This window comes from Pieris napi, chromosome 6 (assembly GCF_905475465.1).
Source record: "Pieris napi chromosome 6, ilPieNapi1.2, whole genome shotgun sequence".
Taxonomy (NCBI): Eukaryota; Metazoa; Arthropoda; class Insecta; order Lepidoptera; family Pieridae; genus Pieris; species Pieris napi.
In genome coordinates, this window is record NC_062239.1 from 7,647,186 (window position 1) to 7,791,364 (window position 144,179).

The window sequence follows — 144,179 nt, forward strand, 5'->3', positions numbered from 1 at the left end:
CAGCATTCATACCCATGAATTGGTATTATACTATTTTGTTGTAAATACTTAAATTAACTTTAGCCTGCGGGCTCACGTCCATAGCTAGAACCACAAGATAGCTCTGAACGAGTCCGAGACCGCTGTCTTGTCACGGACGCTGCCTGGAGCTCTCATTCAAATGCTGCACTGCAACTCATCTTGACCAGATAATTTCCCACGGCAGGTGAATAATAATTTGCGACTTTTAATTTCGTGATCTGTGGATGGTGCAAGTGTTCCCAATAGGGTATTGTGGGGCTGCGATCTAAAACAGATAGAATGTCAGAACGCTGACACGAAGAAATTGACATTCGAAGTTGTGAAAATAATTATGTGTCAAAATATTGATTTGTATAATAATATTTTTTTATTTACACTTCGTTATCTTATACAAAAACATACATATAAAAAAGTAGGTTACATAAGTTAGGCACCGAGCGGCCTTATCACTAACAAGCGATTTCTTCCAGGCGACCCTAATATGGAACAATAGAAAAAGAAACACCTACAGAGGGTAAAGTATAAGAAGTGCATAAATAATTAACAAAAAAAACTCAAAATAACATATAACACTAATCAAATAAAAAAACTAAAATAATATGTATAAACAAAAATGCAAAAACTAATCCAAGGGTTAATTGTTACACAATATATATATATATATATATATAAGTATATATATAGTATAAGTAGTAGCTAATTATCAAGCAGAAGAAAAATTACCGAAAAAATATTATAAACATTGGGTCAGAGGCCGCTCTTAACACCTTTAGTTGTAAAACAAATTAGCATATAACGATCGTGGTGGGTTGGAATAAACATGTTTATCCGATGTATACAGATTCTTGATGCCATTTTCATCATTGGGTGTTAGACGGGCGTCCCAGCACTGGCTCTGGTTTATGTAAAAAATGCATAAAAGGATAGTCATGGATATTTTAGCCACTCACAACGTTAATAAAGATTTTAAGCAATATTGGAAACATACTAATAGGTTGATTCCTACAGCAGGTGTTCCTTTAAATGTGACTGGTGTCTCGGAACCGATTTAAATAGCAAACATGTTTAGGGACACTAAAGGTTTTAAGGTTCAGCCACTACTCACAACTGTCCTCCCTCCAGTCCTCCTGTCCAGTCCTCTTGGAATCAGTCCATCAGAAGTTGCAGCAGTTCTACGAGGATAATTTGAGGTAAGTCACCAGATACGATGGTTTTGGCATCTAACACCTTTGGCACTCGGGCCTGCGCTTGGCTATAGTTGGTCGTACTTCAGCTACCACTGAGCAGATTTGTTGTGGGTGGCGAATGAGGGATGGTGGGAGTCTAATCTAGAGGCTGGACTACTTTCTAAGAGTCCTATACATCGCCACTTGCGGCCCAGGATCTGACATATTGTCGATTTATTGGTTAAATTAAACTAAATTTCCATTTAGAATTTTATAGCCTGAGTTTTAATTTGTTTTGCAGGCAAAGTTCCGATAGTTAAATACGTAATTTAAAACTATTTTCACAAGTCTTAGTTAGGGCATATTTAATTAGTATTACTGTTTACATTTTCAACTGTGGCTGTAAGTTCGTTAGATGTTATGGTTAGCCACATTGCGCCATTAGCCGACTAACTAGAAAAGGTTAAGCACATTATTAATCCTTAAAGGATCCTTAAAAATAATGTTTATATTCTGCCTTGAAATGAGGGTGAATGTTCTTCTTTACTTTCATTGTCTGCAAATCTACTCAATCATAACTTACTTTACCAATTATCACTTATTTTTATTAGTATAATAATTTAAAAATATATTTTAGTTTCAATACAAAGCATAGAAAAGAGTCAAAATTTGATTTTCACAATACGGCATTGTTATTTATGCAATACAAATAAAAATTCGAATTTTAAATTTATATGTATTGTTTGAAGGACACTGACACTTTAAAGATGCCAACAAGTTTTACATTCCTATTCTTATTTCAAATTATAAAAATGTTTCTTAGAAACGCAACTGCCAGTATCGAAATTCATAAAAACCTGCTCTGCATTAGAATATAAAACATTTTTGGTCAAGATAATTCAAACGACATTTAAAATTCGAACGTTCATTACATATTTTAAAGTTAGGTATCTCAAAATAGGGACGTAATAGAAAAATGAATAGCATGGTTTCAAAATCAATTATTTAGGAGTTTACAGCTGTGCTACTTTTCTCATTTTACCAGACACGTAGCAAAGTTTAAGCTGCATCCTAGAGTCCTATTCTTTTTCACGTAATATCAAACTGTCGATATAACTGTCTAATAAGATGTCTCGAAACACAAACACATTGTATCTAAAGAATTGTTATATGTATTCATAGAATGAAGGTAACTACTATAAAGTCTGTTAAACAAAAATCTCATTAAAATAAACACAGGTGTAGCCTATATCTACCAAATGACTGATATAAAACGAAAATAGCGGATATTTGATATAACCAGTTAACTAACAATAACCCGAATGTGGAAGTAATCAATATGTGTAAATTTTAATGTATCCACGCTTTAATCACCGTCAGTAGGATACTGTAGGTACTAACCGAAGTATCAAAAAGAGGTTTTGTTCATCAAAAACACGACAATTCTTGTCAAACTGCGAGTAGGTGAAATAACAACAAAAAAGATAATTGCTAAAACAATTGCTTGTTGCTATCGATTTTTTAAATTTCCAACGATACTTTCGTTATAGATATCGCTTATATGAGAATAGTCATAGACTAAGCTACATCTCGGATACTTAAGCGATATCAGATGATATTAGAAAAAGATTGCGCTTATATGAAACTTGTAGGGATTGCAGATTGATAACCTTCCGGATATTTCATTCAAAATGCATTAGAAATATATGGGATATGTATACGAGAAAAATGAGTTCTGTGCGACTCTCATCTCATCTCATTCAGTAATTGGATTGGATTAAATATATGGATTAGGTAAGTTTATACAATATTTACATGGTAAGTTTATAATATCATAAATATTAAATATTTCTATTGCAATCCCTTTGCCCCGCATAAGCAATACCTGCCTTGCGATTCTGTAACTCAAACTCGAAAAGTAAGTTACAGAATCGCAAGGCTGCACCCCTCTGACGCAACACCATTATAAAAGGTAGCGGACAACAGACATGGATAGCCCAAGGGCTATACGCCCGCCCCAGTGCCGTCCTTCATCAGCAGGCTGCGAAAACCGCCAGCAGGGGCTTGGGAAGAGGAGCGAATACCTAATATCGGTCCGGTTAAATCCTCAATTAGTAATAAGTCTATAATATAGATAATTTATCGTGAACCTCATATCGCGGCGATTCACCTGTTAAGCTAAGATATTTAGTTAAATTCAATTAATGTAAATATATTTTGTTTTTTTTTTGGATTCAGCGCTGGCCCTCAATTTATATTTGTGGGTGTATGTTTTACGAAAAATACACAAAAATATTTTAATTTATTTCGAGATTGATTTTAATTAATTAAATACAATAACCTTTCAATCTCAACAATTTGGGTTTATTGTTTTAATTATGGAGGCATCCAAAATCCATAGCAGCTTGTGCTCCAGGGCCGAAGCATAACCAGTGTACTCTCCCCTTCCACATAGGAAGAGTCCTTATTTAGGTACACATATTGGATTTCAATTTATTACATTTATTTGTTCTGCTTTAACGAATATTGCGACCGGTCTATAAGAATTGGTGTTTGGTTTTTATGTCAGGAATCAAATCTATTAACAGTCACTTTAACTCTTAATCACACATCGTACCTATATATATTGTGACCAAGCCTAGTAAGTAATGTAATTACATAAATTTTAATTAGCTATAGACTATTAAAAAGCGTGCTTTCTAGAAAAAATAATAATAGAAACTTCTTCTCTTCTCGTTATCCAAACACACTTCTCTAGCTTGCGACCTAAATTGCTTATTTAAAGAAATTAGGTAATTTATATTGAAATTAAGGTCAATTTATTTAATCCTAAAAAAAATTATCTATATTCTGAAATAAATTGCTTCACGTAATAAATGAAAAATAATATTATCAGGATATTAAGTTATTGAATCCTAAGCATACATATTATCTTACTTTTAAATGAAGTGAAAAAATCGTGTCAAAACACTCACCGAATGCGAATAGAATTAATAATTAGAATGTTAATTAAACAATGATACATCATGCTTATATTCGCATAATGCCTCTCCCCGGGTGATTAATAAATCTATGCATGTCATAGACTAACATCGCACAGAATCAAAAATCTTATTTTTAATTATGTTATACGCTGTGGAACTGTATAATGACTACATAGATTAAGACCCTTCACTGAAAAAATATTTTTTTCTAGGAAATTGTAATTATTTACTGAGATTATTAATATAGACACAATTAAAATGTAATAATATTTATCGACATGCAAATTAGCATTGTGATTTTTTTCAAGAAGTTGGTAATACAATTTCTTGAAAAAAAATGTTTACCTATGTTTTAATTGCTTTGTTATGTTCTATTAGTTGTGTCTAAATAACTATGTCTTTTTGAAGTTCTTTCTTACCATATCTATGTATTTCTTTTCTCACAGTGGTATTTGTCCTCCTTTTCATTAAATTTTGTCAATTGTATTATATTATTTATTATTGCAACGAAGTGTTAATAAATAAAATAAATAAGTAAAAGCTAAATATGCTGTAACACTATCATTTAAGGGTTAAATAATTATACTCTATACACGTATTACTCTTCTAAATATTCCATACGCAGTGCTAAGTGCTCGCCCGTGTTTCACATTAAGGTATACAGGTACATTTAATTCTTCACACAGTAACATTTGAATTTACTTTAATCCTTCCATTACTTTTCAAAACCGAGAATTACTCTACAGCTACGAATACTTCGAAAACCTGGGTCACGGCAGACAAGGCCATTTTAAATAATTAAAAAAAAAAGTGAGGAATAATGGAGCAACAAAAAAAAACTAAGCTTTTGGCGCCTCTTTATGCTTAATGTATTGAGTGTCACATATAAATTTACTTTGGAAATCGATATTCTTGTTTTACCATATATTAAGATTTAAGACACTAAGACCCTTCAAGATTTAAGCGTAACAATTTTAAACAGGCCGGCAAAGCACTTGCAAGTATTCTGGCAGTGTGTGTCCATGGCTTTATGACTTCTGGTGAGCCTATTTGTTCCAGTTCTATAAAAAAAAATGTGTGCGTGTACTAGGTGTACACACGTAAGAAGTGAAACTTCTTTATGACCTTATTTTTCGAAAAATGATCTACTATATGCAACTTTACAGAAATTGGCTAAATAAAGTTAAATTAGATAAAGTTTAACAAAAGGCTTTTATTATCATAGACATGAATACAAATACAATTATTTCATTTTAACTTATTACTGTACTACTATGTAGTACTAAGATTATTACAGAATTTCATTAATTGTAATAGAATTATTAGTATTACTATCATTGTTATCGTTATTATATATTTTTGTTACTAATGGCTTCGAATCTCTTCGGATCAACCGTGCTAGGGACAAGAAAAAGATGGCGCGTAACCGAAAAATGTGACAAATGTGTGTAAATTTTTTTCCAACGCCGATAAAGAAGTTTGACTTCAAAAAGCAACATGGCGCGTAACCTGCTACAAAATTTCTCTCATACGTCGATAAAGAAGTTTCACTTCAAAAGATGGCGCGTAACGGAAAAATGTGACGCGTAACGAAAAAATGTTACACAAAATTTTTTTCCAACCTCGATAAAGAAGTTTCACTTCAAAAATTGGCTATTTACTACGTCACGATTTATAAAAACCAACAAACCAGAGGGAGACAGAAACAATTCTGTCCCTGTCTAGCTGTAAACGCCATTTACAACTCACACCAAAATCTCTCTTTGTAGCAATTTAATATGTGGTCGAATATAATCTGCGATTTGTGAAGTAATAACATTAGTATAGTCTAAAGTATAGTGCATTTGTTTGTAGTAGTTTGTTGTCAACAATCCACATCGCCCGCAAGTCAAAACTTTCAATCCCACAAAGAGCTTACTTGAGAATAGACAAACTTAGTGATGTGTAAATCTATCGATTTATTAATCGACGATTATTAACGATATTATATTTAATATCGTTTTAATTACGGCCACACATGTTAACCTCCCGGTGTTACATGGGTTCATATAATATGTTCATGAATACAAAACTGAATCACAAGAATTAACTGCTCTGATTTATTTAGGAATCTTCTAGGCTTTTTCTAACGTATATATTAATATTATACCTCGTCTTTAGCAACTTATTTGAGATTTCCACAACATTGACCAAATAAAAGTCCTTGTTAATTTTTTCTTTCATATTTTATTATAAGCAGTTTAATTGATTATAAGGAAAAATTATTGAAAACATTAACATCTTTAAATGATATAGTTTTATTATTAAAACTTATAAAAATGTACGGAAATATATAATTTATGGAAATCTATTTATTGTTATAGTAATATCATCATCACGGAAATAAGAAAATAGTGCAAATATCACGCAGCGTAGGCTTTTCTAGAACTGCAGTATTATGTGTCAGACTTTTTAAGAAAGAAATCTTTTTTGTTATAAACTTCACGGACAATATAAAATCACTCAAAATTATTTAACAAAAATCCTTATAGTATCGATATATCCCTTGAGGCACTACGAAGTGCAATATCGGATACAGGGTTACGTCAACGGAATAAAATTGCGGGAATCCGCGACACAAGTTGAGTGTTGAGCTAGACTCTCAGGATGTAATCTCTAAATGATTCTTTGCTTTTAAAGTTCCTATTTTTAAAAGCTTATAAAACGATCTTCTTGCATCTCAGGAAAAATTAACTTGAAAATTTGTTTTAGCACTGTACAGTAAAAGTGTTGTGATGTGGTGTTAGAGGCGGATGCTTAGCATTCTCTAGACAGCTAAGAAAATAATCGTGTCCATACTACGACAGTTACCGGTACTAAAACGTCCTTCAACACTTGTATACCAACGGATCCTGATGAAAGGATTTTTTTGGACATTTAACGTAGAGGTCCAGATTATAATTTTTTGTATTGTAACTGGCTGAGTGTAGGTCTGGACTTCGATACCTATCTAAGGCTTATTAAGGCTCATACAGGTCTTGCCATCATCCAGGCGCTGAGGCTTGCCGATGACAGAGGGGGAATGGAGGAAATTGTGCCACTAACACGACCTTCAGAAACGAAAAGCGCGTTTGAAGAAGTAGAATTGCTAGTCGCTATGTGATAACAATGGGGTTAAAATAATAATAATATTCATTAATAATGATTAATATTAATTAATAATTGCTAATCATATTCTTCAATTTTGTAGGAAATAAAAGATTATTCTTATTATTATATTCTTATTCCTGATTCGTATCGGAAACATATTGGTAATAAAGTTGGAAGCCAACCTTTTTATCATATTTAAATAGCTTTTATTTTACTTTTATATGTATAGGTAATGTTTAGCCAATTTATTTTCTTTTCCAAAAAATTTCTGTTAGAATACACGTTTTTTTTTTGCTTTTATTAAGCTCTTAAAAAAAACGAAGTCACTGACGCACTTGAAGCGTTTCCGTAAGATATAAAGTAAACCTCAATTCGACATATACACATATACAAAGTTATAATAACTTGTGGTTTACATTTATGCCGTGATATATTCAACGAGAATTTGCGGTAAAAGGCATGTGAATTAGTAGTTTCGTTATTATGCGGTTCGGTTTCAGTGTTATAAAGTAATTTAATATGATGCATACCACACATTACACAAAACAACGTAGAAAATATGCTAAACCTCATCATTAATACAGGTCCATAATGGGTTCCTATATGTAATAAAACTACTATAGGCACCGTGATAAAAATGATCGTAAAAACCAAAATATCATTTATTTGTGTTGGTACAATGTGTACTAATGAACGTCAGTAAAACCATTAAATTTACATCTGCCAGTTCTCAAATTAAGGTCGTAGAAAGAATGGAAAGAACTGGCGATAAACCACATCTTTCCTCTTCTTCGCAGTCGTCCTAAGCCCTAACTGATACGTCGACTAGCTGCCTCCACATCACTCTATCCTCAGCTTGTCTCATGACATTAAGGATGTTGAGACCCATTGTCTTAATTCGGTCAGACTTAACTGCTGCCATCGCTCCATTACCAGTTTGTCGATACTTTTCAATTATCTCCTGGCTTTATGGCCAAAGTGGCTTTGACCCGTTGGTAAATAATAGTTGACAGTCTTAGTGGTCTTTAGGTGATTGATATTTGGTTAATTTTGCAGTCCATGGTATTCGCAACATTGTACTCCTACATCACATCTCAAATGCCCCTTTTTCAGATCTCCTACGCTCTTTTAAATCGTGAAGGTTTTTTTTACAAATGCTTGTAAGAATTTGCATCTGCAACCATCATTATGCTCCTCATCATATGGGTTATTGTAATAAATAAATATGAAAACCAAACATTTAACTTATATCAACAAGAAATTGGAGCATACACTAACACTACTCCGGGAACAACGCAAACACGAAGAACCATACTAAGCTTAGTTTCGTAATAAAATGGTCCATGGATGGACTTCAAACAATCGTTGCCTAGGGCATTGGTGAAAGATTCCAACGTAATAAATAAGAACGTCATTGCTTTCTGCGTTTAACAGGCGTGTATAATTATTGTGAATTTAATTTTGGCAACAAGTAATAGTGTCACACAAGTCCCGATTAAAAAACATACTACCTTATGTATATGTTCAACACATAATATCTTACTAAAATTTTTAACAATTTAAATTATTCCGTCATTTCACTTTCTTTATAATAAATACTAATTTATGCGTGTTATTCCGTTGAAAACTTTGTTATTGTAATTACTTAACAACTGGCGTAACTGTGCCTTCATCATTATTTAGTGTTTTATATTATTACAAAAATTCTAAATGGCAACTAGGAAATTTATGAACAATGAATTGAATGAATTTATAAATTCTTAGGGACATAATATAAATAAATAATTTATATGAATATTTAAATTACTGCCGGTATCACGTGACTAGACGTTTGTATTTTATAAGTAAAGCCTCGTGACACAATCACTCATTGGTCAATATTATTTCTAATCAATTTATATTTTTAATAATTATTTTTTATTGCATAATATAATATGTTAATGAACGACGTCAAGACCTAGACGATAAAGTCATCAAAGTATAAATATTTAATGGGATTACAATTCGATAGTTTGTTTCTTAGTGAAAGTACTAGAAGAAAACGTTTTTGCCAAATGTTCGACTTTAAAATCTATTCAATTCTGTGGTCGCCAAGAAAAACGTAACAAAAATCAGACAATCTATTTTACGACGGTAAATGATAATGTTTAAAAAATATGAATAACGAAGAAGATTAATTAAGTAGATGTGGGGTCACTCTGCATCTTCTACCGCCGACGTCGAGGCAGAATACGAAATTCTGTAGAACCAGCTGCCCACAGAAGTATTTCCGAACCAATTGGACTTAGGGTATTTCAAGAAAAGAGCGTACCAATTCTTAAAAGGCCGGCAACGCACTCGCGAGCGCTCTGGCATTGAGAGTGTCCATGGGCGGCGGTATGACTTAACATCAGGTGAGCCTCCTGCGCGTTTGCCCCCTGTTTTCATAAAATAATAATAATAATAATAATTAGAAACATAATAACTTACATAATAGGTAGGTATATATTTGTACAAGTGTAAAATCAAAAGCTACATGTTCAATCGACTATAGGTGCAATACTCAGTTCCTGACGTAACGTGAATAATTGAATAACACTAACATTTTCTTGAAGGTGATAAGCTGTTCTTAAACTAACAATAAAAAGTAAGTATCAAACGGTTTAGCGCGCACTATAGCCTGGTGACCGAGGCGGACGCGACGCGGGAAAATCACCGAAAGACTGTGCGTCCGATAAAAAAAAACGTTCCGAATTTAAAAAGTGTGTGTGAAACTACTATTTTTTTTGACAGCCAGTCAGTTTCCTTTTTTTTCGACATTTAAAAGTTGGCGGGTGTATCAATCATGGATGTGGAAAAGAAAAAAGAAATTACAGTGGACGATATATTGTTAGATCTCGGACCGTTTGGAAAATTTCATTTATTAAATTATATTTTGATTCTGTTTCCGGTTTTATTGGCGGGAATGTATTCTTCAGTATATAATTTTGAAGCAATGGACCTTAAATATAGGTAAAACATTTATTATTTATTAGTTAAGTTCCTAAAACATTTTTTTTAATTTAAAGGCGGATGAAAAGACTTCTATTATTATAGCAATTTTTTAAGTATAGGAATAGCAACAAATCGAATTGTCATATTAGTTAATATTATTTTTCTGAGCTATCAAATGAGAACAATTATTATGATCCACAGATTTAACACTGTTGTTCTTTATTACTCCTTGTATTTTTACTTAGAAACAAACTGAAGGCTCGTCCGGTGCGCCTTTATTTGGTATATACTGGTTCGATACGAGACAAATGCATAATAAATTAAAAATAAACCATAATTGATATACTGGTAGTTAATATAATTGTACGCAACGCAAAAGGAAGTGAATGTCGTAAGCCTAGAAACTACTTATTTATTTTTAATATTTTTTCTTTGTGAATCCCTACTCATTGTAGCACGGAGCAGAGAGTCTTTGACGACGATTAGCATTATTTCATTTTGGTGAATTTCAATGCAGAATATTAAGTAATTAATGTTATATCAACCTTGCTTTAAAATCATGTTAAAAACAAAATCCATTGGCCAGGACCATATCATGAATTTTCTTAATCCAAGGCTATAATTTTTTTTATTCCAAAGGGGATTTGAAATTCAATACCTCTGAGCTGACACTAATGCATGCCTGACAAAACAACGGAAGCCGTCAACTCTTGATACGCTGTGTTTATGACAAAGGAGTTCGTATTCCAAAAAAAATAAACGCCGTTTAATCCATCCTAGTCTGCGATGCTCAGCTCGCGTCGAACTATCAATGTCTTTAGCGCAAAAAATAATTTGGAGCCAAGTTTAAAATTTACGCTTACGCTAACCGAAAATACCAAAGACAATATTCAATTTCTCTTAATTAACTTGAGATTTGTCAAGCGACGCACGCTTATTGCAATATTTGTAAACATATTGAGCATTTGTCAAAATAACATATTTATTTTACAATAGTAGTAGCATAAATTCTATTATATGAAGTACTTATGTAAAACACATTGGTAGGTTTTAATAGAGTCGTGGTTTAATTATGCTACAGTTGGATAAACTATTATCTATAAATATAGTTACATGTATACAGTTTTAATTAAAAAATTTGGTTAATTCACCGAAAAAGTTACTACAACATAATCCCATCGAATGGTGAACAGATATCTAGCTAACTTAACTCTAGGTATTCAATAATATGATAAGAAGCTCTGTTGTGACTAAAGAACTTGCCGATAAACCTATTTCTTTTTTTTTAAATTATATAATTGTATTCTGTACACAATAATTTCTAAGTTTCACTTAATCAATTTTGTATAATTTTCAGATGCACAGTACCAGAATGCGAAGATTCGGCAGTCGTAAACTTCAGTATACCACATGTCGATGGAGAGCCGTCCAAATGTCGCCGCTACGCACCTTTCGCTAACGTCACATTAAATGATACCTGCTCAGAGCATTTCTATGACACCTCAACTGAAATAAAGTGCGATTCTTATGTGTACTTAGAAGAGCATTCTATTGTTAAAGAGGTGAGTTTTATATAAATATTTAATTTTTAAATAGAAGTTGACGTCAGAATACTAAATATTAATGGTCCTGTATATAACTTGCTAACGTCTAAAATCTCTAAAGGGTCTTTCCCAACTGGGATGAAATTATTTTAAAATCAGTTACACATTGTTCTGGGTTCAATGATTCAGAGGTTTACCAATAGTTTACAGAATAAATATGGAAATTTGAAATGTGAATTTAAATTATATTTCTATTCAAAATTCAACGTTTTTCAACTAAACACGGACGAAGTGGACGATTTTCAAAGATGTAAGAAGTATAATTGTCAATGAGATAATGATCCCGACTGCAGTTTCGCCTGGATTTTGTGTATTTTTGCGATCTTTTTACAATAATTGGTATATTTCAGTAAATTTAATTAAAAGCGTAATGTATCATACTCTAAACCTGCCTCGATAATCAGACTATTTATTGGAGAAAACCGTTTGGCAGTTTTTGAGTTTATGGCATTCATACAGACAAACTAATGGGGCCGGGGCACTTTATTTTAAACTGTATATAGATGAGATTCGTCATCGTATAATAATAATATTTATTTAAAAAACAAAAATTATATTCGTACACCATGTATACAAGCGACATGTTGAGGGTGACTAGAAACTCTATCGTGGTACATATTTAACGGTACTAATGCGTAAGAATGGTTTAATAAAAAGAAAAAAGCGTGAACTTATAACGACAGCAAACAGATTTGCATCTGTAATATAATTAATCATGTGTTGTAGAAAATGCTATTTAAACTGAGGTAATGATAAAAGTTTCATAACTTTATAACAAGATATTACAACACAATAGTAGTTGTCACACGTAACTCGATAAAAGGTATAGCCTATTGCGCATTCCAGAGCTAATTATGACTTTCAATCGATTAGTTTCTTATCAGTTTAAGCCGGTCATTAATATCTTCCTACCTAGATATCATAATATGTATGTATGATTCTCACCCTAAGAAATTCGAATTCCGAGATTATTGAAATTCGAATTAATTTTCCTTTTTATATACGGTACACTTGTAAAGTAAGTAAAACGTCGCGTCGTGAGGCCTAGAAATGTATTTATTATATTATTTTTATTTACTTACAAAATACATATACATATTGGCTTAGTACTGTTATGATAGTGTCGAAATTAAAATTAAATACATAAGATACTCAATATCGCTACTGTGAACTTACTCAGCGAACATATAAAGATAGTGTCGCAGACAGCATTCGGTAGGCGCAACGTCGTGGTTTACCAGTCTGTAGAACAGACTGGTTATGGCCCTTGGTATCGCAAATAGCTTTGGCCCTCACATATCCCCTAGGTTCAAAGAAATCGAGTTCTTGAAGAACACGTGGGTTGCTCATAACCACCCGCAAGACTAAGTACATAGATAGTAGACCAAATGTAAGTCCCGTAATAAAGAAATGCTACCTTAAAGAAATGTAACCTTCTCAATCGTTTATTTAATATTCTGACAGTTGACATTGTGGAATAATATATATCATTGTTTCAAAGAAGACCTGATTCCCTCATTTCCTATGTCAAGGTTTGCGATCGCGTGCATTTCTAAGACAATATTTACAACAATCATCACACCTTGAACTAAACCTGCTTATCAAAATGTTTAATTAGACAGGTAACACTGAAAAGTTATTTACTATAATCTTTAATTTTCATAAGTACGCATTGAGTAAAACGTATATATAGTAAACTTAAACAATATATGTACAATTGATAACATTCGTATATTAAATTTAATTTATTATTTTATTCTGAAATAAGATAAAACAGTTTTGCAGGATGTTATTTTACTTTCAAAAATAATTAATGATAAGAATTATTGATAGATTCAACCAACGTAACGGTCATTATTTGCAATAAAAATCGAAGGAGAATTTAACCTAATTTACTGAAACAAAGGATAGTATTATTGAATTCTCATAATTAAATCTCGTACGGGTGTCAAGGCAAGACAATGCTTCATTGTTATATAAACAGACATCACTTTTACCTAGTTATGCATTTATATGTAATTAATTGGTTTACATGCTTTGAGAAATAAACCTCATCTTGGAATGTATATGTAAAAATCTTATTAATGTGTATTTTCCTATTTATATTATACTAGCTGACCCGGCGAACTTCGTACCGCCTCACAGACAATGAATGTCGTGTTACAGATTCGCTGAACTTTAATGTTTATGATTTATGAAAGTAATACACAAAATAAATATTAACTTTATTGATATATAACACAAAAAGAAACAAAAATTGTTTTACATTTAAGTAGCTTGGCATATTATTAATTTACACAAAATAAATTTCTGAACGCACATATTATTGACAACCAATATCCTTTTTCATTAATGACAGAGAAAAGATGGCGTACTGAAGATGTGATGATCTATAATTTGAGCAGAAAGTTCACCGTATCGACGGGATGAACATTAAATGTTTGACAGTTACGAAATCCATGAACATTTTGTATGGTGTTTTCGTAAATTATCCAACGTTTTTATTCTATTTATTCGTACGTTTCTTCGCATTTATGGCGTTGTTCTTTGGCAATAACAACACTAGGCCTAGATGACGCTTGCAACCCATAAGAAAAATTATCAGTTACCCATATATTAACTACAGTACGTCAAATATGAACAAAGGCGTTCATTACCAGCGAAAGACACCACAAAGATTTCATCAACCTCTTCGTTTTCAAGAAACTATTGAAAGTCAGTCATTATCTAATCAAATAATTTTAATAAAAAAATATATCTAAATGTGCAAAATAAAATGGTATTAGTGGCGACATACAAAATTTTACCAAACGCTCTTCTTTATCTATTTAGTGATTTAAACAAATAACGTAAACATCGAATCATGCGCTTCTCGTTAACAGTATTCGTAACCAACTGTTATTTACTTTACGTAGCTAATACTAACGTCACTAAATAATTGAAAGCTACACTATTACCTATTACAGGAAATTACTAGGTATTTTTATACGTACATAAAAACAGTCGCAGTCGCTTATAAAACTAGATCGTTAAACCCAAGTGTTCGATTTTCCGAGAAACTAGCAACAAACATTTGATGTTTTAACGTTAAAAATCGATTAAAAATTTGGCAATACACAACATTTTCTTGTCTGTTCTACTGAGTATTGCTACCTCACTTGCGCAAAGCTATACTAATATATAATATAAAGCTATTATACATAAATAATAAAGTCACACTCGGATGCCAGTAATAACTTCATCGCTAAGATAAGATTGATTAAACAGCATTAAATGTTATTATTACAGTTAATAGTTTTCGTCAAATTGTATGCGGGTTTTAACATATAATCATCTATTATTTGAGCTTCATCCTATTGTGCATTATCGCAATTACATGTTATTACTAAAGTGTCATAAATGTTTGACAAATTACTACATTTATAAAGTAAATTGTATTATAATCGCTAGGGGTTATTGCATGATAATCGCTAACACGACAGAGATTTAATTGTCTTTATATCTATTTTCTGATGTTCTTAACGCTATAGCAATGATGTCAATGGCCAGCGCTTCTGTAATACCTAAATACATCAAATACCTGGTAATAATGCTGCCTGCACATAGACTTTTCCATCTACTGTCTATGAAGTTTTGATGAGAACATTTAAATAATATAAAAAAATATTGGTTGTTTGTAAAGTAGGTTTACGATCGAGATGTTTACGTGATAACGTCTTATTGGTGATATAAGTTTTTGGGAAGTAAGGAATTAATGAAGATAACAATTTTTTCAAATTTTAAATTACATCTATCGTTTTATTCACACTTTTGATGATAAATTTCGGGTGTAAAATGACAAGTTTACTTATTCGACTATGATATACATTTTTCTTCATTCATTCACGGAATGACTGGCAGCGCTCTAGATGAGACGGGAGATCGGTCCGTCTCTCTCTCGTTATACCTGCGATCGCGCTCGTGAGGTTTTGGTGTGACACAAGTTTCTGAACATGTCACCCGACTAAAACGATTTTAAAGACGTTATCACGTCAATATGTATGTAGTCGCAACGGTATGTTTGTATGTAGTTTACCTTGAATAGAAATAGCTTAAGAAATAAGGTTCAACGACGCATAAGTGATTGATGTCATGAAGCGGAAGTGTTACCATTAGCGAGCTTTGCTTGTCCGTTCTATAAAAGAATTTATCACAGTCTTTCACGAAATAGTAACAGTTAAAAACTAACGTTGAAGTTTATCTAACCGGATCATAAAACGATAATTTAGGAACAAATTAGAGATAACTGATGACTCTTTTCTGTCTTCAGTTAAGAAAGTATAAATAATTATTCTTGTTTATAAAGTAAGTGGACAAAGTTCAAAATTAAGTATGTGCATTTAAATGTCACTCTCCAAAAATCTTTTTATTGAACCAATTTTCATGATTAGTGTTTTGGGATTTGTCTTTATCCGGAATAAGATACCTAATAAGTATTAAAATATGATATTTATCAATCAGAAAATGTTATATAAAAAAACATCAGTTTATCAATTTATTTGTTATATATATGAAAGATATATATCACAAAGTCCTTCACAGAAAGGTGCAACCCATGCACCAAAATACATCGCTTATAAAGCAATTACTTTTTAAATCTATATTTATTATAGTAATAAAATAATTTAATAATTTTGAATCTTAAAATAAAATTTCATTAACTCTTATCTGCGGAATAAGGTTCTCCGGTATGGACTCATAGACGGATACCTAATCTTTGGGTAGTGTGCACTTATTGCAATTTGCTATTGTTGTATGCGAAAAATTATGTTTTATATATGTCACCGTAAAATTGTAAACACCGTTAGATTGTAATCTATCTCGCGCGAGTTGCGATCCGTTTCACAATTTGACGGTTTCACTTCGATAGATTACAATCTACCGAATAATAATACGTTAAATTGTAAGCAGTACGCTGAGGTTCACAATCATTCGACAGTTTATAATCTCGCGAGATAGATTACAATCTAACGGTGTTTACAATTTTACGTTAACATATACATTTATAACAGCATGCTTCTAAATAATATATTTTTGACACCGTGACGTCTGAATATATAATCACCTCGTAATACTTTCCACAACTATTACACTCGTTTTTAACTAATACAACATCTGCTAATATTTACTTTTACCATTAGGCTTAATAGAAGGCCGTGGACAATTCAAAATACAATAGAAATAACCTTATCTATGCGGGTACAGGGTGAATACGTAATATTGTTTATTTTTCAGTTATATATAGAATTTACTACGTTAATTTTCACGCATAATTGTGTAACTATATCCGTATCCGTATACTCATAATGAAGCAATCAATAATGAATAAATAAATGTTAAATGTTTATCGTTTGGTAAACAAAAATTCTCAGTCCAAAACGTATTTTAAGATTTTGTTGATCTACTAAATATAATCTGTTACTATAAATCGAACTAGGTTTTATTTAGCGGAACTTATTAGCCTATACAAGAGTTATTACGTACCTGAACTTGACATTTGTTACAGTAATATGCATTTATGTGTATAATAAAACATTACAGACATATTGAGGAATATTTTTATTCATTATAAAAGATAAGAATAAGCGTTATGTTATTGCATGTGAGACTTCCTATTGTAATCCTAAATATTATCTATGTTAGTTAATTTATTAAGCAACAAAAAATAATTTAGCAAATAAATTTAAAATATGACATTTACATGATATTAATGTGATGATTTACCTAATTTTCGAATCTTGAATTTAAAATGTATCATAATAGATATGGTATATTTAATTTATATTATAGTTTCCAATGTGTCTGCACCATATTTACAAAGTTAGGCACAGTGAAGAAATCTAAATAAATTTTATTAGGTAAGTAACTCAATGTATGAGCGTCAGGAAAAATGATGAAGGGCGTACAACGAACGTGAAGAACTGGCAAGAAAATGTCTGTCACTTTTTTTTTAATCATCAAGGTTATTTTTTTTGTAAGTAGTAACACTAAACATAATAACGTTATTAGGTACATAAATAATTATTGGAGTAGGTTCTAGATCTAGCCCAACAAACATCTTAGATACCTAGGACATTCTAGAGATTCTTTATTAAATACTACCCATAAATAGAAACTATAATACATTAAGAATTATAAGTTTTTATAAACGGACTTCATGTTTATTTCATCATCTATAAGCCATAAATAAGAGTTTCAAGTTTTATATACTAAAAATATGTTTATAAATGTAATTTTACATTTGTAGGTAAAACCGATAAACTGTTACTGACATATGTAATGTATGTGTATGTAGAAAGTAGAAAATCTTTTTAAAGAATTTGTTTAAATGCTTTTTATTCTAATATGACTATCCTCACTAATTAGCATAAATTGTGTTGTCTGGCAATTTAGCTTTTCGAATCGCCTCTATGACTTATTGGTTAACGCACGAATACGAAGTTCCTGAATTTGTGATTCCCGGCAAAATGATAATTAGTTTTATATTGGCACATAAGGCGGTTTTCCTAATGATCATACACAATAATGTGTCTACCCCTAGTAGACTTTCAAATGTTTTCAAACAGTATCTAATATCCATAAGTACAGGGAGGATCTACCATCTATTTTATAAAATTATGTCATATTTAAGTCGTGTGTATCTTTTAATATTTGTTTGTATTAATCACTTTGTGATAGATTAAATGATCTAATTGGTTTGCGTTCATGATACATTAAACAATATAATCATATGGCGTTGTAAATTATATAAAACAATTTAAAATAGATTTTTCCTTTTTCACATAAGGAAACACTTAAGTGATTTAAAAATACCATGAGATTTGAACGTAACTTTTATAATTGTTTTCTGATATACTATTTAATATGCAATTGTTAACATTGTAACAGCGGAAATTAATAAATATAAACGAAATTAATTACTATTAATATCTAAACTAATTTGACAAATGCTTCTTAATTATACACCGAAGTAGATACACTTGGTTTAAGCTAAATTCGATATAAAATAATGAAAACGCAAACAATCTGTTAGAGCACCTATATTTCGCTGGTGAAATTGTAGTATCTTCCCTGCATACCCAATTTTGTATACCACACACGTTTTACTCGACAAACATACAACTCGCTTCGGGTGCAGTATAATAACGCATTTAGGGTGTTGCTGGGGCTGCCTCGCTTCTGCAGCGCATCAGGAATGTTTGCAGAGGCGCGGGTGGATTGCTTTTTCGCCACTATGCAAAAGCGGTGCGCTTCTTTGGTGCGCCGGGTGCGGGGCAGCTCCAGAAACATCTTACGGATGATAGTCGAAAGAATGGAGTGCCCCTATTTACGACACTGCTCCGACATCTCCGCAGGGCTTTGTACCTGATAGTTTTTATTTAACTACTTTTTCCTTATTTTTACTAATTCTCTAACATAGATCTTAAGAAACTATTGTTACTAACTCACTAATCAATCAATGGACTGTATTTGTCTGATTAATAAAAATTATTATTATTATTATAAACGCTAATAACACTGTTTAAATATATTTCAGTTCAACCTCGGCTGTCAGGACTGGAAGCGATCTCTAGTAGGAACGGTCCACAATGCTGGCTTCTTCATATCCATACCTCTCACCGGTCTCCTCTCGGACAAATACGGAAGGCGTATCGCAGTCGTGTTCGCGAGCGTTGCAAACGGTGTTTTTGGCCTCATACGAGCATTCTCTCTGAACTATCAAATGTTTATTGTCCTGGAATTTCTGGAGCCAGCGCTGGGAGGGGGTGTTTATACTGCGTGTTTTGTTTTAGGTGAGTAATACATGAAACATATAACATTAATGGTATATTTCTGTAAAGATCCATGAAGTCTTTACATTTTATCGGGTAGAAGTTTACCTGCTACTTACTCGAATAAATTAATAAAACCTAAACTTTATGAAAGGGGGTACATTTTTTCAAATATATCGACCCACGTTGTGCTACATTAAACATATAAAAATAACATTCCATGAACCAGCTTAATGAAACCAAAAGTCAAGGCTGTATATGAACAATGTATGGTATGTGTACCTATTATACTGTTTTGATCTTTTCAACTCAACTGTAATAACTACTGACCTCGGAACATTTCCTATTATTTGTTCACTTAAGTTCCTATATGACATAGGAAATATAATTTGATTTATTTGCGCATGAACAGGTTTTAAACAAACCTTATACAATATCAGCTCTACTTCCATAAATTGTAATTTGTGTTTTTTTTTTAATTTATTTATCAAAAACATGGACAAACACTTAATACAACATCAAAAAATCGCCAAACTGTATAACAGTTTGTTGTCGATCATAGCGCTCTGTTATTAAATCAATCGTGTGCATTTTACTTATAATAACAATATATCCTTAAGTTTTTTCTTTACACTCTTTGTACTGCTATCTTTGGGAATGTTTTTTAATACATCTAGTTTATTAAATATTGTCAGAGTTATGTATCTTTTCGTCCTTTTCCCATAATAATTATTGACATATCTTATTATATATTTAACTTGTGTTGCTCTATTTCTATAAGGTATTCTACTTTTGCATGCACTTACAGTATTTCACATTTTTTAAACAATTGCTCGTAGTTCGGTATGCACTTTAATTTTACTTTTTTGCTTACAAGATATTTAATTATTCTAATTTGTAGTTGTTTAATTCTGTCTAATTGTGTTTTGAAGGCTATAGCTGCTTAAACCATAACTAATCAATGAGTCGACCAACGCGTATGTTGTATATTTGAAACCTGTTATACATATATGTATATATAATTTTGGTACAGCCCTTCCGTATAATCTTTAATCTATGTTATTGATGCCTATTATATTGCTTTAAAATCAAGACACTTCGCTTATTTGTTTATTCGCTTAAATCTTATTGCAGACTTAGCGACAACTGGCAATAAACTCTCTGCCTCTCCTCTCGTCAAGTCTTTGCGTTACAAGCAATTGTAGGCAACTGCAATTGTTACCCCCATGCTATACATAAACAAATTCCTTCTTGTTTATCCAGTTAAGTCGATTTCTTATATCGATCACCGAAACAATGGTCCCAATAAGCGATGATGATAAATCTTGGATTTATTAATACATGTGTAATATTTTATAATTGTGTCTTTCTTAGAAATATTATTTAAGGTAATCGAATAAAAATAATTAGCTAGCTAGAAGCTGTCATCAAATTTCTTTTCAATTATAGGTTTTTTGAAGTATATTTAAATATAAAATAATTGACGTAACAATACTAGTTACAAACAAAACATTGAGCGAATAACAGTTGGTGAAAACAATTAACTTAACGTAGCTTGACAGTTAACACAATAACGATCTGTTTGAAGTGCTAACCTTCAGATATAAAATAAAACTAAATTAAAACACTATTTTCGATCACTTTTACCATTTTATACAATCTAGATAAATTGTACTTTTAACAATGAGTCACTTTGCACTTTCCATTGTAACTGTGAAATCGATTTCTTACTTCGCTTTAATAATCGTCATCGTAAATTATACATGATTTATCATATTTCAAAACTTTAATAACAATAGTAAAATTATTTCCATGTATAGTTATTTCGTCATTAGAAATCTTTCGAAAATATATAATTGCTTACTGGTGTACTATGTTTTTTCACAATTACTATGACATGTATTTACTGTAGACATAAATACTTCTACGTCAGTTTTCATAAGACGTACACACTTAACATATACTAGTTAAATCCTGCCTTTTGTATTATACTATTAATACACTCGTTATTTAGTACTAAAAATTAAAATTTTTAGTACTGACAAACATAAATCGAACTACGATGACACCCTGTGGTCATCCACGGCCAATTACTAACCTTTACGCATGAACAGCTGAACTAATTACCCTTTTTGCGAATCTCCTTTTCCGTGTCTATGTCCCTGGGTAAGGTGTTATTTATTAATTTATTATCGTATGCCAAAATATTGAAGAATTTAATAATTAATACAGACTTCTAGTTTTTTCGATACACTTTAATGGAAACAATGCATCCGACATGGTCACCAAATTTAAACCTAGTTAATGTCACAAACATGTTACACTCTCGCTAATATAATCAGTACTTAAATGAAATCAAACCAAAATTTATCTTTGATTATTGGTGGTGGTAACTATTTTTACTACTACATTTACTAATTTACATTTACTACTACTTTTGATTTGATTTGTCAAGAACATAGAACAGGCGAAAAGCGGCGAGAGAAGCTTCTCACTAAACAAAACTAAAGTATAAGAAGTAAAATATATCTACCTATTTTTGTAAACAAAAACTTATCTGAAATTTTTCAATTGATCTATTACCAGCACATAAAGATATTATATTCGATCGTTTACTAGCAGTGTGTGGCTAGTGGACTCAGCGTGCGACTGTCATTCTTAATGGTCGTAAGTTCGAACCTCGGCTTCGAATGGACTTTCTGTCAGTGTGCAGATTTAATACTCGCTCGTATGGTGAATAAAAACATCGTGCGGAAACCGGCATTTCTTAAACCCGACTCGACTGCGTGTGTCAGGCACGCACCTAGATACTTACTTATAAGAAAAAACATGAACACGAACAAGATACAGAAAGATGAGGCTCTGAGGGTTGTAGCGCAACTGATTTTTTTTTTTCAAGAATATAAAAACCTACTTATTTTTGTTTTTCTTTTCAGCTATGGAACTCGCAGGGCCTAAAGGAAGAGTATTCGTGAGCCTACTTTTCAATACAATGTTCATTCTTGGCGGAGTATCTGTGACGGCACTGTCCTGGTGGCTACAAAGTTGGAGACATCTCCTTCTCATAATCTACACTCCAGCTATTTTAGTCTTCTTCTACATATGGTCGCTTACCGAAAGTTTTCGTTGGTTCTTTAGTAAAGGACGTTACGAAGATGGCATCAACGTACTGAAAAGCTGTGAAAAGTTCAACAAAGTGTCTGTTCCGAAGGACCATTATGATCAAGTGGAAAAGCAGGCCATGCAACAACGGGATGCTGTGAAATTTGAATCTTTAGAAGCAAATTCGTCGTCATTCAAACAAACGTTTTGCTCTGGTTTAATATGGAAGAGATTATTTATTTGCTCGTTCCTTTGGACATCTTCTACGCTGGTCTACTATGGTCTATCGATCAATGCGATAGAATTATCAGGGAATGCTTATATGAATTATATCGTCGTGATATTAATTGAGGCCCCAGCTAATGTATGCAAGTTATTTTGTTTAGATCGCTTCGGAAGAAAGAAAGTTATCGGAACAGCTTTCGTATTGACTGCAATTATCCTTATCGCTTATGGATTTATCCCAGGTATTATTATTATTTTTTACACCAAATTAACCTAAACCTGTGCACTTTTTGCATTTTCATAGTCAACAGATTAGATTTATCGATTAATCAGATTCGCTTTTCTGCACTCCGTCAAAGTACTGAAAATTTCTGGAACAGATCACTTCTAGAGATAAGGCCGCCCAACTGCAATGAAGTGCAACTTAATATATTCGTAAATGTGTCTTGTACTTATTTAGTGCAAGTTATATTTTTTTTAAAACATAAATTAATACATATTAAGGATTTTGACATACAGGAGTCATAGTTTCCACTTAGCCTCGTTCCTGAATCTAACCGTAAATTATAGTCGAATTTTTAATTAGACGATATCAACTGACGTTTACGGTGTTGTCAGTTTTTAATGAAATAAAAATAGTGTTGTGACAAAGTAAAAACCCCTGAATTAATGATCGGTGGTGGCACTAGTCGCCGCGCCGCGCTTTGTAATAAGACGTCAAAAAACTGATTGTAGTTACATAGTACTAGTACCTAATTTATATCAGAGCACTTTTATACAATTTTGAAATAGAAATAATATTCTTTTATTGTTTGAAATGATTGACTATTCACACTCATTGTTCATTCATCTGATTGAACAAGAACTGAACGCATCACTATTACTTTAAATATGGCAACATTATTTTACAAAGTGACATTAGCTACTGTCAGTTGGCTTCGTCTAATTAAAAATACGACTATAGATCCAGTGCCAAATGTTTAATTATTTCTAATTTAAAAAAATATTTCTAGGTGGTTATTGGTCAATTACCTTCTATTTGGGTGGAAAGTTCTTTATCACACTCGCATACAATTCACTCTACATATTCGCAGCGGAAGTATTTCCCACAAATTATAGAACGACGTTATTGGCTATTTGTTCTACTCTCGGTAGAGTTGGCTCTACGCTTGCTCCCCAAACTCCATTATTGGTAAGTTTTAACATTGCATTATTTGCATGTCCAAAGTCCAAGTGCCTTATTATATACATATATATACTAACAGACCGGCCAAGCGTTGCTGTGGCTAAGGTTTTAGTTATATTACATAGTAGTAACCTATTCAAGAGAAACGGTAGGAGAACACCAGTCATGGGGACCACCATGCTTTTTCGGTGGTAATGCCATTAAATTGTAGCTTATGTGAAACGTTGGTACTTTCAACACAGCGCCATCTGTTAGAATTGACTATCAAATAATAAACAAATATTTTGCAATAAAATAATATTGCGGGTATAAGCTATCCTATCTTTTAAGTTAGATCAAACTGCACACGGTGTGCTAAATTTGATTGATATTGGTTCGGTAGTTCAGGAGTCCATAGCGGACAAACTACGTGACACGTAATTTATATATATTAAGATATATATATATATTATATTTACGACTTTTGCATAACAAGTAAGAAATAGTTGCATAATGTATGCGTACACTTGTGTTTAAACTCGAAATAGAACAGTAACAGTTGCTTAAACATTTGTTTTTATTTTGCATATTATTTTTATGCCGTAGAACTCCTCTACTAAAAATTAAATCAAACTTTTTAAATTCTCTTTCAATAGTAGATAATTGAAAACGAATTTAATAAATAAACAGCGTTTTTTTTTAAATTTTATCTAATAACACTGTGTATTCTCACAAAGGCTTGTCCGTTGTTGTTGATTTATAAAGTTCATATTAAAGTTAAACATATTTTTCTTTTTCAGTCAAAATTGTACGAGTTTCTGCCAACAATTCTCTTCGGAGTTATGTCAGCCCTATCCGGTCTTATTGTGATGACTCTACCAGAGACAAACAATCAGAAATTACCGGACTCTCTCAAAGAGGCTCGAGCGCAGGACCGAAAAAACACAAATGAAAAGACCACAGACAATAAAACGAGGCTATGATATTGTTTAAACTATTATCAGGGAATTAGTGCTGGGCTGTGAATAAGTTGTCGATAATTTGTTAGAAAACGTTGAGGTACAATAAATAATAATTTTGTAGCTTTTAAATTTGTATGTTATGTTTTTAGTTGTATGTAATATATCGTGTAATTTTACGTAATATTTTTTTGTATAAAATAAAAAATAATTGGTTTATTTAGATATCATTAAACATCTCAGTTGGCATTTAACGCCTGTACCCAATAATCAATCCATAATCTCAGATTGTTTTCAATTCGACCGTGGCAGTCGATCCATCTCCTATCTGCATCCCAATAAACAAACCCTACGAAGAAAATCCATTTTTGGCGACGGATAAAATGCTCTTTGTTGTTTCATTTTACCGAGTTTCCACTCATATTTGATAATCAATTTAAACCTTTAAAGTAAATAAAACCGTACAAATAACATTAAAATATACATGTTATGTGTAAAACATAAACAGTTTATTTAAAAAACTGGTGTGAGTCAAAATCTGTTAAAATAATTAACTGTTGAAATTGAGCTTTCGTCAACTGTCATTTTCATACAAAGGTCTATCCACAGACACCGATACGACCTCCCATGGATAGCTTGTATCGACAGATGGCTATTACAATCCGTCGATTGGTTATTGGCACACTTGTTACAACATTTGGGTTCGGGCGTGAGATATCACAAAAATCTTCCAAAGCAAGCTAAATTTTTTACAGTATTATAGTAGACACGTTTTATACATTCATTATGTAGCATGTACCATAATTGAATACTTATGTATGTGTAAACGATCGATTAACGAATATTGCATTTTTATCTACGTTATCATCTAAATTACCAAAATCCTAATCCTAATTTTGTGAAATGCAAGTCACGTATAATTTTAATTTAAAACGGTTTACACCAACTTAGGATATTAAATCTTTCGTTTTGTGTGAAATCGAGATGGCCGTAATTATTCGTGTAAACGTGACTCCATTTTATGGCACGTGACAAACTTGGAAATGAAAGAACCTTTATCTATTTATCGATACGATCAGACCGTCACTAGTAGAATTTATTACTATAAGTATGTGGATTTTTAAGTGTTAAATCAATCAAAATATAATATAGTAGCCTTTTCTTCTATCAAGTTTAATAAAGTAATTAACGCAAATATTTGTATGAAACACCTTTGGTTACGTTAAATTAAGATTTTAAATAGAAACATTATATACGCATAGCGATTATTACTTTCAACTAATGGTGAAGCTATTGTGTTTATTTTTATAGTGAATTCCCTTTTATAAAAAAAAAATATAATAAAAATTATGTTATTTATTTTATGATGGCTAATGTAACACTACCAACTTTAATCACACTTTTATTACCAGTACTTATACAATTCCTTATACTTTCTGCCAGTTTTAGAATGATAAGATTTTTTAATATCCAATTTATTAAAAATATGTAGCGAATTTTCTCATTTCATATTAAATGCCTATAAGTGAAATAAATTGTTTTGTGGTACCTTTTTTGTAAATCAGTGATGGAAAAAATGTTAATTAAATAATAACTTAAAACATATTGTTTTAATTTTTAGTATCATACACCCAGTATCACAATATCAAGCCAATATATATATATTACTAGCTGACCCGGCAAACGTTGTTTTGCCATGTATATCATGTTCAATAAAAAATAGGGGTTGATCGTAGAGGGGTAAAAATTTGGGGTTGTATGTATTTTTTAATGCTGTAACATAAAAAAAATAAAAAATAAAATTTATCTAAAAATTAAAAAAAATAAGTTAGGGGTGGACTACCCTTAACATTTAGGGGGATGAAAAATAGATGTTGGCCGATTCTCATAGATACCGGATAAGCACAAAAAATTTCATCAAAATCCGTCAAGCCGTTTCGGAGGAGTATGGCAACGAAAACTGTGACACGAGAATTTTATATATTAGATATAGTCCTTATCCCCTTTATAAAGAACTTCACTCCTGGATGATATAAACTTAGTTCTCGATTTTTCAGAGATTTACATTTTGCCTTTATAACACGAAAGATTAATACGAAAAAAGGGTTTGGTATAATAAAGGTCAAGCGTTTTTCGGACAAAAACAATTTACAAGTTTTTGCTGTGACCGTGATCCCTCTTGGTAGAATATTTGAATACTTTATCCTCTAGCCTAATTTTTTAACACACTAATATTTCTTTCTATTTTTGTTCCTCTTTACCGAATAACTTCAGCACATTTTCGTTTTATAATTGGTTATTTACATTTAACTGAATGTATTTACCATACAAGTCGAAATTGTAACGTCGCAAATGCACCTCAATAATGCCACTAAATATAACATTCCTTATCAAACAACAGCAGTGCAATAATCATAAACGTGGTATTTGCATGCGAGTACAATTCGGCGAACTGCTATTAATTTCGGACGTGGATTTACCCCCGAAATGCATAATTCCACGCAGAATGCACTCGGGGTGCTTTAGGTGTCTTCAAACGATTTATGTCGCCATATTGGTGTGTTGACAGGCCGAGTGACGAACGACTTTAATATCGCAGTGATAATATGGGGATGATTTATGTAATGTATTATTTAATTAAATGAAATTGGTGAAATATCAACTAATTAAAATAAACCATGTGTACTACACACAATTAATAAACTCGATACACTATTCAGGTACATATTGCAATGGTTTTACGCAATGTCTTTGGCACTGAACAGGCCAAAGTTGTGGCTTTTTATAGTAGTTTATGCAACTGACAAATAATTAGGTATTAAAACATGAGTGTAGTTTCAAAATAAGATTACACGAGTGTTTTAATACCTAATTATATGCAGTTGCATACACTACTTTATTGAATCTCATGGCTATAGGTTTCCAAGTCATTGGTAAATTGTTTCAAAGTCTTGGTAACATTTGTCGTACGCTTTTCTTGATTTCATCGGTATCGTCGATGTTGCTTGACACTTTTACTACTAAAGTTTTATCCAACAAAATATTACTCAAATTCGTATGTACGAAATAGCGCCAATGGAAAGTCTGTTATTGGTCTCTTGGCTCGGAACCAGCGCGTTGCGCGCGCAGCGCGCTCACCACAGATTATGTGTATGTACTTAAATTGAATTCAAAAATATAAAAAAAAAAAAATTGGTCGGAACACATTGTACTTTAATAATTAAAAAATTATTTTAAAGCATTGTTTTGTTAGGAGAATAATGCTTTATTTTTTTATTTTCTTAAAGACGTATGTATCTAAAATATGCCAATAAAAGTCTGTATTTCATTTCAAAATTAGAATATTAGGTACCGAATGAGATTATATAAATATAATTTAACCCTAAACTTTAAAGGATATGCAAACTACACATTCAAAATGCACTGAGCACCTTATGAGTTAAGATTTTGTTCATAGTCCCGTTATTTCACATCAGTGTCTAATTTTATGCTCTTCATAAGGCAAGATATCCTTCTGTGTCTACCAAATCAAAACATTGCTACCTGGGCATCAAACCCATGTTTGATTATATGCTATGTCCATTAACTATGAAGCCACGGAGGCTGTCGCAATGACAACTTGTTCCCATTGTGTTATACCTATACTTGAAATTTATTCTTATACTAGTACACAAAAAATTAAATAAAAACATTTAAAACTTATCATTCAACATAGAAAATTAAACAACAACTTAGTCAAATACAAAAACCTATATTGGAAATAAACATACATACATACTTCCAAATAGTAATATGTAATCGTTAATTATAATATTAAAATACACTCATACACCCTGTATTCAAATAAGATTGGTAGTTGTTGCATCGCCTGTTAATGTTATATTATATAATGTCTATTTAAATTAGTATTTAACTTTAAGTATAACATTTATTATATAGTGGTGGACAAAAAACCTATTTCTAGTTTATATTTTCACCACACCATTATAAACTTATGTATATAATAATCAATGAAATGGTTTATGATATATTTTTCATTTGTTTTTAGGATCCATCATAAAAGAAATACATTATTAAATTACTCATTTATTACATTGTTTTAACTATCATCAAAAACAGTTTTCTTACCTTGGAAAGGTAATATTGATGAATGTTTCTTCTTTGCTTCCCATGATGGATGTAATTTCTCTGGTTTTTCTTCAATTTTATTACTTTCATTATCAGTATTATTAAATGATTTACCTTTTCTGTTAAATTGACCGTCACTTGTGCTATTATAACTATTTTGCTTAAATTTAGAATTGTTTTGATTAAACTTTTCATAATTATTCTTTTTCGGTTTAATTTTAGGAACATGTCCAAACATAATCGCTCTTCTATATTGTCTATTTCCTTGCTTATGTGCTTCCTTAATTTCATCTGGTGCTCTGGGCTCAGCAAGAGATAAATAGTTATCTCCCGTTGATGTTACAAAAAAGGGATCAACCACTTTAACTATTTCTGGCATATCTTCAGTTTTTTTCTTAAAATTCCTATTTAAAATCTTCTCATTGATATTTTTATTTTTATTCTCCTTTCGTTTATCTACCTTCTTAATTTTAATATCTAATTTTGGATTCCTACCTTGTGCTTTTGGGGTAGTTTTTTCTTGGATTAAATTTTTTCCTTTAATTAAATAATTTTTTTGAGGACTCTGAATACTATCTTCATCAAGTGGAAGTCTGATAAACTTCCCTACATCATTATTTACATCCATTTTGCCATCATCACTATCATTATTGTTCGAGCTATGGGTGTCAGAAACACCTTCTTCAAATATTAGATTAGGCTCACTAGATATATTTTCGATTTCACTAATATCAGAATCATCAGGTGGAGGTCTGATAAACTTCCCTACATCATTATTTAAATCCATTTTGGCATCATCACTTAGATAAGGCTCACTAGATATATTTTTATTTCCACCAATTTCAGAATCATCACTACTATCATGTTCTGAAGCTTTGTCTATACAATCATTCATTATTTCTACATCCAAACTTTGTTGAATACAGTTGGAGGCATCTTTGTCATCCATTTCTTTTTCTACTTTGGTTTCTTTATTTATTTTAGCTTTTCTTTTTTCATTTTGTTTATCTCTCAAATCTTTTTTAAGCTTTTTACGTTCTTGTCTTGACATCAGCAAATCATCAATAGAAAGATTTCCAAATCTTTCTCTTATCATTTTATACTTTTCTTGTAAAGCTTTATGTAATAGAAGTCTAGCACATGCTTTGTTTTGATCCACATCTGATTTGTTAAGATAGTCACTGAGATTGCCTGAATGAGTTAAGGTAAATCTTGCAATGTCTCGAGGCTTAAGTTTCTATAATGTAATAATTCAGTTAATTCAAAATCCACCAAACAGATAAATACTTAACTAATAAAAATTTTAAAGGTATAGTTTATATCTAACTCTATAATATTATAGAGTATATGTTTATGGAATTACAACAATAATTACAATATTCCTATTGTTTTCAATAAGTAAATTTTTAATTCAAACTAGTCATTAGGTCCAATAATATGTAAATAAGAAATAACCTATAAAAAGTCAAATATTTACAACTTAATAGAAAGCAAATAAATAATAGTTTATAAATGTATAACTAGTGCTATACATAATCAATTGTAAACATTGAATACCTTTATTATTAAGACTTCATTTACAGCTGATTTTGCCTTCCGCTCAAGTTTTACTTTTATAGCTTCTGGAATTTTTCTTTCTGTAAAAGTTTTCGCTTTCCTGGTTAACTTATGAATAGTTTGAATTTTTGCTTGATTTAAATTCTTCTTTAAATTGATAACCTGTAAATTAATTAATAAAATCAATGACCTCTTAAGTAAGACGAATAAAATAAATAAAGTAAAATTAATCAGACCTCATTATTAAAGGCCTGTTTCACTGCCCCAACTTCCATTGTTTCGTTTTTAATTAAAATTAAACATTTATGATACAACTTATCTAAGAAAGATACCTTAACAGTTTAAGGTTATCTTAATTAATTTCGTTAGTTATCCAGAATCGACAAGTATTTAGTATTATACTACTGAGTATATACTGACTACACAGTACACAGTAAATATGTACTACTGATGTAGGAGTGGATTAGAAGCCAGTCTCGACTAAATGTAGATGCATTTTAGCATCTACATTTAGTCTATAACGCCCTCTTGAATACAACGCCTGTACTAAAACCACCGAATTATATATATTTGAATTCATTTACAATTATTTTCGGAAAGATATACAATACTTAAGTAAATGAAGATTATCAACATATAAATAATAGAAATCGAAACTGATATTAAGGTTAATATTAAAACTATATATCATCGTAAATTGTAAACCACAAAGCATGGAGAAGGAAATAAATACTATTATTTTCTACATAGCCTCAGAAGTCAGAATACAACTTTGACAGATGACATCTGTTAGAGATCGATGCCAAAACATTAACAAACGATTTGTCAACTTTAATATCCTTTTCGATTATTCTGTCAAAGAGTCAAGTATGTTTCGATATTTTAAATTCTTAAATATCTTTAAAATCGTTTGATGCTTTGTAGGAAATTAAGTGAATTTAATATCTATAATTTATAAATGTGTAGTGAACATTAATATCGTAGCATAAAATCATAATATATTCGAATATTTCAGCATGGCTCCGAGGTTTGAAATCGCGGTCGGTCTTAAAAAAGGCCACAAAACAACAAAGATTTCCGGTGGAAAGAAAGGAATCACAGACAAAGCTATTAGAATTAGACCTGCTAGGCTAAAGGGTGTAAGTATTGTATTGTATAAGTAAATGCTTTATTGTATTTTAAAATGAAACTGTCTAGATTCCTATTTACCTGAGTAGAACTCCTTTTAATATCTCTATATTTTCACTTTTTTTCTACAAAAATGTATATTAAATTAAAACAAGCTAATATATTACAGCTCTCAATAGTAAATAGGACTCTGTAAATATGTTATTGTAAAGCATTGCAGTTGCAATGACCTTTTTTGCATGTTTTAATAATAAATATAACAATCATTAGTTACCTGAAGTAGGTTTTGCTTAATTTCGCTAGTTCTTTTAACAACGGTTACAATATTTTAATTCACTATTATACATCTAATTGAATCTTTTTTAAAAGCAAATAAATGTACAGTACACTAAGTTATAAGTAGAGCATTAGACCATTTCACTCTTTATTAATAAATTATAATAAAATTACTTTTAATTTTCAGCTCCAGACAAAGCACTCCAAATTTGTAAGGGATTTGGTACGTGAAGTGGTTGGTCACGCTCCTTATGAAAAGAGAGTAATGGAATTGCTTAAGGTATATATATATATATTTAAATAGTAATAATTAATCAATGTTGTATACACACTGTAGTAAAATAATTGTATTCTTAATCAAAATTCTGCATTGGAACCTAGAAAAAAACTCAGTCTCATAAGCTCAGAGGCATTTATTGATATCATTTATTTATCTCCCATAAATTAACATGTACAACATTTTCAAATGTCGCATTTTTAAATCATATGAATAATATGTGACAGCAAAAGTAATACTTTTGTAGTTGTAGTAAAGTTGAGGACTGGTTCCTCAAATAACAATTGTGAAGCTGTTTGCATTTGATAAAATTTATTTTTAATCTTGTAATGGGATGACAATTCATTTTACTTGTTTATGCATGAAACTTTGGATATCAGCTGTAAATTAAGGGTAAAAGAAATTTTTTTAGGAGAACAAATTGAGATTGTTAAATATATTTAATTTATTGGTATAAGCAAACTATTATACTCTATCATTATATACAGTAGAAACTCGTTAAGTCGAACCTCGATAAGTCAAAAACCTCCAAATCTCGAAAAAATGTTTTGTTCCCTTCCCTTAAAACACCAAAACCTCCATTACTTGAAATCTTGACCCTCTGTTAATTGAAATAATCACCGAGTCCCTCCAAGCCATTTTGGTACATATTTTCACTCTATAACTCGAAAAATTAAATTTGACCTCTGTATCTCAAACATAGGAACGTTTTATTTTACAACCTTTACAACTTGATCATTTGGAATTTATTATCTCTATTGTTCGAACAAAAATAAGTTACCGACTTTAAGAACTTGCCGACAATGTGAGTACACTATTGTTTCTTAAAAAACATTTTAGGAGTATACAATAAAAAATTTATGACTCATGGAAACACGTGTTTGCTTGCTTTGTGTCAGGTGTTCAATTTTGATTCCCTTTGAAATTTAGCTAAGCCAGTCATGTTTCAAAACCTCAAACTCTTTATGTCGAATCAAAATCCGCCTAAGTCTAAATCCTCCATAAGTTGAAAACTCTATAACTCGAATTTTTTGGCGTCTCCCTTGATGTTCGACTTATAGAGGTTCTACTGTAAATAAAATAATAGATTTTTAAATGATGATAAACAGCTTTCTCTTTTAATTAGCAGATATACATACTCATAAAACTAATCCCATGTAATTAATGAAATGTGATTAAAATAAACACATCTAAACTGTTTTCCTAGTTTGTAACTAGTTCATTCATTTTTTTCAATAAATAATAATATAAATGTAATATAAATAAATAAATGATACACCTAATTAAACAATAAGATAAATAAATTTGTACCTGAAACATCATACCTATCATGTATTTGTTCACTATTATTTAGAATAACCCTATTTATGTATATGTAATTAATATATTAAATTGTATTTTCTAGGTTTCAAAAGATAAGCGGGCCCTTAAGTTCTTAAAGAGACGCCTAGGCACGCACATCCGCGCCAAGAGGAAGCGTGAAGAGATGAGCAACGTTCTTGTACAAATGAGGAAGGCGGCCCACCACGCTCATTAATAAATAATAATACGTTTTATATGCTTTTTATTGATAGGTTATTCTTCAGCCTTGCTCTTAAAATAATTAGGGTTATTTTTATTCTTTATTGATGAATGATTTATGTTATGGAATTCAAGAGGAATTATCCTATAATAATGTTGGACAGCTGGGAAGGTTAACCTAGCCTTTTGAAAATAAAAAATGATTCTTATCTTTCTGTATATCTACATTTTATACTTGCCAACTTTTGTCAAGCAGAAACGCTTGTCAGTAGGTTAGGCAGCAGAAAATATTCAGGTAAAAGCAAGTGATTGTCTAAGTTGAATTTATTAAATCCGTGAACCTATTTGTGGGCTTGCTAATATGATCGCCAATATCTTAGTTAACCAGCGCTATAATTTTTATTTATTCTGTTCATATAGAACAATCCTTATAAATAAATAGTCTGTGTTCTGCAGTTAAGTCTGTAGTCTCAACTAAGACATTGTCTTTGGCCTAAAGGCCATAAACTCCAAAAAAAAAAGACATTGTCTATATATTTTGCCGACTGTACTTCAGTGTGGCAAACATAAAAATTTGATATATAAAAGGCAAAATTATTGTAGTAAAGGGCTATACTACACATACATGGGTTATTTACAAATCTTCGACTACCAAATACAGTTTTTCAAGTGTTATGCGTGGGACTTCACCCCACATTTTGGGACTAATTGATCTGATTACTGGTCATAACCAGTTTTATTTGATATAATTGTATTTTAAACTCTCATTTAAATTGTTCGGGGGTAGTTAGGTCATATACGCTTCGCATAGTTAACCGTGAACCGAAACCTTAAAAAATTTCATTGCTATTCGCTATCGATGTCCATTGCATTAGCATTTTACATATTTATCCTTCGGGATTTTGTAATTTAACTAATCGAGAAAAAAACACGACTCTCGTCGTCTATATCGATATCGTTTACGCGTTTTCATATGCACAGCCTTCACCGTCACTTGAACGATGAGAGATATTATGTTGCGCTTATCATCAAAATGGCACGTAGCTTGTATTGTTGTTGTTAAGTTTTTATTTAATAGAAGCACCTGCAAACCATATTTCTAAATAAAATACTTTTGAAATGTCAGAGGGACATTTATTCACGGTTAAAGTTGTTTTTGTCAGATAACGATTGGGATTTTTTATTTTTAAATTTGGCATCACTGAAAATCAGCTGTTGAAGAGGTCAAGTCGAATTTATTACATTTCAATCCAGTGATTTGAAGTTTATTCGGTAGGTAATTCTTAAGAGTGTTCATTATTGAATTTGATGTTAAATTATATTACAAAATTATTAATTAATTATAAGTTAACAACGTTTGACGACTGAAGTATTTACAGTTCATTAAAGCACTAAAGGTCATAGCAAGGTCAATTAAGGTTGCCTCTAAGTTCAAACTTAGAATATTATTATATTTATATTCACTTGCTTCTTATCTAAGACCCTTAAATTTTAAAAATGTGAAACTCATTTTAATCCATTATCTTACCGATTTCTTTGTCGTTTTCCAGGTAAACTAACACAATTTATATTCATCAATAATGGGCCGCAAGTTTGTTGTTGGAGGTAACTGGAAAATGAATGGTGACAAAAACCAAATAAATGAAATCATTAATAACTTAAAAAAAGGTCCCCTTGACCCAAATGCGGAGGTGATTATTGGTGTTCCCGCTATCTACTTGGCATATGTAAAAAGCATTGCCCCTGATAATATTTCCGTTGCTGCTCAGAACTGTTGGAAGGTTCCTAAAGGAGCATTTACAGGTGAAATATCCCCTGCTATGATCAAGGATGTTGGTGCCACTTGGGTTATTTTAGGGCATTCTGAGAGAAGAACAATTTTTGGTGAAAAAGATGACCTAGTTGCTGAGAAGGTTGCACATGCTCTTGAGTGTGGGCTTAAAGTAATTGCATGCATTGGTGAGACTTTGGAAGAAAGAGAAGCAGGCAAAACAGAGGAGGTAGTCTTTCGTCAAACCAAGGCATTGCTTCCTGCTATAGGAAATAACTGGGATAAGGTAGTTTTGGCTTATGAACCAGTATGGGCAATTGGTACTGGAAAAACAGCAACACCAGCACAAGCACAAGATGTGCATGCTTCATTACGAGACTGGATTTTAAAGAATGTGTCTTCTGACATAGCGCAGGCTGTGCGTATTCAGTATGGGGGTTCTGTGACTGGAGCCACTTGCAAGGAGCTTGGTGCTTGCCCAGACATTGATGGATTTCTTGTCGGTGGAGCTAGCTTGAAGCCAGAATTTGTTGATATTGTCAATGCTACTGCATAAGTTTATTAATGATGGATATGACATGATACAGTGAAAACAAATGTTTTGAAGTCACGCCATATCTATTATTTGATTTCAGAGATTAAAGATTTTTGTGTAAGCACAATGTTAAAATGTTTTATTATATAGAGTCATTAATTGTAATCTACAGCTGATTGTGTGTATGAACTATTCAAGTGAAAGAATTTTGTTAAAAATTATTTTGTATATAAGTTTTATTTTGTTTAAATTATTTATCAGCATAATAAATTTTTTATATAACATGTTTCTTCTTATTATGATAATTTTCCTTATGTGTGTTATGAAATGTAACGTTCAAGAAAATTGTCTATTGTCTGGGCGCATGTTAGCATGTGGTAAGCATAGCATGCCGCCCACATCCTGCTGATAGATGGGGGGCGTGGCCTTGGGAGTAGCGCAAGTTGTTGAGATCCCCAAGTTTGATGGACTAGACTTGCTGAGGTTTGCCGACCCTGTTCCTTTGCTGTTAATATGTGTATGGCGGGGGTGTCGCAAAACAAAACACAGTGCGTTGTTGGTTTTAACGTTTTCGTTCTGGAAATTTTGACCTGAAGAACAAGCACCGTGGAAGGCCGGAAACCAAAGTTGATGACGAAGAATTGAAGGCTATTGTGGAAGCGGATTCATCGCAAACTACGTCTGTGTTAGTTGCAGGCTGCTGTGTTAGTACTTAGTGATAAAATTGTATTAATCCACTTGAAGCAAATTGACAAACGCGCGTCGAGTTTTCGTTAAGTACATTAATCAGCCGGCATGAAGGAATTTTAAATCGAATCATTACTTGTCATGAAAAGTGGATCCTGTACGATAATCCGAAGCGCTCATCACAATGGCTAAAATGGCAAACCCCGGCGTACCAGCCAAATCGTGCCCCAAGCGGAAATTGACTTCTAAAAGGTTACTTGTGAGCGTTTGGTAGACTAGTGCCGGGGTCGTTCACTATAACTTTATTTAATCTGGCAAGCCGATTACGGCAGATATCTATAGTCAGCAACTGCAAACCATCTAAACAACCAAGGCTGGTCAATCGCTCAAAACCCACTGCTGCTTCACGACAACGCTAGACCACACACTGCACAACAGGCTGCTATCAAATAAGAGGAGCTTCAATTGGAATGTCTAAGGTTACACAACAGGTTACAATTTTTTTTCGAAATTTGGATTACTTTTTGCAAGGTAAAAAAATCAACTCTGATGGGGCAGTCGAAACCGCCTTTAAAGATTTTATTGATTCCCGCCCGAATGGTTATTTTAGTAAAGGGATCAATGTACTACCTATAAGATGGCAAAGTGGTAGCAATGGTACATGCTTTTGTTGATTAAATATATTCTAATTAAAAAATATGCGTTTTATTCCTCCCATACAAAACGCCAATTTCATATGTAAGGACCTAATATTATGTAGATTAGTTAACACACATTAATACTGCCCAGCACAAACCATGTGAATTTTGGATAGTACTATGTTATGAGGTTGCACAAATATTGAACTAGTTAACGATGAATGTATCTAAAAGTAAAAATCAACTCTCGTATATGGCCTGACCTGAATTCGAAAATCATGTCTCGTAATATAGCTAGATCGTTTAAAATTTAAATATTTAAATTTAATTAAAAAAGTTATACTTATATTAATTATAAAGGGAACTCGTGGGTGTTTGGCAATTCAGGAGTTTTGAAATAGATCCTTGGGAACTCACTCCCTTTTCCCTTCTTCCTGACATTTTAAAGATCAGCTGACTACATCCTTTATCTATCGTTAGAATGCTGTTTATATAATTTACGTATTTTTAATTCATTACATTGTCTTAATCGTATATTAAATTCATTATGTTCACTGCACGTTTTTACCATACAAATGTTGCCTGGAGAAGTTGCCTCGCCAATAAAGGTTAATAAGTCCGCCCATGGCACTCGGGCTTTATAGTGATCTTTATCTGTTTTATATTATTCATTGTTTTCTTGAGTACATAAATTTTTAAGTAAACATCGTAAAAACAAAACATTCCAGTAGGTATTTAAGTACCTACCTACCTATATTGTAATGTTGTTCGTGTATAGAACTTGTTAGTTAATTATACTTTAAACGACGTCATTAGAAATCGACATCCTTTCATTGCACGATAAGTATTTTTTATATAACGAAGCTATTGTATATATTATAGTAGCATATTTTCCTAGACTGAAGTCTGGGAGGTTCTTCGAGAAAACTTTTAAAGATGACAAGGTGAACGAACTATAATATAAGTTAGGATAAAATATGAGTCCAAGTCCACTAGGTCATTTCAGTTGCCAGCCCCTTTTTTTATATACTAGGGGGGCAAACGAGGCTGCGGGATGCCCAAAAAGGGCAGTCATCGTAGCTCATAGACACCCTTTTTTAGTTGGTGCATTTCCGGCCTTTGAGGGCAGAGTACACTCGAATTTTGAACAGTTGGGAGGTCGTATCTCTCAGAGAAGACCCCCACTGGGAGTCGATTCCTCAGTTCGCTTAAGAAAATGCCTTGTGTGGACTGTGGAAGTCTTCCAGCCAACAAGGTGATATTGATGAAATATTGAATACGGCTTTGAAACTAGGCAGGAGGGATCAACCCAAACAATTTCAGAACACTCACCGTAGTACACTTTATAGAAAACGCAAAGAGACGCAATGTCTCTGCGTAGAGAGAGAGAGAATCAAGCCGATCAGTAAAATATTGGAGATTGACAATTCGACAAGCCCTTTGCTGAATTTGGTAAAAAGGAAGAAGCTGGTATTTGGGAGCACCAGCGCAGAGATGTGAACAGTGTTCCATATGAGGTTGTACTTGAGCCTTGCAAAGCTGCATACGTTGTACATCAGTGAAATACTGCTTAGCCCTAATCAAAACACGCAGCTTTTTGGAAGCCAGTTTGGCGTTTTCTTCCAGGTGACTGCGGAATTGGACTTATTTCGAAATGCCAACCCCAAGCATACTGAGGCTGTGTGACGTACTGAGGAGAGCGGCTTCAAATTGAGGAGACACGACAGAAGGATCTTTCTTGGCAGAAAACGAACAAACCTGAGTTTTTTGTCCTGGGTCATAGCATTCCAATTTCCTTGCACGTTGAGAATGGTGAGAGATTTTTCCGATGCTATACCACTGGTTCACGTAGGGAGCGAAACAATATTTTCAATCATAAAATGAATGTTATATCATTACTTAAGTGTAATGATGTCTTACCTATGTAGGAAATTACACAAAATACCCATGAAAACGTATATAAAGACGACGACTCAAAGACGGCCACGTACCTATTACGTAGCAATGCTATGCCCGAACGATGAAAAGTTTAAGCATGGTCAGGGTTCTAGCCGTATCCGTGCCTGAAACGTCCATAGCATGCTCATTGTACTGGACAATGTAGTGCTAATCTTGCGTACTTCAAACTACATCAACCAATTATATCCACGAAATAGATAAGTACGTATTAAAATTCAAAAGTACACCTGACACCACAATATGTAAACACTAACACCTAAAATAACTGCGTACACCTGTATAAATATACAAAGGGTTACGGGGGAAGATCTACAGTAACAAAAGTTAAAGGCCGGCAACGCACTCGCGAGCCCTCTGGAGTGTCCATGGGCGGCGGCATCACTTAACATCAGGTGAGAATCCTGCCCGTTTGCCCCCTGTTCTATATAAAAACACAGCTCCTTTAACATTTTTGTTATTGCTATAAATAAGTCGAATCATCGACAACCAGTAACTTTTTGATCTGCTTGATCTCTTTGCGTAGAGATGTGGGGTAACTCTGCATCTTCTACCGCGTTCACCACAGAGTTTCATCACCGGACGTCATCGACAGATGATCATAGATCTGAAGCCGAAATGTCTGCCCTCCATCTGTAGGGGCCTTACAAAAAAGTAAGACAACAACCTAAGTACTTACCAGTAAAGTTTAAATTTATTAATTATAAATAGGATGACGTACATCAATGGCCTTGCTATTGCTATATTATCACTACCGCATATTTTAACTTGGGTGCCTCAATTTCGATTACAAGCAATTTTATTATAACCTTGTGAAGTAGTTATAGACAGCTGCGTTGTATATTAATCACTAGGACAGACTAAAAAAGCAACATCAATTTACTAGTTAATTCTTCAATCCATAAAGACGTTGATTTGATATAACGAAAGAGAAATAATATTTCTTGGTAATCAAATTATTGAAACATTTGCTTCAATAGGGTAACGTTAAACGTACAAATACAAACATACACTTTGCATCATTTGATACCGACCTCGGGTCAAGAAAACTGATATCACTATGATGAAACTGATATGTTGACGAAAATAAATTAAAATGTTTACACAGTAGGTATCTACGTATGCTAACGATAAAACAACATTCAGATTAGAATAAAGAGTTTTGACGTCGTATTTTCGTAAGTAATAGATTACATTTACGACTAATCTGGAACTATGTTCAAAATAACGAATCTACGTAATATTTGAGACGAATATATACACTAAAATAGATTTTCTCTAACTGTTTGAAGGTTTCACTTATTTGAAATAACCATTTTTTTATAAAAGCACAACAAAAATTAAAGAACACAGCAAAATCCTGTTCTTAGAAAGACTACCTTACTCACTATACGCCTACAAGTTGTGGGTACACCACAATTTGTTTAAACTTTAAAGTACTAATATTATGAAGTTTATACAGAAGTGATATTTTTAATCAGTTACTTTACTATTTAGTTTTTTTTTCTACTTCAATGGCATTTAAAAGTCAAAATGATCATGTTAAATTGAACTAAATATTGATGATTGCCTAAATTGTCCTTAAATGATTGGTATATGAAATTCATGCCAATAACTATCAAACTCATTGACAGGCCACTAATTTAATAAAACTTAAATTTCAGAAATTCCTGTTTTTTATTAATTCTGTACTTATAATATAAAGTTAACCTTGCAACATAAATTGTATGCTTTGACCTTCTTAATATGCCACATAGATATCTTACTACAAATGAATAAAATATAACATCAGTTAAAGAATTTTCTTTTGGAAGATTTATTTGCTTAAAAATAATTGTTATAACTAAACATCCATAGGTGTAGTCATTGCTCACAAAGTTTTAGGCAACAAGCCCTTTATTAAAATTCATATTTACTAGTTCATTTTTATCGAAAGCTTTACTATAAAGTTGTGGAAATAGTCAAAATTAAATCAATTTTACAACAATAACCGTGGAATTCTACACCTATGTTAACACAATTAAATTATCACTAAATTACAAACCAAAGTTATAATTAAGTTTGGCAGAATCAACATGAAACTTATTAAACTAAAAAAATATAAAATGTTTACAATATCATTTGAACTATGAAATAGTTTTAATAACAATACATGTTTTTTTTAGATATTTTATAATATTTCGTAAAATTAACAGCCAGAAATTTGTCCAAAAATCTTTCACTTGAAATGAATATAAAATTTAATTAAAAGTATAAAATGGCTGTATCCAATATCACAATATTCATATGAAAATACAAATTATGTATGCTATATTAAATTTTGTATGCAGAGCTAAGATTACCATGACACATACACTTTCTTTACTTTAAATGAGATTACAACTAAAACAGTAGTTTTAAAGTCTAAGCCTAATGTAGTGATTTTTACTAGGGTTATAGCAATAGCAAATATCCTGATATTTTTTTTAAGGATTAGTAATCTTAGTTACGAATTCTTTTTAATTGGTCTATTTGCTAACAGGGTCAACAGTAAATGAGTTAGCTAAATGCCATTTTTTACCAGTGAAATACATTAATTCAAGTAGGTTTTGTATCTAAACAAGTTTGATGTTAACCTTCTAAATAAATATACTTTAAATAGTGAATAGTAATTTATACCTACAAAATGTCAGTACAAATATACTGTAGATAAAGTGATATGAAAGTGTGTCAGCACTTTTGTTATTGCTATAATTTGATAAGTGACATAAAACCAAATTTTCCCAATTTTTTTGTAGACAAAAGCACAATTTAAAATACTTAGTATACATCAAAGTTATTGATGTTAATCACCTTAAATATAATATGGGGAATAGAAAAGTTAACTAATATGGAACATTTGAGAAGAGATAAGACACAGATTCTCCATTATGTGTGCGACGGACAGCCTCTGCTAGCATCATAGATACATCAATACACTGAATTTTTGGACAGTCTTGCATATGCCTCTCTTGGGGTATAGTGTTTGTGACAACAACTGCTTCTAAGCAAGCATTATTAATTCTTGAAATTGCAGGTCCAGAGAATATTCCATGAGTTAAAATTGCATACACTTTAATAGCGCCGGCCTCAATTAACTTCTCAGCAGCATGGCAAATAGTACCACAAGTATCAGCCATATCATCCACTAAGATAGCAATGCGGTCTTTAACATCACCTACCAGTACCATTGAAGCTACCTCATTAGCTTTTTTTCTCTCCTTATGAATAAGAGCAAACTCCACATTCAGACGGTCAGCAATAGAGGTCACTCTTTTAGCACCACCAGCATCAGGCGATACTACAATACTCGTCTTCCAGTCAGGAATATTCTCCTTTATCCACTTCAACACAGCAGGTTCCGCAAATAGGTTATCAACAGGTATGTCAAAGAATCCTTGAATTTGGGATGCATGGAGATCCATTGTTATGATATGATCAGCACCAGACACAGACAAAATATTGGCGACAAGTTTAGCGGTAATAGGAGCTCGGCTTTTATCCTTTTTATCTTGCCTTGCATAGGGAAAGCAGGGAATAACGGCTGTAACGCGAGAAGCAGACGCAATTTTACACGCATTAATCATAATCAACAACTCCATAAGATTATCATTAATTTCACCACTTCCACTTTGCACAATATACACATCTTCGCCACGAACCGACTCGCCGATTTCAACACATGTTTCCATGTTGCTGAATTTTTTGGTTACTACTTTGCCCAAATCGATTCCTAATCGATCCACAATTTTTTGGGCTAAGTCTTGGTGAGAGCTGCCACTGAAAACCTTGATGTTCGGCATCCTGGTTGCTAATGGTGAAGGAAGATTATCTAATGTATTTACTACTTCTTCTAGCGTTATAGTAGATTTCATCAGCGCCGGAGACAAATGACCGTCGCTGGCTGTGACTGCGACGGGAATAAACTTGTCAATTATTTTATGCGAGGCTAATTTATGATAAGAAACTTTAATAATAACACGCCACGCGGATGTCTCGCGCTTAGCGTCAGGACTCAGGAGGTAGATAATATACAAATACCGAATACGCTTGCGGCTTGACACCTTCACACTTTATGCTTGCACGCACGTTTTTAATGAATGGTCACAGATCAAATAAATGTAAAATGAATGAAAAAAACTTTGATATAATGTTTTTACTTTTTAGACAGTAGTACTAAATAGACTGAAGACGACCACAGACTACTACTGCAATCGTACACAAATAATAACTTGCTTATAAATTAATAATATTTTCGAAAGTGAAACAATATAATATATGTCGCAGTAAAGTAGTTAAATCAGTAAGTTAATTGAATCGCTAGACAGTTAATTAAAGATCGATATTCAATCAAGTCGCTAGCGTTTTCATTTAAATAAAGCAGCGTCGAAATCGTTTAACTATCTGTCTGACCGAAAGCCAGCGTGTTGATTAATAATGTAAAACAAGATGGCGGTCAAGACAACAGCTGATTTCTTTTAGAGTCTTTCTTTTGGCAAACGTTGGTTTGTTGTGATAGAGGTTTTGGTTTCAAATTGTGGTCTTTGGTGAAATTGTAAACACGTTGTTGTAAACATGTTGTTTACAATTTCGGTGGGATCGTGAGAGCTTGAAAATTCCGTGTTTTGTTTTATTGTAAATGGTTAGGTTGGGCTAGGTTTATAATAATTGTAATTGTGTTAGTAAGCATATTTTTCATTTGTATAGTTGATTTTAATTTTGTTGTTGAAGATATGTATGCCTTGTCTCGCTCATACAATTTTTGTGAAATAGGTCAAGCTAGTATCTAGTTTATACTTAGGTAGAGCAATAATACTTAACATGACATTAATAAAGGTAAAACGAACTAAACAAATGTACCAAATATCTGCAGCAGAGCAGGTTTTATTTTTTTAATTAATGAAATATAAAACGAAAAAAATAAATTTTTATTGGCTATATTTATAGGAAAATATGTACGATAATATATATAGGAAAATATATAAATATATATTTTTTTCCAATCAAATATCACCACCAAAGTCACCCTACCAAAGTTGAAATGCGTCTTGTTGTCTAGGAACGTTTAGGAAACTCGTTAAACGTTTCATTCAGTCACTTGTCTGACGGAACTTTCATATAATATCGATCTTTAATGAAATGTCTAGGCATTTAATTAACTCTCTGATTTAACTACTTTACTGCGACATATATAATAAAATACTTAAGTGTCCGAATAGAGCATTGGCTGTCGAGCTACAGTAAGTATCATCAGACGTTGATGCGGTACGTTGAATGCAAAATTCATATACAAAAATTATATCGTAAAGCATACAATTATTACAGTGGTGCTGTGATTATGTTTATACTCTTTGGTGGTCTGTGGAGATTGCGCGGATTGCATTTGCACGTCTGCGGTCTGCCGTCTACTGTTAACTGTTGTAACTTTGATTTTTGAAGTTTTGAACTTACAAGTTACAACTTACAACTACTAAGTTGTGAGGCATAAATAATGTGATAGTTTGTAATTCTATAATTATATTTTATTCTTAAGATTATAATATAATAAATAAATGTAGATAAAGGTCGATGTAAGAATTATGTATTGTTTAGAGCTCTGTTAGCGTTCAAATGGTCAAATACTTCTAGTTTTCCCTTATTATACTAATAATTTCGCGCCACCAACCCCCAACATCTCAATTATTACGAACGAAAGTGAAATATTTCTTTCCCTTTTGGTTTAAGGTATGGTTTTGGATTAAGAAAATAGCTTCTTCAGCAAAGTGAAGGCATTATGGAAATAGATATGCATATTAAAATATATACGTTAATAACCAACCTTTTATAAAACTAATTTCGTTTCAGATAAGGCTAAACTATCAAAATTAATAATGGATGAACCAATAGTAAAATCATTAAACACAAAAGATAGAATTACCCGATGTATCGATTGGTTAAAGGAACAAAATAACCCAAAGAAGCTATCCTTGCAAAATAAGAATGATATTCAGTTTATAATAGAGACAAATGCTCATAGGAAGAAATTTTTTCTAACAGCTGAAGATGATGCAACAGTACCTGTTGGTGTTGGTGAAGTTGAATTAGAGCCAAGAAATGTGGTACGTTGTCATATAGGCACAAAATTAAGTCTTAATGATTCAATAGATCAGTAAAATTTTACAGTACAATGTGAAATTTGTAATTGTTAACTGTCTATTAATGATTTACATATGGAGTGTCTATGTTCCAGCCTGTCCAAAAGTTAAGACATGAAAGATTATGTTTAGAATGTGAATGGCCTTCATGTCGGGAATTCTTCTCCAACTATGTGATGTTTCAAGCTCATGTTAGAATGCATATCTCGGATGTACATATTACTAAAATGGATGGAAATGGTGAGTGTTTACTAATAAAAATATAACAGTTTTGCGAATAGCCCTATTTCCTTTTACCCAGCTGTAAGTCTGTAAATACTTGTATATTGACACCCTAATAAGTTTAAATTTTAAAAACCTTAGCTTCCCTTACCACTGCCTTTTTTTTTAGGAATACTTAACATAATTCAAAATATTGTTTAACTAAGCAAATATTTGATATTTAACCTAGGTATTGTAGATTCAAAAATCACAACTTGATTTTTATTGTGAATAAAATATGCTTATCTAATGCAATCTTTTTGATTTTCAAATTTTGAATTACATCCCAATTTTCATAACCCATCTAATTGGTTTTATATATTTGCTACACTTTATAGTTAACAAAATTTAAGCTGGGAAAACTCATTTCTTTCTCTTCCAATTATAATTTCTTTATTACTAAGTAGATGACCAGCCTTCTACGAGTCAAACTTAATACACCAGTTTCTGAAAATCAAACCGGTCAAAGACGGCTATAGAAGTAGTAGAAAATATAATGCTTTTATATAAATATTTTAGTTTTCTATCACTGTCTTTGGGATGTATGTGGACACAAGTCATCAGACCGAGATCAAATTATACGACACATCAATTATCATGCATATCATGCTAAGTTACTTGCCATTGGCTTTAATGCGAGAGCGACGTTAAAGTTAGAGAGGTGTAAAAAGGATTCAACCAAACGAAATCAGTTACCGCCGCTATTGGGTGACCACTGCTGTATGTGGTATCGGTGTACTCAATATTTTGATTCTATACAGGTGAGAATATGATTATGGAGGGAAAAAAAAATCGGTTTTAAAATGACAAATATGTACATATATTCCACTCAATACAGATTTTATTTTTGTTAGGCTTTAACTACACAAAACTAGTCCAATTAATTGTGAAAAAAGGATTATTAAGTTCCTAGCATAACACTAGTGATTTTTCATTCAAATTTCTAATTAAGTTGTGAATTAATCTTTATATATATATTCGTAATTCATAATTTTGATGAAATTTTTTGTGTGTGTTCAAGGGGATCTGGGAATGGTTTAGATTCACAAATCAGCCCGCCAGATGGCGCTGCAGTCGGTACTTTCATACTTTGCTTTACTAATCGCTTGAAATATCATGCAGGACAACGTCTGTCGGGTCCACTAGTAATATATAAATCTAAATGTATTGGGTAATTGCTACAGAACTTATTGAAAGAGTAATATATAAGTACTTAATCTTACCTTGAGGGTAACCATGGTAAGGAAAAAATTATGCCATCAACCCAATAATCGAAGACGAGCAAAGAAAGCAGTACTTGCCTATAAAGACAAAATATTTAGTATTTGAGGTTATGCTTATAGAGTCTGTGTGGAAAGAGAACCATTGTGGTTTAATATATATAATAATGACTCCCGTTTGAAAAACGTATTGAACATGGAGGAATATGTTAATATCGACATTGAATTACTGACCCTAAAGCAAAAGATATATTATTAGATACACTTTCATTAACCCTCGTGATTTCTAAGCATTCGAAGCGTAGTATTTTTTTTTATGTAATAGGAGGCAAACGGGCAGGAGGCTCATCTGATGTTAAGTGATACCGCCGCCCATGGACACTCACACTGCAGGCTCGCAAGTGCGTTGCCGGCTTTTCATTTTTGTACGCTCTTTTCTTGAAGGACCCTAAGTCGAATTGGTTCGGAAATACTTCAGTGAGCTAGTTCCACATAGCTAAAGAATAGGTCACTAAGATCAGCGTCAAATATCTGTGTTCTAAGTCTGTCTTAGAATAATTTAGAGTTTGTTGAAATGAAATTGCTTTTTAGGATTTTTTAGACCACGTTCAAACGCATATAGCATCATGTTCGCGTGGTCAAGTGGTGTGCTCATGGGCGGGATGTGGGGCCGTATTCGTTGAAAAATCCCAACTTAGTCGACACATGCGAGCGCATACCTTGGAACGGCTTATTGCTTGCTACCATTGCGGAACGCATTTTGCGCTCAATAGAAAGTTGTCGGACCATTTGTTGAGACAGGTGAGTTTTAGGCATATATAATATTTTTAGCTCTCCTTCCTAGATCAGTCTTATTGCGACCATTATTACTAGATTTCCATTTCTTAAAAATGTTTTGCATTCGAAATTGTATGTCGGTAAAGAAAATTAAACGCGAGCTAAACTACTAGTACAGTTAGTACTGAATTTTCGTTTTCACTTCCGTGCTTTCCGTGAAACTTTTCAACGTTACGTCATTATAGTCCGACAGTAATCTTGATACTTTATATGGAAAAATTCCCCTCAGACAGATATGAACATCTCGAATACTAGGAATATTGTGACTAAAACTGTTTTGGCTAAATTAAAGAAAAGCAAAATCCGCGCAAATTACTACAGTTTAATCTAATTGTCTCTCTTAAATTTGAGAGAAATTATCTAGCGTTAACGCTCTAGGGAGCGTTCAAGTATTACGTCACGCAATTTTTGGATATTATTGATCTAACGCACCGTAACGTTTTTCTGTACCCAAGTACATATAGTAAAACGTTTCGTGACCACCTAGTGAGTCTTTATAACTAAAAGTTACCATTATGTGGTGTAAAGTACCGGAATATTAACAATAAAGCGTAATTCATTCCCCGCGCTTTACAAAAGTAACTCCCCCCCCCAATACGTTACGTAATACTTGAACGCTCCCTATGACCATTTTCAGAATTACTTTACCTTAGTAGTTAGTTTATTTGCAGAATGTCGACCCCTCGGCCGGTCACAAATGTTCGATTTGCGGCGAATTCTTCGCTAGCGATTATTTGTTACGCGAACATGTCCGCCGTCACGTCTCCTGTTACGCGTGTTCATTATGTGATATGTCCCAACCAACGCCCGCTGACTTGGCACATCACGTGAGGTACAGGCATATGGCCAGCGAGGACGTGAGACGGCATGCTTGTCCGGATTGCGATTATAAGTAAGTTTTATTTTGCGTATGTACCAAATCAGTGACGTAACTTTACCATCTGGGGCCCGTGGCAATTCTTTTGACGGGGCCTTATCAGTAAAAATCGTCCCTACTCAGTTTAATTTTAATAAACTTCGAGATTTTCAGCGTACTCAATTACACGTATATGTCCCACTAATGGCCATAGGCCTCCTCTCTTAGGCGAGAGGGAATGGTCTGTAGTCCACACGCTAGCCCTATGCGTATTGGAGACTTCACATTCATCCATAGAACATAATATCTCTTGGGCAGGGGCCCTCTTGGGTCTGGGGCCCGTGGCATTTTGCTAGCCCTACCTATTGTTACGTCATTGAACCAAATCGTTGTACTCCTCTGGCTTTACTACCCAAAATGTGTGACTCTGAAACAAGAAACATACCTTACATGGAGTGTTTGTAGTGCAGTGTTAGCGTAGTGGCTTCAGCGTTCGACTTCGATCCCTGAGGTCGTAGGTTCGATCCTGTGCACAAATGGACTAACTGTGTACTGTGCGTATTTAACACCCGCTCGTACGGTTAAGGAAAACATCGTGAGGAAACCGTCACGCCTTAAACCCAGCGTCTCGGACTGCCTATTTGTCTATAAGAGAAAAAAAACACAAATTATCACGAAACACATACAAATCTGAGGCCCTTGTAATACTGTTTACTTTTTAATTTTTTTTTATAATACTGAACAGGGGGTGACCCCTTAAAAAAATTAATCTATAGTAGTTAAAGAAGTTAAAATTGGTAAAAAATAAAAATGTTTTATAAATTCCACCAAACCGATAAAAAAAGCTAAATTTTTATACTTAAGAAAACTTCACGGGTACTTAAGAAGCTCATTTAATCTGCTGCAGGTAACATGTTTGGCATCTATGCTGTAAATAAATAAAAAATTTTTCAGGGCAGTGACGAAATATGATCTACGCGCTCATATAAAAATTCACAATCGTAAACGTAAGAAGTCTAGCGACTCAGACTCGGATTGTGAAGTGAAAAAGCAAAAAAATACAAGACAATACATTTGCCATATATGTCCTGATAATAAACCGACGATTTTTGCGAGAGGTACATATTTAACCACGCATTTGGTTAAAGTCCATGGAGCTCAATGGCCGTGTGGGCATAGTAGGTTTAGGTAAGTAATTTTTTTTAAATCCATAAAAAAAATACCAAATCTAGTCTTCAGTATTGTTAAAATTGTCAACAATCAATAAGAAATTTTTCAATTTATTGCTCCATTAGTTGCATTTAATGACATAAAAATAGCCTTTATTTCGGACTTTATTTACACAAATTTAAAAAAAAGCTTAAGTCCGTTTGCCAATCCCGACAAATTTCTTCTCGAGACCCTTCCATTCTGCCGATTTTCGCCTCACTCTTGACCCAACCTTGCCTGCAACTAGCTTTATTTTATCTTCCCATCTCTTTTATTACATTTAATGATATAAAACTTATATAAATTACATTATTTACCATTATTGCTAAAAAGCATTCATCCTGCAAAACTGGCGTAAAACAAAGACTTAAAATTAATACTCAAATTATCAAGTCCATGCGTTTTTAGGTATCAAAAAAGCGAAGACGGTATGTTCAGGCTTACAACTACTAGATTCGAAGTTTTAGAAGTGTCAAAGAAAATCGTTGACGGTTGTCGCGGGCCCAACGCTACCCTCTCTAATAAATACGAATTTAATATCAGAAAGGTAGCAGATTGTACTGCAACTGCTCCAACGCGTTACGAAATAAGCATAAGAAATGGCTTGAGACCAACAGACAACCAAGAGAATACAATTAAAAAAATATATAAAGAAGAACAAAAGACGAAAAGTGATACAGGAAGGAAAGAATTTAAAAAAGAAGAAAAGCCTAAAAAGAAAACTGTCGCTCGGAAAAGAATGAAGAAGGAAAAACAGCCAATAGTAAAAAAGACTAAATGTAAAGGTGTGACAGAAAAAGAGGATATAGAAGATAAGGAAAGATTAATGGAACAAGGAACATCTAAAGTAAATGAACTTTTAAAAAATGGCACATTAGGAAATCATACAGAAGACTTAGAAGATAATCTTTCAACAGAGAGTATAATCAATAAATATAATGAAATATCAAAACATGAACCTGAAGATTACGAATCTTCAAGTGAAGAAAATACTGAAATTTATATTGAAAGTATGAATAAAGAAAATGAATGCAAAGTAGAGCAAATTGAGGAGCCATTCAGTAACGCGTTGGAGATAGAAATGTGTGATGTCGACGAACAAGGGAATGTACTGAATACAGAATTTATACAGTCTGAAATTATTTATTCATATTAAAAATAAAGAAAGTCATTCCAAAAAATATAAAGTGGTATTAGTTGTATTAATTGATAATAATATTTTGAAATATCATAAAACAATAGTTTATATGCACTTCGTTTCGCGGTAATTAATTTAAACCGGAAACTAGTATTATGACGCCACGTGTCAGATACATATTTGTATCTGATCTGTATGTATATATAAATATAGAACCTTAATCTATTTAATTATATTAAATTTAATTATATATAACATTTGGTTCTGCACTTCTCACAATTATCATGTTCCTTTTTTTTAGTGTTTCTCTTTAACTACGGTTGCCTGGAAGAGATCGCTTATTAGCGATAAGGCCGCCCGTTGCATCCCTTATAATTTTTATGTATTGTGGTTTTTGTGTTTCTTTTATTTTTATTGCAACGACGTGTAAATAAATAAAATAACTGTCATTTTGACATTTACGTCTGTGAAAGGGATTGAATATAAAATGATATAATCTATCAAAAAATATTTTTAAATATTGTTACATAGGAACAGTCGTGTGTTGTAAGTACCCTGCCAATTGGTTACCTAATTTATTACTATGGAAACGCGAGATAATATAACAAACGATTCGCAAACCGTAATTTTAAATTATATGTCCTTTAACATAGGAAAGTGCTTGTGATTTATTCTCTCTTCTGAAAATATTGTCAAACATATTTTTTTTAATTTCTCTTTAACTAATGGAAATTAAAATGGACCAAAAATAAATCCAATCTTATTAATGCGTAGATTTTGTAACGTAACTGAATTAATGTAAAATTTTAGTTTATGTTATTGTCTTGTCAAAGTGAAGCTAACGAAATATTGAAATAAAGATGGAAGGGCATTTTCTCTGTTTTAACAAACAATGTTGCCGTTTGACTGTGATATGCGAAATTTATTAAGTATGATTAATTAATTATACTTTGCCAACATTACCCTTCCACCCTTGTGTCTTTTTCCGTTTTCTTTATTTTTAAGAGCATTTATTCTAATTATGTACTTTGAATACAGTAGGTACCTATCAATCTTACAAGTAGCTCTCCATTTTGACGTGACAACGTCTTATAATTCGATGGAGCCGGCTGCACGCACGAAAAAACATGACGCATGCGGCGTTACCTCGCTCTGAGGCGTTCCATTTAAGGCTTGAAGTGCAAGCGAGAGCGCGGAACGAGCGACAAAGAGGCACAACTGGCCTCCGCGTTCGACATCTTTATTGTATATAAAATATATATCGTATTATATCGATTATATTGTAATCGATCAATTGAATTGTGATTTCCATTTACCTCATTCTCTATATCCATACAAAATATCTATCAAACAAATAAAATTAAAATTTTCTTTTGAAAAATGCAACCATTCCATCAGTATTTTCTTATGACGTTGTCACGTTCATCTATCGTCAGTAACCCAATTTCTTTTAAACAGGTTATATGTAGCCTTTTTTATAAATCTATTGCGTATAATTAAGTAATTTATGCGAGTACGACGCATTAAAATAATTAACGCGAATATATTAAATTGACATAGCTTGACGATTCGAGTGCTTTACAGAAATCGTCTCGTGTACAATATCAAAAAAGTAATTTATGTTTTTGTCCGTTTTAGGATATCTCTCATATATTGTTTCTAGTTTTCAAAGGTAGAGTTTAATTTATAAATGTTGAGAATATTTCTTTATTATTTGAGGCTAAAAGATCGTTTAAGAATGAATAGATGACGTTTTTTTATAAGCGTGACTGTGATATGATAAGATTTTGCTATTAATCATAAGATTTCTATAAGGTTATGAGTAATAACATGTCTATAATAAAACAGTAATTTAAGTAACAATTTAATAATGTGAAAATTTATACAAACATTTAAAATTAATAACAAATTTTTTTTTTACAACAAAAATGTATACCTACGAAATTAAGTCGCACAAATAATATAATTTTGATGGGTAGATCATTTAAAGTGCATCATAAGAATTATTCTTCCCTATCAGAAGGCACTGGTTGATATTTGCCTTACAAAATAGCCTGAATGTAACACAATGGCAGGAATGAGATAGTACTGATGTACCATTTTATTGATTTAATTTTAACAATAAAACAATTGTGTAAACTTAATTACATAATTGGTCGTCTTAACAGTTAAATTAACTCAAACTGAAATATTCAAATGGTTTGTATTCTATGAAAATAGGATGTGAAGAATGTTAAGAACTGTAGTATAATTAGTATGGAGTACTAGTAAAATATTCAACTTATACCTCCTTATTAAATTTTTTTAAATCATAACGTAGAAAAATTTGTAAGGGACAAAGCTGGATTTTTATTAGTGCAGTGCTTTAAACAAGAAATATGTAAGGTTTTATAATAAGGGGATTATCATAAAGAAAATAAAGTATAAATGAATGGATACAAATATAGGATAACATTTATACGATGTTGTATTATTTTTTGAAACTGGCAATTAATCTGTCGGCCTCCCTAAAACCTGCCTCTACAGCCCCATGGACGGCAGAAAATCTATGGTGGGATGTTGCCTCACCCGCGAAACAAACAATTGGGAAATTTTCCCCATAATACAAAGGTTCGCTTAAGGTAATTGAACTGCCGCCTTTTTCTTCATTGGCAACACTGCGGTAGGAGTACGAACCTCTTACGAGAACGTTTGAGGCCCACTCCGTTCTGAAAATAAAAATAGATTTAGTATCATTGTATTTAAAGTATTAAGAATAGAAATGTAATACGTCCATAATATTTTTTCGTTTCTTCAAACCTAGTATGAATTGAAGCATGTACTTTTTATAGTCCAGCTTTCGTCCATCTGAGGATTATGAACAATGGTTCAAAAACTTTGGTTGTGTAGATATAAATATATACGGGTTCATTGAAATTTGAATTCGACAACACTTTCGAATTAGCACTTTTTGTATTTTTATATATCTGTACTAAAAATTGTAAAAAGTAGGTACAAAGTTGTTGGGGATTCGAAGGTACTAACCGAGTAACACATTTCACGGGAGCTACATTAAAGCTCTTCTTGAAAACCACACTCAAAAGCTTTTCGATCCCAACTTTCACTTCATCAACCGTCAATTTCTCCATTTTCTCAGCTGCAGCACCATAAATCCAGGCAAGCAAAACATTTGGGTGGTATTCAACGGTATTGAACCCGGTAATTTCTGTAATCCACTGTTCGTTTTTATTAAATTTTGCTTTGTCTTCCTCCCGCCATAGAATTGTGAAACAGCCGGGTGTTTGGGGCCACCAAGGTTTGGTGAATTCGATGTAGATTTTGTCCAAAACGCAAAGTTGTAGGTTGTTAATTGCGTTTATTTTTTCAGCTGGTAATTGTGGTTTGAAAAGTTGATTGTATCTGAAAAATACATATCTATGAATAAAATTGTGATTATTTTTGTTTTTAATTAATGAGACACGAATCGATATAACCTAACGCTGTACATAAAAACATTTTAAGGAATTTAAATTGAGCATTTTTTGAATTGTAAAAATTCGAAAGTTTGACAAAGTATGCAACATCTTAATATTGTGAATACAACATATAATTTGAGTTTGTTATCAAAGCACTGGGGCCCTAAAATCTAAATGTAATGCATATGTCCTTATAAAGGAAAAAAAAAATTATTCTATTGACAATAAACATTATTTATATAAGCGCATTTTATTTTATTAACTGTATACATGCTATGATAAACTGCGCAAAACTTTGAATGACGCGTAAAAATATTTATTTGACTAAAAAGAAAATTTTGTCATGTGCTCATTCTCCTATGCCTTATCATGGCATCGATATTTTATTTAAGGTGTGTCCGAGACCTCTCGAACTTATTATCGAACTATTAATTGCAAACAGAGGAAGAAATTTCTTTTAGATTTAATTAATTGTCGACTAGGGCAATACTGCTTTTCTACTTAAAACTCAGTTGCTTAATGTTTTTATCCAATTTTTTTTCTATATACTTATTCAAAACGAAACATCTTAGTTAACTAGATCCTTATCCCAATATGCCAAATCTAGAACCACTTAAAATATTTGACACGAGCAAAATATACAACCACTAAAACTAAACTCGATTAATATTTTAAGAAATTTACCTATCCTTCAGAACTCCCAAAGATACAGTTACAATAACACTCTTCGCGGAATACAGACTTCCGTCCTTGCATTTCACATGCACTAAAGGGTTGCCAGCTTGTGGTGACCGCCATTTTATAGTCTCCACCTCTTTCTTAAAATTGATCTGAATGGGCAATTCCTTTGAGGGATCGGGATATTTATTCTGAAATTCATAATCATTATTGAATCGCCAAAAATTAGTACCAGTGATTAGTTTTACGTGTTCGTTGCTGTCAGGACAGGGTTTGTAATTTTTTTTCAAAACGAATTATTATTTAAATATTGTATATGTGAGTGAATAAGAATTGCAAAGAATCTGCAATATATTGAAAAAATAGTGGAGGACCGAATTGATGTTAAGGAAAGTTATAAATATATTTTCCAATCTACTGACTATTTTGTTTCGACTGGTTTTAACTCGAAAAGGTCTTGTTTTTAATTCTAGAACTTGGACTTTTCTGCTAAATATCTCTCAAAATAGAATATTAATTATATTTAAATATCCGTGCAACACAGTTACTATATTCCTACTGCTGTTGACCAAACATCTGTTTAGACAGGCGTGACCCACTAACGGCATACCAATTTGTATGGGAATGACAGCTCACGCTTTGACACGTGACCATTTTCATACAAATTCGCTTGGCGTTAAACTCAAACTCAAAATAACTTTATTCATATTGGTAAACATGTACACTTATGAACGTCAAAAAAGAAGTGAAATTAATTGTAAATTTACATTTACATTTACTAACAAGTTCGCAAATCAAGTGCGTAGAGCGGGCAAGAAGAACTGCCACTTTCCGCCACTCTTTTTAATCGCTAAGTTTTGTGTCATACTAATTGTTTGAACTGGAGCAAGTCAATCCCAAGGAGTAGGATCATTTAAATATTCGTCTAATTTATAAAAAGCTTTATTGATTGATTTACGTTTAACGAGGGCTTTGAATTTATTTAGTGATAATTCGCTAATTTCACTTGGGAGTTTGTTGTAAAAACTAATACAATTTCCATATAAGGAGAGGTTTCTGTTTGTCTGTTTCAAATTAGTTCCGTTTCGCGTATTATACTGGTTAGTCAGTCGCCTGTTGCCAAGGTTTTCTTAAGCCCCTAGACTGATTTATGAGGGCTATGAAAATGGTTAACTTCGGATTAGATCTATGATGATTTTTAGAAACTTTACACAAATTTAAACGACTTTAAGAATCAAGACTTAGCGCTTAGTATGTATCAATAGTTGTAGCGACACCTACAAACTTCGGCTACAATCACGGCGATGACGTCATAACCTAATCGCGCTAACAAAGTTATTGAGGCCTCCGGGCCGGCTAGTCGATGATCCTCCTTTTCGGTTGGTCGAAAAGTACACCATCCTTTCATTCACAGAGTTATAGTTCCCGCTAAGTCTCGACTCTTATTGCCGATGACTGATGCCTATATGTATGATATACGTGATCTATTAATAATATTTACCAATAACAAATCCAATATTGTTCTGTACCCTCTTCCTTTCCAGTTCAACATGAATTCGCCTTCACATCCCCAACTCTCCTCTAAGCCCTTCAACGACTTGCCATGTAGAGGGTCGGTTTGACCACCGACATGGTTATTTTTCTCAAACCATTCTAGAAAGGAGTGGGATAGCTTTGCATCCTTTGTCAGCGTGGGGTTGGTTTTCACTCTGAAAGATTGTAAAGCTTATAGTTTAGGTTTCATAATATTGCCATTTCAGCATGGCCAAATTAAATACATTTATTACGTGGGTATTTTTTTAATAACAAAGATTGTAATTTTAAAGCCATTCAAAATATTTCAGACATATTTAAGGTTTATTAACATATACTCACGCTTTTCTAACACACTCAGAAACGGACTGGCTCGTATTCTTATCTGCTTTCGCTACAGCCTCATCCAAAGCGCCAATAATAGATTCACTCAAGTCTGATTTGAGAATTTCCCCGTTTGACAGCACGTACCATTTATTGTCAGGTTTAGGGCGTCCCAAAAGGCCTAAAGGGTTCGCCATTTCAAAGACAATGTTGTCTTTTTCGCCATGACACCTAAAATAAAACATATTGCCTAATTCTACTAATATAATATAAACATATTGTAGGGTTATAGCCAGTTAGAAGTCTCCAATGACGCAGAAATTTCTGCGACTGTACCTATGCACTCATCTGAATATTCAAGCTGCCTAATTAAGACGGGAGGGTGCGAGGGTACCTCCAGTTTAAGTACCCGCTGAAAGATGGATACATCTACTATATAAAAATAAGTCGGGTTTTCCTTCCTGACGCTATAACTCCAGAACGCACGAACCGATTTCCACGGTTTTGCATTCGTTGGAAAGGTCTCTGGCTCCGTGAGGTTTATAGCAAAGAAAATTCAGGAAAAATTTCAACAGAAAAGCGGGATCACCAAACGAAATGTTACATAAAACGAAGCCATCTGGTGGCGAAACGGAGTTCGCCGAGTTTGCTAGTATGAAATAAATATTTTTACAATCATAGTAAATAAATATTATGTTATTAATATTATTACTGCTTTATAACTCGAAGCAATTATTGTTTTAACGGAAATAAAGCTTCCGAAGTACAATTTGTAACGTACGATCAACAATGTAATTCATGTTTATGGCCTTTTTGGTCAATAGAACATTACGAGTTGCGTCCGACTTAGGCCGTTAAATTATGTGATATACGTGTATAGATAAAGATATCCTCTTACCAAGCAGCGCCAAGATCTAAATAGCAGTCTCCATATTGAATGGTCTTAATTCTTCCCCCGATTCTATCATCAGCTTCCAACCCCAGAACATTTAAACCGGCATCGTGGAGCTTTCGCAACGCCGCAATGCCCGATGCACCGCATCCAATTACTATTACGTCCATTATTTGCCTGAAATAATAATTTATCTTTAAATATAAAGTCTTTAATCGAGTGCATCTATGTCAGTAGTGGCATGTGGCGTGTCCAACTATAAAGATCCATATAAATTTTGTATTTATTGAATTTTTTTTTAATATGTTATTCAAAAGCCATGAATGCCATGCTGTTATTCTTCAATGTGTGTTCTTGTGTTGAGTGCTTTCGTTAATTTTGATCTGGTTTTTGAAGTGAAACTTCTTTAGGCGCATAAGGGTGAATTTTTACGAAAACGTCACGAAGATGTGCAGCGTTTTGTCGACGAAAAGGGTGAGAGCGATTGAGAGAGTGCGAAGGGCGAATTACCTTATTATTCTATTATTAAAATTAAAATTTCTTAATGAGAATTTATGAAATATTAGTATTTTATATTTTATGCAAAATAATTTTATGGAATCTCAATTGACGAATTGTACATTAAAATGCCATGTGTTTTTTTTTATAATTTGTATTAATTCACGACATTTTTAATATTTTAATGACAATTTAATTCATTAAATTCCTAACATATCTTCCTTTTTCGCTCCCTTTAAGTCTGACAAGACTTAAAAATTTGCTTGCCAAAGAAGTTTCACTTCTGACATATGTACTTTGTACGCACGCACTTTTTTACCTTCATTTATTTATTGATTTATTAATTGATTAAACTTAATACTATTAATAACATAATCAAGTTTAATTCCATATTCTATCACGTAGGCATAGTTAAATAAATGTATTATATTCCCATTAAAATCTCATCAGGGGGTTCAACACACTGAGGTGAGATGGCTCCTGTATTCTCAAGTAGTTTTTGCATTCTATATAGTGTTGCATGTATCACAATGTGTCCACTATCGTCACCTAATAACAATTATTTCGAAAAGCTGGTTTGCTCAATTTTATATTGCAGGAAGTAAGGTCCCTACCGAAAACGAAAACCAACTTAGAAAAACCAGTTCTGCTTTGAAAAACAGTCAATAATTTACACCCGGTATAATGATGATAAATTTAGAAGTGTGACAAATGAGTTTATAAAAAACAAATGCTTATTTTTTTATTAACGCATTTAATCAAATCAAAACACGTCAATACGTCAATAATACAATAGTTAGTCTATAGTAAGATTTGAAAAATTTCTGCTTTACAAAACAGTCAATTTACACCCGGTATAATGATGATAAATTTAGAAGTGCGACAAATGAGTTAATAAAAAACAAATGCTTATTTTTTATTAACGCATTTAATCAAATCAAATGTAATTTTACTATTAGTCTATTGTATTATTGACGTATTGCAGTGTTTATTATACGACAAAAAGAAGTATTTCCTACAATTTTTTTTCAATTTGGAGTAGACTCTCGGGCCGTTAGGTTTAATAGTGCCAATTAAAGTTTAATGGGCTTTTTACATTTTTGATTGTTATCACTTAGTAGGTTAAGCGTGTTAAGATTTAGTGGTTTTGAACTTGTTCTTATCTTTAGCTGACACGCGACATAACCTATAAAATTTATCCAAAATTGTTGTTAATGTATAAATGAATGTTCACTCACGTCATTTTTATTATACACAAATATAGAAGAACAAATGTTTCACACGACCATCGCGAACGTCTAAATATACATACTTAAACATGAAGTCAGCATTATCTCCTTGACCTTTGCCGGGTAATTGATAATTTAAATTTTTATAAACACAATTATGTAATGCTAAACTCTCATTTAGCGTTTGTATAATGTTTTTTATTTCGTCACTGTAGAGTCGTCATGGATTTAGTTAGTTTTTCGTTAAAATAACAATTGAATTTCGCGTAATGTGTAAAATGGACTGCGAATAGATAGCGCTTGTGCAAATAAAGACAATGTGCGTAATATAATTAACATTCGTAAACAAAATTCAATTAAATCATACAAGAGAATTTACGTTATATTTTAACTTATATAAATACTTTCGCTTTCGTGTCGTTAATAGTGCGACAGACACACAGAGTCCATTGAAGCGTTAATACCTTTTGTAAATAATATATTTCCATTACATAAAGCAATGTTTGGTTTACCGCGAGAACTAGACTTGCAGCATTCTTGATGCCTCGTCTGTCCTGCGACATGACGATTAGGTGTCCATCATTTTGTATAATCAAGGGATAATGTCCCAACTACGTAGCCTTCCAATCTTACTTGAGAATTTTGTTTCGTCAGAACTCAAGATTAGTAACTCTATGTTAATCATATAGAAACTAAATACAAGCCATGGAGGCAGTAATAGAAAATTTAAACCAGTATATTTACGAATAATAAGATACACGTACTTATAAATTATGATGTAATTATGTAATTACCGTCCTTAGTCTTCGTTAGTGCGCATATTACGCTACTTCGTAGTTGCTACATGATTTACTTTAATTTCTGGCAGTCGCAGTAGACTGTCTACTAAGCTTCGTATGTACTAAGCGTGAATTGTAGTTGCGTGTTTGATTCCATGGTTAACATGTTATATTTATATATTGTTTATAGTTTTTAGAATTATGCTGCATTTTTGTACAGATTAAATTTAGAGAATTAATTTAACTTTGAATATTTGATATCATAATAAATGTCCAAAGTTTTCTACAATCATGGAGATGCTATATAATACGCATCGCCGCGGACAACGTCCTTTCAATGATGTGTAAGATTTATTACTTGGGGACATGAATTCGATTCCCGGCTGTAAATTAAATTTATGCAGAAGTGATTACCTGCTGATTAGCATAGATATAGTTAGTACGCATAGAGGCGGCAGTTTAATAGTGCTGAAATGTGTACTTACACACTTATTTGAAGGACAAGGGCAAGTAATAAGGGTAAATAAAAAAGTTTTTCGTATGTTAGAATTATAATTATTATAAGCAAAGTCTTTAGACTGAATATAGATTAACCAAATGACTGACCCAATAATTAGTTGACAATTGACTGGCGTCTATTAAAAAAGAAACATAGTACCATCAAACTTGGAATTACGTGCTTGAACACTGCTGTCTTTGGATTTAATATTGACAATTCGAAAATTATAGTGCACTAAGTTAAACATTCCTTGGGGACGATTTAAACAAACAAGTGAAAATACCGCGATCAAAAATAAGTGAACACCTGTGCCCGAAACTAAGACTTGGCTTAAAGGTATCATTACCAGACCATGAAATATAAAAAAAAATGAAATTAGAATGACTATAAAAGTTTCGGGATAAATCTCCAGCTATAAATTATGTATAAAACATTGACTGTACATAATTGTGGTATAACACAATATAGACATTCGTTTCAAATTTCATGTTTACCTTCGTAGTAATATCGAATGCATTTACTATTCAATAAACAATATTTTTAAATATCAAAGACGGATTACTGAATAAACAGCACACGTAGAATTAGTAGACCGCTCAGGTTTTTTAAAGTCGGTTAAAACATGCGGAGAGTTTAGTGTGTTAAAAAGAATGTTCGATTTCCGTAGAAGCTATTGATTTCGAACACCTACTACTTCTATACGACAAAATTATGTGAAAACAAAGGCACTTTTAGTAACTTTAACTGTATCCTTTTTTCCATAGGGGAAACAGGACTTCTTTTAAACGGCACTTGAATGTCATGGCTCATGTCCGTTTAGAATCTCCAGCATCTAGTAGAGAGTGATCTTTCAACTCTCATCGTTATTGATATTATTTTGCTAAAGAAAAAATATAACTTTTTCAACCTCAAATATACGTAAATCTTCTCTTATTTATTTGTAACGCGTTAGTAATAACGACAAAATGTACAGATATTTGAGATACTAGCGACGTTTATATTAATACCTAAGTATTAATATACTTATGGATTTTACGACTTGAAGTATCTCAGGATTAAAATCCGAGTTTCAAGACAAGCCTAGAGATAACATATTTTTTATCATAGGTAATACAAGTTTATAATGATTTCTATCCCGACTACAGGTTTTTATAAGCCAGCTGTTGCGCAGGTGGTAGGCGCACGCGTCCCATACATGAAAAACTTTTTATATAAACAAAAAGTTGGAGGTTTTAAGTACCAAAACTAGAGGCTATATATGAGATGATTCATCTGTAAACAGCAGCAGCAGTTAACATTCACCTAAATATGGATGGTACCTTAGAATTAACCTGCACCAGATCATCTAGTTCTAGTTGCTTTAACATCAAGCGTTCGAAAATTATTCTGAAAGATTTTTTGTTTAAGATAAATGGCATACGATATTTTTTCTCAGTAAAATAAATATCGATTTTATGCTATAGTTATATCAGCATTACCATGGCGATAAGAGAAGGGGTGCGAGTCGTACCAACATACCCAGTTGCCAATGTAAATAATAGCTATCTTATACAAATATATGTATAACGGAGACACCTAACCGTTAATTAAGCAGTATTTTTCTTTATATTAAAGATGTTAGTGTTGTAATAAAATTTCATGAATGGGCATTTACCATGTAGAGTCAACATGTTTGCTAACATAGGTACGTGATCTTGAAAATTGTTCGTGACGTAATTGTTTAGATTTTGCAATTCCTTTCTAATATCAGTTTACAAACACGCGGTCAACAAACAATCGGTGAACTAAGTACTTTTGTCTTGATGTTTTTTGTTGCAGACTATTGTATATTGTTGGGGTAGAGGTGTATTGTATGCACCCTGCACCGGTTTGATTGACATTATTACGGCAGGTAGAGCCGCGGGGGGAAGTTCAGTTAAATCGCGTCCGTCGCGGCGAGCGCTCGCGTTGCGTGTTATCGGAATGCTGGAAAACCAGTCGGCGGGATGGCGGGCTTCGGATTAAGATTTGCGCTATGTTGAAACATGCTCAGCGGCCGCCGGCGGCAAACGATGCCGAACATCGCTACCAAAACATGCCGCGGCGGCCGCACCATCACATCCCCTTGAATGTTTCCACATTGGATTCATCCAAACACTCCGTTGGAGGAACTTCAGCCAGCGTGAGCCCGGGAGCACAACCACAGAATACAAACCCTCCCGTGCCAGTGGTCGCACCCATTCCGTTGACTTCTCCACCCAAACTGGCTAATGGAAACGTAACTGGGTTGCCATCAAGACAATCCTCGAGAAGTAGAAGCAATAGAGCTGCCACAGAGGAAGCCTTAACATCTCTGGCGTTGTTATGCCTGGTTAGCTTACTCCTAGCTTTGCTAGCTCTTCTATTTCTTTTAAAAATTTCTGCGCCTGCGACGAGCGCGCCTGAGGAATTCGCGGTGGTGTATGAAGTGACATTAGCCCTATGTGCCTTAACGTTATCATTGAACCTCTGCTGTTTGTTGGTTTGTGCTATTCAGTTCCTGTTTGCGGTGAAGCTGGTGCATTCCCCGTCCGCGCCGAATGGCCGGTGAGTGAATCAATCAATTTCTGGTACTTTCAGCATCCGTTACTACGACAAACCGGTTGCGATCAGGTTAGGATACAAAGTTACGTGCATTTACGGAATTATTTAAATATTTGCTTCGGATATGTTATCTCTAAAGGTTAATTCAGATCGTGTAACTGTAAGGAATTTATATTTGGTATGCGAGAATTCATAATGTCCCAGTTTGGATGATTTATAAACGAATACGATTTTCAAATTATTTACAGGTTTCTTAAATTTGTTGATATCGCATTATCAGTATTTAGGAGTCATAAGGTGGCAGGTGTTAACGGTCGTTGTGTCGGTTATATATGGCGGGTAAAAAATGTTCCGCATTCAACGGTTAAAACGTGCGCACACGCTCTATATTTGTAATTGTTCTGCAAACATTTATAATTAGCGTAACGCTTTCGTTTGGCTGAGAATTGATTGTCGTATTGAAATTGATTAATCAAAACAGATTCCATCTCTTCCGTAATAGCATTTTAATGGAAATTGTATGGTAACTCATTACTAGCACATTACAGAAAGATTTGTAGAGGGCTGATAAGAAGTATAGGATTTGAAATTGTTTATTGATTTAAAATGTCATTAAAATTGAGTGTCAGAAATACCTTAATATTATATATTTAAGCTTGATAAATAGCAATAGTAGAAATAGCGAAATAATACTCCATAATTGTAAATTTAGTAATTCCACCATTAATCATAATTACTTTAGGGATATTTTAGATTAAACCTAACCTAGCCTGACTTGATTTAGTAGTTATTTTAACAAAGACTATCCGTTATAAATACCCACACTAAAATTATTTCCAAAATATAATCTGAAAATGTTTGTTCCGTTACACTCAATCCTTTATAAAACTAGTAATTGGTTTAAGTAGATATAGGTACCGGTCAGTCTTCCGTGTGGAATTCTTGTTGTGGTTCTCGCTCGCTGGATCAAGTCTACGTTTACTGTTGAAGCAACAAGTCGAGAGAATAAGTAGAGAATTTTAAATAACTTCTTTGCTGCCAATATGTAAGGTAAAAAGGAAAAGAAAGCAATGAAATAAAAAAAATCAAGACTTTCTTTTTAAAAGGGCTGAGAAATTTTGTAAACCTCCTTTGACCTGGGCGTTGCGATCTTCGTATAGTCTCTCGAATGACACAGATTCATAAATGTTAGATATTTTAGATCTGTGAGCCAACAACGGGATACGGGACTCATGATGATAGAGACTAATCAAAATATTTCGAGTTCGCAAATGCCGACAGGTTGAAAACCGGTCTGTCTTCCGACTATCATGACCTTAAATCCGAGGTGTAAAGCGTGCTTGGGCGCACCCGTTTGATATAATCTTGTTGACGTGTTAAGGGACATATTGCATCTTCAGTGATGTAAGGGGCGCCAGTCTGCTATTCCAATTATAAAGCGTTTGAGGTGCCAGTGATTATGGTTGGTTTTTGCTTTAGTATCATATGATAATTATTGCTCATTAAATTTTATATTAAACTTAATATTACACACTGACCTTCGAGCCCAACAGTAGTATAAAATGCTTTAAATGACTGGTTCTCTCACTTGGGGTCCAGGTAGACCGAATTCATGAAATTTTGACACAATGTCATTATAAATTTCGATGTATTTTTCTATAGCTACTACAACGTTTAGTACTGAAGAGTAAAATATTTGTCCAAAATATAAATCGGTGACGGGAGTATTGTGTTGTATTTACGCAAATAGTATATAAATATACACTTTAAAAGGATTCTGTATAAAAGAAAACTGTATAAAATACCGAAAATATAAATTTTCTGAGCAATAAACTATAAAGAAGTTGGTTAAAATTTGAAAGTAACCTCACAGCTTTCAAGTTAACTTGCGCAAAATATTGGATTATGAAACTTAATCTTCCTGTATGTAAGGAAAGTTAAATAAATATGATTTGTGAAGATTAATGATTACACAACAAGATAGTTCTTGACTTTAAACATATGACTGTGATATATTAGGAAATAGTGTTTACCAGAAATAAATTTAAAAAATATATATTTTCTTGAAATGTTTAGTGAGATGAGGTCTTCAATTAAAAAAACCATTTTCAACTTTACTAACATTTTTGGTAAAAATTGAATCGTAATTACTTTCCAATGTCCAATATACATCTCAAGACAAAGTCTTAAGCTTTTAAAAGAGAAATGGCGAAAAGATATACTTTATCAACAAGCCGATTAAGATAGACATAATTTCATTTAGAAAAAGTTTTAACAATAGTCGTACAATTATTGAATTTAATTGCAAAGACTGAAATGTGAAATTGTAAACATAATATATACAACTTTTATATAATTTTAACTTAATGTTGGTGTATTTAAGAAGATAAGTTACTGGTTACTAGAAAATAAAATTGTAGAATTTATTGCAACCATGTATTGAATATAAAAAGGAATCGAAGAGAACATGCATAATTGTACCTACATACCTTATGTAAGAGGATTCAAGGTCAATGCACTCAGAAGTTTGCTCTAGGTAAATACTACTATATCAAACTAAGCTATGGTTAATTTACGTTTAATTTTTTTTTAAGTACTTATATAAATTATAAAAAGCTAATTTACAGTACAATTTTATTTCTAATCTAATTCTATAAAATGTAAAAATATTAATGCTATTACACAATCTATGTTATTTCCTCCGGATGTTTCAAAATTTTTGGCACAACAAGAAACATGAAAGTAAAACTTCCTTATTGCAGGAGTAAACAAGCGTTTACGAAATGTACCATATCAGCTGAATTTGGGTCAACCGCGCCGAGAATGCCAGTACCTATTTTACATATAAATCTTATAGAATATTACGTAAATTTACTTTGACTTATACATGAAAACCTTATCTATATATATAAAAGAAAGTCGTGTTTGTTACAACACTTATAACTCAAGAACGGCTGGACCGATTGCCATGGTTTTTGATTTGTTGGATTTGTTTCCGTCCCGAATAGCAGAATAAGCAATAGAATATCGGATAAGTTATCGAATAACGATAAATAAATTAATAAATTTTACGAATGCAAAAACCATATGGTGCCATCTGTTGACAAAACTACGCATCATTTTACGTCGAGTTCGTGTCAGTTCAAGAAATTCCGATCTTGAGGTGAATGAGGAGATGCATAACCATGCTTTGATCCTGATCAAAAGATGTTGGATATCAGAAAGTGCTTAACATGCTGTATCGCCATTGACGCTAGAGAAAAGATGCCTAATGTGTAAAACTGCCATTCTTCTTTCGCAATGGCAAGCAATAAAACATTTCTGTATTTGCAAAAAAGTTGTATTAATGTAATACTTAACATTAATGAAATCCTAAAATAAGTTAAATTAAAGTAACAACGATATTATAAGGTTGTAGGGCGGAACGAAGTTAGCAAGGTCAGCTAGTACTAATATAAAGAAGAGTTGGTTTTGTTAGTAAAACCTGGGTCGGATTGAAAAATTATTTTCTTGGCTAGTACGAGAAAGGAAAAACTTCTTAAAGGATTATAAACATACAAGGACATATATCGGATTTCTATGTCTATTACTATAACGCTTTGAAGCTATCAAATTAAAGTTTTTTCGACACCTTAAATTAAAATTTTCAGTATCTCCGTGTCCGTTGCGTAACAGTTACGATTGCTCATGAAATGTCCAGATTTCTCTTTATTTAGTTCAGTTTCATTTTTACCTTTCTCCTTACACTTATTTCCGCTTTTGCGTTATTATGATTTTTGTAATTTACGCATACTAAACCAGTTTAACTTATTACAGTCCCAGACTACATAATATGTTCAGCTTTTAACACCCGTTAAAGATCTCAACCAAGTAACAAATAGGAACCGTAAGTTTAAATGGAATTTGTACAAATTCTTAGAATCGTGATTGACCGGAAATAATCGGATTTTGTGACCTTGTCGAAGGATCTTCTGATAACCGGTTCTATCGGCGGAAAAGGGTCCACAGTTATTTGAAATCTTCCCTTGTAACTGGTGATCATTGATTCAACACTAACAATCTAAAAGCTACATTGGTATTTATTCATACCACACTGGCTGAGTTTTGGGAGGATTTACCACAGATAATTATCACAGATTAAGAAATTTAATAAGCATGCCACGTCGTTTCGCGTTCCTTACATCATGCACGAATTTATTGGAAAATTAAAGTACTTGTGTGGTTATTCAGTTACTTTGTTTCTGTTGTAGACGTGTTTATAGATGTTAACACTTGTAATGAATACGCTTCTGAAACCTAGTATAGTAATTTTATACTGTGATACTGCATTGCGCGTTATTAGGGCAGAACCCTGGTGTCAAGTTAAGACATCCTATTTCTATTATATACCCAATGCTAGGCATTCTACCGCTTGGCTGTATATGGTTTTGTGAATAAGTGCTAGTTAGATATATGGTATCTTTATAATAAATATAGATGTTTTTAATAGTTATTCAATAGTTTCTTGGTACTTTTATCATTTTTATTGGTATTTTTTTTTATCAAAGTTTTTATACGGACCCTTAACTTCTTGGAAAATATTCTATAGCCTATGTTCGGGGATTCTAATACTGGTGTATTTCAATCTGTCCAGTTGAGCCTATTCATCGCAAGCAATCAAATCTTTCCTTTTAAAAATATTAGTGTACGCTCTATGGTTATTTAACAAAAATTAATATCGCAGAAGCTTGTTCTGTATAGTAAACATTCGTATTTAAATACTAAACAAGTATTTAAGTTAAATAAGGTTTAAATGCTAACCACATAAACAATTGAAGATGTGCTTGTATTTATAGAAAAACATTTGTCACCCCTTACACTATAATAACAAAACCAAAATGGTACAATACCACGAGTACTAGATATCTCATAAATTCCTTTATTAAATTTGCAGAATGACCACTGCAAAGATTTTCAGTGGCTCAAGCGTAACAAATATGTCGGTGCGCGCACCACAGATAGTACCTAATAATTTTTCAGACACAGATCCTATTAATAAATAGATTTTGGTTATGACAGAATATTTAATTGTATCGTCGCCTACGTTTTATTTCAAATCAGCCGAATGCGCCGTAAATGTAGGCTAATTTAATGTGAAAAAGTAGGCTTTTATTTTAAGTGATACCGTAAACAGTATTAGAAGGCTAAGAAGTGAATCATAATGCGAGGTTAACAAGTTTTTCATTCATCAAGTTCATTCATTTTAAGCGGATTACTTTTATTTGAGATTTTAGTTAGCATTTGTTTTTTACACAATAATAAAATAAGGTTATAATTAGAAACATATATTTAAAAACTTAGTGTTTTTTTTATGGCTCTGGCACGACTTGTGCATTAGCCAGCGTCAAGTATAGGATTTTTTATAATTCGTGCTTGTCTTTAGAAATTCGACCGTGTCCTCCATGTACGGTTTAGGCACTCGCCCGGTACCGCGCAACCCTCCCAAAGGCCGAGAACAAATTTAAATTAAAACTTGCCCTCGTACCGGGAATCGAACCCGGTACCCCTCACCTAGCTGCCACTTAATAAGACCGCTAGGCTATGAGGCCCCTAAAAACTTAGTGTTTAAATTGTAGACGAGAACGAAAACCTCTTTTGGTTAAATTCTAATTTATTAACTATGGTCTATGGTTGACATAGATAAAACGCAAAACTAAAGATATTTCTGCCCAATTTAATTTGATTATTTGATATAATACTATTAATTTGATAATATTATAAATTAATTGTAAAATATTTAAATAAGAATTAAAATAAATAATATGTCCATGTAATTTTACTTGCGTATGCGTAAACGGTAGCTTAAAGTTTACAAATTCCATTAATTGTGAAGAAATGTAGAAATGCGTGGGTAAGCTTGTTTGCTAACTGCCAACTTCGTGTTGGACGACATTCTGAAACTCCCACGCAGGTTATAGTGGCATGATGAGTTAAAGTTTAAACTATATTAAAACAAGTTTAATATTAAAAAACCTTATTAAATCAAAATTTATTAATTAACCTAGCGGACCCGAAAGACGTCCAATACATTTAATAACTTTTTAAATAACGTAACGTAACGTAATAGTAACATATATAAATAAATTACCTATTTGTAAATCTAATCCACTTGAACACCCACAAAAATGACAGTTTAGGAAACTAATAAAAACACACGCGCACAGAATATTTAAAGATTAGAAGCTCCTGCGCAACTTTGTTCGCGATTATTAAATTAAAGTTATTGTTTTAAGTTACATTATTTCGAAGTAATATGATTACATAATATACCTTGCATTACTAGCACTGAATACTGAATTTTCTGAATCGGTTCTGTATTTCCGAAGAGTATTTTTCACTATAGAAATTGCTACCTATTTACAACAAAACTACAGGTTATTAATTTGTACTAGAAAATTAACATTTACAATGACGGAACAGTTTTTTGGCGCATTTATTCTCGTGTGTTGAAATATACAAATGTTTTGAAGGTGATTGAAAAAGATTTTACCTTGATTTAATAGTTAATTTCGAAGTATGGTGAGGAAACACGGGAAACGGGTTTGACTCGAGTCGATTAAGGCTTCGCAGCGGAATTCCTGTATCATGTGGCATTTTATTTTTGTTATCGTGAGAATCGATGCCGAGTAACTATTAGTTTATTAACAAACTCAATACAAGAGCATTGATCTGTAGGTGCGTACTATACGTGTTCGTTGAATGCAATCTTCGTTGTGTTTGCGTCTTTAAAATTGGATTATATATATAGACCTTTCTCTGTTTTACTTAATTATTGTTCAAATACTATCTGCAAAATTTGACTATTAAAATCCGTCCTGAAGTTTACGTGACACACTTTAAAGAATTATTTGTAGTCCTAAATACCTCATAATTGTTTGATAGATCTTATGGAAGTATTTTTTTAGAACAAATGGGCAGAAGGCTCGCCTAATGTGATATGGCAATTAAGTAGGCAACGGCCAATTGACGCTTTCAATGCCAGAAGTCTAGCGGCCCTTTAAGAAATCCAAAAATTGCACCTATGGCTTATAATATTACCACCAAATTGGCACGGCGTCAGTTCAACGCATAAGCTTTAACAGCTATGACCGTGAGTTATATACATTCATTCGTTTTCATTTTATTTGAAGCCTTCACGGTTCGATACACACTAGATATATTAACATATAACTGCAAAATATAAGAAAACTAATAAAAATTCTTGTTTTTAAATAATACTTTTTCCATATGCTGACTGTAGAAGTAGAAGCCCTACGAATGGCATTCTTAAACCATTTAAAATTAAGTAGATTAGGATCTCCATATAATGCATATTCCCCTTTATCCTAGGTTAGTAAACGTCCATTTTCATCATTTTTCTTTAAGGCCAAAGAAAAAACCAATATTTATATTAATGGAAAAACTTGGGTAGAAATATTTTCAATTTAAGGTAGGCATTTATAAGAAATTTAACCATATTGGTGTAATACCTGCAGCTGAGTTTCATCATCGGACGTCGAGGCAGAATACGAAATTCCACCCGTATCACCTCGACGTCCGCCGTTCTACAACTGAGCGTTTTTCAAGGCAGATTTTGCCGCGCACCACCACATTGTGGAACTAGCTGCCTATTGAAGTATTTTCGAACCAATTCGACTTAGGGTCCTTCAAGAAAAGAGCGTAGATACCAATTCTCAAAAGGCCGGCAACGCACTCGCGAGCCTTCTGGCATTGAGAGTGTCCATGGGCGGCGGGTTCCCTTAACATCAGGTGAGCCTCCTGCCCGTTTGCCCCCTGTTCTATAAAAAAAAATAAAAAATATAAGCACTTTAATTTAGAATTTATTTCTATAATTAAACGGAATATAAATTAGTAGCAGAATAGTTTTCCGTTTCGCGTTTTTGCTTAAATAAAAACTAAATAATATAGTACCTATATTTAAAGGTATTAAACCAAACAATAAGTTTTAAGTGTAACGTTTTCACATGTTTCTGGTTTGATTAAACAGAAAATAATAACGCCTCAATAAAAACTCATTCACAATAAAACTTTTCAGGCCCTTTACTATAGCCAGTTGTTAAAGGTTCTCACAAATTAAGCTATACTCAATGTTATTTAAGGAATCGTATCGGCATGCGAATTCCACAGCGGCCGTTACAATAGCATTCCAACTTTTTGCTCTCACCTTCAAAATTGGCTAGGCCAGACAAAAACATTCAAACAAAGCTTTACATTTGATTTTGACTTTTGATCTTCATATTGCGCCTAAAATATATTACAACCATCTAACCAGTTTGTTTGTTTAAACATTATAAATAAACTAAGAATATAAAATTACTAAAAACCCCTACAGAATTTAACCTAAAGCGCATCACCACAGTACAAATTCATTTACTTAGAAACTAAAGAGTAAAGAAAAAAAAATTGAACAAACAGAGAGAAAGTTTTTATACAATATTTGCAATTTTCCGGTGTTTATTTATGGCTTATGTTTAACTTACCACCAGGTATAGTAACATATAACAGACAAAAATAGTAAATGATTACCAAAATTAAACCCGCATTTTAATGTAAAATTACAACCTAAGTTTTAACATCTCGCTATCCTATTTAAGCAAAATGACTCCAAATAAATCATTGTTAACCCAAAAGTAGTAAATGATCGCCAAAATTAAAACAGCATTTTAATGTAAAATTATAACCAAAGTTTTTACATCTTGCTATCCTATTTAAGCAAACTGGCTCCAAAAAACTCATTGTTAGCCCAAAAATAGTTAATGAAAACCAAATTATTAACCATATTTTAATTTAAAATGAAATGCAAAAAAATAAAATCTCGTTATCCGATTAAAGTAAATTACCCTCGGCAAAAAAAATATTTTGCCAAACACAGTAAAGTAAATTTACTCCTAACCTTTTTGTCTCCAAATTGATTAACCACTACAAAAAAAAATTATCTTGAGCGTTTCGTTTACAACCAAATGCTATACCTAAAATAAAAAATAAAACTCTTACAATTTCAATAATCCCTTTTTTAATTATTGAAACAATCATTAAAAAGATAGTCCTCTTAAAACTAATAATAAACAGTTCAAAGATCTTAAAACTAAACTAATAATAAGCATTTAAAAAATCTTAAGAAGAATCAGTCTTCTGTATTAATTCACTGCACAATTAATGCTTTCTTAGCTTTGGCTGGTCGTCCTCTTTTGCGCTTCATGCCAATCGGAATAGCTCTGGCCTCTGAAGGTGGCTGGACGTGCTTAAGCCGAATCGCCAATCCAACGAGATGCTTGCAAATGTAATCTTTGAGAAACTTTGGGCAATTGCATGTGCCGTGTAACCAATTTTCCTTTTCTCGGGGCATTATAACTTCCCACTCTCTAAAATGTTGCTCTTTGTATTCGTCAAAGGTCTCCCATGGCTTTTCATAATTTTTGCAATCTAAATCCGACCCAGCTGGAATTCTGTATGAGCAAACTAGCTCAGTACTATTCTTTAATGGCACCTGCTTCGACAGTTTTGCCCATTGGTAACTTTCTGTCCACATCTTTAAAGATACTGTCGGCAGTTGAGCGAACCGTCTCTCAGTATTATTAATCACGTATTCATTAGACCAGTCCTTGACTATATCAGAAGCAATTACTAAGAACCGCGCCAAAGGATGACGCTCACGAAGCGTGCCACCATCTTTTATTGTTTTATTGAAAGATTCCAGAGCATTGTTTGTAGCAGGAGTCCCCAGAGATGCGCCCAAATACCAGAAACGATTTAGTATTAGCCATTCATTTTCAAAGTATGTAACAAAATCTTTTTCGGCTTTCCACTTGTCCAAAAATTTTTCGCTGGCTCGATCAAATATTTCCTGAGTTGAGGCACACTGTAAAGCATCAATATCTTGTAAGATCTCTTTTTGGGATTTCTTTTGCACACTTTGCTCTACTCTTGTTTGCATCTTCTTTTTCGCATGCGCCCAGCACATTCTTATGACTGTATCTGTTCCAAATGTGCACGCAAAGGCAGTTTGTATAGCCTTCGCTGCATCACAGACCAAAACTTTACAACTTAAAGTGTATGAAAATATTGAGAAAACTGCTTTTTTTAATGCGGAAAATAAAAATATGAAGTCTTCCGTTCGTTCAGCTGTTGTCACAGCTAATCCAAATGGGTGAAAATGTTTATCTCTGTCTGTAGTTCCAATCACAAGTACTGGAAACCCTTGCCAAATGAGCTTATATGTGGCATCCGCGTGAAGAACAGAACATTGGCGTGATAGACCAATTAAATATTTCGTCGTTAACATGAACCGGAAGTTCTGATCTAAATCATCTTCAGAAATTTCATACGCCAAAACAAAAACTTCGTGACCGTCATCAGGTATTTCAGAGTTTTCTTTTAACCATAATTCAAGCTGTCCCAAGCTTATTACCGATGGCCCGTATTTTTTCTTACGTATGATTTTAAGATAATTGTTTAACTGTAACTTAGTCGGCAGAACTAGTCCATTAATTTTACTTAAGTTCTTCATAATAGATTTAGGTTTCAAACGCAGTTCGAATAGTTTTTCTATTTCCTTTTTCGTTGCCTCATTTATTCCCCTAGTCGACTGACAGTCAGAATTTTCATGGTCGTGACATGTTTCAGTACGAAATAATAATATATCATCACACGATGCGTCAAATAAAAGATAAATCGCGGCAGAACACTGAATTTCAGCCCGAAGCTTCACTTTGTTACAACGATAGTAACGTTTTACTCCTTCTTCAGTCGTATGAATTTTTTGTATTGACCAGGTCTTCTCATTTTTGATAAATTCCTCAGCGCTCCGCACAGTTATAAATTTTCTTTCAAAAACCCAAACTTTATTTTGCCTTCGACGTTTTTTCGTATGCTCTGTGATTTTATATTCGTCTTCATCTGATTCCGATGAAGTACTCAACAGCGGAGCACACGAACTCGGTCCCGCTAAGTTTTCATTCGCCATTGCAAAGAAGATAGATACCAAAACACACCCAATAAAAGCAAGTGCTCGCACGCGACTAAATTGGCGATCGTGTCCGGGCGTGCGCGGCGCTTGCGGTGTGGTGGGAGAGGATCGTAAGCCGCAGACATAACTTAATATGGCATCATAATGCTTCATTTGGTAATAAGCCTACATTTTATGTCAATCATAGTGGTTTATTTAGGCAGAAATAGCGCATTAATTTGCTCGCTAAGATTTGGTGATCATTTACTACATTTGGTGTTCGAATACAATTTGAAGTGCAGTCGTGACTAAAATAGCTAGTACTATTGTAATTTTAGACGTTATTTATCTGGTGTTAAGTATATATTTTTGGTAAAAGAACTAAGGGTATCAAAGCATTTTATGGTGATCATTATATTTAACCCCTTTATTTATTACACTCGCGCTTTCAGTATAGAACTCGAATATTGTTTTTATAAGATGATTTACAATTTACAAGATGATGGTATCGTGCTTGTTGCCATGGTTACGATAATAGAAATAATAGTCACGGTAACATCGGTACTTTCTCTAGAGGCTTTGAAGAAAATCTTAGTAAGGGTACTTCTTTCATTTACGATGTAGATATAAATGTTTTAGTCGCAATTATAAGATGATTATAGCAATGCCTACGACCTTCAGATGCAGGTAGATATTGCGAAGTTAACAATGAATTGTGCGATCTAATACAATGGATGAGAATTTATTTTTGTGTGAATTTAGAAAGGGAATGCGATGCGATAAGGAGCGCTCTTTTGCAATTTGCATGGGTTGCCTTTTCAAACCAACATCCCCAAATATTTCTCAAGGCACACCATTACATTCAACTTCATACACAAAAATACTCAGAAAGTTATTAGGTACTTAGAAAAGGTATCGATACCTAATGATCTTAAAAAATGGGGTAATAGTATCATACCTGTCATGTGTGTGTGTTTGTGTTTTAAATTTAATCTTCCGTTTTCTAAAAAGAGGAATAGAATTAAAAGAAGAGAGATGTTTACTTTTTCATATCATGAAGTCGAGTAAGGCCACAGATTAATTGCTATTGTATTAATTTTTAATCAACATCACCTTATCAAAATAAAAACCGCCAAATTCAGCACAAGCAAATCAGAATGGCGCCAAACCCCAGCATAACCGCGCATGCGCTAAAGTGGCCAGAGACAACTATAATTATTAAGGAAACCTACTTGGTGATAATAGCTGCTGCAACGAGATTCTTATTAATTTTTACGATATGATGATGATGATGACAATAAACTGTAACTAAAACGTCAACATATAATTACAGATTCAAGGGCATCACTATCATGCAGAAATGGAACGAATTTGACACTTATCACAATTACTACCATTTTAATTAAGTCTGTGTTATTAACACTAGCCAAATATTATCAAACAAATAAAAATCATTATTATAATAAATGATAAATAAAAAACACGTAAATTGTCATTTTTATATTGGAGAATTTTTTATAAATAATAATTATAATAGAGTAGGTATGTTATAATATTTATCTATACTAATTCTACCTACAAAGAGAACGGGTTTGTATTTTTACACGTATGTAACGAATAAATTCAAAAACTACAGACCAAAAAGGTTTCACAATTTGAATAATTCCTAAGTTACATATTCCAAAATAATGACAAACAAATGTTTACCTAGATCAGGCCGCTAGTATCAATGTGTCCTATAGGTGCAGAAAATCGGGACACAAATCTACTATGTACTTGTGAGGAAGCACCACATTGTGTTATATGAGTGAGCGAGAACATATAAACGGATCACAAGTTTGGTGCAAGGAATTGAAACCTTTCTGTAAATAAACAACTGTAAAATGACAACAATTTAGTAGGAGGGTTGCTGTAGCGGTGACAGACAATCACGGGGTCTCTTAGTAGAGTGGGAGGGGTAGTGGGTCTGTGCGTTTCCCTCAATATATATTCTAACTTTCGTAGGTGTAGATTGCCTAATTCTATGAGGAACAAATAAAGCTTTTTATATGTGTCAGTTGCGTGTTGTTGTTTCAACCAATTACCAAATATAAATAAATAACAATGGAGTGTGAAATTTCTCACAACGATGATGAGAAGTATCAAGATTGCAGACATTGTAACGTTTTTAATAATTGATTGCATATTTTATACCACTAGCTTCTGGACACAGATTTGTGTACTCACAAAATGTTAAAGAAAAATAGCTTTGTCTATGCCAATAAGTTCATATTGAAATGTTCTTTCAATTCGGCAAAAGGACTTGAATCCAGGTCATGTACATTGTACATACATTTAAAAAAGAGTGTCCTATCTAAGGTTGTCCATTGGTTTAATGTTAATAATCTGCTTTTGAACTCAAGTAAAACTAAATTAATAAAATTTTCTACGCCTAATGTGAGGCAGTTAAGCACCAATGTACAACTGAATGGAGTAGAGTTGGACCCTGTTGAGTCAACTGTTTTTCTTGGCATTACTGTTGACGCCAAACTACAGTGGGGCCCACACATTAACAAATTGTCTGGAAGGCTCAGTTCAGCTGCTTATGCTGTAAGGAAAATTTGACAAATTACTGATGTGGATACTGCCAGAATTGTTTATTTCAGTTATTTTCATAGCTTGATGACGTACGGCATTCTCCTTTGGGGAAACTGTGCGGATATTAATACAATCTTCTTATTACAAAAAAGGGCTGTCCGCGCTATATATAAGTTAGGTCCTAGAGTTTCTCTCCGAGAGAAATTCAAAGAGATAAACATTCTGACTGTAACTTCACAATATATTTTTGAAAATTTACTTTATGTTTACAAAAACAAACCGGATTTTGTCAAATTGTCTGATCTTCACTCCCGAAATACTAGGAACAAAAATAATTTAACAGTTCATGCTACTCGCCTTCATAGAATAAGCAACTCGTTCATGGGTCAATGTATACGCTTTTACAATAAACTTCCTATGGATGTTCGTAAACTTCCCCTTAAGAAATTTAAATTTTTTATTAAATCAAAATTATTAACTAAAGGATATTACAGGATATCCGATTATTTAAATGATAGAAACGCCTGGGATTGAGCTGCTCGCTTATACAGCTATCGCTTGTGTTTTTGTAAGCTGTCTTTCACTTCTTTTTTTTTTTTTTTTTTGCATGTTGTACATATTTACAATCTGACATGTCTTGTGCTTTTGCATATGCATTTTATTTTATTCTATTGACATGTTTGTGCTTAGTGCATATTCATTTTTTTACATTTTTTTTTTCTATATTACTGACATGTTTTGTGCTTAGTGCATATTCATTTTTTTTTTTTTTCTACAATACTGACATGTTTTGTGCTTTTGCATACAATATTTTACACTTTGACATGCCAAGTGAATAATGATTATATTTCGATTATATTTTTCAATTTCATTATTTTTTCCTTGCTTTAAGGTACACCTTAAAAATACATTTTGTATCCATTGTAAGTGTAAACATTATGCGGGTATATCATAAACTCTTTTGCTTGATTTATAATTTGATACATTTTAGTCTATAGTTATTTTGGGCTGGCGATCTGAGTGAGTTGTTGCCCCACATATTTTTATGGTGCCACTGGCGGTATTGTTGTGTACCGGGTTGTGCAGCTCCCTTAAAAATGGTTGAGCTGCATGAGCTATTCGGGGCATGCTAGCCGTCTGCTGGCACAGGCTTGCTCAGATCGATCTGGTTCTTTCTTCCAAAGACCAGTCCAGTAAATACTCTGCATTTGTTTACACCAATTTATTAATTTATTATTGTATTATCTGGACTATAAAAGAGACTAAGACCCCCGAGTTTGTTTCGACATTTCTTCTCAGGGCAGTCAGTTAGGAAATGTCGACTTCATCTAGTTTAGGATGACATTGTAAAAGTGATTTATATAGTCCTACTTGCAAGAATAAACTATTTCATTTCATTTCATTTCATTTCATTTCATAAAATGTTTGGTTTTGTAATAACATAAGTTTGATTAGTTTGGATGTGAAAGCATAACAAACGCTTTGCTTTTAATCTAAATGAATTATGAATTAACTAATTAGATACAATAGATAATCGAATTAAAAAACGCTGAGAAGTTTATTAGAAATCTAAATCATCACAGTTTATTAATTTTATTATCGCTTTGTTGTAAGTATTTAGTTCCGCACTCCGATATTATAAATGTAATTAAATTTTGTTTCAACGGAAATCAAATCTTCGAATTGAACGAATCAAATTAACTGTATCACGGAGAAGATGTGTAATAAAACAAAAGAACGTTGAATGATTAGTTACATATAAAAGTTTAATCAATTTAAATAGAATGTGGGGAATTTGTTTAAATACAGATCAACTTATAAATCAAACTAGGAACCGAGTTAGAACGACCTTTCCCGCCATTTATACAAAAAAAACCAACGAGTCAAACAGAGGAATGTTCACCATTACTTGAGTATGTACATACCTTAAGAATTTCTTGTACGAACCGGTCGTCAGCTGAGAGCGAATAACAAAAATGGCGGCGAAGCAGCAAGTGTTACTGATAACACAATCTTATCCTGGACATATTTAAATTCACATTATTTACCTTTTACGTTGTAAATGGTTTAGTTATCAATTTATGGATAATCGCGAATAACTATTTGTTTTTAAAGGATGATGTATAATAACAATAATTAAATTATTTTCCGCTTTATAAGTTTAAATGTTTAAAAAGCGAGTCTTCTCCTCCCTCAAAGGCCGGCAACGCACCCACTAATATGGGCTGCGTAGACTGCCCTTTTTGGTCGTCCCGCAAGCTCGTTTGCCCGCTATTATATAAAAAAAAAGTCAAAGACATTTGTATATATATATATGTGATCCATGATCCCGGTATAATCAGGTATCCCCGTAGGCTGTTGAGTTACCGATTTAAAAATCTAGCTCGATGTCACTTGGCGGAATAAAACGCTAAGGTCTCTGAAAAATAACCCTACATAGCATAGTCGATTAGCAATATTAGGTACGATTTATATAAAAACCGTGTTTGTTTTATTTACTTTTGTTTCATAAACGTTTAAAAATTTTAAGGGTAGGTACTTACGTATTAGCGCCACCGCGGCAAAAATACTGGTAACGGTTTGGTTAGGTTTTAATATTTTATTTAAATAACTGTTTCCGGTGCGTGAAAGTGGTTAGGAGTTATTATTCTAAAACTTTAAAATTCAATTCGGGCGACGGATTTCTCGGATTAGAATTTTTGCCGCGTTAATACGTAAGTACCATTTTAAGCTGGAAAACGGGTAAAGTTGTATTTAACTGATATTTTATAGTGTATTGAGAGATGATTTATGATATTTTCAAAGATGACTCTTAATAAAGATATAATTATCTATGTTTAATTATAATAATGAAAATTCGCGTAGATTTAGCATGAAAGAATATCTCTAAACATATCCATAATTATTAAATTAGAACAGAACACCACCATTGTGATAGGGTAGACATATCTATTTACACAGAACATTCTATTTTATTATGCAGATTATCATATCACTTATCAACTTAATGCACTTGCGTAAATAATTAATGCTCGTTGACAATGAACAACATTGTATTGCCATAGAAAAATTTGTGATAGAGTCTGCTTAATAAAACGTTAACTTAATTTATCCAAAATAAAATTTTCTACAGAATATTGTGGAGGAAGGAAGGTGAACAGTTCCTCCAACCTAAAACCTGACTAGCCCAAGGCCTCAGTGGCTAAGACCGAGAAATTTTATATATTCTTAGCGGTCAGATTAACTTTGTTTGGGTTTGACATCATCCGACTGATGGTAGCTGTCGCTGCAATATTTTATCAATATCTAAGGAAATACAAGCCTCTATCAAATACTTTGAAAAAAAAAGAATACTCTTGAATTGTAGGTTTTTAAACAAAATTTAGAGTTTCAAAATAGAGTGTCCCTGTGTATCTTGTACTTTGCTACAAGTTTTGTTTGAGTGTATTCTAACCCATTGATTATTTTCAGATAAATAACCGTTTTCTAGTCAAATTTTGGACAAAAGACACGGTACATATATTTATTTCGTTTGAGACAGGTAAAAATAAGGTCTACCTTCTCTAGGTCTAGGTAACTTTTTCTTGTCTTAAAGAACGTTAGACCTTATTTCTTAATGCAGGCCTTTTTGTCACTTAGTCCATAATTTTGTCCAATATTTTTTTGAAAAGTTTACTAAATTATTTTTCCAAATTCTCTATTTTTTTCTGTTCTCATGGCAATTTTTCGATTTTTCTTCGAAACATTCTTTATTGCCTCATAAAATAACCCTGAGCCTTCCTTCCTTTTAATCTTCTTAATTAAACTTACATAATTCATACCAAATCCTAGACTAAATTTATTAAACACAGTTCAGACTAAAAGGGAAACTTTTAGATAAAAAAAAACAAATTTAAAGCATCTTAACTTCCTTGTTAGTTATCACGTAGGCTGTTCTGATATAAAATTGAATGCCCCCTTGACATTTCCTACTTCGAATAATTAAATTTCATATTTAGTTAAGAATTGTTTATTAAATGCTATTTAAATATGGTAATAGGCCCAATACGTTCGTACTAGTTAAACTGGTTTCGAATAGATACAGCTATGAAGTAATTTAATGGTCAAAGTAATTAAGCAGTAAAAATAACTTCTAAAGATTACTATTTTCTGATATATTGCACTTATTAATGTTATGGTCTGATGCAGAAAATGCATTGGTTACCCAATTTCATGAGATCATGGCATACTTTTTTGCAGTTAAAAATGCATTCAAAATAATATCGTGAAACCACCGCTGAAGTGTACTAATGTATTAATTTTATTTACAAAAGTCTGAAAGTTTTTTTTCCTAGTAAGTAGTTCACGCTAACTACAAAGCTACAGATAAAACCTAAACCACTCCCGGGAACTCGGGAGTATTTGGTTGGCTTGGTTTCCCATCATACCGGTCTTTTGAGACATCTCAAACATAAATGGGAACGTTACAAAACACCACAGGTTTGCACTTAATGACAGTTATTAAATGAAATGTCACTGACACAAGTATAACCCGATTAAAATAAACAACTACAAGACACGTATGGAAATTGAAGAACCGGTAGCGATTCAATTTAGCCGCGTTATAATTAGGGCTGCCAAGACGAGTTTTTGTAGGTCACTAATTGAAACTGGATTTATGTAGCTTTTTGTAGAAGTTGCATAACCCTGAACGACGTGGGAATTGAAAATGTTTTGCGTGTGCGCTTTGCTGCGTGAAGATATTAGATTATGAAAACCGTTCCAGAAGATTTCTTATTGTTCCAGAAGGGCGCGTTGATAACATTTAGAATATACAAAGCGAAATATTTATTCGCGAAAGACGACAGCGTTAAGTTTTTAAAGAAAACATTTGTAAATTTCATACTGTAAGAGCTTTGTGAATTTATTCTCAATATGTGACTTCAACAAATGCATGATGAAATTACATTTTAGAAAAATTATAATAGTAATTATTAATAACTAGGAAAAAACGGCACTTGCGCATCCAACTTCTCTGACCAACCTATTTGCCTTTAGTACTTGGCTGTATCTTTGAATAATATTCCCAAGTTTGGCCTAATATAATAAAAAATGAATAAGAGATTCTGTTTTGCCAGCCCTACATGAGCCAGGTGTAACCGTGAGCTTGAAGCAAATATATTACATGTATTAACAAGTTTTAAACGTGCTCAAATCGTATTATTACATGATAAAAATGTTATAGTAATACAAATTCCGTTGAACTTTTGGTTCTTTTTGCAATGGTAATAACCCTATCTAGGGACATAACGAGAATAGTTATAATTGCGGATTAATTTAATAATCAGTGGCCATGCAACCTTTTTAGGTCTGGGCTTCAGATTTTTGTGTATGTTTCACGATCATTTGTCAATCTAATAGGCAAGTAGGTGATCAGCCTCCTGTGCCTGACACACGCCGTCGACTTTTTACACCGTTCGAGCGAAAATGCGCACATCAACAGAAAGGGGATCGAACCTACGAACTCACGGATGAGAGCTAACACTGCTATAGTATAGTATACTGGTTGCAAAAAAAAGTTCTTGACAGTACTTCATAGAAATCCAATACCGCCCCCAAGTTCATAATCCTTTAGCTAACAGAATTAAGTTTCTTGACAAACAAGTAACTTTGAGCTATGGCTTCTTTAACCGAGGATTAAAATATTTTCCTTTCTTATTCTATTGTCTAAGTTTAAATTGGATTCAGTCAACTTAAGATAAATATGTACGAACTATTGTATCAATATGAATTTATAATAATTTTCTTTTTCTAGGTCTAACAAATATTTGCAGAAGTCAGCCATCACAAGAGTCTGCGCCGTCGGAGGCTTTTTTATTTCTATACCCGTATTTTTAACAGGTGAGTTTAACTTATTAAAATTTAACAATTATTATAAACTAGCTGGCCTGGCGAACATCGTACCGCCTAACAGTCGATTCTTTATTTTTTTAAATACTTATTCTGCTATTCGGGACTCCGGTCTAGCTAGTAAGATAAAAAAAGAAAGTTGATAATACAACAAATACATTATGTCAAAAAATAAAAATTTACTTTCCCGGAACCCCTCCACTAACACTTGAACTTTATGATATGGCATTAAAGTTCAAATTGCCTTTAAATATTATTACGAATATTTTGTATGGGAATATAGAAAAGTGTTGTTTTTAGACTTTTTTACTAAATTTTTTAAATTTTTCTCTGCGTAAGAACCATCCTCGTACTTCAAGGAATATTATAAAAAACGAATCAGACAAATCGGTCAAGCCGTTTTCATGTTATGTCGTGACAACGGAAAACGGGTTTCATTTTTATATATATAGATACGTATAAGTTTGCTAGCATGCTAAACAAATTATTTTATTAAATTTGGTTAAAATACACAGAAATTACTTTAAAAAATACGTGTTTTCGTATACCTTTAAATCTAACTCGAAGTTAATAATAAAATCTTTTCCATTGCAGGTATAATACTTTACACATTCATCCAGTTCCACTCTACACCCGCAATAGTCACATCGGTATTTATTGGCGTGGGCATCATATTCTGCGGGTGCGCTATGGTTCACAACGTGTTCGTATGGCAGAAGGAAAAGACGAATTTGGTGAAAGCATTTCGTACACAAGAAATTGCAATGAATACATCGAACGGTGTGGTTATGAATGGACATTTGAATAACACTGGAGCCGGCAATGTTAGCTTTCACAGCATGACTGCGCCGTATACGCATCCAATCACGCTTTTGCAGCAGGGCGGGCCTTATATTATTAGGTAATCTATTATTCTTATAACTTTTGGTAAACATATTTGATATTTAAATTCTGTTTAGCATTTGTATTATCGGTGTTAGATAAATTGGTAGGTTGAGGACGAAAAAATTGAACAAAACGTAGAAGTTTTATTGAAGTTATACTTCTTTAGGCGCGTTATGAAAAATTTATGAGAGTGAAATTTTACGATGCGTGCGCGCCGTGACACAAAATTAACAGAATGAAGTTGCTCACGGAAGATGCTACGGCATTGGACATAATTTAAAAAACAACATTCCAATAATAATAGAATTTATGTTACACTTAATGTAAGAGAATAATAATAAATATTTATTTATTAAATTTTTCAAATGTAAACTGAACTTTATTGACTATAATGACTTCTTTTCCAGTCTTTGATTATTTAATTGTAATTAATTATTTGCATGCAATCAAAAACTATTTTTAATAATACCAAAGAACTTACGCGCGTACATAAGTACACGCACCCTTTTTTTAATATTTTTATTACCTTTAATTTCATGTTTCAGGCCTCCAACAAGTACACCACCTGGTGAAGGTGCCGCAACTCCAGGTGTCCCAGCTGCTACCATCGATTTAAGCCACGATACACACGAACTTAGCACACTCGTCTAAACTCCACAGACTATCATAATAGAGTGGTTCTAGCACGGCCAATCTTAATACAACTGTCATATAAATTCTGTGAAAATATGTGACTGTCATAGTTTTCTTTACTATTTGTCAACGCTAAAGTTACGGCTATGGATAATTATTGTTCTAAATTTAAATAATTGTACAGACCTTAGTTGAAATGATATATTGACGCGACGATGTAGACGATATTATGGCAAACTAATTAGTCTATGAAAATATAAGTTGCCAGGCAGAAAATGTAATTTTTTAACATTTTTAACGTGGAACGTTTTAAACCTTAAACTGATTGACCTAAAATTGACTTTCTATTGTTTTTTTGTATATTTTTAATGTTAACACTAGTGTTGTATTCTTGAAATGTGTGATTTCCCAAATTCATTTCAGATTGTCTCTACACCAATAACAAGCTTAACAATTTTTTTGGTTAATGAATGTCATGAAAGTAAAATATTGAAAATTTGTGTGCGGCCATCTTTGCCTTAAATCACGGTTTTAACGACTATTTGATCTAATCTCTCATTGTTCATAAAACGTATATCAGTCTAATTAAACACTTTTAACTAAAGTCCTCTTTCGTCTCTTTCTGGCTAATAGTGTTTACGTTATGATGAAAGAGAAAGTTTGTTAAGAGTGCTTTGGTTAAAACGGTGCATTTGCCTAATTAATTTGTTATAATTAAAAAACCATTTGAAGAGAAAATAAATCGTTAGAATGACCGTCATTTTTACAACCGTTATGGTTAACTGTATTATATCTGTACATAATTATCAATTAATTTAAATTCGCCATTTATTTAAGTAAATCAATAAGATATTTATAAACATTTTATTTAAGAATCAGTGCCTTTAGTAACTTGAATTTAAAAATATTTAGGTATAGAAATACATGGGTCATTTTAAATTCTGTTAATCTATGGTTACAAGTTAGCCGTTGTATATTTAGGGCGGGCGTGGCTCACGTGATTGGTAAATCAGTTGACGTTTGTGTCCCCCACTCCCTTGTTTAATGTTCAAGATATTTACCGGTATCTGTACCATAACTATGTATTAAATATTTGGATCTATTACTTAAATAAACGTGAGAAACATTATCTTTCTATTTGAAGACAACGTTAATTTTATGAATATTAAACCTAACATTCAAAGACAAACTAAGTGCGAACTAAGATCTGTCAAATTGACACAAGTTTTGACATATAAAACAGTTAGTGTTAAGACTTGTCTCTGTATCAAGACAATTGACTACGCAACAAGTGCCATTACTCATTTGTTTTGGAGAAAAAATTATAAACTATGTAAAATAAAATTGGGAAGAAAAATACATTTTAAAGTATTTTTGCACATATTTCGCTATGCATTGTTTTTATTCAGATATTTCGTAGGAAATATCAAGAATAGAACATTTAAGGCAATTCGAGAATTTTAAATAGTACTATATTGGTTGATTTATTGTATATTTTGTACATAAACACGAACCTGGAGGCATAATTAATTTATTCTTAATTAACTTTATGTAATTTTTAGACACGAAATAAAAATGTGTTTAATGTAAGTGTGTTATTTTCCTCTTCTAATGTCTTCTTTGGCCCTGAAACAAATTTTTAAAAATTAGTCAATTAATATATTATTTACATAAAAATTATTGTCGTAATATAAATATCAAGTCAAGAGTTAGATTGATTAGGATTTAGATTATTTAGATTCTAGAATACGCGATTACGGAATTTTATGTTTGTTTTATAGGAATAATAATTTAATTAGAGTTGACCTAATAATAATTTAATTAGAGTTTAATGACGTAAGCGTACGATTATCAACCTTGACGTCGTGTCTTCGAATTATGTCTGTACACAATGGAATTCCCATTCCATATGCTCTCTTAAATTAAATACTTGATCGTACAGTGTAGGAATACATGGTGAGGAAATCAGCAAGCTTTCGAGGTAAAAAGCTCAAAAAAAAATCTCATCTAATTAAAAAATATTTTTTGTAAAGAGAAATAAACTTCTTTAAACATTTTAGTATCATATCTAAATATGTGGAATCTTAGAACCTAGCTAGAGGCAAATGGAATAGAAACGCTAAAATAAAAAACTGCAATTATTTTCACTATACCATAGTTTAATTGAACGGAAAGCTAAAAAAATCATAAAAAATAAAGAGAATGACTCCAATATACTTTTTAAGATAGACGCGATACTTACTTTTTCATACCCTGGTAGAGACCGGTGTAGTACCCACTCATGTACCAACTGAGAAGCATTGAGGATACCGCTTGTTGTTCATCCTGTACTTCACCTAACTGTGGTGGAGGTGGTGGAAACGGAAGCTCTATACCACCCATCTAAAATTAGCCATTTTATGTCTTTATAAGAAATGAAATAAAGCCTTTATTAACTAACTCACATGTACAAATCCAAATAAATTAAAACCAAATATTCAGTAGTCGCAGCTATTTATCCCATCTATATATGGCCGACATTATCCATCCTTAACCACATGAATATAATATGTATCTCTATTTATATATTACTAGCAGACCGGCCAAGCGTTGCTGTGGCTAAGGATTTTGTTATATTACATAGTAGCAAACTATTCAAGGGAAACGGTAGGAGAACACCAGTCATGGGGACCACCATGCTTTTTGGTGGTAATGCCATTACATTGTAGCTTATGTGAAACGTTGGTACTTTCAACACAGCGCCATCTGTTAGAACTGTGACTATCAAATAATAAACAAACATTTTGCAATAAAATAATATTGCGGGTATAAATTGAGATGTAAGCTATCCTATCTTTTAAGTTGGATCAAACTACACACGATGTGCAAATTTGATTGATATCGGTTCGGTAATTTAGGAGACCATAGCGGACAAACAACGTGACATGTAATTTATATATATTAAGTTGATGCTTATACTCTGTAAATGATAATAATGAATGAAATTAAATTTTCTAAAATATTTAAGACAGAATTTTTTTAATTTCAAACTTATTTAAAAATTCTTGTAAATCATATCAATGTTCATTGTCAATTTATGCTTCCTATTATTATGATGTGAATTTCTTCTATGTTATACTAGAATACTCGCATATTCTATAACAAGGAAAATTGAGAAAACCATGTCTACGACGCAAAAAATTTAATTGCACATACTAACAAAATGCATCAAGGAAACAGAGACATATTTTATGTGTAACAAATTTATAAAAATTTAGAAAAAAAGGGTGCGTGTACTTATGTACGCGCGTAAGAAGTTATACTTCTTTGGCATTATTTAAAATAGTTTTTGATTACATGCAAATAATTAATTACAATTAAATAATCAAAGACTGGAAAAGGAGTCATTATAGTCAAAATATTCAGTTTACATTTGAAAAATTAAATAAATAAATATTTATTCTCTATTATTCTCTTACATTAAGTGTAACATAAATTCTATTATTATTCGAATGTTGTATTTAAATTATGTCCAATGCCGTAGCATCTTCCGTGGGCAACTTCATTCTGTTAATATTGTGTCACGGTGCGCGCGCATCGTAAAATTTCACTCTCATCAAATTTTCATAACGCGCCTAAAGAAGTATAACTTCAAAAAAAAATTAATTTTAAATATTAAGAGAACCTTACTTTTCTCAGCTAAGGAATATAAATGAACAGTATATGTAGTAATTTAAAAATACTGTTTCTTTTAGTGTACCTTTAAATTACCAAATGAAGTCTTAAGTATATTAATCTAGAGATTTTTGGTATAAGAAAATTCATAATTCCAATAAATAACTTACATTTCTAATCATAGACATATCAGGCATTGGTATATCTGGTAATGTGAATGAATTATTTCTTGATTTCTGTTTATTCCTTTTTTTGTCAGAACTCACTCTTTCATAAATTTGTTTTATAGAATCTGAAAACATAGTTTTAATAGACTGTTAGTCTTTAAATAACAATAATTCATTAGAGTGACCTTAAGGACTAAATAATCATATTAAGTTATTTAACTTATAGAAAGTGATTAATAAAATATTTGTGGTTGCAGTTAAAACTAAAGATTGACATATTTTTTCGAATTTTTACTATTTTCATTAAAAAAACCTTGTTACAAAATACTAAGTCCTACATATCTTCACAACTTATTCATGTCCAGACAACTACAGAACTCAAATAAATGATTGCTAAGTAACAAAAATTAAGAAAATGTACAATACACAATTTTTTTTAAATCCTTACCCATATGTGCCGTGGCTGCTAATTCTGCATCATCAGCATATGGGGACTGGCTCTCAAATCCATCATCATCTTTTTCTATATGTGAGTATTGAGTCTTTTGATGGTTATTTACATTTGGGTGCAAAGAGCTAAGTTCTACTTTCTGTAAATTATCATATTCTGAAAAATTCAGAACCGTATATAGCATTCTGAAATTGTTTATAATTTAAATACATAATTTTTTAACATATTTACTTTTGAACTTGCACTAAGCCTATATTAAAACTAGCTTAACCTCAGAAGGCCTTAACACAATTTCTTATTTATATTTTTCATAAATAGGCACCTAGTTATAAATAAAATATTTGTTTTTGAAATGTGATGAACTATGCAATAGGCATTGACTATCTGAACTATGATATAAAGAGTGCTCATATTACCCTTATTTTTAAAATTACACTGTTTAATCTAAATTTGTCTTTTCATCACAGAGTACTCATTGGTCTAGTGGTTAGTACCCCTAACTGCCAATCCATGGGTCCCGGGTTCGATCCCCGGCTGAGATGAACATCGATGTGATGAGCATTTGGTGTTGTGCTTAGGTCTTGGGTGTTTAAATATGTATTTATATGTCTTTCTACCTATAATATGTATGTATATCCGTTGCCTAGTACCCATAACACAAGCTTCACTAGCTTTGCATGGGACTAGGTCAATTGGTGAGAATTGTCTCTAAAAAAATCACAGAAAGAGTACAATTATAAAGTGATATAGTTATGTTGAATGCAGGGGTAAGTATCTAGGTAGGCTATATAGATAATATATTAAATGGACATATAGCTTAAACAATACAAACAAGTCAGTACAAGTTAGTACAACAGGTATAAAGAGTCCAAACACAAAACCAATAAAAAATATATACTTTTTCTTAGTATTCAAGGCAATAAATAAATAGTAGGTACAATTGTTTACCAGAAAATTGGACTATACATTCTCTGTCATTAAGTATAGATAAGATTACTGCGTCATACTCTAAGCCATCTTCATCATACAAAGCTCTGCATGACATTCCAGCCTTCCAGTTAATTTTCTTAGCTTTTTTCTTGGGTTGTTCCTTCTTGGGCTTTATTTGATCTGTAATGTAATGGCTTTACATGAGATTTTATATTTAATGTTATGTTGATAGTTATAAATAGTGATAGAACTATTCAATAATTAAAAAAATTGGCAAAGGAAATCTTTAATATATGTATATTAAAACCTAACAACAATTTTTACAACTACTGCTACGCATAATCTTAATTTTTAATATAAAACTTTAAGCAGTAAATTAAATTGTTTTAACATACTCTGTTTTGAATTAGTTTCAGTGTTGGTCGACATAGCAATCCTTTTGGCTACTTCTACATTGACTATTTTTATAGCTTTATCATATGCATTATTTAGTTTCCTGTCGTCCCAGACATCGCCGTCATCTTCTTCAGATTGAGACTAAAAATGAGATATAATTTTATCATAATAAATATTGTGTCTTGCATACTTCCAAATATTTTAAAGTTAAAATTTTTCTAAAGAATTTGTACACAATAATTCGAAATCGTGGATTATACATTAATATGTGTAAATTGTAATGCTATTAATAATTGTTTTCATAGTGTCCTTCTGTTTAATATAATAAAAGCTAGGTAACTAATTATAACAAAAACTAATACTAAAAACTTTCTTACCTCATCCAAGTCCATTCCCTTTACGTAAAGTATTTCATTCTGAGACATGGTATCGAAGATTTTTAGATAAATGTAGTACAAATAACAATGAAAAATTTGTGGAACCCAAATATTTATAAGTTTTTAATGTTTTAGAAATTTTTCAAATTTATGTTAAAATTTTACAATAAAAATATACAGCTTCCCACAGCATCCGATTTTACTACAGATTTGTATAATAGAGTAGCATTGTCACAGATTAAGTATAAATTAAATATTAATAGAGGCTACTCTCGACTAAAATCTGAAGTAAAAACGTATGTCACGCCCTCCTTAGTTCAGCCGATGAACTAAAACGACAATTATAGTTGATAACATAGTGCGTTTTCCAATTACAGAGCATTATGCGACTCAGTGCCGCACAATGCCGCATAATGCTGAAGCTTAATTGGAACGTGAATTAGTTTTCAAATGCATCAGCAGAGTGCGCTAAGTCAGTGTTGAAAAAAAAAATGTTCTGAATAGACTTAGCAACCTCATTAATGTATAAATAATGTGGTTAACAATAATAATTGGTTGAAAACTTTTTACGCTTATTTTAATAATCAAATTATTTCATTAACATTTTTTTTACTGAAATAAGAGAAAACCTTTAAAGAATATAAGGTTTTAACAAGCTAAATTAACAGTAAAGTATATAGTTTCATGTAAGAAGTTTACATCATTTACGTTTTGAGCAATTTTTTTTAAAATGATTTCTAAAAAAAATATATACTCTTTCAAAACCATTGCAACGTTTACAAGAGTATAATCCTGTAAAATAAATTTGTTTACAGATCCGAATTTTAAAATAAAATTGTATTCATATTTTAAATGTGGAATATAACAAAAGTAACTATTTATACCTTCATCCATACTTACATTTTTAGCAGTTTGAAAAAACTTTAATTATTTTCAAAATTTACGACGAAACAAATTTTTCAACAATAAATAATATTTACTAACGAAAATTTCGATAAATGCCAACTTAAAGAAAAACACTGGTCAATTTTCTGTCACTGTGTTGGTATTTATTACGAGAAGCACGCGAGAGCATTCGTTTTGGGAGTGCTCAATTGTGCGAAGCGTTGCTGTAGTTGGAACATTCAACGTAGAGCATTATGCCGCATAATGCGCTCTAGTGCTGTAATTGGAAAACGCACATTATATTCAAATATTGCGTACGTATTGTTAAATATAAAGATTGGAGTCATCAGAAGAAAACTCATTACCGAGCGCATAAACGTAATCAAATCATTTGTAACACACATATTATATACAAGACATTTCACAAGAATGACATTGTCGTTGTTGTTGTTGTAAATGATATAAACAAAATTATATATTGATATAAATATTAACTTAAAATCTATATCTAAAATGTTGAAGCACCAATAAATAATCAGATCAAAAGATAATTAACAGTTATAATTTCATATCAGACTAAACCTAGTCTATTTTAAACCCAGTCTATTTTATAATTCTTTTAATCCCTTTTTGCCATTTCATTGATTACTTGCTGTTTTACCATTCTCACTTTTTAAAAGTAGAAATAGGTTTTGAACAATCTACTTTTATAAATGACTACTTAACTTAAACTAAAATTGGGTTTCAGTTTAAGTTAAGCCTTAAGTAGCAGCAGGAACAGCTCGGAGCTACGCTGTCGTGTGTTGGGGTACTGTACTTGTAAATGTTACTAACATTTACACAATTACGCAAAAGCGGTAGTGTATGTCGTATACTTTAAGGTAGTAATATGGCTAGACCCCCAGGGTAGACACTATATAGTCAGTCTTTGGCTACTTGATCTGTATACACTATAGTCTATACAGTCTTTGAATCAATTGTCCTTTGTAGACGCTAGACTACATGTTATATATCTGTATTCTGTAAAATAAAACGTTAATAATTTGGCCTAAAGATCAATAGAAGATGCCAGAGGCCTTAGTCAAGATGCCTTAAGAGTAGTGTATGTAGAACGTCGAAAACTAAATTTGTATGAAAACTTTTCGACACGAACAGTCATTTCCATACAAATTTGGTTTTCGACTTTCTACATACACTACTCTTAAGGCATCTTGACTAAGGCTCCAGGCCATAAACTCCAAAAAAAAAAAAACGTTTATAATGTATTATCATAAACATTAAACAATAACAGATCTAATTTTTAACAAAATATTAAATAATAAAATATAGCTGTTCTTTTATAAATGAGAAGTGAGCACCGGGCATTATATTTGGAAGAATGGATAACATTTATTGTTAAAATAAGAAGAAATAACCCTAGTAGTGTACTTGCTTATGTTACTATGGTCTATGTATGTGTACTCGCAATGTTCAACATATCTTTAAAAAGTCACTGTAACAGAATATGGTAACCATTCTTCATTTTCGTTATTTAATCTCCAAAAAACGAGAAAATGTCGTTGGTTAAACAGGAAACTACAGATATTCATGCAATATTCACAACATTGAAAAAGCTTCATGACATATCTAAGACCAACAACAAACCTGAGTTAGGTGAAGAAACCCATGAGGATGACTATAAACTTGCATCAAAACGTAAAACAGAACTTGATTTTGATGGTCTAAGCGATGATAGTACATTAAACTCATCAATAAATAAAACTAAAAGACGCAGGTTCTCTGACAGTCAGGAATTCAGCTCAAGTGAATTTTATCTTGATGATTATCGAAACACAGGCAAATGTAAAAGGGAATTTGCTGTGACACTCTCAAATTTACCTGGGGAGTGGACATATAACCAAATTAAACAATATGTTACTGAGGAGGTATGCCATAAAAGAAAATTTATTTATTATTTTATAATATTAAATAATCATTGAAAAAAAAAACAGTGGCACTACAACCTCTTTAGGTCTGGGCCTCACATTTCTGAATCGGTTTCATGCTCATTTTTCAATCTAATAGGCAAGTAGGTGATCAGGGTCTGGTTCTTTTTTTGGCTCTACGACATATCTGTTTCCTCACGATGTTTTCCTTCACATAGAAATAAAGTCCATTGGTGCACAGCCAGGGATTGAACCTACAACCTCAGGGATGCGAGTCACACGTTGAAGCCTAGGCCAACACTGCTCAATAAGTTATGGAAATAAGTTCAATGATTTAATGCAAAAGGTTTTTTCACTATTACTTTTGTAAACAATATGTTCTGAAATGCTTATAACTAATGAAAGGCAAAAAATATCTTTTTGCAACAAATGATATGTAACTATTGTCCAGATGAAGGTAATTTAAATACCAAAATAGTGGTTTTATACAATTTATCTCATTTTCAGTGTGGTGTGAATGTTATGGGCATGATAGATTCCAGGTGTCAAAAGTCTGATTACCAACTGCGGCTTAGGTTTATTAATAGATATCAGTATAATTATGTTCTCAGTAAACTGAAAAATAAAGAAGGCGAAGGAAAACTTAAAATTGAAGTTGAAGGTAAGTAAATGCAGTAGAAGTATTAAATAATTTTGCACTAACATCCATATTTGCTACAGTTATAAAATTAGATTATAGCTTGAAAAGAATTAAGAATTTCTAACACTATATTTTTAAACATTTCTACATTTGGCAATGTATTAAATTCAGTACACATAAAATAACAGCTGATATTACTCCTGGTAACTCTTGATGCAATACCAGGGCTGCCAGATGAAAAAAAAGCATGATTGTACACCAACTACAAAAAGTCTTATTCCAAGGAAATTAATGAAAAGAACATACAACATAAAAGTGGAAAGTTTTTATTTAAAATGTCTGGCTGCCTTTGTCTTCTTTTTTATGCAATATTAGTATTTAAAGGGTTACAGATATTTCAAATATTTCTTAATACACAGAAATTAAATTGACATAGATTATTTTTAGTTTATATACATTTGATACTATTAGATTTGTTATTGTAAACTACCTGAGTTTGTATTTTTAGGCGATTGTGATTCAGAAAGTGAAGACTCTGATGCAACAGTGTTAGTTGAGAAAAGGTAAGAGAAAAACCGGTGTTGTACCTGACTTCTAAAAAATTATGTTAGTGTTAATATTGAACAGTGTTGGTGTAGCGGTTTCAGCAACGGCAGGTTCGAACCCCAGCTATGCACCAATGGACTTTCTGTCTATGTGCGCATTTTATCACTTGCTCGTACGACAAAGGAACAGATCTTTGGGCAACGGCATGTTTTAGACCCAAAAAGTTGACGGCCTGTGTTGTTCGCAGAAGGCTGATCACCTACCTTCCTATTAAAAAAAAACCAATTACGTGTGCTAGATTTCGAAATGGTATTTATATGTTGGTGATGAGATCCGAATAATAAATCATATTGTATTGAGTAGGTTTAGTTATTCAAAGTTTGTGTAACTTTCAAAATGACTCTTATTAAAACATTATAACTAATTAAATTTATTTCTTTAGTTTGAAATTATGTATTTTGTATTTTTCAGTGAACCACCATCATGCAAATCCCAGCCTAGTGAAGCTGGGGTAGAAAATTATCTGTATGGTTTGAATCCAGAGTTTCTAAAAAGTCTTAATATTGAACCACCATTAGTGAAATGGATTAGTGTTTCAAATGTGAGTTTATAAATATTCTTAAACAATTGAATTCGTTTTTCTTTTGTTTAGCCAAATAGTCTTGTATGACTTATATTTGTCTGTGATGACATGTGAAATTTTCATTTTCATTTTTTTTTTTTAAAGACAATTCACACCAATTGACCTAGTCCCATGCTAAGCTGGTGAAGCTTGTGTTATGGGTACTAGGCAACGGATATACATACATATATATTATAGATAGATAGACATATAAATACATATTTAAACACCCAAGACCTCAGCACAACACCAAATGCTCATCACATCGATGTTTGTCTAAGCCGGGGATCGAACCCGGGACCCATGGATTCGCAGTCAGGGGTACTGACCACTAGACCCAATCAGTCGTCAAACTATTATTAGTAAAAGTATAAATAATTTGTAATTATTTATACTTTTATATCTCAACTCAATTCATGTATAGTCCTTTTCATGAAAGAAGTCCCCCAGACGCGGCGCTGCAATCGCATAACGTAATGTTGCCATTTATGAGTAAAAAATTTAACTATTTTATTTACATTTAGCAGATGTAATTTATCAAATAATATTATTTTCTGCATACTTCGATGAAACAATATTTCTGTTATGTAAAAAGTATATTTTTATTTACTTATATTAGCGGTGTTCTACCTACTTACAGGAAAAAGATGAGAAAATAGGGTAAAGAAAAGCAATACAATTTTTTATTCAGAGTTTTATTGCATAATTGTTGGGTTACAATTTTTTTCGAAGTACATGCCGCTATTATACCTTCGTTTGTAATTCTTGTTACAGTTTTCTCTGACACACCTGCAATTAAATTATGAACAATTAAAAAGAATAGTAACTTTAAGTTTATAATGCTTATGTAATATATGTTTTAATTTCAGTTACCTAGTTTCATAACGTTATGTATTTATTCAATTTTGTCGCAAAAACGAATTTATATCATAAAAGTCCCATCAATACAGCAAAAAATTATTAAATGGCAACTCTAAAAAGTAACTGTTATGGCGCCAACTCTCTTCCGAACATTGTTTAGTGGTATTAAAACACCTTGATTCTTATGTTCCGCTTCACAGAACTCTTTCACCTTTAATATCATTTCTCGAGCCGAACTTTTTACAACTTTTGGCATTGTAATCAATCTTTAAAATGCACTAAGCTAGTTAAAAATTCACAAAAATCTACCACAACAAACGAACTTGATAATATAACATCGACGAATGACAACATTGCCGACCTGTCAAATTTAGTTCCAAAAATCACCGCGGGACTTCTTTCATGAAAAGCACTATAGATGCAATTAGTATATGTATTGACAGTATAAAATGAAACAAAACCGTTTTTGTTATATGACTTATAATTTTTAAGTTTTATGTTATATACACTTTTAGTTTCGGTGTGATAAGTCTGAACTACGGGATCTCTTCGAGATGGCAGGACGCGTAGTTATTTGCGTGATATTATATTCCATTAACAAATGTGCGAAAATTATGTACAGCCATCCGCTTGAAGCTGTTCAGGTAAAAACAAATTTTAGTTTCATATACACAATAAAAAGGGGCCGTTCAAGTATAACGTAAGCACTATAGGGAAGGGGGGGGGGGGGGGTCTTTGATCTTCTTATTTGGTGATTACGTCAACAGTAATTATTTATCAACACATTGTCTAATTGCTCGAAAATGAAATGCAAACTCCTACAAAGTTTTTAATATGTTTATGTACTATTAGAGAGAGAGGGGGGGGGGGAGGGGATAAATTGCAGTAAATCTGCTTATGTAATACATGAAAGGCTCCAAAGATTTATTGATATAGAAGTAACAAATATTTATTTCAGGCGATATCTTTATTGAATGGCCAAATATTTTATGGGCAATCCCTAAATGTTACCTTAGATCCTATGGCAGATTCTGCAATACCCTTACCAAAAGGTCTCCAAAAATTTGGCTTAGGTCTTGGCCAGAACGGAAAACCCCTACGCGATGTTGTAGCAGAATATGAATGTTTTGTAAATGGTGGTCCTTCGTCTATTAACGCATCCTTGTTCGGAAAATCAGTAATTCCCGACGATTCTGATCGATACTCACCTTCTAAACCTAGCGGGTCGTTGGGCCTGTTTGGAGCAATTGGTGAAAAAAAAATACCAGCTTATCAGCCTACTAATTCTAGTAACCCACTTATTAGTCCATCGCATTTTGTAACGACCCAACCTTCTAGATTATTTATGGGAATTAGGCATGACAAGTCAGGTATGGTTCTCAATAACTTAGCGAAAACGTCCTTGGGTATGCAATCGCCTTTAGTTGGTCAAAAATACACAGCTTTGACAATTCAAAGTGGTCCATCTCTAAATGGTCCACCAATCGATAAGTCTAGGTGCTTAAATCCTAACATGCAGAACTTTCCTAGGCCTAACTACAGTCAAGTTACAAATGTTCCGGGTCAATATCCACCCCGTCCTAATTACCCTGGATCTAATTTTCAAGGTCAGCCAGGACAACCTGTGACTAATTTCCAAGTTTCAACAAATAGAGGACAAATTGGACAGGGAAATCCAGGACCTTTCAATTTGCGACATCCTCAAATTCCTCCGAGTTTTAGGCCTCAAGGTCCATTTATCCAAAATGGGCCAATTGGACCTATGCCAAGAATGTTCCCATCTGTTCAAAACACAGGTCCTAAGCCTAACAACCCTTTACCCGTTCCCTCACCTGTTCAGCCCATGGCAGCATCGCCATCTAGACCTTCGAATGGGCCAGTGTTATCTCATGGCCAAAGAAGCTTGCAGCCTGTTATGGTACTGAAGGGAAAAGATCCTTTTACTCTTCATATTACAAATGTAAGTACACTATTTAAATGAATAATATAAAAAATTCCAAAGCGTCTTACGACTGGCGCATTTACGGGGAGATTTTACTTGCGCAAAATGGACGCAACCACAGATAAAACACTGATTTGTAATAGACAAATTATCACATAGAAGTTGTGTACCTCTTAGCAAAATAGTGTTCAACTCCTTGGTGATTCAAACTTCGTGGAGTTGAAGTGGTAATAACATTGTTTCCATATGAGAAAATAATAAATTAATAATAATATTCAAGATGTTGATTGCACTTGCGTATATAATAAAATATATTTATCTGAGCCATAACTAGTTACAACCAAGAATTACATTGAATTCAAATAAATAATGATGACATCGTCCTTTATTGTATGACGTATTTTATATTTGATTTGGTTGTAAAATTTGTGATGTTTCGTTTATATGGTCCATTTTTTATCTTGCCTTTCTAGTTGCCAGCGCATGTAAGATTTGCCAATCTGTGTGATAAATTGTCGAAGGTTGGTCAAGTAGTATCATTAGAATTTACTACGCCTGGTTCCGCGTTGGTAAAATATGGCAACCACCTTGAGGCAGAGAAGTGTTTTCGTATCCTTTTCTAATTAAATTTACTTATATTTTATTTAGGTTATTCTCAGTCCAGTTAGTCCTGGTACAGAATTGTCCCGGTACTCTGTAACTTGCAATAGCGATGTCGTTCCCGCCGTTTTTGTAGATCTATAAATATTCGTAGCGCAGATATCGCCACCTTGGTATCGCGGTACAAAAACAAAAAAGTGCGTGCGTACAAAGTACACGTTTGTCAGAAGTGAAACTTCTTTGGCAAACTAATTTTTAAGTCTTGTTCATATTTATACAAGTCTAAAACTTTTGATTTCCGAGACTTAGAGGGAGGGGAAAAGGAAGATATGTTAGGAATTTTATGAATTTAATTGTCATTTAAAAGTGTCGAAAATTAATACAAATTATAAATTTAATTTTTTTATAATTTATTTCTTTGATAATAAAATCACGTGGCATTTTAATTGACAATTCGTCATTTGAGATTTCAATAAATTATTTTGCATAAAATATAAAATACTAATATTTCATAAATTCCCTTTACGAAATTTTAATTTTAAATATATAATTTCTATAAGGGAGTTTGCCCTTCCCACTCTCTCTTAATCGGTCTCGATCGCTCTCTCTCCCTTTTCTTCGACAAAAACGCTGCACATCTTCGTGACGCTTATATTATTATTATTGCGTTTTATCCGTAAAAAAAGTTTCACTTCAAAAAATGTAAGTCGTGAACGCAATGGCTATGTCTATTGAGTGACAGAGTGGACCGGAACAGTGCTGTACACTTCACACGTGTTCGCGCAGTACGCTCGTTCTTTCGAGGATAATAAAAAATCGTTTAGTTAAATGGCACTATACTCAAAGCGGCCCCGTGGCGTAATAAGATAATTGATGCATAAATGTATGAAACATTTATTTTCATACATTTCTTTCCATACATTTTTTTCTTACATTGTCTTATGTCATTAGAATTTTTGTGAAAATTTACTTATTATTTATTACTAATTTATTTATTTATATCTATAATAAATTCTTAATAATATTATCAGAATATTTCAGTCCATCGCGGTTCGGTCACGAACTTGGAATGGTCTGAATAGACCATTTTTAAAATGGTAATGTTATAATAATTTATTTATTATTCGATCTCATTCTCCAAATAAATTAAAGCATTCGATTCCGATTGGCGATTCATATGAAAAAAATACGGCGTCAGATGATATATTATCTCAATACTTTTTCCACTTCCACGCTTAACGGAATACCTTGAACACTTCAGAAATAGTCCAATAATGAGATACGGGTCCAAAGTCCTCAATTGGCCCCAAAGGGAACATAAAGCTCGCAAAACGAGTATTTTACTTTCAAATGAGTCTTAAATTTGTTTATAGCGATAAAAATTACGCGCCTACTTTGTCGTATCCATTAATTTATATTATGTTTAAATGCAGGAAGTTTTGTTTCTTCGCCTTACAAGACGTGATATACTGGTAAAAATTGTAGTACAATAGAAGTTTTTAGAGGTGAGAGTTAATAAAACATTAATTTCATTCAACATTCATTCATTCAGAATTTTAAGGGGTGTGATCACAGGTCTTAGATTCAATCCCTAGCGAAACAGTAATTGATTCTCAGGTTAACAGGGTTTTTTAGGAAAGGTATCTACTTGCATTAAACGAAATGTGTCTTTGCGTGCCTCAGTTGGGCGTCTATAACTTGAAATAAATTTGGCCCTGTTTTGATTCAAAAGCACAAAATATTAAAAAAAAAATTGGTTTGGGAAATGAGAAATTGCGTCTCTAGTTCATTCGCCGACACTTGATGCATGTCTTCGTTTGACCAATCACAATCTGAATCGCACTATCGCTTCGGCTCTCGTTTCGTAGTTGAGTTTTTAGTTTTAATAGAATTACGAATATTTTAAGATTGATATGTATTTTTATGATAAGCTAGTTATTAAATTAATTTATTTATCTTAATATAATTTAATTAAGCCATGTAAATAAGTGTTTAGTTAACCAAATACGAATTTGATTAATAATTAGATGTGATAATTTAACTGAAAAATATTACTATTACAACGTTACCTTGGAAATTCGTTTTTTTACGAAGACCGCCACTTAGAGCTTACATTACCTATTGTAATTGTAAACTAGTTTAGTTAATATCATTAGATTAAAACCTATTAACACAATAGGCTATCTGAAAGTATTTTAAAAACCATTTTAGTTAGTGAGTATAGAACCTATACATTTTATTATTTTATTAAGTTTTATTAATTTAAATTTAATATTCATAATTTAAAGAAAAAATTATTCCCTAAGCAAGATGGCTTCGTACGATGCATGTAAACAAACTTCTATCTTATTTTTGTTTATATTATCATTCTTAAATTAAAGGAATAAACAAATTTCGATAAGTTCAAAACAGTACCTATTAGGATTAGACAGGTGAATACATATTATATAAATTGTTTAAACTAATCTGTGACCCCCTTGTGTCACGTGACTTTCGTATAAATATTTTTAAGTTTGGATTTTTTAATTAAATGAATAATGAATTTACTCCATAACGAATTTCAATGCCAAGTTTTTGCCAGATTACTCATAACACTTTATTTGACACACTGTCAAATAGCTAATTGTCGAAAGTAGACTTTAAAGCAGTCATCGTTTTCTTTATTAATAATAATTATTTAATATAAAATTAAATTATTATATTTTTGACTAAGTGCACAAATAAAAAAATATCACGCAAATTTTTAGCACGTCAGCTTAAAAAGGTCTGAACCACAATGTTATATGCAAACATTTCACTGTATAATTCGTGTACATTCGCAGCACAGATTATACTAATAAACTATTTAATTTAATTTTGAATAATGCATGCATAAGTTTGTATACGATTTTAATATAACATTTGTCTAATGGCTTTATCCAAACTTACATCTAATCGAATGATTTATTTAATTGTCGCTAATCAATTTCATCTAATTAAATAAATCATTAATGGAATGGTTTTATTGATTATTTTGCTCCCATGCACTTATTCATAGAATTTAATAGTACTTACTTAAATTAAATACTTATAAACGCATAAAAAATAGTTTTTCACTAACAATATTGGAATCAATAGTTAATTAATATAGTGTAGGTGATTGATTAACGTGTCGTATTGAAACAGTGATGTGTTCAGACAAGAACATATCAGAATAGTTACGGTCGTGTGTTCTGAAAAGAACAGTTTCATCGTGTCGTAAGACACGGTAATTTGCCCTGACAAGGGCAGTTGTCAAACGTTTTCGTCGTGAAACAAGAATAATATGTCCTGAAAAGGACAGTTGTTAGACGTTTAGTCGAGATACGATAATTTGTCCTGAAAAGGACAGTTTTCAGCGTTATCGTATTGCTACGATACCGAAGTGTTCTGAGAAGAACACGTTCGTACGCTTCGACGGCTGCGTGCAGAAAAAGGCCAACTTTTTGCCGCGCCGCAGTTTTATCGCCTACTCTGGTACCTGCGCAACCAATCAACGCTCCGCATCTTGGCACCACATGTCAATATTAGTTGTAAGTGTAGGATAATTTTTAAGTATAATTGTACACAGTTTTGTAAATAAAATCATTCATCATTCATTATTCCATCTTCACCTCTTCTCTACAAATAATTAGGGAGTTTTATTTTAACATCGACCAAATAATTCTGAACGAATCAAACCTCAAGCAACATCCCTAAAGTGGTGACCCCGAGAAGAACAACCCCGTGAAGAACAACCCGAGAAGAACAAACCCGAGAAGAACACCAAGAACATTGAAGATGTCGACAACAGAAAATTCCGGTGCAGAGCGTCAAACTTCATCAACACCGTCGAGCCAAGAAGTCTCCGGCATTTCACTGTCGCTCCGCGTGCCACCATTCTGGCGTGACCAGCCGCTCCTCTGGTTCTGCAGTTTCGAAGCAGCAACCGCCGATTTAAAACGAAGCCAGGCCCAGCTCGCCCAGATGGTCATCGCACAGCTTGAAAAGCAAGATATACAAAACATCGCTGATCTCATTTGCTCGCCGCCGGAAGCAGATTACTACAACGCCATTAAAGACCGTTTAATATCGCTATACGAAGAGTCTAACAGCGCACAAACGAAGAAACTACTGTCGCAAGTCGAGCTCGGAGACCAGAAACCCAGCCAGCTGATGAGGCAAATGAAGCAGCTTAACAAGGATAAATTTCCCGAGAGCACCATCAAAATGATGTGGCTTGAGCATCTGCCGCCACACATTCGTTCCGTGCTAGCTGTCAGCGAAGCGTTTAAAATCAAAACGACGCTTGACGACCTTACCTTGCTCGCGGACAAAATGATGGAAGTCCACACGCCGTCGCAACACATCGCTGCCGTCGCAACGCCTTTCACATCTGTACCATCACCACCACCACATAATCCGCAACAGCCAACCATCGACACCCTCATCGGTGAAATAAGAAGGTTGTCTTTGGAAGTGGCTGAGCTACGAGCACAACCTCGCGACAATTACCGCAACAGTCGCTCTCGCCACCGTTACCTATCACGCTCGCGGAACGCATCTCCACATCACAACGAAAACCGACGAGAGTCGCAGATGGAAGACCGAAGCCGAAAAAAATCTCCAATGCCGTACTGCTACTACCATCAACGCTACGGTATGGACGCGAAGAAATGCGCACCACCGTGCAGTTTCAAGCCCATTAACCAGTCGGAAAACTAAAAGTAACGCTGGCCGCGGCGGGAACTGGCGTTACCGAATCATCACACCGCCTTTTCGTTACCGACAGGGTAACGAAACTTACCTTTTTGGTCGACACAGGAGCCAATATCTCCGTGCTACCAAAGAAAAAAGGCTCACGCGAAAAACCACTGCCGTTTCAACTCTACGCCGCCAACAACACTGTAATTCCTACATACGGAGAGAAGTCACTCACACTCGATCTTAACCTCCGAAGACCATACACATGGAAATTCGTCGTAGCCGATGTGTCAAAGCCAATCCTGGGAGCAGATTTCTTACAGTACCACCACCTCATTGTCGACGTAAAAAATCGACGATTGATCGACGGGAAAACACAGCTGGTAACTAACGCTCAACTCAGTACTGCGGGCATACCTACAGTTCGCAGTATAGACATTGAGCAAAATTACCACAGCATTCTAGCAGATTTCCCAGGCACAACTAGACTCACTTCAATGAAGCTAAGTCCTAAACATTCCGTCGAACACTTCATTGAAACAAATGGACCGCCTCTACACTGCAGGCCACGCCCCATTGCGCCGCATCGTTACGAAATGGTCAGAAAGGAATTTCAGAGCATGATTGATCAAGGGTTATGCAGACCAAGCAAAAGCCCTTGGGCATCACCTCTTCACGTCGTGCCAAAGAAGAATGGAGACATACGCGTGTGTGGCGATTACCGAAGGCTTAACGCTATAACCAAGCCCGATCGGTATCCCATACCACGCATACGTGATTTCACTTACCAACTCGCAGGGAGGAAAATTTTCTCCACACTTGACCTCAACCGCGCCTACCAACAACTGCCAGTCAGCGAGCAAGATGTGGAGAAAACCGCCATAATCACACCATTTGGCCTTTTCGAGTTCCCGCGCATGTGTCCTGGTCTAAAGAACGCCGGCCAGACATTCCAACGTTTTATTCACGAAGTACTGCGCGAACTCGACTTCGTATTCCCTTTCGTAGACGACCTACTGATAGCATCAATCGACGAGGAAGAGCACCGAAAACATCTACGCACCGTATTACAGCGACTAGAAGAATACGGCATTACTATCAACCCATCAAAATGTGTTTTCGGTCAGCCAACTGTCAAATTCCTCGGTCATCAAGTCACGGCGGAAGGAATACAACCACCCCAAGAGAAGGTACAGGCTATCACAGACTTTCCAAAGCCACAAACCGTAGAAGAGCTGCGACGTTTTCTCGGTATGATAAACTTCTACCGCGAAAATATCAAAGACGCCGCCACCATACAAGCGCCGCTAAATACCTACCTGCACAACATCAAGAAGCGTGACAAAACTAAGATCGAATGGACCGCTGAATCATCGCAAGCTTACGAGGCATGTAAAGAGAGCATAAAAAACGCCGCTTTACTCGCTCATCCGTCTCACCATGCGACGCTTGCGATATTCAGCGACGCGAGCGACAAAACAGCTGGTGCCGCACTAAATCAATTTGTAAAAAACACATGGCAACCACTCGGCTATTTTTCGAAGAAATTCAGCGATGCACAGACTCGCTACAGTACATACGATCGAGAGCTACTCGCCATCTATATGGCTGTTAAACACTTCCGAAAAATGTTCGAGGGACGTGAAATAATAATATTCACGGACCACAAGCCGCTAACATTCGCTTACACAAAATCAAATACAAACAGCGAATCACCGAGACGCACCCGACAGCTACTTTATATCAGCGAATTTACCACTGATATACGGCACATCAGTGGGTCTCAAAATGCAGCCGCAGACGCATTATCACGCATCGACGCAATCACATGTCCATCGCCGATCGACTACAATCAACTTGCAATAGCTCAAGAGCGCGATAGCGATAAAATTCAAGCACTCGGTTTACAGAACAACTTATCTTTCAAGGAAGTAAACCTGCCCGCGTCAAACATCAAAATACTCTGCGAAACTTCAACCTCATACATACGTCCGTACCTACCTGAAGAATACCGACGTACCGCATTCGACGCAGTACATAACGTTAGCCACCCTGGAATAAAGACCACGAGGAAATTAATTACGCAACGCTACTTTTGGCCCTCAATGAACGCAGATGTCGGCAAGTGGGCAAAAGTATGCCTACAGTGTCAGCGCGCTAAAATACAACGCCATACAACAAGTCCATTATCAATATTTACACCAACCGAACGATTCGAACACGTGCACATCGATATCGTTGGTCCGCTACCTACCGCGGCCACCGGTCATCGATACCTCGTAACAATGATCGACAGAGCGACAAGATGGCCCGAAGCATACCCATTATGCGAAATAACAGCCGAAGACGTCGCCAAAGCAGTATACGAAGGTTGGATTTCCCGTTTCGGTTGCCCTGCTACAATAACAACGGACCAAGGACGCCAATTCGAAAGCAGAGTATTTGCATCTCTTTCTCGCTTACTCGGCATCGAAAAAACGCGTACAACTTCATACCACGCACAATGTAACGGTATCATCGAAAGATGGCACCGTGTCCTTAAAGCCGCATTGAAAGCAAGATTACAGACCGCAAGAAGCTGGATTAACGAGCTACCAACCGTCCTACTCGGATTACGCGCCGCTATGCGAAGTGACACCGGCGTAAGCGCCGCCCAACTTACCTACGGATGCAACATACGCTTACCCGGTGATTTCTTATCAACGACCCGCGATAACGTCATTATGGACTCTGCCTACATCGATCAGCTGCGCGACGCAATACGTAACTTGCAACCAATGCCTAACCAACCACACAGCAACACAAAACCTATATTCATACACCGCGACCTGCAAACATGTGAATACGTATTCGTACGCATAGACGCCGTAAAGAAGCCATTACAAGCACCCTACGACGGACCCTATCGCGTGCTAAAACGAGACAGCAAGATATTCACGCTGCAGTTACCTAACCGTGAAACAAACATCTCTATTGACAGACTCAAACCCGCCTACACAATCGCCGAGCCAGATGTGCCCACTGATACAATACCGAGTACCTGCAACAAGCAAATCACATCAAGTGCGAGCGAACTACATAAACCATTAAATAGCCTGAAACATCAAAACGACAACAACCTGAAACATCAAAACGATAACAACCTGAAACATCAAAACGACAACGACCTGAAACAACAAGACATTGGGAACAACACAATACCTACAAGGACAACTCGCCGAGGCCGCGTTATACGCCTGCCGGTACGCTTCGCTAGAGGGGGAATCCTGTAGGTGATTGATTAACGTGTCGTATTGAAACAGTGATGTGTTCAGACAAGAACATATCAGAATAGTTACGGTCGTGTGTTCTGAAAAGAACAGTTTCATCGTGTCGTAAGACACGGTAATTTGCCCTGACAAGGGCAGTTGTCAAACGTTTTCGTCGTGAAACAAGAATAATATGTCCTGAAAAGGACAGTTGTTAGACGTTTAGTCGAGATACGATAATTTGTCCTGAAAAGGACAGTTTTCAGCGTTATCGTATTGCTACGATACCGAAGTGTTCTGAGAAGAACACGTTCGTACGCTTCGACGGCTGCGTGCAGAAAAAGGCCAACTTTTTGCCGCGCCGCAGTTTTATCGCCTACTCTGGTACCTGCGCAACCAATCAACGCTCCGCATCTTGGCACCACATGTCAATATTAGTTGTAAGTGTAGGATAATTTTTAAGTATAATTGTACACAGTTTTGTAAATAAAATCATTCATCATTCATTATTCCATCTTCACCTCTTCTCTACAAATAATTAGGGAGTTTTATTTTAACATCGACCAAATAATTCTGAACGAATCAAACCTCAAGCAACATCCCTAAAATAGGAAATATAATATTTAAGTAAAAATTTAGTATAAATATTTAAGTAAAACTTATTAATTTTAAATTATGATTTTTATACGAATTAATGTATTTAATGTATCTAGTTCAGTTTAGTGTTCTAGTTTATCTATTTGATTTTCTACAGTAGTATTCCAATAAACTTTTTTAACGCATAATATGTTTCATTTCACCCAGTCCAGCTCCTTTCACTTGACCGTATTCAACGAAGAGCGGTTCGAATCGTCAACTACCACTTTCCGAGCGGCTTGATTCCTTGGCGTTGCGTAGAGATGTGAGGTCTATCTGCATCTTTTACCGCATTTACCATCGAGAGTGTTTAGAGGAGTTGTTCGAATGATGTTGTCCTGCAGCTGAGTTTCCTCATCGTCGAGGCAGAATATGAATTTCCACATGTATCACCTCGACGTCCTTCGGCCCACAGCTAAACGCTTATTAAGGTTTATTTACGCAGTTGAGGCATAACGAATATTTAAAGGTGCGTACAGACTATATAACATAACATGTTATACAACATTGCTATACAACATGTTACAGATAATGTGGACACTGAATGTTATAAAACATGTTATAATAACATGTTATTAATATGTATGCTAGGACGAACCCAGCATCTACGTTTTTTTGTTTTTTTTTTTGTTATTTAAAATGGTTATATAACATTGTTTTATGTTATAATGTTGAATGACAAGGTTACATAATGTGGACGTGTTATATAACACAAGTTATATAATATGTTACATAGTCTGTACGCACCCTAAGGCAGTTTTTGCCGCGCACCAGCACTGTGGAAACAGGTAACCGCTGAAGTATTTCTGAACCAAATCGACGTAGGGTCCTTCAAGAAAAGAGCCTACCAATTCTTACAAGGTCGACAACGCACTTGCGAGCTCTGGTATTAGGTACAGTGTCCATGGGTGTCAGTAAACATCACATGAGCCTCCTGTTCTATTAAAAAAAAAAACACTTGATATTAGAAGACATTCTCTAATAAACGTAAATGTTTTTATTGTAGACGTCGCAACATATAGTTATTATTTGCTCAGTGTTATAAGTGATGCTTCCCTTTGCATATCTTAATATATATAAATTACGTGTCACGTTGTTTGTCCGCTATGGACTCCTAAACTACCGAACCGATATCAATCACGCACACCGTGTGTAGTTTGATCCAACTTAAAAGATAGGATAGCTTACATCTCAATTTATACCCGCAATATTCTATTTGTTGCAAAATATTTGTTATTATTTGATAGCCACAATTCTAACAGATGGCGCTGTGTTGAAAGTACCAACGTTTCACATAAGTTCTCCTACCATTTCCCTTGAATAGTTTACTACTATCTAATGTAACAAAAACCTTAGCCACAGCAACGCTTGGCCGGTCTACTAGTATGATATAAATTTTAATAAACAATATTTGTATAAGTTAAAATACAAATCTTCATGAGTTATACGATATATACATATACGGGAACCAAACCAAACATTGTTTTGAAGACGCGAGACCCAGGTAAGTAGCAACTCTTGAAATGAGATTAACAATTTGTGCGGTAACTTAATCTACGCTTATGCGATAGCCGAAATTCCTCAAATCTGAACGTTTCACGGGTAAATGACGTCATTAAGATAATGCGAAATGCTATAGGACCGTGATAATTGAGCCTGGTCTGATAGTAATTGAAGATTGAACGGATATTATAAAATTTAAACTGTACCCACTGTTTGTACGTTTTGTAGGTAATATAACAAAGAAATCTTAATTTGTATCATATTTGACTAAGGTATAAGCTGACAAATAACAATCATTTACCGGCCAAGGGCATGTCACCGATCAATAAATAAATGGGAGTCATAAATTATAATATTATCGCTCCATTTTCTTTGATTTGTTTGATCACGCTTCACGTCAAAATGACAAGTGGCAAGGGCGCAAAGAAATATCCCCGGTTTTAGTATTTCTGATGTGGCATTTATTATTTTTTGATTGAGTATGGACACGGTTTTTTAAGGTTAGAAAAATAAATCACAAATAAATACTGGCATGTACTTTTATCGTAATATACTCCAGTTATAACATTATCGTGGTCTATCTCATATAGTTCGGGTTTTTTAAATTATTTTTGTTAATCTTTCTGTCATTCATTCCTTTTATATATGACTTATATAGTGAGGCCTACGGCGTAGCCGCCGTAGCTGAAGATGTCACGCTACGACGTAAACAATAAATGGACATTTTTATTTTCATGTATCCTTCATTACTTTAGTTTGTTTTTGTTCCTGTTTAGTTTTTTCTTATAACTATATGTAATATGTATTTTTGCACTTCTTGCCTACCTTATCTAATTTAATACATTTTTTTTTCTCACAGTGGTTGCCTGGACTAGATCGCTCGAAAGCGATAAGGTCGCCAGTTGTCCTCCATTTCATTTAATTATGTTCAATTTTTATATTGTAATCCAACGAAGTGTTATATAAGTAAATAAATAAATGATATTGTACGTAACCTACTGAATATTGTAGCCTTATCGACAAAAACATTCAAAGGCGCCATTTTGTTTATCAAAAACCAACGAGCTTCAAAATGGCGACAAATTATTGTCTCAACATTATTGATCAAGCAATCAGTTATGATTCCAAACAATAGCTACCAAAACATACAGTTCGTTCTCATTAATTGAACTTTGATCGCGACAGCAAGCGTATTTCATTGTTCGAACAACAATTATTGCAATATCAAACTATCGCCATTACTTATCGATAAAACTTTTCGAATAATCGGGGGAACTTTATAACGTGGAGCTGTGCATTATTATATCATGCATTTATTACTAAAAGTATTTTTAAAACGGTAACAAGTTGCAATCGAATTAAAAATAGTTTGTCAATTAAAAATCAGGCCCTACCTATTAAATGTTAGGAAAGCAAATATTATATTAATTTGTAGACTTGCAAATAAAATAATTGCTCGTTTATTTAATATAGAAGAGATATAGACTTTACATAATAATTAGTACTTTTTCTATAAATTAATTTGGCCTAGTGGAATCAGCATCCGACTCTCATCCCTGAGGTCGTAGGTTCGAACCCCGGCTGTGTGACAATGCGCTAAAACCCTCTGTCTGTCACTAATGGCTGCCACGACCACAGGGATGTGCGTCCCATTCGGAAGCCACTAGGTATACTATAAGCCTATATGGTATAGGTACAATAAAACTGGTGATAAAATCCCTATTTCCATTTAGAAATAACATACGATCGGATCTATCTAAAAGTTTTCAATATTTTTAAAATATATGAAATGTTTAATAACAGTAAAATATTAATTTAATTAAAATGTTGGCTCACGAATCCAAATGAATTTTACTTATTTGAAAGGAACGCAGAATATTTCAAATCTAAAAACTGAGTAAAACAGATATATTTTTTTGTTTTACACAGATGAGATAGTGTCTCACTGGCATTTTTAAACTTTTGAAATCTGCGCGTATCTATATAAATTATTATAAAAATTATATAATTTTTATCTATACATATTATATTTTAAAGGTACTTAACCCTGGAGCATGGGGTAGACACTAATAAGGGTCTGTTTCGTTGTTTAGTACTCGTAAGTTCATTAAAGTTTTTGCATTTATGTACCTGGAGGTTTATATCGACCAAGAACAGTATTTCAGTATATATTCAATAGTTTAATGTCCATAATCTTACATACTGAATAATAAAAGAATAATGCTTTCAGACTATGTTGACACTTTTGTATTGCTTCCGATCGTTACATACTGTATTCAAATGGCCAGAATCTGTTACAATAGAAACGAAGTATTTACTCACCAGATCATATTTCTTTTTCCCAATCTCAGTCATCTGTTCCAGTGCTCAGTTTTGCCAGAAGGCAAAGAAGGAAGAACCTATCGGCATTAATTGTTTCACACAGCATAAATTGTATTTGTAGGGAGAGAGACTGTTTGTAATTTTGCTTCCTTATTTTTAAATAAACGGTAATGGCAGGTAATCACGCCAGTGTAAAATTTTCCAAAGCTATCGACTTTATCCTGTTCAGTTTTAGTGTTCAATAAAGAGAATTGAGTTACTGTCGAACCCATATTTTTCCGGATTCATTTCACTGTGATCTTCCGACCAATTTTGCTACTATTGACATGATTAAGCCAATTAAGGTAAATTGAAAATCAGGTTATAAAGATTGTAGTTTGGACGATTTTATAAATTATATTTTTTTATAATTTTATTTTTAATGTATATTATCTATTATTAGTCGTATTATTGTTATCTTTGCCGTACAATTATAAACATTTTTTGTTTAGTTTTTATAGAACCCCCTGTTCAATAAAAAATAAACTATAAATATTTTCTGCATACGGGCAGGAGGCTTGCCTGATGTTAAGTAATACCGCCGCCCTCAATGCCAGAGAGCTTGTGAGTGCGTTGCGGCATCTCGGAATTGGTACGCTCTTTTCTTGAGGGACCTGAATTGGTTCGGAAATACGGCAGTGGGCAGCTGGTTCTACATAATGGGGGTGCGCGGCAGAAACTGTCTTAACAAACGCTCAGTTATGGAACGACGGACGTCAGGGAGATAATCTTGGAAACTATTACGACACCAATATCTGCGCCTACAATCAGCATAATGACAGAATATTTTGAAACTCGCTATCAAAGTTACTCTGACCGCTAAGGATCTATACATTTTCTCAACCTTAGCTATTTGGTCCTTCGGGCCGGCCAGCTAGCGGTAAGGCTGGTCGCGGATCGTACAGGAAGAACCTAACCTATAAAGAAAACTTCTCTTAAACAAACTAATATTACTGGTTGTTACTATTAAGAATTTATATAGACTATCGTTTAATATTCTCTAGTATATAGATAGGGTTATGCTCAAGATTTTCGTGATTTATCGAAGCAATATGTCGAGATCGATGAGCGGTCGTGTGTTATTACGGTGATATAAGTCATAACATTACGCTATCCATGACAGAAGACCACATCTGTGATCTGAAGCTAGACAAATAGCGCCATAAGAATGTATTTATTAGAAAGGGTTATATCAGAAGGCAGAAATTTTTCAGGTTTAATGAAGTATTACAGTTTAATTTTTACCAAGTTTAAATGGAATACACATATAATTTTGTTAGTAGTAACTGTTACATCATTACGTTAATCTGCTTTAATTAGTTTTTTGGGCAAAATTAACTACTTTTTACCTATTGATCTCCCCAGTCTTTATTATGGCATTCGATTTGAGTTAAATTTCGAAATGATGACAAATTTCTTACAAGAATAATTAGACAAAGAAAACAGATGTTAATTGTATTCTTGTATCAAATGTCCAATACGGCTAATAATCCCGAGTCATTTGTTTCTACAGTAATTAAAAGTCATCTACATAGACAATAGCACACTAGACACAATTAGAGCGTTGTTTGAATTCAATGAAAAGCTCAGCGTAAGTGGCCTTCACGGAACACCACTTACGACCCCTGATAAAGACGAGGGTACACTTATACCACTTACTAGTTTCCTTCTCAAAAACGTAGTGTAGACGGTGCTTTTAACTACAGACAATTTGTTCAGACAGGTCTTTAAGTAAATTCTAGAGCTGTATACGTTTCTATTTATTAGTAGACAATTCCTATTACTTTAGGAATGCGAATGTGTCTATGGCATGTTTCTGTAATGCATTTCATAATCAGCTTTAAAGCTATTAGACGAAAGAGACTTAAAAAAAAGTCGTAATGCGCGTCTCGTTTGTTTTTCTTTGGTCAAACGGAAAGACTATTTGTGTCGCGTGTCTGTGATTTTGAAGTTATACTTCTTTAGGCGCATTATGAAAAATTGATGTGAGTGAAATTTTACGATGCGCGCGCACCGTGACACAAAATTAACAGAATGAAGTTGTGCGCACATGTTGGCGCATGTTGGTATGCACGCCGCCTCTGTTCACTGTGTATTTATATTTATAATATTTATCCACATGCTTTGAGTTTCTACATTTAAAACACGTGTTTTCATTTTGTTTTCATTGTACAAGTGCGAATTTTATATGTGCGTCTGAATTATAAACAGAAGTGATTTAAATTGAATATTTAAATCAATACTAATTAATATTAGAAAATAATAATAAATATAATATTAATAAATATTTATTTATTTAATTTTTCAAATGTAAACTTAAATTGTAGACTATAATGACTCCTTTTCCAGTCTTTGATTATTTAATTGTAATTAATTATTTGCATGCAATCAAAAACAATTTTAAATAATGCCAAAGAAGTATAACTTCTTACGCGCGTACATAAGTACACCCACGCTTTTTTTATTATAGCGCCTATTGTCCAACAAGCAAATGAGACCATCGCTTTCTTTGACAATTTTTCAAAATTTATAACGAATCTGAGAGAAAGCTCTTAAAACATTACACCGAATCTCAAACCGATTGAGCGAAAGATAAATAAGCCTAATCAAAATGACTTCATTAAAAATATCGTTCATTTCAGGCTTTGATTTTGGGCTTAATGAGCCGTTAATTTTTAATATTCCACCGCTAATGGACTGCGACAGGTAAAAATGGAGGGTAATTAAGAAGATCCGAACTGACATTGAAATATTACGGCCATCTGCGCTGTGTTGTAATGAAAGTATAAAGGATGTAAGCGGTTTTTGGGATGTTAATGGGAATTAGATTATAACGGAATATTTAAAATATATATTAAGTATAAAGTCAGTAATATTTGTTTGTTTAGTCTATGCTTTCTTGGCGAGTCCTTTAAGGTCTCTGCAGTTAAGCTATGGAATTCAGTTCCAGTCTCTATTCGCTTAGCTCCTTCTCTATCTTCCTTTAAATTTCTTCTGTACAAACATTACCTGTCCACATCGTATCCCTAACTTTAATAATACCTACTAACTGACGTGAGACTGATCTTAAATTAAATTATAATGATTCATGGGCACTTTTTATTATTATTTTTTTTCATGTATCCTTTATTAGTTTAGTTTGTTTTTTGTTCCTGTTTAGTTTCTTTTTCTGAACAACTATAATATGTAATACATGTATTTTTGCACTTCTCGCCTACCTTATGTAATTTAATACTTTATTTTTTTTTCTTTTCTTACAGTGGTTGCCTGGAAGAGATCGCTCGAAAGCGATAAGGCCGCCAGTTGCTCTCCTTTTTATTTAATTATGTCAATTGTACTATATTAATGTATATGCAACGAAGTGTTAATAAATAAATAAAAAATAAATATAATAGGTACAATAGACGTATAACGATAACGAGTACAATAAATGTTTTACGAGTATTTTAGTAATAAAATCTACAGATTGCGCAACTAGATATAGGACAAACAAATGTCTCATCCAATCATAAAAGTTATTTTTTTCTGGCAGTATCAATTTGTGGGTAACTATGATTTCCATTTGTCAAACAAGAACACATTAAAATCTGAACTTTGATGGTAAAATTAGTACACAGCCGGGTTTCTAACACACAACCTCGGGGATGAGAATCGCCGCTTAACTTCTGGCCTAACAGAGTTCTAAGTATAATTTAGTTAATAATTATGTACTAATGGATAAGTAATGTATAATAAATCGTTAACCAAAACTCTTATACATAAATAATTAACCACTTATTATACCCATATATTATACACAATATTCTATGTCTCGGCCTAAGTGGGATACTGCTTAAGGCACACGACGTAGATCCCGGAGAGCCTGATGGAAAGCTGAGCACTATTATATAAAACTGCAACGCTTAATTTTGTTGAAGATTTCAAAAATTACAATGCAATATTGACGCCGTTGCATATAAATAAAAATTGTAATAAACACTCACGTCGATTTTATTTTATTAAAGGAATAAAAACAAAAGTATAGAATACAGTTTCAAGCAGTACAATGCTCCGAAACTTTATGATCCATTTTATTCCCGAGTGCGTGATTTGATATTTGATCAATTTCATAGAAACTGTTTCAAAACTACTTAATATCATATTTTCTTAAAATAAGTCAAGTCTGCACAACATTCATAATCGTTACGTTTAATTAAATTTAAATTAGGATAATCAGTACCCACTAAATCTTTTATTACAATTAAATTCTTCTTTTAAATTTCTTTTACTTTGGTTAATAAGTTTCTTCGTTTATAAAGTATTAATTATCAAAAGATACATTTTAATAAAGAAACTACTATCTCGACATAGTATTTGTGTCAGTAAATGCCATTTTCATCAATAGATTCGTTACAAGATCACAGAAATATCCCGTAGTATAAACAAACACATTTTTGAGTACAATATACGGACACAACATAGCACCAACAGCGAAGCTGCGAGTAGAAATACGTAAGATGATTAAACGCCGGTTTTTATTTTAGAATTGTTAACAAGTTCCAGACGTATCTTGAAGGAATTTAAGACTCTCTCAAAAAAGTACTTATATTGTAACCCAAGCCTTACATTGTTAGAATAGAAATGGGTGATAATTGCAATACGAACGCTAAAACAAAACAAGAGCCCGACAAGTATACAAAACCGCAAAACGTCTAGACGTCGGGTTTGTTTGTAACTCAAGTGTCATTATACCTTCCGCAATTATAACTCATAGCTCTTCGATGAAAACTTCGTATGCAATGAAATCGATAACACAAGGCTGATAAACTAAGTAATTGATCAGCGTTTATAGGTGTTAAAAAAAACGAAACAGCAATCCACCAAAACCTAAAAAATTATCACGTGACTGAATTAATAATGATACGATCAAATTGGGATTTTATTTGCAAGCTTATTAGTAACATGTGACCTACTGCATACTAGTAACCAGTAGAACTGTTTGCCTTGTTACCTAAATTAACCCAATCTGTAGATCGGTAATACCACAGTCAAAGTGTGAGTACGCAGGCGCGTAGTAGGTTTTATTTTCTATACTTAATCATATTTTTACTGTACTACGTACAAAGATGTAGCTTCAGCAAACTAGTATTATACGTACAAATTATAAAACTTTATGATAAACATAACCTTAAGAATCCTTTTCTTTTGGATTTGAATTAAGAATTTAAATATTAATAGCTAACTATCGAAAACTCTCAATTGACATGCCGTAACTGATTCTGAAATAAATTCAGATAGAAAACTAGCCTGAATAGAATTTATGATATTAGGACTATCTTTTTGCTGATAAAACCATAAGAACCTAAAATGAATTTATTGAATGAATTGAGTCTACTTTCAGATTGGCACAGATTCCCCAAAGTTCTATATTTCGTTAAAAATGAGGCCAATGTCAGATTGGCTCTTTTGCCTACGACGGAGTTTGCTAAAATTTTATTAATACAGCTTTGCCGTAGCCAAAATTTAAGAGAAAAGTATAATGTTCCTTCGACAGAGATTAAATCGAGAACACGGCTGCCAAAAGTGCCAAGGGGACGGTGTATTTTCGTAATATCAGACCGAAATGCGGCAAATGCATAAAGACATTCATATTATAAAATGATTCGCTCGAATTGTGTTTCGCAAATATTCTGTCTTCTGCAATATTTGCGAAACGAAATACTTCAACTTTTACAAGCTATTCGACGGAAGATAGAGCTTATATTCATTTTTCTTGGGTAATAAAAGGGGACACTTGAATAGTTTTTGTCTCAATATCTTTCAACGAATACGTCCTGATAGATGATGCTATATCCGCCTTTTTGTTTCATTATTGCTGTTTCTTTCTAAGTAAAGAGCCTCATACATATGTATGTACAGAAATTTATTGTAATATAATAGGTCGTAAACTATTATTTATACTCCTAAGTCATAAGGCATTAAAATACACATAACCCTTAATTTTCACCCTACTAAGCGCCATTTTTAATAGCGTACTATAATCTTTATATGCCAAAACAACGTTCGCTAGTACGTTTATAAATAAGACAATTAATGTTTATGTAATGTAATATTATTTTAAAGGAGGGTTTTGAAATAATAATATTCATAACTATAATTATATCCTTGATATGTTAAACTACAAAATATATGATTATAAATTTATTGCACTAACTTAAGTCGTAGGTATATCAAAAAATCGTGCACTTCCAGTTATTCAAAGGAAATGGATTTTAAAATGAGTTTGCGGAAACATTTCGCCGGATTTGGTTGGACCTACACAGCCTGTGGCCGAGCTCAACCTCGTCCGGTTACGTCTAATGTTTTAGATGAATTGTTTCTCCTCCTGCATTTAAGTGTTTTTTTTTATATTACGCTCCAAATTCGAACTTTAATTAATAGGTTAATACGCCCTATACATTTGAAACGACAAGGTGTATGAAGATACTGAACGATATTTTATACAGATTATCCTTATTAATATTATAAATTAGTCTAAATGCACGCTCTGGGTAATTTCAAGTAACTGGTGTATTACTAGTCGGGCCATAAGTTCTTTTACAAATGAAAAAGCTTTTTTTTCAACTTTTTAATTATTTTGAATTTAGAACACGTAAATTATTTTAAAAATTCTTTCGATTTTGCGCCATTTCACATATTTTTTCGTGTTAATTATAAAATTACAACATGAAATGGGTGTTAAAGAAATGGAATTACTTAGACGTATATTACGTAGAATCTCACGGCAAGCTGGATGTATCAATTCAATTGAGGATGTCTGGGATGTTCTAAAGAGGCGAGTAAGATCAGTGCAACCTGCATTACAAAACATCAGAGAGCTAAAAAGAGTCATTGCAAAAGAGTGGGAACGTATTCCTCAAAACGTAATTAAAACCACCGTAGAAAGCATGCCCATGGATTCAAGCTGTGATTTTGATAAGAGCAGGTCATGCTCGTTATTGAGTTTTTACATATATACATACATACATACTTTATTTAATAAAAAAAAGGGAAAAAAAATTATTGTCTTTATTGCCGACCATTTCGTGTTGTCCGTGTACATCGGTTTTAAAGAATTCGTCAAATATTTATTAAAAAATTGCCAGAGTTCACTTTACGCGTAATAATTAACATGATAATATATATACCGATTACGTCAGACAATTTCATTAATTAACTGAAATAGATCGACAAAGTAAATTGGTTTATGTATAATTATGTGTATTGTGATGAAATCTTTGAAATATATTTTATACGAAAAACTGTCTCAATAAAAATTTAATCTAAATTATGCTTTCATGAAATAATCGTATATACAAATCTTTGTCACAAACAAAATTGAATTCATACAAACGTAAGCTACTTATAGCTTATTCCGCTTACTTCCGACATAGAGAAAGATATGCTTTTAGAGAATTTATAGTTATGATGTGTCGTTTAGCTGCAAATGGACCATCGGCGACTCAAAGGCTTAAGAGGGACGTAAAATATTACTTATTGGAAATTTATTATGAAGAATATCAGATTAGGAATATGTTATATAATATATTATATTGTTTAGACTATGACATAATACTTTATAATTCATTATCAAAAGCAATTAAAAGTAACGAGTTTTAAACTAGAATGTGATAACAATTAATTGAACGCTATAATCGAACGTAAAAATAACTTTTTCGATTATTTCGTTTAATTAATAATGACAATTACTTAACTTCCTTTAATAACATATTCCTTTGTATGTTACATCATTTTATATAAGTGAGTTAGAACTAGATTAAACTAGTTCTTACATCACGAGTTCATAGTTTCTGTTATTTCGGTTTTGAAAGTACATTTTCCAAATTCTATCTCCGTATATAAGGATCCTTTAACCACAACTATAGAATTACAATACATATAAAGGACTGGTACTTAAAAGAGAAATACGTACAATAAAACAAGATAAAGTTCAAGAGGAAAATGATTGCAGACATATAGTCACTGAGCACTGCAATTTATCTACGACTAGAGAGCGATCTCCGACCATTATGTAGTACTTAATGATTGGATCTTATATATATTGAAACATTTTTAGTTAATCACTGGCTTACAAAATTGCCAAATTTTTTTAATGTTATAAATTTGAGTGTTGGCCGAGTGGTTTCTGTGTACGGCTCTCATCGCTGAGGACTGACGGACTTTCTATCTATGTACATTTAACACCTGTGCAGATGAGGAAAACATCGTAAGGATATAGTCCCAAAAAGTCGACCGCATGTGTCGGCACCGAAGGCGATCAGCCTTCTTGCTTATTAGATAACAAATGATCACGAAACAGATACAGAAATCTGAGACCCAGACCTCAACGGTTGTTATGTTGCCAAAGAGCCACTGGTTTATATGTTGGAGTAATCTGCTATAAGTTTAGCAAAGATTTAAACGTCTGTATTAAATATTTGTATGAATAATGGTTTATATTATGTAATATTTGGTAAATGCCCAAAACAAAGGCTTTTCGTAGCCTTTGTGATTGAAAATATCATCCAGATCCAATCGTACGTTAGGTTAGGTTAGGTATGAGTCACAAGGCCTGGAAGGAGACGTCGCGATTACGCACGCACTCCACTGGGACCTTAGGACAGAATTGGGCAATGCAGAAGTTGTGCTAACAGCAGACGCTTATGACGGAGGCACGGATTAAGGGAAACTGTTACCGCGCCTCCCATCCATAGTGAACAGATGGGGCTGTTGGGTTTTAGTGGGTAGGTGTCCATTGCACCATACGGACTGACTCCCACACTCCCTGCGCCACTTTTAAATCGTTGCCCCGGCGCGGGGGTCAGTAAATTGATTTCCCAACAATAAAAATAATAATAATAATAATAATAATAAAAAAAGGTATGAGTCACAAAAATACATTGCACTTTGTGCATTTATAATACTCGTATTAGTTACTATAATAAAATTAGGTAATTATGACTTAGAACCTTGAAAAAACGCCGCAGTTTTTCCCCGAGCTCATAATAATCATTAAATAAATAATTAGTCTTAATTAGTCAAAAATTAGACGTATTGCAAGATTTCAGAGTATTCAGTTTGTATCTAATAAACTTGTTCTTCTGGAAGCCAAGTATACTTAATAAACGTCCGTCTTCTAATTGACTTCCTGGAAGAAAATAAGATAAAAATGTATAGTCACGAACACTCATTACCCCCAAGTGACCGGGCTCTTGGCCGTAGTGACATTCTATTATGTTATCATGTTACGGTAAACAAGCAATTTTTCCTATCTCATCCATTCTCCTACACTATACTTAGCTTCCTACAAAGTACAACATGATCTGTGTAATAAAATGATGTTACTGTTTAGTATCTAAAAGTTGACACAAGTGTGGTATGTTTTTGTATAAAGAAGTCATATTGAATTGAAGGTAGGAGGAAATGGCTGGATTAGTATGAAAATTCCACGAAAAGAAATCGAAATATATATTTAATTATTACTGCATCAGCCTATCTTTATTTTTGTAAACAGGAATTTAAAAAATTCGCATTCGCAATGATTACGCAGTAAATATTCATTTATTAATTTTATTTAGCTAACTTCGTAGTTACTACGTATATACGAGTATAAGAAATAGGTAGTCAGCCCTACACACCAAGACGTAAAACTATTTGAATAACATAATGAAGACAACGGTATTTTGAAAAGCCACCGAGTTATCTCAACTCGTTTGCTTGATCCATTTTGCCATTTCACGCCGGGTACATTAATAGCGATCCCTTTGACCCGCGGGCCATAGACAAACTATTTCTGTAGAACTTACGTAGAAATAAACATAGTTTCATTTAAAGAGGATCAATTACCCAAGACCACATACATGATATTTTAAATAATCTCATAACTCTTTCTGTCTTGGCGAATCCTTTAAGGTCTCTACAGTGAGGCCATGGAGTTCACTTCCCGTTCCTATTCGTTTAGCTCCTTCTCTATCTTCCTTTATCTCTAATGTACAAACATTACCTGTCCACATCGTATTCCTATCTTTCGTACAGACTGATGTGAAACTGATCTAAAATTATCGTGATTCATGTGCACTTTTTGTCTTTCAAGTGTCCTATTTTAGTTTTGTCTAAATATCTATATGTATTTTGTATTTTTGCACTTATTGCTTACCTTATCGAATTTTTATTTCTCACAGTGGTTGCGTAGAAGACATCGCTCGAAAGCGATAAGACCGCCAGTTGCCCTCCATTTCATTTAATTATGTCAATTGTATTATATTTCTGTAGGCGAAGTGTTAATAAATAAAATAATGGTTAGAACACAAGTTGCAATAATTCATTTGCAAATGCTTTTATCTTTACGTTGTGTTGATAAAGCAACGCAACCGAAAGAGATACGAAGCCAAATTTGAGAAACACATCGAAATTAGCAATTTTTAAAACTACGTGAATACGTGAATATGTTTAATTAGGTAATACTAAATTTCTAATACCTACCAAATTCAAGACATAAAAATTAAAATTAGTCTGAATATAGTATTATGTCATTTTAGTTTAATCACTTCTTTATTATAAGCTAATCTGTGGTAATGTTTTTTGTTTACGGCTAAATGTTTTGTCCCTAGTCGATTCGTAATGAGGGCCATTGAGGGCATCAGATGACTCGGGAACTCAACTGATCCTTGAGCTTCTTAGCAATTTTAAAGCAATCTTGTTGATCGCTTTCTCTCTTAAACCCGATTAAATGGAAAAATATTATTTCAAACTACTAGCAAATATTTATTACGTAAATATCGTATAATATAAATATATTATACGATATGATTGGCCGTCTTGAATTACCCTTTTCGTTAATGGTATATCGAACTCTATATTTTTTATCCGTGAGTTTTTCTAAATCTGACCAACGTAACCCATGGAGCACGACATGGATATGTTATTATCACTGATATTGATAATATGCACTATGCCTTACCTAAGCTCGGGTATGGTTTATATAATTTATTTATCTATTATTTATTAACACTTCGTTGCAGAAACATAATACAATTGACATAATTAAATGACTGCGGCCTTATCACTTTCCAGCGATCTCTTCCAGGCAACCACTGAATTAAATAATAATAGGTAGTAATTTTTTATATATATGAATTTGTTTTGATTTTGATTTTAATTATGTTTAATTATTTCTATTATTAACATTAAAACTGTAAATACTGTATACTTGATTGTAAATAAAATAAAATTATTTCAATTTATTCAAAATTAGGTATACTACAGGTATACTTTAATATTTTAAATACTATCTGAAATCCTATAAATTTTCTACTCATTTAAATACTGTATGAGGCGGTAAAAATTCGTTCCATATGATGGATGCTTTTTCGGTTATAATTAATGTGTCAAGGGGCGACTTTATTTGCTTTTTATTAAAAGAGTTTTATAAAAACGTTGATAAATGATTTAAATAGAATTCTTTCGTTTTGCTTTAAAACTGGCATAAAATTAAAACTATTGCCATAATATAAAAAAAATCTTTCGTATTATTTTAAAATTATCTATATATATAAAAATGAAACCCGTTTTCCATTGTCACGACATAATATGAAAACGGCTTGACCGATTTGGCCAATTCTTTTTTTATAATATTCTTTGAAGTACGAGGATGGTTCTTACGGAGAGAAAAATTAAAAAAATTGAGTGAAAAAGTCTAAAAACAACACTTTTCTATATTCCCATACATAATATTCCTAATAATACTTAAAAGTTAATTTGAACTTTAATACCATATCATAAAGTTCAAGTGTTAGTGGAGAGGTTCCGGGAAGGTAAATTTTTATTTTTTGACATAATGTATTTGTTGTCAACTTTTTTTTTTATCTTAGCTAGACCGGTGTCCCGAATAGCAGAAAAAGTATTAAAAGTAAGAAATAAAGAATCGACTGTTAGGCGGTTCGATGGTCGCCAGGCCAGCTAGTATATTATAAAATTACTAGATGGAAGATGTTCCCTTTAAGTAAAATACTAGAAGTTGCGAAATCACCTTGAGCTTTCCTGAAAATTAAAATGTACACCTTCATATCTCCACTCTCTAGAGATCCAAGAATATATGAGCTAGCTACAATGGGATTTTTTCTTAATTAAAATACATAGTTTCGTCTAGTGACTGTAAGTAAAAAAGCAAAAACATTGTTTAAAACTTTTGTACATTATAAAAAACACAAATCTGCTATGCTTACCAAGCCTAAACATTTATTCCTTCGCTGGAAATTGAACCTGGTGCTGTTTATGTGTGCAATGTGAATTAACCACAGAACTACGAAAACGGTAATATGTAATATCTATATCTAGCCTTTGATACAGGCGTATTAGCTAATTTGTATAAAAAATAATGTTCAATTTCTCCTTCAATTAAATACCGAACCCTCTTAATATACGTGTCGTGTTCTCGAAAAAATCGTAACGCGAGAATTCAATTTACCTAATATTTCGCCTTACGTACATAAATTTCATTCTTTTGTTTTCTTAAAAGGCTTCTGCGATACTCGGAAGTCACCTTACATTTTAAATTATACCTTTTGCATGTATAAAGAGTTTCAGCTTGTTTGTATTTGTATAACGAGAGTTAAGTTCAGGTAAAATACACTTAATTTTAAGTGATTTTTTAGGAAACTATTGTATTTCTAGTCATTTTGTATTATAAACTTAACTATCTAAAGACATTTCTAAATTTTCCTACAGGTCCTGATTTGCTTTTTTATGTCCAAATTCCGTCATAGACCCTGCGCGGAAAAAAGTTGGAAACAGAAAAGGACATTCGCGATTGATTCAAATTACCACTAGCACAAACAATATCAAGGAAAAGGGATTCTCAAAGTGAAGTATCAGTAAATAATATTCGAATAGCTATTGACATTGGGATGGTAAGATATTACTCGGGGGCAAATATTTACGTCGCCTGCGATACAAATCAGAAGATAAAACGGTCTCACTACAATTTATTTGCTCATACAATTCACGTAGGGTCGTCACCTATTGTTTGAAGGATTTGAATAAAACTTTTGAATTTCTTAACGGATAAAGACGCGAATTTATTAAATTAATTTTCGACGTTTCGAGTGCTCTCTAATCATAGTTAGCGAGAGATTTGATACATTAAATAGTATAAATTTTACCACGTCATACATGGTTTGTACCTTTTTGTATTTATTAACTGTAGTTATAATAGGTTCTGAGAGCTGCAACGAACTTAGAGTGCGATTTGCGCTTACAAAGTATATTATAAGGGAAAACAATCCGGCAGTACCTAGGTCTCAAGGTGCCTGATAGTTAAGTCAGGAGGCGACATCGACCGCCGTCAGCAAAAACTACCTTTTCGTAAAGGGTACACATATAAATATGGAAACATAAATGTATACGGAATAACTGTATAAATATTTAGTATTTTTGTAAACTGTACTGTTTTAGTTTGTGTTATTTTTTTCTGTGTATGATATAAATGGGTAAGGTAAATACTTGCCGCATTGTAGTAAGCTGTAATGGTAGCTTATTTGGTTGGTATTGATACTAAGCATGGAAATCCGAAAAAAGAATAGCAGTTTTACACATTAAGCCTCTTGTCTCTAGCGACAACATTGCGATACTGCATGTTAAAGCACTTTCTGATAATAATAGTAATAGTCTTCTGCCAGCCCTACCGTGGTTTCTTAGTTTTTGTATGAAATTACTATTTATGCCAGTTATTGAATGAATCCTGTCTTTGGTGAAGAGATAACAAAATATTGAATCTGTTCTCCAACTTATACCATGTTATAGAGATTTCATTTGATAAAGGTATGAAATCTGATCGTCCTCGAATCTACGAGTATATCGTCTTCGAATTCGTCTCGAATCTTTAAAAATTTAAGTGTTCTATGAGACTATTATATTTTATCTAAATATTAGTTATTTTAATAGTAAGTTGTGTGTTAACCATGCGATGTCAACTTTTTTTCTTGGAAATAAATATTAGTAACTCCAACTAAAAAAAGCTGTTTTACTTGCCTTATACCTTTAAGTCATCATTATGGATATATTTGTCTCATATATCTGCAATTGTTTCATTGAAAATTTTATTGAAGTAAGAAGAGGTAAGTGCGCCTGACACCGTTCTAAACACGTCCCATTTTGTGGTTTTTATATTTTAAATGCGTTAAACGTGCGTTGTACGTACCAAAACAATACCAACGAGCATAGGAACTAATCGAATCACAATCTTAATCCCGTTGTCAATATTTTGTGTTCGTACCGCGTAATTCCAAGTTAATAAATCATTTTCATTTAGCGTTTATCATGGCATCATTCAGGATTTTTCTAGATCTACCTACTTATTCCAACTATGTTCACATTACATTTATCATTTGTAGATTAAATATTTCCTTCAACGCACAAAATCTACAAAGCATGCTTCCGTATATAATCCGGATCTTTAAATATATTTAAATACTCTACTAAAAGGTACACTGCCACAGCGACCAAACTTTTTAAATTTGTTTTTTTTTAAATATTTATTATTACTTTGTAGGTTAAGAAAATTGTAAATAAAAAATATATTTTAAACATTGTCTCGTAAATAACTTTGAACTTGCTCCAAACAGCTAAACTGTCTTCGAACAAGTAACGACCAGCAAAACGGTTGAAGTTGTGGAAGCCGAGAAGAAGGTCGTGAACTCTAAAGTTATTTTCTCCTAATCTTAGGTATCTTATAAACCGGATTACTTGCGAATACCGCAGTACGTTGCTCAACCACTTCGGGTGCTGGTATCTTTATAGGACACGGTACGATTGTCTTAATATTTCTTATCCAGATTCTCGTATCGTAGACAGATTGTTTGGAGCAGAGGAAAGAGTTGTGCATCTACTTCTATAGGATAATACCTCTCTCCTGTAATTCCAGTTAATAGGCCCAGAACTGTAATAGGTATGCAATTTAGTTCTGGCATATATTTGGCGTCCAGGGGAAGGTGGAAGGCACTAGACCGCGCGGAAGGTCACCTACGCGTTGGACTGACCAAAGCAAGTCTGCCGTAGGAGACTCACTCAATCAGTGCAGCAGGATATAGGCAACGATGGCGAAACGTCGTGAAGCGCATCACATCTGCCCCTTCTATTACCACTACTTAATAGCGATCACGACCGCTCTGTCCAGAGTGCAACGGATAGGAAGAATATTTGGCTGCAATTTTAATTCGATAACAATTGTTTAAATTTATTACAATTAAGGCTAGCAAATCAAATGAATGAAGGCGAGTCACAAAGTTATTTGGAATCAGGTCGCGTAAAAATAAGGTTACTAAGAAAAAATAATCGTGTAGTATTTAGAATAGTATATATCATAAGACTATCGAAATAATAGACGGATTATCGTATGTCGTATGGTATAAGGACTTGTTTAGAGCGGTCGCGTGTTAAAACTGGTAGCGGCCGTGCTTAACTTAGTTGTATTAAGAAAATGGTGATAAGGAAGAACGTAATTCGTTTAGCGGCCCTGCTAATAAGGATGTGCTTAATGGATTTGAATTTGAGATATAAAGACTTGTGTCTTTAAAAACATTAAGAACATTATTTCATTACTACAGCATTTTTTATGGTTGTCAGCTGTACCAGTAAGAGATACATCCAAATAATTCAACGAGTCCAAAACAAAGTGCTCTGAGAAATAGTCAATGCTCTCTGGTACATTCGCAATGACCGCCATCGGGATCTTAATGTAGAGGACCACAATAATCAAAAAGACTCCTCGAGCCCACGAATAAAGCTCCACCAACACGGAAATGTCGAGGCTTTTCAACTTCTTGAGACCACGGGCGTATTGAAAGGGACAAAACCCTTCGAATTAATGCAAGGGCAGTACTTTTAAGTGCTAATCAGTTGCAATAGCTAAGTAGTACACAAGAATGCTAAGTAGTAAAGCTATTATTTATTTAGCCAAAATTTATTAAAATAGTATTTGCTTCATAAAATCACATTGCATATGTTTGTTTCCGTAGCTTAAGAACTTATTTTATTGAATATATTTCGAAATCTAATATACTTATTAAGGTACAAGTTTCACTGAAGGAAAAATCTGAGGAATGTAATAAATATTCATGGAGCTCCGTCTTGCGGTCAAGTTAGTATGTATGTATGTACATAAATGTAATAATTTATGTATTAAGCTGTACCTTTGCGGAAACAATGAATGTTAATAGGTTCACATTTAGGTATATCCGGTTTTATTGTGTATTTCTTAAACGAAATATTCAAAATGGAATAACTACATTTTTGTGACAGTCAGTTAATATTAAAAACATCATATTTAATGCCTACCTAAACATACAGATAGTATATAATAATAATTATTATTATTATACATATTTTAACCTAATCTGTAAATTATAATAATAAAAAAATTAATAAAGAACACTCCGATTATTTTAAAGGCTTTAACTAATTAAAATTGGGTACTTAAATATTTTAATATTCTAAGCCCATATTGAAAAAAATATAAACAAATTTTTCCTTCTGAAAGGAATAGACAAACTAATACTTATCTGCTTAACTTGTATGTTAAATAAGGTCGATGTCGACAGTGCATTCTCAATTTTATTTTTCATTACTCAAAACATTCGACTTCCTTCAAGAAAAAGCGTACCAATTCTTAAAAGGCCGGCAACGCACTTGTGAATCTTCTGGCAATGTGAGTGTCAATGGGCGGCGGTATCACATCAGGTGAACATCCTGCCCGTTTGCCCATGTTCTATATAAAAAAAAAAATACACTGACGTTAAAAGTCCCTGATAAATTGCAAACTTCTAAATCTATCTATTTAATAGATAGATTTAGAAAGCGTAACCTTGTGGCTACCAAACCGTTACAATGATTTTCTTTCCGAGAATAATTTTCATAACTAAGCCAGCAATAATATATTATATGGACAATAATTATACTGTTGATAGTAGAAAGTCTCCAAAAACAACAGAATAATAATATTCTTTGATAACAAAATGAACAACGAATAAAAGTAGTATTAAATGTACTTGTTTATTGTCAGGTATGGTTCAGTGAGCCTCAACAATTTCTGTCAAACTTTCAATCAGACGTTCTCCACCAACTTTTATAATTTCCCTTTCACGTCGATGTTGCCAGGTGTAATTATGGTAGAGAGAATACTTAATTTGATAACCTTTTAAAAATTTCCCTTGGTAATATCCTATTTCTGGCGTTTTTACATAATTTACTGGGATTAGATATTTATTAAGAATAATCTAATGGCGCTACAACCCTTTGTCAGTCTTGAACTTAGTGTGCGACTGGTAAGATGGACATTTCTCAAATAGTAATTGGTGGAAAGCTGGGGTCCGAAAGCATGACCTAAAGGGTACTCTTCATATAAAATAAATGACGAAATTATAACGAATCTAAACTCTATACTGTCAAGTTAATTGTATTGTAAATAAAACTAAATCATTATTAATTAAGTATAAGTAATAAATAACCAAACGAAATTTATTATATTTTAATATTATATTGGAACTCATATGTTATACACTAATGTTAGAATTTAAATTAGATTTTTTTTAATCTGTTGGAATCAAACCGCCAACACACATGATTGATTAAGACTTAAAGATTTAAAATCCTAAACGAAGTCTTAATCAATCTATTAATAATTATAGTTTAAAAAAAACTTTTGTGACAACCACTCCAATATATAATATTAATTATATGGATTACATATTAATTAAGCAGAATATATCTCAACTTGACCTTTACCGCATAATTTTTTATACCAAAATCCAATTACTCGGAAAATTAAAAAAGCCGCAAACGAAGGCCCAACTAGTTAGGTAGTAATTGCGGCAGAGGTCAGACGGGGCTTTCGAGTAATGACTGCTACCTAATGGTTGCCAGTACTACTTATAAATAGACGAAAATCCTTTTAGTAAAACTAGATATGTAGGTACATAATAATAGCCTTAATTCACATAGTGTAGAGTCGTATGAATTGTAATTCACAATAATACCTATTGTACCAATATTCCTATATTATATATAATACTAATATATTTCCTTTATTGTATAAGATTTGGTTATGCACTTCTTGCACTTTACTTATCATATATGTTTGTTAGTATTTTTTCCTTACTAGGGTTGTCTGGAGATCGCTTGTTAGGGATAAGACCGCCCGTTGCATTCCTTATAACTTTTATGTATTATGTCTGTATTTGTCTTGCTGGTCAAAAGGAAAAAATAATCCTTTAAATTATAGTTTATAAAGCGGGAGACGACCCTTGGGGGGGACGGTTCGAGTTTGTTTTAAAAGGGGGTCAATTACAAAGCAGTTAAAACCAATAAAGGCCAATAAAGGTATAGACGATAAAAATAGCGCGCTATGTTTTATAATTTTATAGTGACAAACTGTTTTACTTAACTTTTTGGCTTTTTGTAGGTCGCAACATAAAAATGGTTGAAAATCCTTTTTTCTTTTGGAGACTTACATTAATTTTGTGTAAACGATGAACTAGTCCGATAAGCTGTGTATTTAAAATTTAAATTAACACAAAATGACTTATAATACTTCGATTCGAAGTTGATTAATATTAGAAAACAAAACGAGATGCAAACTTAAAAAAAAAAAATTTACTATTCATAGCTTGATTTTTCCGATATAAAATACTAAAGTTTACATTAAATTTTCTAGAACGACACTATATTTTCTTTAACATCAAAGTGCATTCACTCAGACTTACTCTTTGTTCGGGATTTTCATTTACGTGAAAAGATATTGCACTTCCCAGATGTCCTAGGATTATAACGACTGTGATTATTTTTGTTATATTTCCTTTAGTAGAAAACTTATTTATCAAACTGGTAGGTTTTTAAGTTGATAATAGTAACAGTATATTATATAAAGTCGACCAATATACTAATGTATTTTTAACATAGAAAACTTTTCTCACCTCTAAAGCAAGCTCATAATTTTTCAAAAGACTTGAAAAAACTCAAAGGAAACAGTTTATAATTTAATGTGAAATTATTTTAGTGAAAAGAGATTGATAAGAACAAAACATAAAATATTCTAATAAGTCCGGTCTGCTATAAAACGTATACGTAACGTAACGTATGTGTACTTACATGTGTTTATCAATGATAGCGAGCATATCATAGCGAGTTTTTAGCTCTCAGCTAAACGAATTGTATCAGGGTATTATAATATGTGTAAGATACACCTTTGATAATGTTTATTTTAAATATATATTATACTAGCTGACCGGGCAAACGTCGTTTTGCCATGTATATCATTTATAATAAAAAATAGGGGTTGATCGTAGAGGGGTGAAAATTAGGGGTTGTATGTATTTTTTAATGCTGTATCATAAAAAAATAGAAATTAAAAATTTTGTCTAAAAAATAAAAAATAAAAATTAGGGGTGGACTACCCCTAACATTTAGGGGGATGAAAAATAGATGTTGGCCGATTCTCATAGATACCGGATAAGCACAAAAAATTTCATCAAAATCGGTCAAGCCGTTTCGGAGGAGTATGGCAACGAAAACTGTGACACAAGAATTTTATATACAATTAGATAGATGTACTACACTTATACTTTTACAACTACAAAATATTTACAAGTACATTTGTACCAAATGCATTCATTTTTATTTATTTAGTTTTGCACATTTTAGGCGATGTTTGCGCATTTTAAAAATTTTAAAATACCGTCACATCTCTGATTGTATAATCTTAATTAAAAATAATTTTCATTGTTTTTCTAATAAGTCTTCTGTTTCTTGCCTACTGTTATAATTTTTTTACTCGTGCAATACATAATTAGTTTATAAGCTAACCTTATATAATATGGTATTACTAGTTAATATATTTTCTCATGTAACTGAAATTGTTGTAATATTAATGATAGTAAATAAATATTTTTATTTATACTGAAGCATTACTATAGAGAAATATTTTTTTTCCATTAAAACCTTTACCAACTATGTTTCACACATATTGTTTTAGGTAAAATATTTCACAAGATTGGATACTCAGATTGCTTTCAAATCTAAAGTAAGCTGAAATACAATAGGCTACTTCAATTTGTTGTAAGCCATAGCATCTGAGAATTTCATATCTAACAGTTAACCGTTCAACAATTTCACAAGTCCATTGTACGGATATATCCGATATCCGTTCCAACACTATGTTGCCGTATCGCTGAGCATTAGTTACCGGGACGGAAGCGGAAACGGAGATTTTGTCTTCTTCGTCCATTCGAATTTCAAAAGATATTGCTAACCTTACGAACAAATGTTGTTCGTTGTTTGCAAACCCAATTGCTTGAAAAACATAATTATTTATTTATTTTATTTATTAAGTTATTAAGCTTACGACATCACACACAGTACTAAATCTACTAATTATTTTACAAAATCTTACATCTAAATTGTGAGATAATTAAAGTAAACATAAGTTTCACAAAAAAAATAGAAATTAAAAACACAATTAAAACATATACAAGATAATACAAGCACACAATAAAATAAAATAAAATAATAGAAATTTGTTGGCACTTAAAGCAGAAAAAAAAATAAAAATCATCAGCAAAACAGCGAATTAGGTTCGAGAAAGGCACCCCGCAATGCTTTCTCTAAAACCGATCAGCCCACTACCGAATATATCCAGCTCCGGATAAGCTGTGTTCAATCCGTTAAAAACGCGAAGAATTCGAACGAGAGGTGCCTGAACTCCTAGGTTGGTTTTGGCAGAAGGAATTTGGAAAATATTGTTGATTTTAAACCTAGGGAATGAGTACGGGACGACAATTTTAATGTTCTGTAAGAGGTCACTGCTCTGTATATGATTATTGAGCAATTTATGCAAAAAGGTAACACCGGCTAAAGTTCTCCGATTGTACAGTGATAACATAATAATTAATTGTATAAGACATAATATTAGGATATTTGCCACATATTTTAGTCGTGTTTTATTGAACATTTGTATAGGCAAATGGACTGGCTTGGACTTCGGAGTGTTTAAGATACGTCGTCAATTTTTCTGCACTTGTAAGTTTCAATTGCGCACAGGGAAATAATTTTTTTTTGCAGCGAGAACCAATACTACTTAAATTACATCTCCTAGCCGTAATTCAAATTCCCTGGTAATAACATAGATTCTCTTAAATAGATCTGTAATTTAATTAAATATAATACATTCTATTATGTTCATTATATGTAAACATTGAATCGTTTTTATTTATAACGTTTGTAATTATAAAATGAAAAATATGCATATTCCATTTAAATGAAAAAATATAAAAGACGACCTTCAAAATAATATTTATTCAAAAATAAACATTAATTTTCCACTTTAACAGTTTCGTAGGCTCTAGGCTTTCCGGACCGCAAACAAAAGCTCAAAAGCTCTTAACTAAAATGAAAATGTTTTTCACTAGCCTCGTTCAAAGGTCAACGAGTAACGGACAAACGCCAATACTTTACGTATTATACAGCATTTTCATCATTGACCTGTTTTAAAATTTAGTCCTTTTTAATATAGCAAACGGACTTAAACATCTATCGCGTTTTATGAATTGCTACGCTCTATTATATATATATATCATAAGAAACGTTCAGTTGTGGTACGACGGAATTATCATGTATTCCGATAGTGAAACACTTCTTGAACTCTGTAATTATAAAACAAACAAACTCTTCGTTTAAAAGAAGACAAGATGGGCAAAAATCATTTCTTTCTATAGAATGTTTACCTCAATTGATTTCTGGGTCAGAATAAAAGAAGTTTTTTCTATTAATTATAGAAGAGACAGGTAAATAGGAACTAAACCATTGACAAATGCAATGCCAAAACGATCCGTGTTTTTCTTAAAGAACCCTTGTTGATATCGGTGGAATTTAGTATTCTGGTGATAAATACAGACAACTATTCCCAACACATTCGGGTATAAAGATTTTCTTCAACAATATTAGCTCGGCCTTATATTAAAGATACTGGTACGTTAAAATTAACACAAATCTCGCTTAAACAAAACACCTGGTATTTTACTCTAATCACGCGACAAATTAATTTAACGTCCAATTAATCGATAGTGCTTTGTCGCCATTTTCCCTGTCACTTGGATAATGTATTAAGGAAGATCAATAATCTCTCATATAAAACACCGCTTTGAGAACAAAGAAGTATTGTGTCAGTGATGAGCCGAAATTTGTAATGCGTGTTGTTTCTGGTGATTTATATTACCTTCTAATAAAGCTGTGCACACATGTAAGAACATTGCTAAAGATTGTTTTAATTTTACTGTATGTCTTTATTGGTTTGTACTAAAGTGTATACAATCAGGGCCTGATTAACCCTTAGGCTAATTAGGCTGTAGCCTAGGGCGCGAAGATCTAGGGGGGCGCGGGCGCGCTGAAAGCGTGTCTTCGGTAGTATCATCCCCTGCATATTTCAACTAGACCGAGACAAAACACTAAATGAACTGTGAACTGGATCTACAAGCAGTTTTAGTATCCTAATTTGTTGCTTGTAACTGTGTTACAAGCAAGTCCTGATGATTTATCCGTTATCCTCTTTATGAGATAACGAGGTGCGCGACGAAAAAGAGTTTGAAAATTTTAAATCAGAGGCAATCAAGAGATGCGAAGTAACCACCATACACAAAATATGTAAGAAGGAAGAAACCAAAATTTAATTTTGAAGGGAGGCGATCTTTCATCGTTGATAATAATTATTATGCAACTATTGATTGTGTGCACCACTAAGATTGTCTTAAAAAACCGTTAAATTATTTATAATATAGTAAAAACATCGTTTGGTTTCTTATTTATTTAGTTTATTTAGTTATCAAGCTTACAACATCATACACAGTCCTAAATTTACTAATTATTTTACAAAATCTTACATCTAAAATGTGTGACAATTAATGCAAGCATAAGTTTCTCAAAAAAATATCAAATTGAAATTTAAAAAAAAATACAACTAAAACACACACGACAATACAAGCACACATTAAAATAAAATAAATTTTTTAACATAAACATAAAATAAAATTTTCAACAAATTTCGTTAAAATGAAATTTGTTGGCACTAAGCAGAAAAAAAAGACAAATCATCAGAAAAACAGCGAAATTAGGTTCGAGAAAGGCACCCCACAATGCTTTCTCTAAAACCGATCAGCCCACTACCGAATATATTCAGCTCCAGATAAGCTGTGTTCAATTTGTTAAAATCGCGAAGAATTCGAATGAGAGGTGCCTGAACTCCTAGGTTGGTTTTGGCAGAAGGAATTTGGAAGATATTGTTGATTTTAAACCTAGGGAATGAGTAAGGGACGACAATTTTGATATTCTGTAAGAGGTCACTGCTCTGTATATGGTTATTGAGCAATTTATGCAAGAAGGTAACACCGGCTAGAGTTCTCCGATTGTACAGAGATAACATATTAAATTTTCTAAGTCGCTGATGGTACGGGTGTCTATGTGAAAATCCTCTGCTTATGAAAGCTAGGAATTTTCTTTTTCGTTTCTTATGGAAACTGCACTGAATGAACTGAAAATGACGAAAGTGAATTTATTAGAAGCAAAGCAAAAGAGCTAAAACAACTATATGCCACTGATTTAGGAGAAACCTTTGCAGAAGAATGCGTCCATTTGCCGTTTTTAAAATCTGACACCGAGGCCCAGCATTCTATTCCTGCCAGAACCCCAAAAGGTCTGTTGCAGTTAATAAAAAGTTTTGATATTTCATGCATGTTCCCGAAGGTGGTGAAGATTTTTTTTGACAATGAGTGTTACCAACTGCTTTTTCAGTACTTAAGAGTAAAAAGTTACTTCCCACACTCCGCAAGCAAAAACTTGCAGCGCTCTCGCTTATGTACATAGAAAGTGATTTTTTACGAACTACTTATTAATTTCGAAAAAATTGGGGATAAATATACAAACGCTAAAGCATGAAAAAGGCCTTTTGTTATTTTAAAATAAATTATTAATCAACTGAAAAACATATTTCACCTTTATTAAAAATAACAACAGAAGTGTAAATATTTTAAAAATAACTTCAAAGTCGAAGCAACATCACACACTAGATGACCACGTCCATGATTTATTAACCTAAATAGTGCGGCTATTGCCGCAACAACTAAGTTGTCCATAGAAGCTAAGCCAATAGAAGTTATGCGACATGTATTTGGTTTTCTACTTGATAGCCTGCAGTCACTTGTCATGATTTTGGTCGTATAATGCGTGAGGTGCTTTGCCTTTGTGTATATATATACCTAGAACCTTTTATAGATAGGAATAGATAGGTATGAACCATGTTAAAATTTTCAAACTAGTAAACAAAGTCAAAACTAATATAACAAAACTTTTGAGATCGACCGTAACACACCGGTCACCTAGCGAGGGCGCATCCTGATAATTAGCCTAGAGCGGTCAGAACTCTTGATCAGTCTCTGTATACAATGCACCAAAATTTTCAGGTTTACTTTAGTTATCGTTGTTATGCCTGCAGTGGCAGCGGCTTTATAGGGCTAAGACAATATAATATGTACCGATATTTTTTGCCACTTCCTACTGAGGAAATGTGATAGATAAAGTGCAATAGAAAAACCAGTAATTCTGCTTTATTCACTAAACGAACACGCAGAAACCGGAAATTAAAACTTGATTTTTTTAATTTAAATAAATCTCTATTAGAACTAGCATATAAGTTTATTTAATTTAATTAATTTTATAATAACTATTGTAATACTAACAGAAACACAATAACTAACCTTAAAATACAGTATTTACAATTTTTTTAACCTACAAAGTAATAATAGAAATAATGAAAAAATAAATAAAATGAAAATCAAAACAAATTTAAAAAGTTTGGTCCCTGTGGCAGTGTACCTTACTAGCAAATTAATTTTACTAATGTAATTTGGACCACTTGCTATAGTTTTGAAGTATATATAAGTGTAGCTATTCCATAATATTGCAAAGCTGTAAATCCCATTACGAAAGGATCAAAGGTAAATTTAAGTTTCGCGTTCTTGTACTACATTTTATATAAGTATATTTTGTGGTCTTAAATTTAAATATGATTTTTACATAAAGACAACATAGCCATATTTTAAGACTTTACTCATAAGTTATTTATTTATTTTTTATTTATTTACACTTCGTTGTAAATAAAAGAAACACAATTCATAAAAATTATAAGGGATGCAACGGGCGGCATTATCGCTAATAAGCGATCTCTTCCAGGCAACCCTAGAGTTAAAGAGAAAAACTAAAAAAAAAAGAAACATACTATTCAATAACATACTATAACAAATAACTATTCGCGAATAAGTCTAATAATATATTGTTACGAGTATAACGAGAAAAAATATATAAATGTAGCGAATAGAGGCTCATACATTTTTAGGACCTCTAAGAGAGCTTACTATATGAAATCTAATATTGGAACCATAATTTATCGACAAAATTTACTTCTTGTTCAATGGTTACATCTTTGTTATGGCGTGTTAATGGCTACGTATAACTTGATACACGATGTATGCTCAATAAGTGGATCAATTTGTCTCGGCAAACTTGTGCAAAGTTGTTGAGAGAACATGTCACTGGATTCACCGAGCCGTTATCTTCGGGAGTGCACATTGTCACGAGTGAAACGGGAAATGATTCTCACAGCAGGTTTATATTAATAAAGTAGTGGATTACTATTTTATATCAACGACTGAGTTATGAAACAGATTTTTTAAATGATACCAAATATAAAATTTAAGTTAGTAATAATTTGTTAGTTAAGTTAGTTATTGAGAGGAGTTAAGTTAGGTTGGTGGTGGTGGTGTTGCGTTATGCGCTATTTTCATTTGATCATTTATGTAAGAATTCTATCGCTATCCCTATTAACGTGTCTCTGGTTTTACTATCTGGTTCGTGATCTCTAGAGCAAAGAGGCTAAAGTTCACCCGATCCTGGTGCTGATTTCCACATCTTACGTAGGCTTTTAAAGAACATGTACTTGTTGACTTGATTCGAAAAACACAGGTTTAGTTTGTGAAACTACAATTCTGACTTTCTATGATAGTTAAAAACTAAATATAAATTAAACTATGAGAAGTTCCAAATAGTCTACTATTTGTTAATGTTATTTAAGAATTTGAAAGCGCATCAACGATGTTTTCATCCAAAAATAACAAAAACAATTTGCTTATTATTTTAATTGAAATATAAATTTGAAAGTGCTCTCAGAGATATATATTTAAAACAGTGTTCCATCCATCGTATTATGAATCAAAAGAGAGGTAATGAGGTCGTGTAAATTGCATTATCTCCAAATTTTGGATAAATTTTTAATTATAGTCAACGGTATATTTTATTCAGTCATATTAATAATTAAAGTAGAAGCTTTTTGAAATATAAAACTTTTAAAATGCAATTGGACGTATACAATCAGAAATTAAATTTACAATTTAATGTCAGGCAATTAGGCAAGTATTGATAATTAAACAAATGATCACTTGGCACTTTAGTGTGTAGTGTAACATTTTTGGTATGTTTTGGCTAAATCCTTTTTATTATGCTCTATGGATATGCGTGTATATTTTTTTTCATTGTTGCATTTTGTTATAATACATATACTGTGCGCTTCAAACCAATTATGTAGCTACTAAATATTGTAATTTCACATTAAGCTGATGTCTCCATATTATTTCTTGTCAGAGACTTAGCACTATTTATAAAACTAGTTTTTCTTAAGGCTATAATCAGAAATATCCCTTTGGTCTACTGTTATATGGGTCACAGAGAGAACAGAAATTATTACCTTGTAGTCGATGCCATTGAGAAAATTACAAAGACCGTAGCGGTCTACGGAAATTGTTTTATTTGCTACGTGATGCAGTGCTACGTATTGTGTCTACGTTCGGAGCACAAATAGGAAATTATTGGGGTCGTAAAGTTATAGCTTTTTAAATTATTTTATCCTAATGCACCGATTTATAAATTACATATTATTGTAGTGGTATTTATTTTTATATTACTCAAGTGCAATAATGTTTGAATAATTGTTTTATTTCTTTAAGTACATACATGTCTGAGAAAAAATAAATAAATCAGTGGCGCTACAACGCATTTAGGTCTGGACCTTAGATTTCTGAATCTTTTGCATGATAATTCTTCAATTTAATAGGCAAGTAGGTGACTACTAACTGGTGTAGCCTCCAGTACTTGACACACGCCTTTGGGTCTAAGACGTGTCGGTTTCCTCACGATGTTTTCCTTCGCCATTCGAGCGAATGTTAAATGAGCTCATAGAGAGATAATGCATTGGTGCACAGCCGGAGATTGAACCTACGACCTGAGGGATGAGAGTCGCACGCTGAAGCCACTAGGCCAACACTGAAATGTCTAAGAACATTTTCGAATAACGTTGCTCGAACGATTTTGAAGTTTATTAGTAAATTAAATTTGAAAAAAATTACCTAAATATTCTTTAGTTCCCTACTAATTCTATCTACGTACATACAAGGAGGACAATTTCGTATATGCTTTCGTAGATCATGAATAATTGCAAGCCTTCCGTTCGTAGGTGTAGGGACAAAGGAATTTGAGAGTGTACATTCCCTTTGATATCCCAGGTATTCATTCAGCTCTTGAAAGACATTGATATGCGATGTGGGGTTTCTTATAGTCGCAGAATGTCTTTTACTAAGAATTAAATATTGAAAAATTATAGTTTTCTTGTATTTGTTAAACAATATGCAGATGACGTTTTAAAAGAAGTTTGTAGTTCCTCCGAAAATTTACGATTTATCTATGTTAAATTTTGTTTTATATTTTATTGCATTTGCACTGAATGTTTTGAGGGGTAGAACAGCGGCATGCGCATGTAGCATGCATGCGCATGCAGCATGCAGCATGCTCTATGCTGAAGCAGGGCCTATATTAAATAAATTTAATTGTCCAATGAACCGTGACGTCAGCGTTTTCTATTCCAAGGAACTCGTAAATCGAACGTTCATCACGTATCCTTCATAGGTAGAAAAACAGCATTTCTTTTCTTACAGCATTGCTTAGACTGTATGTAACTGAAAAGTTTTTCGAATCCCTGAGACAGCCCGGCTGTCTAAATGGAGCTCTCTAACGGTCCTCCGCCAGTTGTCACCAATGCCGCATATGATTTCGGATTCCGTTTCCTCAGTTCTGCACCAGAACTAGATATATTTGTGACAGGTTTGGGAAGACTGAGAGGTGAATGAAGGATGTTTTTATTGTTTAAGTAGTAATAAAATTTCCTAGTTTTTAAAAGTATGTAATTTAGTATATACAGGGTGGCCAATAAGTCGTGGATCAAACGCACCTTGGGGTTAGATGTTTACATTCGAAAAAAATCTACAGTCTGTATCTTTATCATAATTTTCACTTGATTGGTACTGGTGAATCCTTGGGTTAGATATGCTATTAATAGTTGTTTATTGGGTGTATTCAAGATAATATTAAGTTATTATAATTATAGTTTGGCATCTTTGCTTAAAATGAAAAATAAATAACCTTATACGTAAGATAATGTGAAATATTGTTTTGTTTTTATAATATATATCTGGTTCACATATAAACTGTCTATTAATCTTCAATAACTTCAATGTGTTATAAACATTCCATACATCGTTTATCGCTGAAAGACTGTAATACATCGTAGTTATTTGAGGAATGCACCAGTCAACTGAAGGTTCCCTTTTACATTCAGGAATTTATCAATACCTACAAACACGCTTTGACAGTATAGACGATATAATTTTGTTTGGACATATTTTCGTCCCAGATTTGTAATGGAAATTACCATATTTTGTTAATGATAAGGAGTTTGTATTATAGATAATCGCTGCATGTTGGAATAGCTATTCACTGTCCTAGATATGGTACCAGTGGGTACGGAACAGAAAGCAATCACGTATAACTGAGAAGAACCTCCTATAACTCTTAGAAGACAAGGAGTCCCGATCGTGTCGGATGTTGAAGGACCAAGACCCAAGCAAGCCAATGCTTGGGTCTGCAAGCCGAAATTGTGGCAAATGAACGGTATTTGGATACAGGTCTCCGGAGTTTTGAAAGCCTAAAATTTACAATAAAACAAATGCCCCAAGGAAGTGGAAAAATTAAACCAATTTTTTTTGTGTAATTACAGGAGGATATAGATAATAATATTCCAGTGGCGTTACCACTTGATGTGTCTTAGATTCGGATTCTTTCTTCTTCTGAAGAGTTGATGTAGCATTCAGTGATTTCTCGGTTTAATTGTTTAATTGCTGATTAGAAACCAGCGTGATACGATGTTTGCCTTCACCATATACTTTATGTCCTTAGATATAATGTTAAATACATTGTTGCATAACCGGTGTTCGAAGGCATGATCTCTGGATTGAGAGCCGTGCACTTTGAACACCAAGCCAAAAAGCAAACACTGCTCTAGCAAGTATGGCAAGGTATCAAATTTTATACTGAAAAATTTGCAGGTAAGTGGAACTTGAACCTAATAAAGATAAACAAAAGTCAAGTAGCCATTACCAAAATGCCATTTATATTTAATTGCGTGTAGCCCGGTCAAATACTCAGGATAACAACAGAATGTTTAATTGAAATTCTGACGTTATTTATTATTTCTGCCTATAACTGTCGGAATCATAAACAAATTCCTGTCTGAACAATATGAAACAATTGTCTTCAATTCTGATATTAATGTTAAATTCCAATGATAAATGTTCGATTCTTAAATTATGCGTGGTTCTTAAAAGTGATAGTTTTAAGAAATTATCTTCTGGATCACAATATCACAGACGCGTTTGTCTGTTTAAATGAACCCAATAAACTCACTATTACTTACCCGATGAACCTGCGTTTGTAGTAGGTTTGTGCATACTTGATAAAAAATCAATACTTATTATTCCCGTGTTGGGAGTTTATAACTTTATGAACATACTAACACTGGATAATCATTCATTGGTTAGACTGGTCGAGGTCCCTTTAGGTAGGAATAGTAGGAGACCATCGATTCTCAACAGATATTTTTTCCCCAACCTCGAACCTATTAACAGGTCTACCCGAAGTTTTGCCATTAATTGTCTATCTTTGAACCTATTAATTGTCAAATATTAATCGTATTTTTATACCACTTAACGTAATATATAATTATCACCACACATAAATACTATAAAAATATAAAGCGATTTGATAAATTACTTTTTACAATCGAACAAGGATTGTGTAAGATAATCAAATGAACACGAAAGCTTAACAACTTGTCTAATTAGTCCCCAGTGTTTGACTTGTGAAGATGAGTCGACATCATCTCAAAATCGACGAATCAGCCACTTATTCGATGGGGTACAATTTCATATATTAAATTAATTAATTAAATAGATTGCCACAAGTTGAATCTACTTTATAAATGTGTGATTTAATTATATATAATATTCTTTTCTTAATTAAGTAAAAGTACTTTCAATATTTATAAGTATGTTTTACTTACATTATTTATTTATCTATGTAAAACAACTGATACTTAGACAGTTTGTAGCCTAAACCCAATAAAATTTTCAATCGTGAATGACACAGTCTTACCGAAATAGTCCACAGAGTTGCAAGCAACTAGTTGATGCATAGGCCCAATCCTCTTCGAGAGCTACCACCGGCGTCACTGCGGAACAGAGCCTTTCTCTTTCTTACACATGTCATTGGGATAAGGAAAAAGGCATTGAAAACAAAAATGAGATAATTTTTTTTAATTTATATATCCTTAGGCACTAATTATAATCATAATTCTGTAATCAACAATTAAAGTTTCAAAACATAAACTTGACTGGTACGTGACACAACGTAACGGAAACGAACATTATAAAGCTAAAGATAAGAAGTTTTATTTCCGTCTCTATCGCTACTTTTCAAAAGTCAAAGTCAAATCGTTTATTTCAATTAGACCATCTAAAATGGCACTTTTGAACGTCAAAAAAAAAAAATATAAAGATGATTCTAGTTGCCCCTTCCAAAAGGTAGTTTCGTGTGGAGAAGAATGGGCAAGAAACTCCACACTTACTCTTTTAAAATAGGTTTACAATATTTTGTTACATTTGTTAAATAATTATATGTGAAGACAATGTACTCTTAGAATAAACTAATTTACTAAAAAAGTTAGTATACATGTTCCTCACATATTTACAAATATCGAAACCGTAGAATATTAACATTAAAGAGTAATAAAAATATTAAAAAAAACACAACAAAACAGTGTGTGAGATACAAAAAAAAAATAATTACATTTGTAGCATTATATAAATTAAAAAAAATAAATAATAATAATAACAAAAATATGTTAAAGCAAAAAATCAGCAACCAACTTTATAAGTATCTCTGTATACGTCATGTTGAAAGTGTTGGCTACTATTTATTGTGACATATCTTGACACATCTCGTTTCTTCATCTTAATATTATGCGATTTAAATTCACGTTTCTACGTTATAGAAGTTTTATTTATGTGTGTACTACTAAACTTAGCAATTATGTGATTACACGAACCACGGTCAGAAAGCTGTATGTTAATCGGGATTTGTACTAATCGTTAATGAGCCCATTTGTAATTAACCACAGATTGGCCACAACTGCCCTGCGATTCTGTAACTCACTTTTCGAACTCACACTGCGGTTTTCGCATCGGCGGTCGCTCTCAAATCAGTCGTGAAGCAGTCATTTTATGATTTGGCATTCTGATAAACAATAAACTACAAGCTCCCACCTTTTTAGAATGCCAAATCATAAAATCACTGCTTCACGACTGATTTGAGAGCGACCGGCGATCCGAAAACCGCTGTGTGAGTTCGAAAAGTGAGTTACAGAATCGCAGGGCAGTTAGTATTTACCACAGTACTCGCTAACCAATAAAATATTAAATATATTGTTTGATTTATGTTTGATGTCTTCGATTTTATAAGATTCATAGATAGACGTATTTGTGCTCTTTAGAAATTATGAAATGAATATAAATTTAATTCGAGTCTAACGATTTAAGATTCTATAGAACGAATTATGCAAATTGTTTACTATTAATTGGAGCTTTAATTACGTCTCAATGATAAAATAATTCATTCAAACCGACGTATTTAAGACGTGATTAATTTGTTGAACCTTACAACCTTACCTTTTAATTAATTTCTTAATTCAAAAGTGTCTAATTTATAAAAGTGTTATACTAAAAATTTAATCTACCTGTGATCAAATTCAATCATATTAGGTTAGAATTTAATTTGGATAAAATATAAGTAGGAGCTTTTAAATATAATGTTTTAACAGTAATGAAAAAGAATATTTTAGTAGTATTTTAAGTGGCCTATTTAAATGACACGAAATATAATTAGAATCATCCCACGCATTACATTTTTGAAGAAAAGTTCACGTAATTTTATTAATGTTGTTTCTACGTGAAATAAATAAAATAAATGGCAACACAGAGTCATACATAATTTTATAGCCAAGCAGAAATTCTTTTTTTTTTCATGTAAAAATACAAGATTAACCTAATGTATTCTGCAGAAGAGTCCGAATTTTCTCGCCCGAACTCTCAAAACATCAATCAAACTGAGCAGTAATCAATCAATGCGTTCATTATCAAATACTTTATTAAATTGTCCAATGAACCGTGACGTCAGCGTTTTCCAACGAACTCGTAAATCGTACGTTCATCACGTGTCCTATTTAGGTAGAAATCTTTATACCGCATTTAAAACTTTTTGATTCTTAACGTATTGCCCCTAATACAATCACCTACACACACCGATGAGATCAATCGCCTGATAGGAATCTATCTAGAGGAATGCAGATGCGAGGACATCTCAAACAGACCTGACGTTATAGGTAACTTGCCAGACTTGGATGGAAGTTAAAGGCAATGCTCACACACACACGATACATGGATAACTTTGGACGCCCCAAATCAAGCAACAATATTATCAATTC

General features: G+C 32.9%; 10 protein-coding genes across 15 annotated transcripts; 6 read left to right on the top strand and 4 right to left on the bottom strand.

Annotated features, from left to right (window-relative positions):
- The first annotated feature begins 9,940 nt into the window (after window positions 1–9,940).
- LOC125050681 (organic cation transporter protein-like) lies at window positions 9,941–25,259 on the top strand. The gene is made up of 6 exons (XM_047650672.1): window positions 9,941–10,291; window positions 11,631–11,835; window positions 19,454–19,709; window positions 22,625–23,257; window positions 24,029–24,207; window positions 24,981–25,259. The coding sequence occupies exons 1-6, from the start codon at window positions 10,125–10,127 to the stop codon at window positions 25,161–25,163; spliced, it is 1,623 nt and encodes a 540-aa protein (XP_047506628.1). The 5' UTR covers window positions 9,941–10,124; the 3' UTR covers window positions 25,164–25,259.
- Window positions 25,260–29,209: 3,950 nt separating this feature from the next.
- On the bottom strand, window positions 29,210–31,240 carry LOC125050529 (protein bud22). Its single transcript, XM_047650431.1, has 3 exons — window positions 31,061–31,240; window positions 30,825–30,986; window positions 29,210–30,504 (listed from the first exon to the last, which is right to left on the bottom strand). Exons 1-3 carry the CDS (start codon window positions 31,097–31,099, stop codon window positions 29,239–29,241), a joined length of 1,467 nt encoding a protein of 488 aa, XP_047506387.1. The 5' UTR covers window positions 31,100–31,240; the 3' UTR covers window positions 29,210–29,238.
- Window positions 31,241–31,558: 318 nt separating this feature from the next.
- Window positions 31,559–34,059, top strand: LOC125050483 (60S ribosomal protein L36). The gene is made up of 4 exons (XM_047650372.1): window positions 31,559–31,691; window positions 31,840–31,963; window positions 32,416–32,508; window positions 33,911–34,059. Exons 2-4 carry the CDS (start codon window positions 31,841–31,843, stop codon window positions 34,040–34,042), a joined length of 348 nt encoding a protein of 115 aa, XP_047506328.1. The 5' UTR covers window positions 31,559–31,691; window position 31,840; the 3' UTR covers window positions 34,043–34,059.
- Window positions 34,060–35,162: 1,103 nt separating this feature from the next.
- On the top strand, window positions 35,163–36,614 carry LOC125050482 (triosephosphate isomerase). Of its 2 annotated transcripts, none has more exons than XM_047650370.1 (2): window positions 35,163–35,298; window positions 35,577–36,614. In XM_047650370.1, exon 2 carries the CDS (start codon window positions 35,607–35,609, stop codon window positions 36,351–36,353), a length of 747 nt encoding a protein of 248 aa, XP_047506326.1. In that variant the 5' UTR covers window positions 35,163–35,298; window positions 35,577–35,606; the 3' UTR covers window positions 36,354–36,614. The 2 variants fall into 2 exon arrangements, with proteins under 2 accessions (XP_047506326.1, XP_047506327.1); XM_047650371.1 differs by lacking the exon at window positions 35,163–35,298 and adding an exon at window positions 35,323–35,434.
- A 4,791-nt stretch (window positions 36,615–41,405) lies between these two features.
- LOC125050481 (ribose-phosphate pyrophosphokinase 2) lies at window positions 41,406–43,761 on the bottom strand. Its single transcript, XM_047650369.1, has one exon. The coding sequence runs from the start codon at window positions 43,504–43,506 to the stop codon at window positions 42,478–42,480; it is 1,029 nt and encodes a 342-aa protein (XP_047506325.1). The 5' UTR covers window positions 43,507–43,761; the 3' UTR covers window positions 41,406–42,477.
- A 1,282-nt stretch (window positions 43,762–45,043) lies between these two features.
- On the top strand, window positions 45,044–51,338 carry LOC125050480 (histone H4 transcription factor). Of its 3 annotated transcripts, none has more exons than XM_047650368.1 (8): window positions 45,044–45,130; window positions 45,476–45,729; window positions 45,861–46,005; window positions 46,546–46,787; window positions 47,838–48,047; window positions 48,755–48,975; window positions 49,894–50,127; window positions 50,557–51,338. In XM_047650368.1, exons 2-8 carry the CDS (start codon window positions 45,502–45,504, stop codon window positions 51,302–51,304), a joined length of 2,028 nt encoding a protein of 675 aa, XP_047506324.1. In that variant the 5' UTR covers window positions 45,044–45,130; window positions 45,476–45,501; the 3' UTR covers window positions 51,305–51,338. The 3 variants fall into 3 exon arrangements, with proteins under 3 accessions (XP_047506324.1, XP_047506322.1, XP_047506323.1); XM_047650366.1 differs by having other exon boundaries at window positions 45,062–45,355; XM_047650367.1 differs by having other exon boundaries at window positions 45,063–45,201.
- A 1,919-nt stretch (window positions 51,339–53,257) lies between these two features.
- On the bottom strand, window positions 53,258–79,324 carry LOC125050047 (spermine oxidase-like). 3 transcript variants are annotated; one of them, XM_047649609.1, is made up of 7 exons: window positions 79,222–79,324; window positions 58,175–58,345; window positions 57,295–57,507; window positions 56,921–57,128; window positions 55,426–55,610; window positions 54,311–54,685; window positions 53,258–53,994 (listed from the first exon to the last, which is right to left on the bottom strand). In XM_047649609.1, the coding sequence occupies exons 2-7, from the start codon at window positions 58,336–58,338 to the stop codon at window positions 53,757–53,759; spliced, it is 1,383 nt and encodes a 460-aa protein (XP_047505565.1). In that variant the 5' UTR covers window positions 58,339–58,345; window positions 79,222–79,324; the 3' UTR covers window positions 53,258–53,756. The 3 variants fall into 3 exon arrangements, with proteins under 3 accessions (XP_047505565.1, XP_047505563.1, XP_047505564.1); XM_047649607.1 differs by lacking the exon at window positions 79,222–79,324 and adding an exon at window positions 59,979–60,194; XM_047649608.1 differs by lacking the exon at window positions 79,222–79,324 and adding an exon at window positions 59,905–60,194.
- Window positions 63,075–85,557, top strand: LOC125050049. Its single transcript, XM_047649610.1, has 4 exons — window positions 63,075–63,738; window positions 83,091–83,176; window positions 83,780–84,086; window positions 84,616–85,557. The coding sequence occupies exons 1-4, from the start codon at window positions 63,188–63,190 to the stop codon at window positions 84,719–84,721; spliced, it is 1,050 nt and encodes a 349-aa protein (XP_047505566.1). The 5' UTR covers window positions 63,075–63,187; the 3' UTR covers window positions 84,722–85,557.
- Window positions 85,558–86,218: 661 nt separating this feature from the next.
- Window positions 86,219–90,895, bottom strand: LOC125050050 (survival motor neuron protein). The gene is made up of 7 exons (XM_047649611.1): window positions 90,679–90,895; window positions 90,301–90,442; window positions 89,924–90,085; window positions 88,973–89,131; window positions 88,528–88,649; window positions 86,946–87,085; window positions 86,219–86,329 (listed from the first exon to the last, which is right to left on the bottom strand). Exons 1-7 carry the CDS (start codon window positions 90,724–90,726, stop codon window positions 86,299–86,301), a joined length of 804 nt encoding a protein of 267 aa, XP_047505567.1. The 5' UTR covers window positions 90,727–90,895; the 3' UTR covers window positions 86,219–86,298.
- Window positions 90,896–92,804: 1,909 nt separating this feature from the next.
- Window positions 92,805–100,160, top strand: LOC125050421. The gene is made up of 8 exons (XM_047650268.1): window positions 92,805–93,488; window positions 93,996–94,149; window positions 94,637–94,691; window positions 95,146–95,275; window positions 96,673–96,801; window positions 97,116–98,117; window positions 98,573–98,708; window positions 99,731–100,160. The coding sequence occupies exons 1-8, from the start codon at window positions 93,117–93,119 to the stop codon at window positions 99,775–99,777; spliced, it is 2,025 nt and encodes a 674-aa protein (XP_047506224.1). The 5' UTR covers window positions 92,805–93,116; the 3' UTR covers window positions 99,778–100,160.
- Window positions 100,161–144,179: the final 44,019 nt, after the last annotated feature.

Coding starts and splice junctions, on each gene's coding strand:
- LOC125050681 (XM_047650672.1), top strand. CDS start 10,125: ATGGATGTGGAAAAGAAAAAAGAAATTACAGTGGACGATATATTGTTA. Junction 19,710..22,624: donor TACTGCGTGTTTTGTTTTAG/GTGAGTAATACA, acceptor TTTTCTTTTCAG/CTATGGAACTCGCAGGGCCT. Junction 24,208..24,980: donor CTCCCCAAACTCCATTATTG/GTAAGTTTTAAC, acceptor TTTCTTTTTCAG/TCAAAATTGTACGAGTTTCT.
- LOC125050050 (XM_047649611.1), bottom strand. CDS start 90,726: ATGTCTCAGAATGAAATACTTTACGTAAAGGGAATGGACTTGGATGAG. Junction 90,443..90,678: donor AGGGAATGGACTTGGATGAG/GTAAGAAAGTTT, acceptor TCTCATTTTTAG/TCTCAATCTGAAGAAGATGA. Junction 86,330..86,945: donor CTCTACCAGGGTATGAAAAA/GTAAGTATCGCG, acceptor AATTTGTTTCAG/GGCCAAAGAAGACATTAGAA.
- LOC125050421 (XM_047650268.1), top strand. CDS start 93,117: ATGTCGTTGGTTAAACAGGAAACTACAGATATTCATGCAATATTCACA. Junction 93,489..93,995: donor AACAATATGTTACTGAGGAG/GTATGCCATAAA, acceptor TCTCATTTTCAG/TGTGGTGTGAATGTTATGGG. Junction 94,150..94,636: donor ACTTAAAATTGAAGTTGAAG/GTAAGTAAATGC, acceptor TTGTATTTTTAG/GCGATTGTGATTCAGAAAGT.
- LOC125050481 (XM_047650369.1), bottom strand. CDS start 43,506: ATGAAATCTACTATAACGCTAGAAGAAGTAGTAAATACATTAGATAAT.
- LOC125050047 (XM_047649607.1), bottom strand. Junction 55,611..56,920: donor CAATATTGGATTTGTTATTG/GTAAATATTATT, acceptor TATGAATTTCAG/AATAAATATCCCGATCCCTC. Junction 54,686..55,425: donor TTGGGAGTTCTGAAGGATAG/GTAAATTTCTTA, acceptor TGTATTTTTCAG/ATACAATCAACTTTTCAAAC.
- LOC125050529 (XM_047650431.1), bottom strand. CDS start 31,099: ATGGAAGTTGGGGCAGTGAAACAGGCCTTTAATAATGAG. Junction 30,987..31,060: donor AACAGGCCTTTAATAATGAG/GTCTGATTAATT, acceptor ATTAATTTACAG/GTTATCAATTTAAAGAAGAA. Junction 30,505..30,824: donor ATGAAGTCTTAATAATAAAG/GTATTCAATGTT, acceptor ATTACATTATAG/AAACTTAAGCCTCGAGACAT.
- LOC125050480 (XM_047650368.1), top strand. CDS start 45,502: ATGGATGAACCAATAGTAAAATCATTAAACACAAAAGATAGAATTACC. Junction 45,730..45,860: donor AATTAGAGCCAAGAAATGTG/GTACGTTGTCAT, acceptor TCTATGTTCCAG/CCTGTCCAAAAGTTAAGACA. Junction 46,006..46,545: donor TACTAAAATGGATGGAAATG/GTGAGTGTTTAC, acceptor TAAATATTTTAG/TTTTCTATCACTGTCTTTGG.
- LOC125050049 (XM_047649610.1), top strand. CDS start 63,188: ATGTTGAAACATGCTCAGCGGCCGCCGGCGGCAAACGATGCCGAACAT. Junction 63,739..83,090: donor CCGTCCGCGCCGAATGGCCG/GTGAGTGAATCA, acceptor TTCTTTTTCTAG/GTCTAACAAATATTTGCAGA. Junction 84,087..84,615: donor GGCGGGCCTTATATTATTAG/GTAATCTATTAT, acceptor TTCATGTTTCAG/GCCTCCAACAAGTACACCAC.
- LOC125050483 (XM_047650372.1), top strand. CDS start 31,841: ATGGCTCCGAGGTTTGAAATCGCGGTCGGTCTTAAAAAAGGCCACAAA. Junction 31,964..32,415: donor GACCTGCTAGGCTAAAGGGT/GTAAGTATTGTA, acceptor TTTAATTTTCAG/CTCCAGACAAAGCACTCCAA. Junction 32,509..33,910: donor GAGTAATGGAATTGCTTAAG/GTATATATATAT, acceptor TGTATTTTCTAG/GTTTCAAAAGATAAGCGGGC.
- LOC125050482 (XM_047650370.1), top strand. CDS start 35,607: ATGGGCCGCAAGTTTGTTGTTGGAGGTAACTGGAAAATGAATGGTGAC.